Source organism: Octopus sinensis, linkage group LG9 (genome assembly GCF_006345805.1).
Source record: "Octopus sinensis linkage group LG9, ASM634580v1, whole genome shotgun sequence".
Taxonomy (NCBI): Eukaryota; Metazoa; Mollusca; class Cephalopoda; order Octopoda; family Octopodidae; genus Octopus; species Octopus sinensis.
The window spans coordinates 5,655,153-5,799,331 of NC_043005.1; the positions used below are offsets into that span (position 1 = coordinate 5,655,153).

The following is a 144,179-nucleotide window of genomic DNA, read 5'->3' on the forward strand; positions in this document are numbered from 1 at the left end:
GGAGGAAAGGCATGCATAAGTGGGCTGGACTCACTTGTCCTGCCTGGTCTTTTCACGCACAGCATATTTCCAAAGGTCTCGGTCGCTGGTCATTTCCTCAGTGAGACCTAAAGTTCGAAGGTCGTGCTTCACCACCTCGTTCCAAGTTTTCCTGGGTCTACCTCTTCCACAGGTTCCCTCCACTGCTAGGGATTGGCACTTTTTCACACACCTATCTTCATCCATTCTTACCACATGACCATACCAGCGCAATCGTCTCTCTTGCACACCAATATATGTATATATATTGACTACACTCCACCTGTGTTCACCATTCACTGTATTCACCTCTATCCCCCATTTGTAGCACACCTGTTCCTGCCCTTCTATCTCTACCTCAATAATTAGCAAAAAGCTACCCACCTCACTACTAACCCTCACCATCACCAACTTTGTCAAGGGTATTGATTTGTGAGTCACTTGCTGACCTCCTCACTAGTGTGAGTGCTGCAAAAAAAGCATCCAGTACACTCTGCAAGGCATTAGGAAGAACATCCAGCTGTAGAAACCATGCCAAAGCAGACACTGGAGCACGATGGACTCCTCATTAGATCCTGTTGGACCATCCAACCCATGCCAGCATAGATGACAAACATTAAATGATGATTATAGTGATGAATGATGATGCATATATGTCTAGTGTATGTACATACATGTATATATATGTGTGTGTATACACACACACACACACACACACACACATAAAAATAACTGTTTATCTTTTCTCTGACGTTTATCTTTATTTTCAAAAAAGTAAAAAGCTTATGATGTCAACAACGCAGTTGATAAGCATGGGAAATTACCCATCTGCTTTCTTCAATTACCCACTATATTCATTCTGAAGATATATTTAAAAGGACAGCACTACACATTTTGCTCCTGAATGCTTCACTAAACACAACCAAAATGCTGTTGGTTTATTCTAGTTTGGTGTTTTACGCTGGTTTGTTTCTGGGTGTCGAAGGTCATGGTCGACTGATGGACCCTCCTTCCCGGTCTAGTATGTGGCGTTTGGGGTTCAAGACTCCAGTCAACTATGATGATATTGAGCTATATTGTGGAGGAATGGCGGTATTTATTTTCTATTTGTGTTTATCGTAAATCTTTTCTTTTATCAATAATTAATTAATGTATTCAGGAAAAAGCAAATAAACATTTTTTGTTTATTCCTAAATTTGTCTCATTTTAAATTGGTGTAGACTTTGATTTTGTTTATAATTTATTCTGCCTATTCATATTATTGATAATAATATGCATACATTTGTGTTATAATTGGATTCTGTGTCTAGAATTCTTTTTTTATAATGATAGCCAATATAAATGTTGGTTTGATGCTTGTTTGCTTTCTCCAGTCATGTTTTTATATTATATATAGAGAGAGAAAGCAAGAAAGCAAAAGATAGAGAGTGAGTTAACATAAGTGAAGCAGGATGAGTGTGCATACTAGGCTTGTTAGCAAGCAATGAGTAAAAGAATGCTACAGAGAGAGAGAGAGAGGAGTGAGAGAGAATGGTAGAGAGAGAAGAGAGTGTATGAGTAAATAACACTAGTTATGGGAGATGTTGCACAAATGAGAAATTAATTTTGTTTAATTTTATTTTAAGGTAACAGATATTTTCCCTTTGAAAATTAATATTCATTTCATTATTTTGTACAAACGCAAAGAAATTTGGTAAAAGTTAGATTATAATTACTGTCTGTATGCCATATTACCCACAGCAACAAAAGTTACCCATTACAGCACGTTTTATGATGATTAATGTCATCTTTTTTTTAATCATTTCAACAGCATCAATGGACATTTAATCATGGAAAATGTGGAATATGTGGTGATCCTCATGAAGGCCCACGAGCGAATGAAGCAGGTGGTAAATATGCAACTGGAATCATCAGTCGTTATTATCATAAAGACCAAATCATTACAGTCGATGTTGACTTGACCACCAACCATTTAGGCTGGTTTGAGTTTCGCTTATGTCCAAACAACAATGTAAAGAAACCTGCTACCCATGAATGCCTGAACAAATATCTTCTCCGACTGGCCAATGGCAATGGAACTAGACTTTATATTGGTCAAAAAAAGGGACATATTTTTACGAAACTAAAATTACCAGCTGGTCTTACTTGCTCTCAGTGTGTTTTCCAATGGAAATACCATACAGGTGAGATGCTGTTTGATTAAAAGTTTTGTGTGTCTGACAGTTATTGCATTATTACTTCATTCTTCAATTCTTTAAGTCCCTTAACTCTTGCTCTGTGATGCTCACTATTGCATAATATAAAAATGCTAGTAGCAGTACTTAACCATACCTGGGTACAAAGAAAGTTGCACTGCCCACAACATTCTCTCTGAAAAAGACATGCCTGTCATCATCATTGTTTTAACATCCACTTTTCCATCCTTGCATGGATAAGATGGAATTCATGAAGGCAGATTTTCTATAGCTGGATGCTCTTCTTGTCACTTACCTTTGCCTGTTTCTAAGCAAGATGCTATTTTTCCATGACCAGATATGTTTTCATGGAAAATTAGAAATGAATGACATTGCTTGTATGATGGTGATTGTGACACTTGTTTACAACTCTCATGCAGTATTGAAAAAAAAAAAATAGGGAGTAAACATGCACACACTCACACACATTATATAGCCATAGAAATCTTGCCAAAGCAGACACAGCTCTCAGTGTAGTTGGATCCTGTCTAACCTATGTCACCATGGAACATAGACATTAAATGATGATAATGATAGCCTTCTCTCATCATCATCATCATCATCATCATCATCAGTGTTTAATATAAAAACACGGCTGAAGGTGTGTATGAGGGGGGCATACAACTTGGGACTCAGTACTGGATTGACGTTTCATTTATCTATCTTGTAAAGATGGAAGGTAAAGTTGGCCTCAGTGGATTTGCATTCAAAGTACCAGAATGACTACAGCAAAGCAATTTATTTGTTGCTTTAATAATGCAGCCAGTTTACCAACTTTGTATTTTACACTATTAAACATTTAAAATTTTAAATAATTGATTGTGCTTTTCCTTATACTTTTTTATTAGGGAACACATGGGGTGAAGGTAATAAATGTGTTGGAATGGGATGTTCAGATGCACAAGAAGAATTCTACGGCTGTGCTGATATAGCTATTTTGAACAAAGGTGCACCAATTCCATCAACAATACGACCACGAACTCGCAGACCTCATGTCAGCACTTCAAGATCAGGCCACATGAAACATTCCACAAGCCATCGAAGACCATCAACACAAAGTCCAAGACGTTCTACAAGTGTCCCTCAAAAGTTCAAGAATTGTCACGCTATTGGTGCCTGGGCTGGTATCTATGATAATTGGTGCAAAGACTTCTGCCCAAAAGGAAGCTGCCCCAAAAATATGTGTCGTTGTGCCTGAATTTCATAAATAAAACTTATTTCTATATCCTGTGTTGATGTATAAAGATCATGAGTTATATCCTTGATATTTAAGAACTTGATTATTAACACATTGTTAAACTCAAGTATTTTAGTACAACACAATAAATATTGATGGAATAAACTTTCATGCATATACAGAATCAGCTAAAATGTTAGCTAAGAGTTACATATTTACAATAGCAGAAAAGCATAAATTGTATATATTTAATTTTATTGTATATAAACTGTATATAATTTAATTTTATATTTATCATGATTTAATTTGATTATTATTTTTCTTAGAAGAATACTATCAATATTCTTAAAGTGTCATCAGAATTATTGTTAAATTGATGTCATTTATAACCCAGTGTTGTGTTTTGCACACACATTGTCTATAGGAATTTCTCTCCCAAGACATTTTCTACTGTGAAAGTCTTTCCACATTTGAGTGTACATAAATGTGTTAAATATAATTGTTTACACATATATGTATATTATCAAGTTATGAATAATATGTAAAAGTTAAGCTTTCCTGCTATCTTACTATGTTACTATTGTTATTTTAAGCCATAGTTAGCTCTTATCAAGCAGAACTATTAACAAAAGCATTCCAGCCATGACTAAACCATTTTTAATTCAGTTTGTCTTGGATTATATTACCCAATACCTTCTCTTTTTCTTTTAATGAAAAAAAGACACATTAAGGTATGATTTGGAGGAGATTTAAACTACTATTTCTAGCAAGTCAGGCAACTGCATTAGGCTTTCTTGTTGGTGTTTAGCTGTTTGGATGTGATGGGTGAAATCTTTTGCAATGTTTTCTTCATATTTTGAAATTAATTCCACTATATTATTACCCTGAAAGACATGGTTATAGTTAAAACAAAGCTAGACGGGGAATTAACAGTTATTATGAGGAAAATGCATCATTGGAAGAACAGCCCAATGATAGGAGATTCACCATAAAATAAGCTTTCTCTTTCAAACTGGAAGAGTTAAATATCGAGTCACTTGTTTCATTTGAAGATTCTTGTGAAATTTCATTTTCATCAATACTTGGACTATGTTTTCCATTTTTTAAATGACCTAATAGCAAACCATCTATTGTTACATAACCTTATAAGGATAAATAAAAACTATTTTTAGGTGTCAGTTCCACATAGATTTCAACTTCATCTGCTACATCGTTTATGCATTTTCATGAAGACATCAATGTATGGGTGAAAATAAAGGCAAGCAGTAAAAATGATGCAGATTCAAATTTTCTAAGTCTCTCTAATAACATTTTCAAATTATTCTATTTTCTTTTCCTTCATGTTACATTTTCTTAGATGTTTCAATGTATGTACTAGTTGGAGTGGTGTCTTCATCTTGGTTGTTGCTTTCACCAAAATGAGGATCCCATTCCAACTAATACATAATATGAAATTCTTCATCTCAGAAATACAGAATTGTATGTTTTGATTTCTCCTTGTATGAAAAGGAATTGTCATTGAAAATTTCACAGAATATAAAAGTTACAGTTTTCATAAAACGTTGAAAATTTAGCAAGATATCATAAAAACACTGCTTTTACCACATTTCACCAAACCTGGCAGAGTTGTTACTTTGTCTTTCTACTGCACATTGAAACATTTCTTACTTTTCACATTCTGAGTTCAAATCTTATCAAGGTTAACTTTACCTTTCATTTTTCAGGGTCAATAAAATAAAGTACCAGTTAAGAAGTACTGAGTCAATATAATTGACTTGCCTCTCTGCCTCAAAATTTCTGACCTTATTTCAAAATTAGAAAGAATTATTATCAGGAGTATTGATATTGAATAGCCAGTGATGTATTGAATGTAGTGAACTTGACTTAGAATATGTTCTGTTTGAATTCAGTTCCATTTCACCTATGCCAGTAATGTCTTTCAGAAAAAGGCTTTGGTGAAGGTGACAATGCCTCCATTGGATATAGTATGTCTTTTGCATATAGAGAAGAAAACAATTTATTTCTTTGTGTTAACGGAACAAGAGGTTGATACCAGTAAACCAATTTTGCATCAGGAACTCAATATTTTGATGAAGTCTCTTTGCTTCATTTATATTTCCATTTCTTTTGAGGTAAAATGTAAATCTCATTTCAATATCATTGCTCTCACAAAAAACTTTCTGATTTTGGACCTCAAAAAGAAATCATTAGGTCAAAAGTTTTTTATACACTAATGAATAACAAGCATAAGTATAAAATCAAAGACTTCATGGTGGATGAGGCGGATATTGTCAAATATATCAATATCAATATTTAACTGGTACCTTATTTTTTTGATCTCAGAAAGATGAAAGGCAAAATCAATTTCAATAGAACTTAAACCCAGAATGTAAAGATGCTTAATAGACATTTAGTCTGGCGATCTACCATCTAATACTCTGCTAATAATACTTGTTTCTGACTTAGTCATAAAGCCATAAATTGGGAGATATCACATCCAAAAAGATAAAAGACAAAGTTGACTTCAGTGGGATTAGAACTCAGAACATAAGGAGCTGGAAGAAATAATACAAGGCCTTTTTTACCTAGCCCTTTAACAATCCTACTAATAATGATAATAATTGTTTCTATCATAGGCTCAAGGTCTGAAAATTGGGAAAAGTATTCAGTCAATACCATAAACCCCAGTACTTGGCTTGACAACAACAACAACCTTTTCTAGTATAGGCACAAGGACTGAAGTTGTGGTGGAAGGGGATAGTCGATTACATCGACCCCAGTACTCAACAGATACTTAGTTTATTGATCTTGAAAGGATGAAAGGCAAAGTCGACCTCAGAACATAGCGACAGGCAAAATACCACTATGCATTTTGCCCAGTGTACTGATTCTGCCAGCTTGCTGACTTATCAACAACAACAAGAACAGTAATAATAATAAAGAGCAAAAGGGTCGTTAACAGATATGGAATTAGAAGAGATAAAAAGGAAAGTAGAAGATAGAAATAATACTTCACCAACAGTCAATGTTCCCAGTGAGAACAGAAAAACAGAAGGCTGCACTGAAGACGTAGAACAAAGTGTAAGTGTAAATGTATTCTCAGCAAATGATGCAAAAGTAATAGGAAGAGTTATATCACAAGAATACGTTGATGACCAACAAGACATAGTGAGGACCCTGAGCTGATATATTAGAGAAGACCAGGATCAAGTACCCTCCAACCTAAGATACATTGATCAATGCAAGCTCAAAGTTGAAACTGAAAAGATAATTCGATCCTTGGAGTATTCCAGATGAGAAATATAACTGAAACTAAGAAGATTATTTGGGCAGCAGCTATGATTGCTGCAGATAGAGATGAATACAAAAGAATAGAACAAGCAGAGCATAAAGAACCATACTGGCATAGGCAAATTTGTGAGAAACAAAGTTAAAAAGACATTTAGGATTGAGAAGAGGGGAATTGCAGAAGGAAAGCATATGAATAATGTTAGAAAGAGCATATAGAATAAGCGATGACTGTTATGATGTGATATTGGAAGAATTGAAACAAAGAGTAGTAGCAATCAAAGTAAAACTGGAAAAAAGACAGTTCAGGTAAAACAGATCACTTGAAACAAATCAGAAGAAAGTGTTACAGGAACTAGATGGGCAAGTACACGTCACAATGGTACCAGATGCAGAGGAAAGCACTGCATTTTGGAAAGGGATCTGGGGCCAACCTGTAGAGCATAATGATAAAGCAGAGTGGCTGCATGAAATACACGATAGGTTAAGAAATATAGAAGTCCAAGAAAACATAAAGACATAAAGTAAGGAAATCTTGCTTGTGACAGTTAGGAATGAGGGAGTATTTAAAGCAAAGAAAAAAGGGAAAACAAAGGAAGAAGTACAAAAAGGACATGAAGAAGAATTATGCAAGAAGAGACTACACAATCAATTCCATGTAGCCACAACAGAAGTTGCTGGAAAAAATAGGTGGGATTGGCTGATGAAAGGAACCCTAAAGAAAGAGACTGAGAGCACTATACTGGCAGTGCAAAACCAAGATTTGGCCACAAACTGGAGGGTCAACCTTAGAAATGAGCAAGTGTCTCTGCTGTGCCATCTGCAATAGAGTGGATGAAACCATTGCCCATATCATGAATGAATGTCCTAGACTTGCCCAAAACCACTACAAGGTATGATGACACGACCAGGTAGTGAAAGTGCTCCATTGGAAACTGCGAAAAGTGGGGGCTTGAGAGAGGCAAGATGTGGTATGAACACAGAGAGTGGTAGAGTCAGAGACTAGCAAAATCTTCTAGGATTTCCCATTTGAAATAGAGCAGGTGTTAAAGCATAACAGACTGGACTCGGTTGTGGTGGACAAAGTGCACAGTATATGCTATATAGTTGATGTTGCATGTCCCTTTGACCCATGAATAGTCAAGAAGGAAGAAAAGATAGATAGATACAACCCACTTACGTATGAAATAGCCTGGCTATGGAAAATGAAGGTGTAGATAGTGGCAATTATTGTTGGGTCCTTAGTAACGGTATCAGGAGGCATCAAGAGGAATATAAAGGGAATTGGAATAGAGTGCCCAGTAGAACTGTTACAAAAGGTTTGCCTCCTTGGCACGGCCAGAATAAACAGGAAAGTATTAGATAGCTGAAAAGAACAAATAGCATGGTACTGTAGGCTGCAGGTATTAAGTCCACTATGCACGCAAGACTCCAGGAGTTCCAACAAAACCTGTGATAAAGAGAAAATAATAACAATGCTTTCTACTAAAGGCACAAGGCCTGAAATTTGAGGGGAAGGGACTAGTTGATTACATCGACCCCAGTATATCACTGGTATTTAATTTATTGACCTCCAAAAGGATGAAAGGAAAAAATTGATCTCAGTGGAATTTGAACTCAGAATGTGAAGATTGATGAAATGCTGTTAAGCATTTTGCCCAGCAGGCTAACAATTTTACCAGCTCACCATCTTAATAATAATAATCCTTTCTACTATAGGCACAAGGCCTGAAATTTAGTGGGAGGGGACTAGTCAATTACATTGACCCCATTGTATCACTGGTTCTTAATTTATTAACCCCTAAAGGATGAAAGGCAAAGTTAGTGTAAAGATGGATGAAATACTGCCAAGCATTGTGTCTAGCATGCTAACGATTCTGCCAGCTTGCCACCTTAATAATAATAATAATAATAAGAAGAAGAAGAAGAAGAAGAAGAAGAAGAAGAATATTGCTTTGTTTATTAACTACAAGGGTTGCCAAAAAGATCAAGGATGACAAAATGCAGTGTGAGTTACATAAAAAAAGACAGAAATAACAAAACAAAAGTAAAACAAAAATAAATTTGAACAAAGAAATTATTCCTCAAAAGAGAATGACCTCCAAAGGCTATTCATGTAAGCCTCACAAAACTATGTTTATTCTGACCACTAAGGCAAGCAACTTCTTCCAATTATCTTTCTTGAAGAAGTTAATGAGGGTCTAACTAAAGAGGAAGGTATCTGTTTTCAACCCTTCAACCTCATCCACCTTTTTGCTAAGGGCAGATGACAGATGAAATCTGCTTGCCCTTCTTGGCCAAAGAAAGCAATAGGGCAATCTTCACAATGCACTCAGCTGCTAGCTGAAACTGTCTACATGTGATAGCAGCCGTTTGATATAACTCCACAAGTCAGCAATGTTTGGACGTTATATGAATACAAGCAGAATGGTTTCTGTGCACATCTCAAACGGGCCTGGTTGATGGCACTGTCTCTCAATGATTTTATCTTGAACTAAAAATGCCCCAAGTAGTACTGCCAGGTTAGGGACTTTTGGCAATTATCCATGGGTCCCTGTCTGAAAATCCTCTAGAACAGACTAGCCACAATTTTCACAAAGATCCCGATTCCCTGAGAATGTGTTACTTTTTCATGCCAGCACTATTTGAACATCTTTCCAAAGGGTTGAGTTGAGGTGTGTGTGTGTGAGAGAGAGAGAGAGAGAGAGAGAGAGTAAGTTGTTTGAGAAACATGTAGGTAAGATGATGGCAGCATATAAATACCTAAAAGTCTCTATTAAATATGGTGATAAGATTTATCTGTTGAATTTGATAGGTAAGAAATTTATGCCTTTGTTAGAGAAGCAAAGAAATTATGAGTAAGATGAGGGATCGTTGTGAAAGAAAATGACTCACAATCTAAGAGTACCCAAGATGACTTTTGTGAAAAACAAAATTCAAGGTTTTTAAAGCCACACAAAGAACTTTAAGATTCTCTCAGGATTTTGGTGCTAGAATTAAGAAAGTTCATTTGATTTGTGCTGATATCACTCATATCCATCAACAAATGAAATTTTCTGGAATATAAGTCAGTAGACATGGTATCAGTTGCATGGGTTCACTAGCTGTGCCAAAGATTACCAAATATGGTAATATTTATGAAATGTAGATTTTATCAGAACCAGGAATGCAATGAGATCAAATCCAAGCTGTACCTTGAAATCAAGAGGACAGATCCTGTTGTCTACAGCTCTTTCCTGCAATCAGACCTGGACACAATGCAGCAATGGATCACAGACTGGCAACTGAAACTGGCTGTGGACAAGTGTACCACCATGCATTTTGGGAGAAAAAACCCTGCGTCCACATACTCCCTCCACAACACTGATATCAAGAAATCCTTTTGCGAGCGTGACCTAGGCATCACTGTCAGCAGTGATTTGCGTTGGACAAAGCATATCTCTAAAATTGTCAAGAAGGCCAAGGGTGTCTTGGCATCACTCAGCAAGACTTTTGTTAGCCGCTCTCCAGCCATCTATTTAAAACTGTATACAGCTATGGTACGACCACACTTGGAATTCGCATCATCAGTTTGGAACCCCTATCTTGCTCAGAACATTGACCTCCTGGAATCTGTTCAGAGACGTGCAACCAAACGCATACCCTCCATCAGACACCTACCATATACTGAGCGCCTTGTTTCCCTGGGCATGGATTCACTGAAGCTCCGGCGTCTTGCGACGGACTTGGTAAGCGCCCACAAAGTTGTCAACCACCTCACCAATAACAACACTGAACACCTTTTTGATCTCCATGTGTCTAACACACGTGGACATGCCTACAAAATCAGAAAACAACACAGCTCCCATGACTTTCGGAAACATTTCTTCACGCTCAGAGTTGCTGAAGCATGGAATAAACTGCCTGCGTCAGTTGTTGACTGCCATGACACTGCATCCTTTAAGGCCCTCATGCTTTCCGAAATCCGTCGAAACTACACCTGATTATATATGCACTTTAGATGAATTGTAGTGCACCTGAGCACTGTACACAATGTTTATTATTATTATTATTAAAATGTGATCTGTTACAGATATCATTATCAAGCGTATTACAAGTTAATCCTTAGACTCAGTTTTTAACAGCATAACAGTGCTAATAAGAATGATTATAACAATTAGTGAGCCACATAAAACTTACACATTTTAATCATCATTTTTAATCTGTTTTGATGCAAAATTTTACAAATTATTATAACATTGGTTCATTATGCTACAAATTTCAAATATGTCTGCATTGTCATTCCATAGTTAAGGATGTCTAAAGTGTAACATTTGAACTTGTTTTATGTTAAAGATTTTGATTATGCTTTTTATTTCATTCCATGATTTAAGGTTGTGAAAGATGTTTCACTTGACCACACAAACGCTGTGAAAAGCAGAATTATAGTTTCTGATTTAGGCACAAGGCCAGCAGTTTTGAGAGGAGAGCTTTAGTCAATACCATGAGTCCCAATACTAGTTTGGTACTTTATTTTATCGACCCCAAAAGAATGAATGGCAAATTTGATCTTGGCAGGATTTGAACTTGGAATGTAAAGTGCCAGAACAAATACCATAAATGATTTTTTTTCTGATGTTCTAACATGAGAAGCAAAATAATATATAGGTTAACAGTACCCATCAAGATTCAAGGTCCATTTTGTGCTACGATGTTAGTCATAAACACCCCATTCACTAATAATATCTAGTCATTTCCTTTATGATTCTTTGATTAATTTCCAGGAAATCTTACCTGTTCTCTTCAGTCATGTTCTCACCTGTTTTCCCCTTCAGGCTTGCACGAAATATTCTTACCTGTCATCATTGTTTCATCCTTGTTCATATTTTGCCTTTCTTGATTAACAATTCACATTTTCTCTACTATTAGTTTCAACTCTATTGGTCATTGTACACATACTTACTCATACACATTTGAATGCTAATGGAATGCACACATATGCACATAGCACACACAACTCTCTTCCTCTCTCCCTCTCTCACACACATACACACACCTAAGTGTCATGTGTGTGTGTAGGTGCATGTGCACCAATAGCATTCATATATGTGTGAAAGTACATACGTGTGTATGTGCCAGTAGCCATCATTTGAATTACTCTTTGTTTCTATTTCACACACATTTTCACCATCTCCTTTCCACAATGTGACATGTATTTTTCTTATACCACAGGAATTTACCTTTAAAATAAGAGATACTATATCTGATTCAGCTGCAGGATCCTTATCTTTTTATTTGGGGACAGAATCTAAACTCTTTGATTGGGGTATGGACAAACTTAGATTTTGAAGTAAAATAGTTGGTGAAGTATTTTCTTTCATTCCTCTATATTCACAATTCAAATCCCATCAAGAAATGAAACATTCAATTTTGCCATTTTATCTCTCTTGAGATGATAGAATATTTATCAGCTTTAATGGAGGGTATGATTTGAGGGAGATTTGGTTCCTGTTTCTAACAGATATAAATGGCAGTCAAACACTAGTGTCAGTCCAATGGGCTGTAACCTCTCTCACAACCCTCCGAGAGAACGCAGTGTGTCCATATTTAGATATTAATAATACAAGATATGCTAAGGCAGCAAAATGACAGAATCTTTAGCACACCAGACAAAATGCTTGGCAGCATTTCATCCATCTTTATATTCTGGGTTCAAATTCTGCCACGGTCAGCATTGCCTTTCATCCTTTTAAGATCAATAAAATAAGTTTCAGTTGAGTACTGTGCTCAATGTTAATTGACTTAATCTCATCTCCCAAAATTGCTGGGCCTGTGCCAAAATTTGAAGCCATTATTACAAGATATGCTAAAACTGGTTAATATGCAGTTGATAAAAATTATATATATATATATCCATACATATATATATATATCCATATATATACACACACACACACACATATATATATATATTATATATACAGGAGTTGGACAAAATAATGGAAACTCCTAGCATCATAGCATTATAATTTTGAAATATCTATGAAACCATCAAAAGCTTGTTTGTTTTTATGTTTTTTTATTTATTATTAGTGTTGCTTAATATGTTTTGCTAAAATTGCTGTTTCTTTTCAAATATCATCAGAAAAGGTATTTAAAAATCATTAAAATGACAGATCTATCGGACTTTCAAAGAGGTCAAATTGTTGGTGCTTGTATGACAGGCACTAGTGTAACGAAAACAACCAAGCTGTTTGGTGTATCAAGAAGTACTGTCTCAAAAGTAATGGCAACCTTTGAGAAAGAAGGAAAAACCTCCTCGTCAAAACAAAATTCCGGAAGAAAACCAAAACTTTCAAAACATGAATTGTTAGAAAGGATCACAAAAGTACAGCTCCCAAAATTACTGCTGAGCTTAATGACCACCTCAAGAACCCAGTTTCCACAAAATCTGTTTGCCGGGAGCTGCATGAAGCCAGATTTCACGGGCTGCATTCAGAAAATCATTATTTTCAAAAACAAACATTGCAAAGCATTTAGAGTGGAATAAAAACCGACAGAATTGGTCCCTAGAGCAGTGGAAGAGTGGATAGGGAATGGAGAAACACCAGCAATGAATCAATCAGATTTTTAAAAGAAGAGCTACCCATAGATCGATTTCTGGCTTAGGGAAGCATTTCCCCCTGCTGTCTTCAGTATGGGATACCAAAAGAATATACATGTAGATATTTATACATATCATATGATCAAGTTATATCCACACCAATATGTTCATACATCTACACATATATACTATTTAAATCTAATTTCTTCACCACAAACCATGTGCATTTATGATCAAAATAAATACTGCAGTAAATATAAATTGATCAGGGGTACTTATACATATTTATTTATAATTAATTAATTAATGAAGGATAAAGCCATTTAATGATTCTATCAAGTGGCCAGCATGTTAATTCCATTTAGGTTAATATTTATCCTGATGTATAATTATATAATTATAGCAAACAGGTGTGGATAAGCACACCAACATACTTGAAATAGATGCTAATAGCTCTATAAATCACATATTGTTTTAGCACAGGTTGAAAGCAGGCTAGTGAGTTCCTGTGGATATAACTTATTCATATGGTATGTATAAATCTCTACATGTATATTCTTTTGGCATCCCATACAGAAAACAGCAGGAGCAAATTGCTTCCCTAAGCCAGAAATCAATCTATGGGTAACCCTTCTTTTAAAAATCTGATTGATTCACTGCTGGTGTTTCTTCTTTCCCTATCCACTGTCTTCAGCACTTAACATTTTTATAGAGAACCCATTTCTCATCACCAGTCGCTATTCAGTCCAAAAAAGGTTCATTTGTGAGACGTGACAGCAAAGAAACACACATTCATTCTCTGCACATGATTAGACTTGGAAAATTTGTATGGTTAAATTAAATTAAATTTGCCAGAACAGACGAGAGAGGTGAGAGACTATCCATACAAGGGAAATGCAACATGACTTGCATAGACCTAAAAGAGTTCTACTTTAAATTGAATTTTCTCACCTTTAAATAACTGTTGGTCAAAAAGGTTCTAAAATTTGTTTGGTGGGAAAACTTGCATGCTTTCTATGAAGTTGCGGCCTTTGTCATAAATAAGTCAGCCAGTGCCGATAGTCAGACCATATTTTCTTGGTGCTAATTCTTTTTATGACAACTCTTTTCATTTCATGGAAAATACAGAGGTCTTGATTCTAGACAGGAAAAAACTGAGAACTATGGTTCAAATCTTGGCTTGGTTCCCACTACAAGTCCAGCATGTTTTTGTCATGGAAAAGTTAGCTGCTTCATTGAAGTATAATGCTTCAGAAGCAATTCTTTTACTAAATTTATCACAAATGGAACCAAACCAAAACAATTTTCTTCAATATTTCTCTTGTATTTCTTCATTTTCAGTTGATATCCATCTTTGAAAATCTTAAATGTTTCAATCCATCCATTATCATGTTCTCAATTATTACATTTTGTTTCCCATTTAAAGCCATAAAATAAAACATTTGCTGATCTCTTTTGTAAATGATCAATTAAAATTTGTTCAGCTGTGAAAGAAATCTGTAACTTTCTAACCAAGATTTTAGAAGACATTCTAAATAGAGTTATGTCAGAATGTTTCTTACAGTCTTTGGTGTGTTTCTTGCAGTCTATTCATATCATTACTTTAATTCTTTCCTTTTTTTTTCCTGTCACAGACCATTTATTTACTCATATAAGATCTGCTGTTGTGCTACATTTTGATCTTAGCAAAAAAAGCTGAAGATCTGTATAAAAATATAGGATTGGTAGATAATAAGAAAATATGCAGCCCTATTACCCACTGCATTTCACCACTGCTACATTTTGATTTTTGTATAAACTAAAGTAAGGTTAAGATCTTTTTTATTTTGATCTTAACAAAAAAATAAAGAAAGAAAGAACTGCAGTAAAAATACAGGATTGGTAGACATCAAGAAAACATGCAGTACTATTATCCATTGCATTTCATCAGTCCCTACCAATGTTTCAGGGCTAGGAGATAAACAGCTGAAGGTCATTCATATTTCTCATGACCTGGTATGCATTCACAAGCATTTATAGCCATGTTTACAGCACAAACATTGTGTGACATACATCAATTCATCTTCTTCCACACAATATTAATGCTGGGTCTTTAACCAATATAAGAAACCATTATTATTATTCAGTATTTTCATTTTTATCACATGCTTTCACTGCACCACCAAGTGCAGTTCTGTGTGCCTTAGGTATGTGCTGTGGTTTGTTTTGGTGTTGTTATATTCACTGTATTGAAAGTGCTTTATGTAGATGTGTGCAGTGCCTAGTAGTGATATATATATATATATATATATAAATTCAAGCTATTTTCTGTATGTTATATATATTAATTTATTTTCAAGATGTTATATGTATTCATGAAGGTAGCAAGCTGGTAGAATCATTAGCATGCTGAACAGAAGGCTTACCAGTGTTTCAGCCATCTTCATGTTCTGAGTTCAAATTCTATGGAGGTCAACTTTGTCTTTCATCCTTTTGGGGTCAATAAAATAAATAAGTACTAGCTGAGATTTTTTCTGGGATATGCCTGTCATCTCTTTTCTGTTATCATTCCATAGCATTGGCATAGCTTCCAGCATATATAGGTCTCAACTCTGTTGTGTCTGTGGATATATTCCTTTTTAGCCAGGACTGGGAAAATATGATTTATTGCTTCTTCCCCATCACCACATATTCTGCAGTTACTTGTATTTTCCTTCATAATGTGTTTCGGTGGTTTCTGGTGGGGAGGCTTTGATCTTGTGCTATAATTAAAAATCCTTATCTCTGCTTTGAGTCCTGAGTTTCTCAACCATTGTTGAGATTTCACTTATCTGTTTAACATATCCCATTATTTGCCATCTAAGGGTTTTTCTTGCTATCGTTTTACACGGTATTTTGTTGTTCCAGTTCTAGTTTAGATTTCAGTTGCTTCACAATTTTTGTTATTTCCTTTTTTTCTCCATAGTTGTCAGGTACAATGACTTCTTTCTTGTATTTTTCGGTTTTTTTAAAAACAAAAAACAGTTTCTCATTTTACTCATGTTTTGTGGCTATGTGTACCAGTTTTCCTTGCTTCTGAGTTAGATATTTCTGCAATCCTATGGTGGTTGTTTTATAGTAGTTTTCTCATTGTATAAGGCCTCTACTGCCTTCACCTTGAAAATCATCGCCCTTATTGCGGCCCCTATTTGTTCCATGTACTCCTTATTTCAGTCCCTATTTGTTCCATCATCATTATTATCATTATTTACTTTTAATTTGTATGTTTGTTACAATCACTTGCCGTGACACACCCAGCATCCTAGGGTGGGTGAAGGATAAGAGATGTTACAGTATTACTAAAAGCTTGGGGAGAAGAAGTGGCAGGGGCAGTAGTGAAATATTTTCATGTAATACAACACCGACATTTAAAATGGCTTTTCTAAGGATGTGGGCAGTACTTGTCAGCACAATCTTTTGAACTTCTCTGAGACATGGTTCTCCTGGGTTGTTATCTAGATGTTTCTGACATCTCTTTTTTATCATACCTAGGGCACCTACAATAACAGGAACAGTTCTCGTTTTAAGATGCCACATCTTTTGTATTTCAATTTCCAGGTCCTTATATTTACTCAATTTGTCAAATTCCTTTACAGATATATTTTTATCAGTGGGAACACTTACATCTATTAGTCGACAAGTATTTTCTTCTCTGTCTTGAAAAATTATATCTGGTCGATTAGCCTGGATCCTTCTGTTGGTGTTGACTATAAAAATTCCAGAGGAGAGTGACATTTTTACCTTCAATGACTGGTTCAGGATAATGCTCATACCAGTAAGCAGAAGTGCTAATTTTGTAGTGTTTATATATTTTCCAATGTGAATACTGTCATACTTTATCGTGGCAATTATTATTATTTCAAGATGGTGAGCTTATTTGCATTATTGCAAACTATTAAAACATTTTCTGGTGGTGGAACAGATTAGTTTCAACAAAAGAGGTATGGAGGTATGTCATAAAAGGCAGTGTGTCCTTGCTTGTGGAATTCATCAAGGCAAGGGCAAGGGATGAAGTGATATGCCTTTGTTTTTCAATAAACTGAGGGGATTTACATATGTTTCAAAGGAGTAGTTGAAAGAAATTATGGTGAATGTGTGAAATGATGCAAGCTCCATCAGCCAACAGGGCATATGAAATTGTGTACTTTTTCAAGATTTTGAGAAGACACAGTGTCAGGCAAAGCAGGTGTCCCACATACACGTTGATGTCACAGTATATGGGGAGATGCAACACAATGGATGTGGTCAGAGACATTCCTATGATTGTTGACCCACGAGTAAACTGTGAAAAGATATGGAAGCTTTGACAATCAGTGAAAACCATAAGTTATCTAGGAGCTGTACTCAATTGTGTGAGTAGAAAGGAATGTAATCAAATGGGAAAGAAAGGGCAGAAAGTCCAGTTGCTTCTGGGAGTAAGAGCCACCAGAGGGATTTTTACCCAGAAAAGTAGGAAAAGTAGAAAAGGAAAGAAGTAGCAGCAGCAGTAGCTCTCAGAAATCTCTGCTCCAAGAGTACCACTGATAGCAACTCCAATGTTTGCAGAAGAAATAATTTGATCCTTAGCATCAGGAGCCAAGAACTAGGTTGAGCACTGAGAAGCAGAAGGGTTCTCTCCTCCAGCATAGAGACAACCAGTTGTATCACCATATCACCTTGAAACTTTGGGGATGAACTAGAGGCCTGGTTAAGGATGGAATGGTATCATGCCGAAAAGAAAACCTAGACACAATAAAGATGGACAAATCCATTCCAAAATCAAGTAAAGTATGAGGAACCCACTCCCATCTTTTAGGAGAGTATGAGGTTCACAGTTCTTGAAATCACCAACAAAGGTCATGGTTGACTCACTGATGTACACACATTTACAATTTACATACACACACACATGCATATACACACACACGTGCATATACACACACACATACACAACACACATTGTGTTGATATCCATGCTATAAAAGTATAATCAAAGTCTTCTGTTTGTGACCATCTCACCCATTTCCTATGCACAGGAAACTCAGGTTCATATTATCCACATGTCCATTTCTAAGACAATAGGGTATGATTTGAAGGAAATATGGCTGCATGAAACAGCAGGGATGTTGGACAATATGTGTATTAATTTCTGTCACTTATATTCTGTGTTGTCAAACAGTCAACCAAAATCAAACTTAATAGCTATCTACATTTTAATTACTGTCTGTCTGTCTATCTATCTGTCTGTCTGTCTGTCTGTCTGTCTAGTTGCCTTTTTCTGCCTCTCTCTCTCATTTTCTCTCACAAATTTGGGACATAGAGACATATATAACACTTGTCAGATCTTTAAAAAGCTACAATATTAAGGAACTCATAATCAGGTTGCTTATGACCTTAAAGCTTATGAGGCAGAACAGATCTGTATAGTAATACGATTAACTGATTCTTACAATTAATTCTGAGAGGAATAATCAGTGAGTCATTTTGCAGCATGTTTTTGATACTAGTGGTATCTATCTCTGTTTTTGTTTAGCTATCAAATCAGCTTTGCTCAAACAGACCTATGATCACAAAGCATTCCAGTCATGACACTCTTGTTTTTTCTTGTTTTTTTTTTTTGTAGATATAATGTATCCAACATACCTTTCTTAAGACATTATGGTACAATCTGAGGGAGATATAGTCACTAATTCAAGCAGATCAACTGATTATGTAGAGCTATCTTTGTTGACTCTTTAAGATCACAGGAGAATTTAGTATTGCAAATTAATGAATTTTTCACTACCTTTGTGCTTTAAATTACATTTTCCAGTGGTGCATATTTGTAAATAGGCGAAGTGAATTAGCAAGAGCTTTCTCTCTGGCACAGAAACCATCATTTACATGAATTGTCACAATATAACATGTCTATCTTTTTGTCAGTAGGCCAAAACATCAATCAAATTTGCTTAGCATTCATTATATACTTTAGTGACAAAAATTTCCTTTACAAACAATAATAAATAACAAACATTGCTAAATTTTTGTTGATCTACTAATTTTTCTTTTTATCTACTCAAAAATTATCTATCTATGCTTGCTTCATTTTTAATTAAAAAAAAGCAAAATAAAAGAAAATATGATGTCAACAACGCAGTTGATAAGCATGGGAAATTACCCATCTGCTTTCTTCAATTACCCACTATATTCATTCTGAAGATATATTTAAAAGGACAGCACTACACATTTTGCTCCTGAATGCTTCACTAAACACAACCAAAATGCTGTTGGTTTATTCTAGTTTGGTGTTTTACGCTGGTTTGTTTCTGGGTGTCAAAGGTCATGGTCGACTGATGGACCCTCCTTCCCGGTCTAGTATGTGGCGTTTGGGGTTCAAGACTCCAGTCAACTATGATGATATTGAACTGTATTGTGGTGGAATATCGGTAAATTATTTTCTATTTGTGTTAATCTCAGTCCCAGTTCTTTCCTTTATGCTTAAATTTGTTTGTTTTACTAAATTCTAGACATCACAATATGCAACTGTATGGATGCAATTAACATTGGATAAGATGAGTCTCTGTCATCAGGGTAGAGAAGATCTTACATTTCAGATCTTAATGCAGAGAAGTTCAAGATCCTGGTTCAAGCAAACAATATTAAATGATAGGGAACATAAAGATTTGTTTAAGATAAACAATTATACAACATTAAGATCTGAAATGTTAAGATCTCTTCTAGCCTGATGATGGAGGCTCATCTCGTCCAATGTTCATTGCTTTCATTATGGTTCATTGCTTCCATTACTACATCTACCAACATTATTATGGATTTCCAATCCCCCAGAAACAGCTGTTGGACTTATAACACTTTTCTTCCCTTCCTTTCATTTTCTTTGTCATTTGTACTTTATGTAAGTTGGATCTATTAATATAAATATATTTATACTTAAAAATTCATCATCAGAAAGTCTTCACCTTTTGCTTTCTCTTGTTATGCATGAATACATATATTTGTATTTTGTAGTTCATACCAAACTATTATATTTAATATATCTAATATATGTAATATGTCTAATTTGTTTATCTGTATAATTGCTTCTATACTTGCTCAACTTGATTCTTCTTATAGCCTTTCTTTATCTTAGGGAATCAATCTTCTGCAAACACATTAGAGTCTAAGTTTGAATCTTTTGAGCACTACTAAGTTTCATCTATACAGAGAATCTGTGGATCTCATCTGTGGACAATATATATATATATATATATATATATATATATATATATATATCAACATCCTCATCCTCCTCATCATCATCATTTAACATCTGTTTTCCATGCTGACATGGGTTGGATAATATTTTAATGATGTTCTAGTCCTTCACTAAAGTGAAGGTGCAATAAACATGTAAAATGCTTAAAAGTTCATTGGAGAAAAATGAAATTTTCATGATCTTGAGTATAACATACTATCCTCATTTTTGTCAAAGTCCATTAAAACAAAGAATACAGAAAAGATTCTGAATATTAGATTTACAAAAGATTGAGCAACAGGTATCTTCTGAAGTTGATCTGGTTGACCACACCACTACCTAATCCAGGTATTAGCAAAGTGGTCTATGTTGACCCCTGGGAATCTGTGTGGCAGTCCATGAGTTCATAAACACCTGAAACAATTTTGAACGTTAAGGGTACTGAATCATTATCAATATAATTTGACTGAACTTTTATTGTTCTTTATCAATTTCGCTAAGTATTTTCATTAAATTTCTTTAAATATTTCTTATTAAAAAGCAGTAATGGCACAAAAGAATGAAGGAATTATTGTTTTTAAATCAAGAAATTTTTTATTAATAATATTTGTTAATTTTGTTCTAGAAATTTAAACCATGGGGGTTAATAAGTTATTAATGATTCCATGAAGTGGTCAGTGGCATAAAAAGTTTGCCAACCTTTGGCATAATAAAAATAATTAATTACCTGACTTTTTATATCTTTTTATTATTTATAGCGTCAATGGGAAAAGAATCATGGAAAATGTGGAATATGTGGTGACCCTTATGATGGCCCAAGAGAGAACGAAGCAGGTGGTAAATATGCAACTGGAATCATCAGTCGCTATTATCATAAAGACCAAATAATTACAGTTGATGTTGACCTCAAAAACAACCACCTGGGTTGGTTTGAGTTCCGCTTGTGTCCAAACAACAATGTAAAGAAACCTGCCACACAAGAGTGCTTGGATAAATATCTTCTCCAACGTGCTGATGGTAGTGGTAGTCGTATTAAAATTGGCCGAAAGACTGGCCATATTTACACCAAGTTAAGGTTGCCAGCTGGTCTCACCTGTTCTCAGTGTGTCCTCCAGTGGAAGTATCATACAGGTGAGGTTTTTAACATAACTTTATTTCTCTTTCTCCAAGTCCCAACTAGCCATCAGTACTTAGTAATTGAGCTGGTTGGCAACCAACCAATTTCCTAATATCAATAATCTGTGGCCAGTGTTTACCTCCAGTTTTCATAGCATTGAGCTACAAACGAGATGTTAATCATACCCTGGATTGAACACTGGTCTACAACTAATAGATTTACACACAGAAGGAACTGAACTCAGTATTGCTGCAAGCTAACTACTCGTTTGTATATTACCAGTAATGCTGCTACTTGTTCTTAGTCTACTGTACTCCTATTTACAGCTAGTATGACTGAACCATTTGAAAATTAAGTGTTTTGGTCACAGTTATAATGAAGGGTCTATGATAGGAAATGAAAGGACAACATATCAACTAGTTGTCTGCTGCCCTGTCTTCACAGCCATCTACACTCTCTTAGAATAACTGTCTTATTATTATAACTGTTTCTTAGGCAGTGAGCTGGCTGAAGAGTTAGAACCTTGGAAAAAATGCTTTCCAGTATTTGATCCAGCTCTTTCCATTCTATGTTCAAATACCATCAAAATTAATTTTAACTTTCATCTTTTCAGGGTTGATAAAATAATGTACTAGTCTGTTCTGGGAGCAATGTAATCAACTAAACTCCACTACTTCCATTAAAATTGTTGGCCTTGTGTCTGAATCAGAAACCATTATTAAGGCAGCAATGTGGTAAAATCATTAGCAACATTTCTTTCAGCTCTTTACATTCTGAGTTCAAATTGCACTAAGGTTAACTTTGCCCATCATCCTCTCAGGTTGATAGAATAATGTATCAGTCTAGAAATGGAGTTGGTGTAACTGACTAACCAATGCTCCCCTTAAAATTGATAACTTTCAGAAGGAACTAAAAAGAATTATTGTAATTTTTGTTAAGCAAAATAATTAGTGCATCAGAGAAAATGCCTTGGGGAATTCTTTCCAGCTCCTTCTATTCTGAGTTCAAATCATACTGATGTCAACTTTGACTCTCATCCCTCCAGGGTCAACAGAATAAAATACCGGTCTAGCACTAGGGTCAATGATATCCGTTAACTCCCCTTTCCACAAAACTGCTAACCTTGTGCCTAAATTAGAAACAATTATTATTATTATTGTTTCAACTTTGAAGATGAGAGAGATGTATCTGATTGCATTTAGGATTCAGTGGTTTATATTATATCATCTGTGCTGTGCTTACATTCTGTGTTAAGAGGCAAAATATTTCTATATCCAAAAGAGAGGACAAAGAATTGAGATAAGTGGTGCATTGCTGTACTCAAGAAAACCTGTCCACTACAACAAAACTGATATCCTAAATTCAAGGTGCTGCATAAAAAGCACTGGTGCTGGTACCACATAAAAAGCATTGGTGCTGATGCCACATAAAAAGAACTGGTGATGGTGCCATGTAAAAAACACTGGTGATGGTACCACATAAAAAGCACCTAGTATAGTGTTAAGTGGTTGGCATTAGGAAGGGTACCAAGCAGTAGAAACCAAGCCAAAAACAGACAATGGAACTTGGTGCCGCCCCTGGCCTTGCCAGCTCCTGTAAGCTGTCCAACCCATGCCAGCATGGAAAACAGATGATGGCAATGATGATGATGATGATGATGAGGAGGAGGAGGAGGAGAAGGAGGATGAATAACTGATATAAGTGTTGGTTGGTTGATTTCTCCAGTCAAGCTTCACATCATGTAGAATGAAAGTAAAAGAGGGGTACAAAGAGAGTCAACCTAAGAGATACAAGTAACAAAGGGCCTCTTGCTCAGAGTGAAAGGTAGACTGTATAATGCATGTGTGCAAACAGCCATGCTACATGGCAGTGAAACATAGGCTAGCATGAAAAACATATGTTAAACAATGATGATGATGATGAATATGATAAGCTTGGTGTATGTAAAGGAACACTATACATACACAGTAAGAAAGAAATAAACTTGGGGAGGAGGGGGAGAAGGAGGTGGAGAAGGGGGAAAAGGTGGAGGAGGGGGACTGAATTTTGTGTTTTTCTTACATGCTGTTTAACTAATTATTTAATTGTCAAATTATATCACATGCATGATTAGAAAGTTGAGCCAGTTCAGTTTGGTCATAGTTTCCCCAAATGTAACAGTGAAATTCTATCAAACAGTAGTGAGAACAGAACCTTGTACCTTGGTGTTCATTCCTGCATTGTTGTTCATATAGTGGTTGTTTAGATAATTATTGCTAATTATTTAATTCTGTTTGTAGCATAATCAAGAGGATGATACAGAAATGTGTGCTTTTAAAAGAGGTAGAATGTAGGAAGAAAGAAATAGAATTTTTCTTCCCCCATCAATGTCTTATGGTTGAAGACTGGTTTCTGTCATGCTATAATTGGTTATTAAGATGAGATACATGAGACCTCAACATTGCTTCCTTCAAATAAGAACTTGAGCTTTACACTGCATGTTGACAAAATACTTTCTTAGGTAAACTTACAATATCTTCTGGTACAATTTTACAACCAAATGAACTAGGCTGCTAAGCAAGTATCTTGTTTATGGATACAATATAGTATAGCCTTAATGACAAAATGCAAACAGCTGATGTTTGACATCTCTGATGCTCTGACATCACATTCCATTCAGCAGTCATCTGAAGGTCCTCATTCAATAGAAAGTAACAAACAAAATAGTACTTTACTTTAAAACATTAGTCACTGAAATATAGTTAAATAATACTCAATATTTGATATTAAAGTGTATAAGTGAAATAGAAAAATGTCTACATGTGTAGTAGACTGATGAAACTTGAACTACACTTTTATTACTAGACAAGTGACCATCAATTATACTACAGAGTATCTCTGATACTTGGCAGATGTTTTATTTTATTGAGCTAGGAGAGATGAAAGGCAAAGTTGACTTCAGTGGGATTTAAACTTAGCTGAAATAATGGTTCCTGATTTAGGCACAAAGCCAACAATGTCGAGGGGAGGGTATTAGTCAATACCATCAATTCCAGTACATGACTGGTACTTTATTTTATTGACCTTGAAAGGATAAAAGTAAAGTCAACTTCAGTGAGATTTGAACTTAGAGTGTAAAGAGCTGGAAAAAAACAGCAAAGTATTTTTTCTGATACTCTTACAATGCTGTCAGCTTGATACCTTAACACCAGCTCAGTAATAATAATTCTTACTAATTTTGGCACAAAGCCAGCAATTTTGAGGGAAAAGGGAAGTCAATTCTATCAACCTAAGCAATTGACTGGTACTTTATTTTATCTATCTCAAAATAGATGAAAAGCAAAGTCAGCCTCAACCAAATTTGAACTCAGAATATAATGAGTGGGAAGAAATGCTGCAAAGTATTTTCTTAACACTCTAACAATTCTGTTGGCTTGCCTGATTAATCATTCTTAAATTAGTTATTGTCATTTGTTTCTGCTATTTTAACTGCAATAATTCATCTCCTCAAGATATGTCAGATAGTGCTAGCAAGATAGGTTATTCTTCTAATATGCAATGTAGTGAGTAGTTCCTACTTTGGTTTGATTTTACAAGAAAAATCTCATGAACTGGATAATGAATAATGATTGATAACTGCTTTGAGAACCTGCCAGTGAGCCTGTTTGTCTTTGGTGTTTCCAGTCGGTACTTATTGTAATGTCAGATTAAAATATTAACATACTGACTGAGAAAAACACGTAAAAAATATATAATCTTGTAAATGAATATAAAAATAAATTAAGAAAAACATAAAAATATATTTAAAGAACTGCCTTTTTTTAGGTAACACATGGGGTAAAGGCGATAACTGTGTTGGAATGGGATGTTCTGAAGCACAAGAAGAATTCTATGGTTGTGCAGACATAGGCATCTTGGACAAAGGTGCACCAATTCCGTCAACAATACGTCCACGAACTCGCAGACCTCATATCCGCATCACTACCAGCCATGTACGAAAACCATCACAGCCTACAAGACGCCCTGCAAGCTTCAAGAATTGCCATGCTATTGGTTCCTGGGTTGGTATCTATGATACCTGGTGCAAAGATTTCTGCCCAAAAGGTAGCTGTCCATCAAATATGTGTCGTTGTGACTGAATTCTGGAATAAAATGATTTCTGTATTATTATTATTATTATTATTATTATTATTATTATTGAGTGAGAGAGCAGTGCATGCCATCAAAGTGACACTGGGTAAAATATACGAAGCCTAGTATACCCATCTTGAGTACACGTCTGATAAGGGTACACCAGGCACATGCATCACAACCATGTGTGCGTGACATGGTGATCTCATATCAAGATAAACAGTGCATGACCTTGCAGGTGGGGCCATGTTAGAATTTTCTTCAGGTCAAGTAGTCCATCCTGCTCAAAAGGTCCCTGAATAAGGATTGTTTAAGGATGTTGAACGAACCACCCATGTTTCCAAAGGTGAATTATCCAAACCGCTAAGAATTCCTTTCAACACATGGCTCTGATGCTCCTCCACTACTTCTGCTCGTGGTCAGAGATGCACATATCGTCAGCCAGTAAGGGACATGCTCAACTGGTTATGGTCAAACAACTGACAAGCAAATCTGTGGTATTGAGCAGAATATTTGCTGTAGCCCATCTTTTATACCAAGACAAAACAATTATTATTATTATTACTATTATTATTATTATTATTATTATTATTATTATTATTATTATTATTCTATGTTTGACTTTTGCTTTACATTTGCACAAGCTGGCTCCAAGTCTCACCCAGAGGCCTCAAGAGACGAGTTGGAAGTTCATGTTGGTGTTATGCCTAGGGTGCCCATATATTTGGTTCTGTACTTAGTGTTGTACTAGTGAGTGTCTAAAAAACCATACAAAAATTATGTTTGTTTTAAAACTTGAGATTACATGGAAAGTATTTTGTGTAGGATATGAACAGTTCCCATGAGCACTATCTTATGAATTTCTGCCATTTTGGGGTTTCCTGGTATCTGAGTTAGGTAGTAATCAGCCCCTTTTGCTATCATTCCCAGGGCACCTATGGCAACAGGTATTGTTTTAGTCTTCAGGTTCCACATTTTGCTGATTTCTATTTCCAAATATTTATATTTTCTCAGTTTCTGGTAGGTCTTGACAGATACGTTTATATCGATTGGGACAGTCATATCAATGAGGAGGCATGTTTTTTGTCTGAAGTCTTTTACTATGATGTCTGGCCTATTCGCATCTATCTTTCAGTCAGTTTGAATGGTGAAGTTCCAGAGGAGTGAGGTGTGGTCATTTTCAAGCACTGGAGGTGGTTTGTGTTCCCCCCAGTTTTTATCATGGGGCAAGTCCAGGCTTTTGCAAATTACCCAGGGAATATATTGCGCAGCTCTATCATGCCTGTTGAGATACTCTGTAGGCACAAGAAGACTGCACTTGGAGACAACATGATCAATGGTTTCATTTTGTTGTTGACATACATGACATGTTGGGCTACTGCTGTTCTTTAATATGTTGGCCTGGTAGTTCCTTGCAGGTAGGCATTGATCTTGAGCTGCTATGATAAACCCTTCTGTTTCAGATTTTAAGCCAGAGGTCATTAGCCATTGATGGGTCAGGGCTTTGTCAACATCTGCATTATTCGCTTTCTTTGGGTATTTGCCATTGAGAGGTTTTTCTTGCCATTTATCATTCAGAATATCTAAGGCAGCAGTTTTAGCACGGGTTTTCAGGCACTTAGCTTTTTCTGTGCTTGCTTCTTGTATGTCTAATTCTGATATTTGTTATATTAGTTAGTTAGTTAGTTAAATTTTTGGCTCAAAAAGCAAAAAGCAACGCCATGTAGGGGGACATGGAGTTATGTACGGGGTGGTGTTCATGCAAAGAGTTCAGGCCATTTGTGGTCAAGGGAGACTTTGAACCGAGCGGTCGTCGGCATCTTCACTATCTCATCCGGCAGCTTATTCCACGGATCCGCAACCCGGACGGAGAAAGCCCCTCTCCTTCGATTGAGATGAAATCATCACAGATAGAGCTTTTGGGAGTGACCTCGCAGCCGACGCTCTGGAGCAGGAGTGAAGAACAGCTCTTTCGAGAGGTTACACTTTCCGCTTATGATGTTGTGAGCAAGAATGAGATCACCACAGCGTCGTCGTTTTTCTAAAGAATAAAGGTCGAGCGTCTTCAGCCTTTCTTCATAAGACAAATTATTGAGACCAAGAACCATGTGGCTAGCCAGCTTCTGGACTCTTTCGAGATGCTGTATGTCTTTGAGGAGATAAGTAGAAGAGGCTTGAATCCCATACTCCAATATGGGTCTCACCAGCATGACATAGAACGGTAGGAATATGGCTGCTGTGAGCATTCTGAATGACCGTCGAATCAAAAACAGAACTCTGCGTGCTTTGTTGGCAGCATGGATGCACTGGGCCGAAGGCGAAACAAAGAATCCACTAAGATACCCAGGTCCTTTACCTGGTCAGTTCTCTCCAGCAGCAGACTACCCGGCTCGAAATCAAGTTGAGTTGCAGGAGAAGAGCCAACAAGCAGATGACAGCACTTTGACACGTTCAGACACAGGTTCCATTCATTAGACCATCTCCAAACTTGGTAGAGGCATCGACGAAGATCCTCTATATCACAGCGAGGAGCGACCAGTTTGACATCATCGGCAAATAGAAGGGTGTGTTGCGTGAGGTCGTCGGGCAAGTCATTTATGAAGACTAAGAACAATAAGGGCCCAAGCACTGAACCTTGAGGCTCGCACTGGAGACGTCGGACAGCGAGCCATTAACTTGGACTTGGAAGGAGCGATCTGAGAGGAAGGCACTAACCCATCGTACAATATCCGGATGGAAACTATATGCTTGAAGCTTGACAAGTAATAGGCGGTGGTTTACCGAGTCAAAAGCTTTGGCAAAGTCCAATAAAACGATGTCAACAGCATCACCATCATCGAGGATACGCGTCACCAATTCTTCCATTACCAGTAAGTTGGTCAAGCATGATCTCTTCGGCATGAAGCCGTGTTGGGAATCAGAGATAGAGGCTGTGTTTTGGAGGTGGAGCAACATACTTTTCTTAAGGATGGTTTCAAACATCTTGCTGATTATTGAAGTAAGGGAAACCGGTCAGTAGTTAAGCGGGTCTTCGCGGCTCCCTTTCTTGAAAATTGGGCAGATTATCGCTGTTCTCCAGTCCGCAGGTATAACGCCCGTCGCCAATGACATATTGAATAGAAGATGACCGGAGATGACCGGAGACAATGCTTTGATAACCTGTGGGTGTATGCCGTCAGGGCCGTGACCCTTGTTGACATCAAGGCCTTGAATAACACGTTTGACTTCGTCCCGCGTGATGACCAATCTAAGCATTGTAGGTACCGATCTATCAAATGGAGGGGGTTCACGACCATCATCTTGTTTGAAAATAGTTGAAAAAGCCTCGGCAAATAACTGACTCTGTTGATAAAGGTCCTCAATCGATACACCTGTTGAGTCTACCAACGTTGCAATTTGGTTGTTCAAGCGGGAATTCCGTTGGACATGGGCAAAGAAGGTTTTTGGATTGCAACTGGCATTTGCCGCGATTCTGTATTCATATCTGAAGCGTTCTTCCTTTTCAATTTTCACGGCTCGGTCTCATTGAGTTTTGTACACCTCAAAAGCTGCAGTCGAATCTAGATTTTTGAATTCAGCCCAAGCAATATCTCTGTTCTCGTTTAACCTTCTTCATCACCCAGGGCTTGTGTTTCTTCTTCTTGGGAAGCCCAACGGGAACTGCTTGGTCAGTCAACCAGATTACATATGCTTTGAGGGACAACCATAGTTCGTCAACTGAGGACATCGTTTATTTCAGATATTCTCATTTTAAAAATCATTTCTGGCCAATCTTTGAGAGTATGTTGGTGTTGCCTTAGAGGAGGTTTGCACATTCTGAGTGCTCTTATTATTATTATTATTATTATTATTATTATTATTATTATTATTATTAATACCATTAACACTATTACTAAAGAAATCATTATTTTTACTATTATTTTAACTCAGGTTTTGTTGGAACTCCTGAGATCTTGCATGAGTAGCAGGTTTGCTACCTGCATCCTATGGTACCATGCTATTTGTTCTCTTCAACTATCAAAAACTTTCCTTATTATTATTATTTCTTTTCTGTTTATTGAAACAAAGCTCAGATTTGGTCTTATTCTTGGTAGGAATTATGTGGGTAATGGGTTACTACCTGCAACCTTAGGTATCCACACGTTTTCAGCAGTTTTTCAAGTGCTTAGAACACTCCTGATAATCCTTGTTGTCCCTAACAGGTAAACTTTCTGTAGCAGCTCTACCAGGCATTCTATTTCAATCTCCTTCAGCCATTTATCTATGTTGTGATTTACTGTCCCCAATGCACCAATGAAACAAAGCTCAGATTTGGTCTTATTCCTGGTAGGAATCTTACATTTCTCTGACTTTAGTTTTTTCTTCTTTTTTTTTACTTGATGATTTTACCATGTGTTTCCAGCTTCGAATCATGTGTTTCTGGTACAGTTTCCAGTGTAAAACTCTTATAACCTGGCCATGCCTCCATTTCTTATATTCTTCTCATGCTTACTCAGGGCATTCTTCCACAATTTGTGCCACTGTCTCATTCCAAGTTCCACAAACTCTACATTTTTCTGACACATTCTTTCCATATATATTTTTTCTCAAGCTGTTTTTATCACTTGATCTTGGGCTGCTACTTTTTTTTTAATTGTCCCTTTTTTAACCAACACCAGGATTTTGTTCCACCTACATCTTCAGTGACTCTCCAAAGTTGGCCATGCTGAGGTTTCTCTTCGATCTGTCTGATGTACTCTCTTTGTATTTCATTCTTATCCTTTTCTCCTATTATGCACTTCCTCACCTGTTCTTTCTTAACTGCCTTTAGGAGTTTTTTCTGTGCTGCTCTGCAAATACTCTACTAGACTTTTTCTTTCCATTAGTGGTAAACAGGTTATAGGTCGAAAATTTGATGCCAAATTCCCTTTCAAGGAATCCTTAAGGCATAGCAGCATTCATCCACTTGTCATCCAGGCAGAGATGTGACCTTGCTGCAGGCAGTCAACCAGTTGCACAGCAATCAATTCATGCAACTGTGTGAAGTTCTTCAGCCAATAGCTTTGTACTCCATCTGGGCCTGGTCCTTTCCAATTTGCTATTTTTCTAACTTCTGTCTCACTGCATATAGATTAATTCTAATGTCCTTTTGTGTTGGTACAGTTTCAAGTTGTCTTTCCACTTTTGTTAGCCACTCCGCACTTTCTTTATTCTTGCTGGTCTGTTCCACAGACTTCACCTTAATTCTTTACTTTCTCCTGCATCTGGAGTCAGTTCCTGGTGTTGGCCGCCCTCCATTTCCTCAAATAGACACCTTCTATTTGATTGGAACAGTCTATTATGTTTGAAACCTTTACATCTAGCTTCATATCTTTTTAACATGGCCTTTAATGCTGTCACTTTTTGTATCAATTCCTCATGTACTGTTTGTTTTCCCCTTTCTTCTAAACTGTACTGTCCATTCAATTTTCTGATTACTAACTTATTCTTGAGCTCTCCTCTCATTATCCTATTCAATTGCCCCAGTTCTTTCTGTTTTTTATCTGTCTTTATTTGTATTTTCTTCCTCCAGTTTGGTTCTTTGTTTTCACTTGCTTTTATATCTTCAATTTTTTGCTTGTAGCCTACTATGTTAGCTACGACATTAGCAGCAGCTATGATCAGCTGGTTCATTTCACTGATGTTTTCTGCTTTGATCATGATTAAAATGTCATTTACTTTGCCTGTGGTTTTCCTCATTTGTTTTCTGTCCATATATCTTATATTTGGTGGCATTTCATTGTTCCCATCAGTCATTTTACCTTGCAACATTTCTGAAATCTCCTTCTCTTCATCATTCAAGTCTTGTGCAGTACTTACTGTCACTTGTCCATCTAGATCGTCTTCATTAGTTACTTTACTGGTACTCTGCAGCTTCCATCTGTTTCGTATTCTCCATCTCTTATCCCTTCATTTCCACTTTCTGCTACTGCTGTTTCACTCTTTTTTTATTAAGCTTCTCTGAATTTCTTCACTCTCTACTCCCATAATCCAGTCATTCCTATGGATTGCTTTAGCATGGTCTATTAGTCACTGGGCAGATGCTTCAAAACCTCATTTTTCATCCCATATTCTCTTCATTTGATTCATGAAGCTTCTTTTATTTGGCTCACTTCTCAGCCAGTATTGCATTAGTATTTTGTTTACTTCTTTTTCCCATTTCATTCTTTACCCATTTCTTTTGCATTTTTGACTGTGATTTTGGTCCTGACCAATAGCTTGATGACGACCTGCTGGAATTGGATCAGATACTCCCTGCCTGCCATGTGCAACACCTTCACTGTTAACAGTTCTGGTCCTGATGGCGCAGTTATGGTTATTATTTAATTTTGACATCACTCATTTACAGGTAGCATTTGTAAGGTTGTGCAATCACCAGTATTTTTATTGTGACACCATCACAAGGTGGATTGCTAGCTAAGGCTCTGAGAGTCCACACCTACCCTCCTGTACACTATTTATAATGCCAGTCTTGTTCAATCCATTGTTTTATATCTTTGTATTTGACATTTTTACTCCTGAGAATTTTGGTATTTAGTGGCAAACCCATTAGTGTTTTTATTAAGTCACCTCTGCCCCCTTTTCCCATGAGACAGGCTTAACCCCACCAGATGCCAACATGGTATTTCTAGATCTAAGGCGGCGAGCTGGCAGAAACGTTAGCATGCCGGCGAAATGCTTAGCGGTATTTCGTCTGCGTTACGTTGTGAGTTCGAATTCCGCCGAGGTCGACTTTGCCTTTCATCCTTTCGGGGTCGATAAATTAAGTACCAGTTACGCACTGGGATCGATTTAATCGACTTAATACCTATGTCTGTCCTTGTTTGTCCCCTCTGTGTTTAGCCCCTTGTGGGTAATAAAGAAATAGGTATTTCTAGATCTCAGAGAGGGCTTACAGGTACTATACTTTGTCCAACGGTGACCTTATTATTATTATTATTACTTTTCTTCTTCTTTCAATTTTGTTCCCATTTCTTGCTGAGTGTTTTCATAACACCTAGGGCAAAGAAACTCGCTTATACATTGGTAGGCCATTAAAATAAACACACCAGATTGTTCATTTACAAAGTCAAGATATGTGATAGAAAAATGGGAAAAAAAAGAAAGAAAAAAAGGAAAAAGGTAAACAAAAAATAAAAATAGAAAAATAAAAGAAGAAAACAAAGAAAAAAGTGGAAAAAAGGGAAAGAAAATTTGCAGTGACAATGCTCTTCTCAGTACATGTGACATACCAGCTAAAACAATCTTTTGACTTCATGCATAGATGGTAAGCCAGGGATCATTCTCAAATAATTTTTGAGTTCCTCTTTTTCGATCATTCCAAGTGTTCCTACAATCATTGTTATTGTAACTGTCTTGAGATGCCACATTCTTTTTTTATTTCAATCAGCAAATCTTTATATTTTCTGAGTTTGTCAAATTCTTTTGCCAAGATACCATGACCATGTCAATCAATAAAGAGACTTTATTGTTTTGTTCTTTCACAACAATATCTGGTTTATTAGCTTTCATGTCTGTCTGTATGTACTGGAAAGTCCCAAAGAATTGTTACATTTTCTCCCTTAGTTACAACTTCACAGTGGTGCTTATACCATTTATCAGCAGGTCTGATTTTATATACTAACCAGTGTAGATGTTGGCTAACACTGTCATGTCTTGATTTATACTCTACAGGTGCTAAAACTTTGCATCCAGAGGTTAGGTGGTTCATTGCTTCAATCTCATCATTGCAGTATCAGCACTTTGGGTCTACTCCATCTTTCATCACATTGGCTTGGAAGTTCCAGGTCAACAAGCTCTGATCTTGAGAAGCTAAGATGAAGCCTTTGCTCTCTGCCTTTAGCCCTGAGCTCTCCTTAGGGGTGTGTTTCTGGTTTACATCAGCTTGTTTGCTACAGGCCACATATTTGCCATGTAGAAGGTTTTGTTCCCACCTATCAGCCAATTATTCATACACTTTTTACTTTGCCATTAATTTCAACTTTTTGCTGCACTTCCATCATTCTGTTCAATCTGCATATCATGCATGACCTCACCAGCACATCTTTTGCTCTCCTTTGTGAGAGAATGAAGCTTCTTATACCTCTTGAGATTTTCAATGAGTTTTAGCATCCAATCATTAGATGTTTCAAGATATTTGGCCAGTCCAATTGTGGTGGTTTAGTAAAAGATTTCAAATTGGATCAGGCCACAACCTTTTGTGTCTGCCTTATTGCAAGTCAGCAGCTTATGAATCTTCCTGTCAATTCTCTTTATTTTTGCTGATATTCCATTTCAACACACTGAAGCTATAAATAAAAACTGAAACTGCTAAGGAATTTATGGCTAACATCTTATGTGCATTTAGCTCAAATTTCAGGACTGCTTGAACTCTCCTGTAATACCCCTTCCTGATCTTCTCTTTCATGCTTGCATGCTGAATACCAGAGCCTTTATTTATTCTGAGGTATTTGTAAGTTTGTTCCCATTCAAGTTCTTTTATAACTGTGTCAATATCTAGCATGACTGAACTTAAGGTCTTCAATTTCCTTTTCTGAAAAGTTGCCTTGGCACATTTATCAAGACCAAATTCCATCCCAATGTCATCACTGAATGCTTTCACAGTACATAATAGGCTTTCAGGCTCATTATTGTCTTTGCTATAGAGTTTTAAGTCATCCATATAAAATAGATGGCTTATTTTCTTATTGTCAATTTTATACCCATACACTGTTCTGTTAAGGAGTGGCTATGCAATATTATCTTATAATAATTCTGCTTGTCATTGAGTTACTTAGCCCATCAGTAATGCTTTCACGTGATTAGAGAAAAAGAGGGAGAAAGAAAAGAGGAAGAGAGAAAAAGAAGGGGGACGGAAAAGAAGGAGGGACAAAAAGTGGAAGAGAGAAGCATCCATGTTGTGAGGTAGAGGGAATGTAATTGTATCACTTTCATGTGATTAGTTGAAGGGAAAGGGAGGAGAAAGAAAAAGAAGAGCAAAAAGAGGATAAGGCAAAGAGTGAGACAGAAAGTGGGAGATTGAAAGAGAGAGAGAGAGAGAAAAAGAGGGAGAGAGAAGTGTCCATGATGTGAGGTAGGAGGAATGTAATAATTTTAGCAGAAGGGTGATGTTATGATGGTGAGGTTAAAGTAAGGCAGAGAAAAAGAGGGGAGAGAGAGAGGAGGGAGAGGGAGAGAGAGAGAGAGAGATGATGATGGTGATGAAGGTCGTGGTAGTGATGATTGGATAGTGAAAAGTATTTTTTTAATACTTGAACTAAGTTTTTTATATCACCTATAGCTTATCACATGTGCATTAGTGCAATTCCGTGAAATATTCATGTTTATTTATGCATCGGATATATGCAATTTAAATAAAGGTTGTATCAAAGTTTTCAGAAAAAACCCAATAGATTTACATCATAGAGAGAGCAGGGTATAAAGAGAAAAAGAGAGATAGAAAGAGAGTTAATAAATAAAAGGCACAGGAAGAGTCCACATACTAGGGCCAGTAGCATAAAATGAGTAAAGGAATGCTAGATACATGTGCACACAATCTCACAGTGAGAAAGAAAGGATCAAAGACGGAGGAGGAAGAGGATGAGGAAGAAGAGAAGGAAGAAGTGGAGGAAATGACAGAATAGTTATGGAAGGAGTTATACAAATGAGTAATTTGTTTTATGTAATTTTATTTTAAGGTAATAAATATTTTTCTTTAGAAAATTAGCATTCATTTCATAATTTTATATAAATACAAATAAATATGATAAAAGCTACATTATAATTATTGAATTTAAGCCACATTTCCTGATATTGCCTATAGTGTCAAAAGTATACTTTGAAAGTTACCCATCATATGAGAGGTAACACTCTAATCTGGTAATATTAGTGGTCAAAATGTTTTGTCATTACATTGCCTTATGTGTAAAACGCCCTTTGATGATGATCAACTTGGCAGCATTTTTTTTTTTTTGTAGTGTATTTAATTTTGTTGAATTATAGTAAGGGAATATTGAGATAGTTTTAATAAAAGGAAGAGAACCATAGTTAAAAGCATTTGAGAAGATCTGTAATACTCTGTCTCACTTGGTACAGAAGTTCCATTGTAGATCTCACCAAAATGTACCATCTTCACCATCACTAACAGCAAACTCCATAACAACTATGGAATTTACACCTGCAATGCTGCGACGTCACCTTCAAAATAAGCGCAACTATGCCTCCCCTGGTCTCGATGGAGTTACATACCTGCTTCTCAAACGTGGCAGGCACTTCCTTTTACACCAGCTTTCTATTTTCTTCCAGTACTGTCTCAACAATGGTGCTACTCCGGAGCAGTGGAAAACTGCCAGTGTCATTCCTCTGTTCAAAGAGGGTGACCGCACATCACCTGTCAACTATCGCCCAGTCAGTCTCACTAGCTGTATTGCAAAACTGATGGAATCGTGTGTCAGAGAAACACTCTGGAACTTCTGGAGCTCTCACAGTCTCATCTGACCCTCACAATATGGATTTGTCCCTAACTCCAGCTGCAGTGACCAGCTTGTCGAGTTCCTTGAGGACATTACTCAGATCACTGACAGTGGCTCATGGGTGGATGTTGTCTACCTTGACTTTGCTAAGGCTTTCAACTCTGTGCCACACAAAAGGCTTATGGTGAAACTCTCTGCAATGGGTGTGGGGGATGACCTTTTTAACTGGTTGAAATCCTTCATCCTCAGCCGAAAGGAGGTAGTCACAGTTCTAGGACAGCACTCTATACCATATGAGATGTCATCGGGTGTACCACAGGGATCTGTCCTTGGTCCCCTCCTGTTTGTGGCATACATTAATGACATAGATGCCAATTTAAAGAATGCCACAGTATTGAAATATGCAGACGACATCAAGCTGTACCTTGAAATCAAGAGGACTGATCCTGATGTCTACAACTCTTTCCTGCAATCAGACCTAGACACAATGCAGCAATGGATCACAGACTGGCAACTGAAACTGGCTGTGGACAAGTGTACCACCATGCATTTTGGGAGAAAAAACCCTGCGTCCACATACTCCCTCCACAACACTGATATCAAGAAATCCTCTTGCGAGCGTGACCTAGGCATCACTGTCAGCAGTGATTTGCGTTGGACAAAGCATATCTCTAAAATTGTCAAGAAGGCCGAGGGTGTCTTGGCATCACTCAGCAAGACTTTTGTTAGCCGCTCTCCAGCCATCTATTTAAAACTGTATACAGCTATGGTACGACCGCACTTGGAATTCGCATCATCAGTTTGGAATCCCTATCTTGCTCAGAACATTGACCCCTGGAATCTGTCCAGAGACGTGCAACCAAACGCATACCCTCCATCAGATACCTACCATATTCTGAGCGCCTTGTTTCCCTGGGCATGGATTCACTGAAGCTCCGGCGTCTGGCGACGGACTTGGTAAACACCCACAAGGTTATCAACCACCTCACCAACAACAACACTGAACACCTTTTTGATCTCCATGTGTCTAACACACGTGGACATGCCTACAAAGTCAGAAAACAGCACAGCTCCCATGACTTTCGGAAACATTTTTTCACGCTCAGGGTTGCTGAAGCGTGGAATAAACTGCCTGCATCAGTTGTTGACTGCCATGACACTGCATCCTTTAAGGCCCTCATGCTTCCCGAAATCCCTCGAAACTACACCTGATTATATATACACTTTATCTAAAGTGTAGTGCACCTGAGCACTGTACACAATTATTATTATTATTATTATTATTATTAAAAGATAATGAATTTGCAGCATTGTTAGAGCTTTGGAAAAAAACTGCATTGCAGTATTTGTTCCAGCTCTTTCAATTCTGAGTCCAAATCCTACCCAAGTCAACTTTGTATTTCATCCTTTCAGAATTGATAAAATAAAATACTAGTCAAGTACTTAGGGCAACTAATCAATTACCCACAAAATTGTTTGACTTGCGCTTTAATCAGAAATAATTTGTGGGTTGCACTTGAGGTTTGTTAACAGACAGCAGTTGTTTGTTTCTGAGGTATTATCTGAAAATTTTTCAATATAGCTTTTGCTATGTTATGGATACAAGATCACTAAGAGAGAAAGATCATTAATGATTGTGAAGCCTAGCACTTGAAATTACTTTGAGGTATTTCATTAATGACTCGAGACAATGAGATGAAAGATTGTCTTCATTCACATGTGTATTAACTGACTCTTTTATTGCTGTTGAATATGATAATGTAATCATGCGGTGGAATTGCAGTAATTTAGGGCATTTTTCAGGAAAGTTACATCATCTTATGTTATTTTTTCACTTAAACTAGCAGTCAACACATCTTTTCATATCTCCATGACTATGTTGTTAGATATATCCTTTCTCCTTTAAGTGGAAGAGTGCAATTTGAGGAGATGTAGCTGCAATTTCTAACAGGTTATGATGTCATAGGCACTGCCTCATTGGCCTTATAGTTCTAGTAGGTTGTTGGGATGGGTATTTAAGATGATTATTTGTATTTCTTTAGGAATACCCACCACCAATAAATTACCTACTTCCAAATGATTGACAAACTCAGATTAAACAACTTCACTATGCTACAGTGAACCAGATTAAACTACACCAAAAAGGTTTTATTGAATTTAGTGTGAACAATGGATTAACAACTCATTACATTCATTAATTATTCCAAACTTACAGCCTAAGACTTCGGGTGTTTCCCTGCAGCATAAATTACAACTGCCTCCACCCCTTTATATGGAAATGCTGTCCATATAATTGACTACAAAATCTGACACTGTAGTACAGAAATAGCAGTATTCTTTATTGGGTGTTTGGTATTGGTAACTCAAAAGGTAATTACACATACTTGGTTCATTGGGTAATGAAGAATTATTGGTTATATTGTTACTAAAGCTATTAGTAGGAAGAGGCACAGAATCAATTGTAATATTCATGTTAGATCAAGATGTATTATAAAAGATGAGTAAGAAATGGACAAGATATTAGATAATCAGAATCCTGCATGTAATTTCTAATGTTGTTTAATAATTAGTTAATTATTAATAGTAGCTATATCATCCGCTACATTAGGAATGATAGGGTACTCATGAAGATAAAAATACACTTCCTTAGTTACCCATCATCAGACCGAGGATGCCTGATAAGTTGGAACTTCAAAGTCATTGTCACCCTTTTTCCCTCGAAAATTAATAATTATGTACCCTATTAAAAAGTATTGAGTAATCCTTACGATTAATGTTAAATTGTTTATATATATAACCTGATATAAAAACCAACATTAATGTGTGTGTGTCTGTGTGTATGTGTGTGTGTGTAAACGGAGATGCTTCACTGTCTGGGACGTGTATTAAAAAGATATGGTCACCATAGAAAATGAAGATGGTGCAAAAGAGAGAAAGATAATAATACATGAAGAAATCGAAAATAGTCATGATATAGAGGTGCGTGAAGGAGAAAAAGTCAATGAAAAAGATAGACTGTATGAAGATGGGGTGGAGCTGATAGTATTGGCAGTGGGAAGGATAAACAAGATAGAACCAAAAAAAAAAGGCAAGAAAAAATGAAACATGAATGAATCTGTGAGGATAAAGAAGAAAGTTTGAGGAGAAAGGTGACGAGAGGGAAAAAGTAGGAGAAGCAAGATAGTATTAAGAAAGTTATAAAAATATACATGAAGAAGAAAATAAGATTATAGAAGAGTTAGGGAGCGGAGAGAAAGAAGAGAGATGGAGTTTGAGGAGACAGGTGAGAAAAAGGAGAACTAATGGAGAGTGGGAGACAGAATGAGTGAAGAGAGACAGAAGAGAATAGAATTAACAGAGAACTGGAAGAATAGGAGGAAAGAAAGAGTAAGTGATACTGAGAAGGATGTAGAGGAGAGGAAGGAGAGGTGGAAGAGGAAGGAGTGGTGGAAGAGGAAGGAGAGGTGGAAGAGGGAGCGAGAAAGACGGAGAAAACAGGATTCGTTCAGAAATGGGAGAATATGAGAAAATGAAAGAGAGAAGAGGAAGAAAAGGAGGAGTGAGAAAGATGGAAAAGAAAAGAAAGGAAAGAAACGAACGAGTAGAGAAAAGCTAGAAGAGAATATTAAGGAAGACGGACAGCGAAGATAGAAAGAGAGAAAGAAGTAGGCAACAGATTGAGACATGAAGAGTTGCTGTTTTGCTCCAAGTCGACCCAAACAGAGAAGACCTATAGTTAAAAGGGTATCAGCTGTAATCGTATCTTCCTTTATTTTTCTTCTTCTTCAATATGTTCTGTTTTTAAAACAGTAGAATTTCATTTGAGAGGGATTTGGCTATTACCTTTAGGAAATCGATCGACCATGTTGCGATTCCACTCCTTTGTCTCAGAGGAAGTTAAAAGTTTGTTGCTGTTTGTTTACTCTCCAAGTCGACCCTCATCGAAGATTCACTGGGCGTGCCTTCCTCGTCTTGGATTCCATATCATTCTTCCTTTACTCAAACAATAATGTGGTTCGAAGGAGATTTGGTTGTTATTTCTAGCAGGTGTCATCGACCGTATAGAAACCTACTTGTTGGCATATGTGCCAACAAGTAGGTTTCTATAAAGGGTAAATTTTTTGAGTAACACCTGCATGATTTTCACTAAGGAAAAAAAAACAAAACAACTCGGACTTTTTGCGTGGAATCAAGTACCCTGACCTCTTAATATGCTGTAAATCCCTTATTTTGGTTCGGAAAAGGGGGGGACATCCGAGTTTTTTTTTGGGGGGGGGGGTGAAAATCGTGCGGGTATTATTCAAAAAATTTACCGAAATAAGCATTCAGTTGTTGCTTTAATTGTTTTTGTTTAGTACTGGGTCAACTCTAATCAATTCAAAGCTGTGACCATCCTCCCACGTTTTTTTTTGTTTTTAGGGAATTTAGGGATACATTATTTAATATAACCCTTTTGAAGACGGTTGTGCTTTGAGGAAGATTGTGACTGCTATTTCCAAACCAATAGAACGGCCTCGGTGGTTCCTACGTGCACAAGATGCAGGGAAATGAATTAGGTGAGGGCGGGAGACGATGAAATATAAAAGAAACGACTGCAGGAACAGTGCGAGAAAGCAAGTTGACATGTAAGAGGTATATTTATGAGCAGAAAAGCGAACGAAGAAACAATAAAACAGCAGCAGAAACGCTGTATGTGTGTCAGTATATCATGTCGAACAGCAGTTCTTGTTGAAGTTAGGAATTTAAAACAGCAACTTACTTAAATTGCACACGTGGGTTTATAATATATGTACGAGTATCAATTATATACGATTTATATACGCACTGGGAGAAAAGATAGGCCTGGATATGAAATAGTTCGTTAAAAAAATTCCGATTTAAACAAATAATGGTTAAAAATAATTCATCGGAAATAGTAAACATTTCTTCATTGTTTAAACTTCATTAACCAGGGAACAAACTCGGTACCTGGCAATATTCTAAAATCGCTTTATTTAAAAACACAGCTGGTTCTTGTGAAATAGTTTGCAATAATAATAGAGAAAAAGAAAAATACATATTTCGTTTAATAATGATTACGAAATTAATTTATCGGAAATATTAAAACATTCTGTTTAATCATTTATAATTTGCACTTAATTACAAACTGGTTGTGTAAAACAAAAAAAAAAAAAAACTTGTGTCATCGACTTAAACTGGGAACGAACTCGGCACCTAGCAGCTAACTAAATTCGCTTCATTACAACATATGGCTGGTTATCTTTAACGCTTTCATTTATCTGATTTTTGAACTGTGAGTATTTTTTTTATTTATATTATTTTAAAATTGTTTTCGATGGTTGCTGCTGCTTGTGTTTGATACTGAAGTCGTAGTGGTCGGTCACGTTTATTTGACAATGAGCTTTAAGAATAGGAAAGAAAGAAAAAGCTACTTGAAGTAGAGAGAAAAACAATTGGGTCCGAGTAAAATGTGTTTGTGATTATAAACTTAACTATACATTTTCTCTAACATATTTTTTCTACCATATTGCGAACTTATACAATACGGATTAAACATTTCTCAGTGAAGGTATGGAATTTATTTAAATATATCTTCGTGTATTTATTTATCAAGAGATATTTGTTGGAGTTAGATGTTTACATTTAACGATTGATGGATTTTAAAACTGGTTGGGAGTACTGGAGGAGAAAGAGTTCACACATAATTGGACATTCTCAGTGGCAAGTACTTGTTACGTTTATCGTTTGCTCTTTCGTTCCCATCAAACTACTTTTCTCTTTCGTTTCTTGTATATGAAATCTCCCATTTAGATCCGCTTCAATTTCTTCGCAGCATTTTTTTTATCAACACATACAAATAAACAAACAGTTAATAAGTAGGAAGTGGTTATTTTGTGTTCGTTATAAAATGCTAGAAACACACCCACGAATAGAATGTGTGTGTGTATGTATGTACATGTTTTCACACACACACACTGGCACACGCATACTCCCGCTCAATTATACTGTGTACTGAAGCACTATATATATATATATATGTGTGTGAGCTTTTTTTTTATCTAGCAACTACAAAGTTATTTTAAAAGCAAAACACGCAGTATTAACCAGCCATTCTTTTGTAACAACTTTTCGTTTGTCTATCTCGTAAACATCTAGTGTGTTACTAAGTTGAGAACACAGATTTAGTGGTATGACGGTTTGACGTCTATTTTTAGCATACAAGGGATCCATATAGTGATCTTTCATACGTTGTATCATATGGATATTGTGATATGTGTGTGTTAAGGAATTAGTGACTCGGGGATCTAGAGTTTCGCGCCAAGATACCAAAGTCTTCAGAATTTAAAAAAAACTTTTCCTCGTTTGTAAAATCGAACTTGTGTATAATTTTACACTCAAATACACATAAATACGTGTACGTGCTCACACAATCGCACACATGCATACACGCGTACAAATACACACACACATATACGTACACACATGCACACAAATGCTCTCTTATACCTCTACATATACATAACTTCAACAGTCAGCTGTGGGACAACTTTCGATACTGCACATCAAAGTGGGGAAGGGCAATCCTTCGGTATTGGTGGACACCTTTCACCCACACGACCTTTCTTCGTGACATAAAAAGACTCGGTGAGCCAATTGGTAACGGCATACGATTTTCTTTTAGGGGATGGGGTACTTACTCGGTGCCGCCCAAAAGCATGGGCACACTGAGTAGTTACTAGGGAGGAAGGGGAACGGGTCACAGAATCTTGTGCTAGTCTATGTTGTAATTTACTGCCAGTAAGTAAATACTATAGGCTACCTGCGCATTGCTTTGTCCGTTCGGTTACATTACAGTAGAAACGGTCCTGGGGTTGCTCACCAACTTCTTACAGACTCATACCATTCCACAGATCTCACTTTAAAGGTGAAATCCATGGTTTTCGTGAGGGTTTTTGATGTGTTTTTGAACAAATCTGATAATCAAAACCGTCAGAAATCTCTCGTTCTTTAAAAATTTACACATACGTCTACTAATTTGCTGTGTGTGTGTTGAGGGGTGGGGGAGGAAATAACAATAACAACTAAGGTTAATAATAGCAGTATCCCATCGTTCAGTCTAAATATCGATTAGTTTAATTAATTATTCCCAAATTGAATGTAGCTAATTTAGTTTGAATTTAAATGAGCAGATGTCTTTTATTGAATTTCATTTTACTGTATCACTTTATGAACTTAGGAATTAGTTAATTGTGTCAGGAATTGAACATAATGTATTTGCCGGCGTTTAAGAGGCACCCCTATTTTATATGTTTATGTTATTGAAAAAACAAACTTAGTATGTGTCATCATAGACTCACTATACCAAGTTGAATCAAAAGTTTTTTCGTATTTCAAGCTGTAATTAATAGTTCAGACAAATTTCATACGAACAGCGTTTATTCATCAGAATATATCCCATCATATTCTTTTCTACTCTAGGCATAAGGCCCGAAATTTTTAGGGAGGGGGCAGTCGATTAGATCGACTCCACTACGTAACTGGTACTTAATTCATCGACCTCGAAAGGATGAAAGGCAAAGTCGACATCGACGGAATTTGAACTCAGAACATAAAGACAGACGAAATACTGCTAAGCCTTTCGCCCGGCATTCTAACGTTTTTGCCAGCTCGCCGCCTTTATATCCCATCTTATTCTATTGTTTATTGCCATCGTTGTGTCCGAACAGAAACTCAATTCCAGGTTTAGAACCATTTTCTGGTTTAATGGCAAAAAACTCCCTACATCAATTTTGACCTCACCCACATTGTTGAACCTCTGTCCGGAGCCATGGCTCGGGAAAGATTGCAATCTGATGGTGTAAGCAGGGCGAGGCAGCACTTTCCAAGTGCTGCCTCAAGTTTGCGCTTGGTCTCATTTGTAGTGTGTGCTGAGGCACCTAACACCCAACATGACCTTCTGTTCAAACCGCCCTTGTTTGACAACAGGTTCTAAAGCCCGACCGAAACGAAGTCACTGATTTCTCTTATTAGGATTACGAAAATATTCATTTTCATCCCCAGTTACAATGTGACGTCCAAAAACGGGCGTCTCGTGAATTTGTCAGCACTTGCTAGCAAATGTTCACACGTTGTTGAACATGTCATTGGTCAGTTCATGAGGAGTCTCGACAGCGTGTGTTTACCAGGCTAAGCTTATGGAGGTGTCGATTGATTGTGCTTTGTGAAGGACCAAGCTCTTTACGAGTGTTTGTGCTTGGCTGTTCAACTATTTCAACAAGACCTCGTCTTCCATAACACTATTCTCTGGCCTTGGTTTGGTTTCGAGGCTGGTGTCATACGTTTGCTGATAGTACTTGGGCCTTCCATATTAATTTCTTTTGCCACTACCCTTGCATTCAGTCCTTTTTTCCCTCAATTACAGCGTAAAATGGTTCTAATTGCAATTTCTTCACCACTCATTATCAAAGCTGCAAAATAAATAATGCTTATGTTTATATGAAAATAAAGAATAAACAATTCTGCATCAATTGGATAAGTTATATCAAATTAATGAGATAACATGGAGATACAAGTTGCTAAAAATCATCAGTGAAAATTCGAAAAAAACTTTTGACTCAACCTGGTGAGATAATTTGAAGTGGATTTTCTTAGTGGGAATGCATGATCCTGTACATATAAATACACAGATTATTGTGATGGTATACTGGAATGATACCATAAATTTATAATAAACTAGCAGTATCACCCGGCGTTGCTCGGGTTTGTAAGGGAAATAACTATATAAGCATTTTTGGAGAGTTACTTCCCTTATATAACCCGAGCAAAAATCATTAAAAATGCGGAAAAATGATGGTAATTTTTTTTTTTAATCGTAGACTCATCGTAGACGCGCGCTAATACTCAGAAGGGCTCGATATGAATGACGACTATAAGATACCCGCTTTTGGTTAAACTGCACCGCAAAATGTGGGAGTAGTTAGGAATCTAAATCGGAGGAGACGGAGTCTCACACACACAACTTCAATTTTATATATAAAGATAAACTGCGTTACGGAAGTACCATATATTATTTCAGATGGAGTGTATAGTTCATATTTTGGTCAAGAGGATTGCTATCCTGTTAATCTAAGGCTGTGATCTGGGTAACTGCGGTAGGCTGAGTGGCGTATCTCCGCACTTTTGCTGAAAATTTAACATGCCTTTGATCCTTCTAGAAGAATTGATTTAAATAATTAAAAAAAAAATGTTTCTTAAAGATAACATAAGACATTTTAGTTGTGAATTATGTATGCTGAGGAGGGAGGTATAATTGAGATGATGACCCCCACCACCACTGTCACTGCCAACACACCGTTAGCAATTTTTCACAAGTTTGTGCAATCAGACTACGATAATTTGGTCTGTTTTCAATATTCTATTATTTGTAGGGTGGCGAGCTGGCAGAAACGTTAGCATGCTGGGCGAAATGCGTAGCCGTATTTCGTCTGCCGCTACGTTCTGAGTTCAAATTCTGCCGAGGTCAACTTTGCCTTTCATCCTTTCGGGGTCGATAAATTAAGTACTAGTTACGCACTCGGATCGATGGAATCAACTTAATCCTTTTGTCCCCTCTGTGTTTAGCCTCTTGTGGGTAGTAAAGAAATAGGTATTTCGTCTGCTGCTACGTTCAGAGTTCAAATTCTGCCGAGGTCGACTTTGCCTTTCATCCTTTTGGGGTTGATTAAATAAGTACCAGTTACGCACTGGGGTCAATATAATCGACTTAATCCCTTTGTCCTTGTTTGTCTCCTTTATATTTAGCCCCCTGTGGGCAATAAAGAAATGTTTTATTATTAGTAAGGTGGTGTGCTGGCAGTATCGTTAACGCGTTGGATAAAATGCTTAGCTGCATTTCTTCCAATTTTACGTTCTGAGTTGAAATGCTGCCGGAGTCGACTTTGCCTCCCGTAATTTTGGGGTCCATAAAATAAGTGCCAGTTGAGCACTGGGATCGATGTAATCAACTTGCCCCCCACTCTATCCTACGTCACTTGGTTTCCTGTCCACGACACAGGGCAGTTTTTGTACCCATATACAAATGTACCAATTGAAAAATAAATCATAAAGCGCCTTATATGCCGGGAAATGTAGCAGGCCAAAACTGAAAGTAGTTGTTTAACCCCATTAATACATTGATACAACTTTTCATGTAAAACATTGCAATGGGGGTGGGGAGAGCTAAACTACAATACCTTATAAAAGGAGACACCCTATTGATCTCACGACTCTAGAGGTATGAAATAAAAAGAACCTGACATGATTTGAATTCAAAATTAATAAAGCAGCTACTATATGTGCCAGTTTTACTTTAGCCCTTTGGAATAAATTACAGTTTTTGCTTTTTATTTATTTTTTTTTAAGAGATCGGGGCTTTTCTTTTTCTTTTGCAGGAAATGACTAAAATAATTTGAAACAACCTAAATCTTAGATATATTTCAACCAAAATTGGCCCATGCTATGTCTTAGTCACACCACCTGACAGTCATTTTTAAGCTAAGTTTTGTTGTAGCATAGTCCATCCAAGTAGGGATGTATCTAGATATAGGTGATTTGGTTGATATCCCTTAAAGAAATTTAGCTAGTCATTGTTTACAATGAGGGCATGACTTTTGAGTTTTCACTGATGCATCTTGTGTTGAAAAGTTTCCCAGATGTATGAAACCGGATCCATATTCCATATGGACACTCACTAAAAGCCACTTATGCATGCGATTACTTTCATGCAGTTTACCTTGACCAAATCCCTTAACATGTCATTGGTTGGTTTGATTTTATTAATAGAGAATGTACCTAAAGTATTGTGCAGCAGGACTGACACTAAAATCACGTGGCAAAGTAAACTTAATCCCATGGCCACACCTGCATCAGTATGTATGTATGTATGTATGTGTATACATTTGATTTTTTAATGTCTCTACCCCCATACTTCCTTGAGTTGAATTGAGCAAACACTATATGAGAGAGGTTTTCTTTAAGTGTTAGAAATAGTTTTATAAAAAGTTTTTTTTAGCTGCTATTTCTAACGAGTTCAGTATGCGGCAAAGTAATTTATTTTACTAAGCCCTTTTATATAATGTAATAATTTGAATTCGCCTTAAATGGTCCCTTTGCATACTGAATACTTGGTGAAATTGATTAATTAATTAATTAATTTTACCCTCAATTGTTGAAATTATATATATATATATATATATATATATATATATTTGTAAAAAATGAAGTTCGAAAATGCTACTGTATTATACAATTTTTAATTTTTATATATACATTATAACATGTTTCAGTTCCTGAAATGAACTTTATCAAAAAAAGTTATATATAAAAAAAGACAGCTCATGCCGTCAAACACAAGAAATTCATTTATAATACACAACGGAGTCAGACATCTTAGAGTTCATGTATAGTTGATATATAGTTCATGTATAGTTGATATATAGTTTGAAGTATATGTTCAAAGTGTTCAATGCAGTGGCCCACGGTGGCGATACGTATTCAATACAAAAAACAGATCAAAGTGGTGGAAAGCGGTCAATACAGAAGATTGATGTTTCCGAAAGAGCGAGGAATTCATTTTTACCTTAAGCAAATGTGATGACCCATGGTGGATGTTCGCTGGGTGGTTCTAATGAGTTTTTGTGAAGTGCTCGGTTTTATAATGCTTGTTAGGTGGTCAATCCAGCGTAGCGTGACGTCATCAACGTTTTGACCAATCGTTTCGTTAGGTGGCTTTAGTCAAGTAGAACGGGACGTCATCATTATTTTGACCAATCGCTGCATTATAACTGCCTCTTGTTTGTTTCCTGTTTTGACCAGTCGCTTCGTTAGTCAAGTAGAACGGGACGTCATCATTATTTTGACCAATCGCTGCATTATAACTGCCTCTTGTTTGTTTCCTGTTTTGACCAGTCGCTTCGTTAGTCAAGCAGAACGGGACGTCATGCAGATTCTGCCCAATCACGACTTATAGCTACATTAGATCTGCCCCCTGTCTGTACTTGTTAGGTGACTATTCAAGCAGAAAAGGACGTCATCAATATTCTGACTAATGACTGTCCCCTGTTTGTATCCTGTCCATTCTAGCTGAGCTAGACGTCATCAACTTGTTGACCAATCAGAATCGGGTCTGAACCTTAGCTGTATCGTATGTATCAGGGTCAGATTTGCACGAAAGAATTTTTTTCCTTTTTTACTTAGGCATATTTCCGTCAGAGTGAGTGTCTGTTTGAAGTAGCGGCCGTGGTGGAATTTTGCTTCTCCTTTTCGGAGGACTTATCTTTTGTTTTAGTATTCCTGGCCCAGGGTGTTTAAACTTGGTCTAAATTTTTTTATGAAATATAGTTCTTTATTTTGGCGTTGTATGAAGGTTGCGTTGTCACTGAATTTATAGAGCGGGTTAGTTGTAAATTTCGGATTTACATTTCCAGCACATCTATCTATGTGTCCGCTGACCGGTATTTTGCGGTAATCAGGGTTTCTAATTTGTGATTTATGCACCGCCATCCTGTTACGTAAGCTATTTTTTGTATGGCCTATATACTGCCTATTGCAGCCTGCGCATGTTATGACATAAATTAAGTTTTCTGATGCGCAGGTGAAGTTTGTTCTAATGGTGAACTGGTGGCCTTGTTCCAGTATAAATTCTGATCCTTCTTTCAAGATGACACAGATTCCGCAGTTGGGCCTTCCACATTTTCTAACTGCTGGTTTTGTGGTTGATGTTGAGTGCAGTGTAGCTTGGGTTAAAATCCTTTTCAAGGATTTTGGATATATATATATCCACTCACATACATGCATGTGCACGTGCACATACACCTCTCTCTCTCTCTCTTTCAAATATATATCATCTGTGGCTCATATATCCAAAAAAGAAGCCAGAGTTCTATATAAATGGGAGCAGACAATGCAAGCTTTTTATAGCAGAGCGAGCAAGGATCCTTAAAAATTCATGGGACCTGGAATCTCTCTTGAACACAAGACATGAGATCTATAGTTCCTGCCCCCATTTCAAACTCTACCTGCTGCAGGCTTGGGAGTCCCTGTTTGTCGATTAGAGCTGAAAAAAGTCCTTGCAGACCAGAAACGAGTGGTGATTCACTGTTAATCCTTTGGGTCCATACGATTTGTCATCCGGACTGGTCTAAGGGAGATAACTCAATCTGTTTAAAGCTCCATCAGTGTATATTATTCTTGGTTTATAAATTAACTGACTGCAACGGTTTTCTACTTTCAGTTAGAAGAGAGATTATATGCCCTCTGTCATTAGAGTCTCACGAGTTGTCTATAAATCTAAGCGCTTTATAGATGCAAAATCATTGGTCACTCTATGATCAGACATATGTTTAACTGCATGTGTGTGTATATATATATATATATATAGTTTCTGTACATGTGGTTGCTCAAAAGACTTTGAACAGAATAAACCTAACCACACATGCCCACCCTCTCACTCACTCGAATAAATGTTAACAAAGCAATTTTGTATGTATATTTCAATTTGCCCTATCTTAGTGGGTTTACAGCCAGCTTTGCACACATATCGTTCAACTTCCTTCCATACATGTGTATCCAGGGGAAAAAAATAATAATTTTCATGTTTTGGGTCCGGTAATAAGTACAAACAAAAATAAATATTAATCCAAAATATGAACATATGATTTTAATCGTCAGAAGTTACAAAAGTAATTCAAGCACCAAGAGTTTCGTGCATGGCACTTATCAAACTTTAAGAAGTGCCCGTGTACGATACTCTCAATCCTTAAGTCACTTTGTAACTTCTGCCAATTTAAAATTTTGTTAAATGTTTGTAATATATATATATATATTATCCAAAGTGTACAGTATTATATATCCATCATGGATATGTACATTTCAAATAATATAGCCACTCTATCGACAGATATATCAGTGCATCTTTTTCCTGATTTATGGACATGTAGATGACTTACCTGTGTATGTGTGTGTAATGAATATGCATTTTACCAACAAATGTATAAAACCATTTCATATGCTAAATAATAAAAAAATACCTATAGTTTTTGTTTTATTAGCTAACCATGTGTGTTACAATGATCATAAATCTATAGGCAACCTTCTTATTGCACATTATCTCACACACAAGCAATGTGTTTCACATGTTGCTCATGCTGGTAGATGGAAACTAAAACAATAAATGGAGTGAGTGAGATGGTGAATTGCAGTGACAGGTTTTGCTCTGAACTCGCTGGTATTCAAAATGGACTATCTTTCGGAGATGGTACATGATACCATTCATCCACATGTAGCAAGAATATTCAGTAATCACAGATGTCGTGATTCTCTGGAATGTTGCCCACATGATCAATGAATATGACCAATTGCAACTTCACCAGGAAAGAATATTACCCACATAATCAACAATATCCAGCCAATCATGAGTTCACATGGAATAGGCTCCAGTGACCCATATCAATTTCTGGTGCGCGCCTTTTGGAGTCTCTCAATTGGTATAAAATGAAATACACATGCGACACCACCCAGAAAGTTTTGGAATGTAGCAGAAAGAGCATGAGACAAGGTACGTGGATGGTGAACAGAGACGGCAGAACTGAATCAAGTTGATATCATCATAAGGAAGAATCGGCCAGTGACATAACAACTAGCAGTAAACTTTTCAAATACTATTACAATAACATCCACACTCTCTTAAGAGATATAAAGTTCTTTCATGAAAACCTTAACAGATTTCATTTTTTTTTTCTATGTACAACTGACCTCCAATGCTAGAAATAAAAGCCAGCATCCCATAGCCAACAATCAGCTCCTAGTGTTTAGCCAATCAGCTCAAGCACAAGTGATATTCTTTTATACCAGCCATATACATAATCTTCTCTCATATACAAAGAGTTTAGGCTGAAAAAGAGGATGAATGACATCTTCTCATACTGACACTCTGAAGGCCATATCGATGGATCGCATTCAAAATGAAAGTGCAAATTTTTATTGTTAATTATCTCTCTCTCTCTTTCACACATGCACAAACACACATACATATTCCTTTTTTCTCATTCATTTGTTTTTGCCACTCTTGGCAGAAACACTTATTACAAGTAAAGTTTTTGACTAACTACAGCTGCATGAGCAATGTTTCCAAGTCTGTCTTTGAAATGGGAAATAGTTGACAAAACTGATTACAGTGATCTTTCTAAGAAATGTAAATAAACGTGTGTGCACACATTCACACACATGCTTAGACGTATGTATAAATATATGTGTGTATGTATGCATATATGAATGTGTGCATATATGTCTATATAATGTGTGCACGTATATGTATATATGTGTGTGTGTGTGAATTTATATATATATATATATATGGATCGAAACAATTTGATTGAAATTCATTGGTACTCTTGAGTTTCAAGTGTGATGCTAGTCTTCAGCTGTTTTGAATTTGAATGACAGAAGTTGATTATTATTATTGTAAGGTGGGCTGCGATTGGTCAAGGAAGGTCACGAGGTGTCGTGGTTTGCTGTGGTATATTAGTAACAGTTAGTTGGAAAATACCATGTGATGGATAGGTTGTTGGATGGGATGTAGGAAGGGGCAGTATGTACAAGTATATAACTGTATATGTGAGTGTGTAGACATGCTCATATGGTTTTGCATGCATATCTGTATTGATGCAAACATACATATGAATGATCATGTGCACACATACATGCACATACACACACAGGCATACACATGTACTCACACACACATGCATACACATGTATATAGTCATGCATGCATTCGCATAACAAGCATTGGGGATTGGTAATTGGTGGTCCTGCTCATGGGGTTGGTTGGTGAGGGTGACCTTGGTGCAGGTGATGTGGAGTTGAAGCTGGTACTAAGGTGGTACATCTGGGCTGTCGGCAATCAGAAGTCTGAAATTTGCCAGAAGGGCATACCTCTGGTGACAGCAATAAGATAAATCATATTTCTTGTTGGGTTGTTGGAGGATATGCAGTTTTTCACGGAGGCAGAGCTGGCAGTTGGGGGCGCCTGGTGAATATGGCAGCACTCAGTGCTTTTTACTAGCACAGGCAAGATTATTTTTGGGACGATTTTTACAGCTGGATGCATTTCCAATTACCAACAACATTACAGTGTGGGCTGGATGTTTCTATCGTGGAACCAGCACTGGTAGGGTAACATGAGAGGGAAGAGAGAGAGAGTTGGGAGTTACCATTGGTTTCGTATCTATTATGCTCTCAACAATATAGGCGGCTTATCAGACCTACTGGCTGGAGGCACATAAACTCTCTCCTACTGGAGATAGGAATACAGTCTTGTCAGTCAGCATTGTGAAAAAAGAACCCCAAAATGAAGTTCTGTTAAGCGATATCCCTTTTGGGCAAGATGAAGTTATCTCCCTTTGACTGACTCCAGTTTTCCAGTTGCATCCCCCAAAAAAAAAGTATCAGCATATGCACGATTCCTGTTTTCTAGTCAGTAAACAGGGAATTCCATATCTCTAACATGAATATAGACATTGTGTGTGTGTCTAAGGTACATATTTAATGCCTTTTCAACTCTATTCATTATTTCTTGTAGTCCGGCTTCAGTCTTGGCAAGTAGAACCGTATCATCTGTGTACTTTAGATTAGAAATATGCAAGTCATTTATTTTGATGCCATCTTCTTGTATTACTTCTCACATTATCCTCTCAGTGTAGATGTTGAACAAGCCTGGGGAAAGAATACAACTCTGACAAACTCCTTTCCCATTTTTGAACTTTTCTGTATTCTCATTATTTACTTGGATGCAGGACTCTTATTGAATGTTTAAGCTGCTTGATGAGTCCAATGAGTTGTTTCAGAATGCTGAAATTAGACATGATGCACAGTCATAGGCCTTTCTGCAGTAGATTTTGTAAAGGAAAGTTGCATGGTTGGTTCTAAAATTGTGTGGAGATTGTGCAGATGACCTGTCTGCTTTTAAAGCCAGCCTGTAATTTAGTTATTTCTTGTTAAAGGAAGGAATGGTTTCAAATATTCTAGGACAGTACTTGTATGTGGTATCAGAGTGATTGTTTGATAATTCTCATGCATAAGTAGGTTTCCCACTTTGTGTATGGGCACATATTCTGCAGTGCACCAATCTGACAGCATCTCTTCCTCTCTCTAGATCTTACAGCAGATGTAATGGAGTTTTGGTATTACACTCTCTCCTCCACCCTGTTCAACTGGCATTGTATTAAGACCTGTTGCTTTCTGATTCTTTTATCTTTTTGAACTCTTTCTACCTAAGTTCTTAGTAGTTCAAGTTCTTTCTTATACTCCAAATTAGTGTCAATCATGGTGACCATTGGATCACTTTCATACAATTTCTTGGTGTACTCTAACCATCTTTGCACTACTTGTTGTGCTGCTGTTAAAATTCTTCCTTCTTGTGAATTGATACTGACCATCTTTGCAGAGTATTCCTCTTTGAGTTCCTTCACCTATTGGAAAAGACCTTTTGAGCTATGGTCTCTTTTTGTTCCTGATTTTCATACAAATTGCTTATCTAGTTGTTTTTATCTTTCTGACATTGTTTGTTACTATTCTGATTGTCAAAACTGAAGCAACACTACAAGAAATGGTAAATAGTTGAGAAAGCATCAAATAAGCATGGTTTTTATCTTAACCATAAGAAAACAAATGTCATGGTATTAGGAAAAGAGGAAGTAAATGCTAACATCTATCTGGGCAGTGAGATGTTCAAACAGGTTGAATTGTCCAAGTATCTTGGAGCACAAATCATTGATGAAGCCACATGTAAGAAAAAAAATTGAGACACAGCTAGCCATGGCAAGAATGTTCATGGAAAAACTTAACATCTGGAGCAGTGAAAGTGTCCCAACTAAGTTAAAAAGAAAGCTGTTGCGAGAATTCCTTTGGCTAATAGGTATGTAGGGTTGCAAAGCATGGACTATGAACTAATTTGAAGAGTGAGTGTATAGGAAAATATTATGAATCTCTTACAAGAACCATTGCCAAATGAATGAGTGTTACAAGTAGGTGAAAGATGACAATCCTGAACAATGTAAAAAAAGCAAAAGTTCAATTGTCATGGCCATATTTGAAGAAGCAGAGGTATGGAAAACATGATTATGAAAAGAAAAAGTAGAGGGTGGAAGATCATGAGGCAGGTAAAGAACACAATACATGGTTGGACAAAAGTGACAAGACAGCTGGAGAACTCTGGCTTAATCAGGAAGATTTAACTTGATTGATACATGAGTTCATCAACTCAGAGGGATGAAAGGCAAAGTTGACCCTAGTGGAATTTGAATTCAGAAATTGATGAATCAGAAGAAACACCACTAGGCATTTATATTATTATTTTCTATTTCAGAATTATTTTATCTGTTCAGTCTGAACAGTTACCATATTCCAAACACCAAACAGAATAACAGGGATGGAGTGCCACTAGCCTTATTGTTTGTTTCTTCAGCTTTACAATGCCTTTTTCAAATTTTAACTTCAAATACTCAAAATGGCGTGGAATTTCCGTTATTTTAGGCGGCATAATTGTACATTTGGCTCTGGGAAGCAGCTATATTATCGGTAAGTGTTACATTGTTTTTCCTTAGGTTTGTTCTGTTCCAGTTGACCTATGATCAAAAAGGTCTTCTGAACAGGTTTTTTTCTACCATTCCATGTTATTTTCAGACATAGTATATCCAGGACTATATTAATGGAGCATTTCTTTAAGATGGTTGGATATAATTTAATAGATTTAGCTTTCATTTATGGCTGATCAAGTAACCATGTAGAAGCTTCCTCATTGGTTCAAAACAATATTGATTTTGCAGTCTTGTGTCAGCTCTTTTTGTGCAGAATGCTGTTGTTGTTATTTCTCTTTTGCAGTGTAGGCATAGCCAAATAGTTAACAAGCTTTGTACATATGAAGTCTTGAACTCTGTCTCACTATATAATGCTTTGGAGAAATGTTTTCTGTCACAGTCTCAATTTGGCCTTGGCCCTTATGATGGAAATCATAAGCCGCTCTCCAGCCATCTATTTAAAACTGTATACAGCTATGGTACGACCACACTTGGAATTCGCATCATCAGTTTGGAACCCCTATCTTGCTCAGAACATTGACCTCCTGGAATCTGTCCAGAGACGTGCAACCAAACGCATACCCTCCATCAGACACCTACCATATTCTGAGCGCCTTGTTTCCCTGGGCATGGATTCACTGAAGCTCCAGCGTCTGGCGACAGACTTGGTAAACACCCACAAAGTTATCAACCACCTCACCAACAACAACACTGAACACCTTTTTGATCTCCATGTGTCTAGCACACGTGGACATGCCTACAAAGTCAGAAAACAACACAGCTCCCATGACTTTCGGAAACATTTTTTCACGCTCAGAGTTGCTGAAGCATGGAATAAACTGCCTGCGTCAGTTGTTGACTGCCATGACACTGCATCCTTTAAGGCCCTCATGCTTTCCGAAATCCGCCGAAACTACACCTGATTATATATACACTTTAGATGAGTTGTAGTGCACCTGAGCACTGTACACAATTATTATTATTATTATTATTATTATTATTATAAATTGTGAGACAGTCTGTATGAAACTTAGTCAGATGGACTGTTCTTGTAATTCAAAATTGTTCTTTCTTGGACACTAATTTCAAAATTAATAATATAGAGTAATGCCTCACTTTACGAGGACCCACTTTACTAGGCACTGGGTTTGTGAGTTTAGTTTTATAATAAATATTAAAAAATCAAATAGTCATTTTGTGGAGTAAAGCACCAGCATAAAATTTCTGTGTCTTAGTTTGCATGTGTGCTTTGTTGAAAGAAATTATTATAAGCTAATTCTTTGTGCCACATATTTTATATTGTATGGTTGAAGGGTAATTGACTGGAAGGGAGAAAGAGAGATGTTGCAAGAGGATCGGTGAGTGACACTTTTTTACAGTGTCTGTAGAAGAGGCAAGTCATGTTGCTATCAGTAATGTGAAGTGATTCAAGCTGGCAAGAGAATTTTAAACCTGCCCAATATGTCTAAACAAAAGTTTATAACAGACACTGATGGAAACAAAAAGCCATCACTTTGGAAACAATGTATAGAATTGTAAAAATGCATGATGGTGGTACAATTGTGAAAAACATTTGCGACAAATTTTCACTTAATTCATCAACTGTCTGCACAGTTCTCAAAGAAAAACAAAGATATTTATCTCAAGTGAGAAATGCACAGCCTTTGCAATCAACCTGGGCTTGTAACAAAAAGATGCTGGAAGCATTATTTCGAAAATGGAAAAACTTTGAAATGAAATATCAAAACACAATGTATGCATATGAATGTTAATCAAGCATCAATTTGTAGCAAAGCATTGTCTCTTTTCAGTATGCTTAACCCCTTAATGGATCAATTATTTTGACATGGCATTTCATTTCAGAGCATATTTTTTTTTCCTTTTTTTAATTATATACACTGTGTTAATTACAAAAAAAATGTTTTTTATCTTCTTTCCATTATTTTTTATTATAGAAATTAAAATGTACTTTTACTCATTTGGATTTAAACGAGTTAACTCGGACATTGGAAAAATACATATAACTTAATTATCTTCAATTTTTTATAAGATGTATTGCTTTTAAATCAATGAAAATTTTTTTTTAAATGAAATAGATAGTTTATTTAGAATGATAATTTTTAAAACAAGGAGTTACACACAAAGTTATCTTGCAGACATCACACATGTATCTGCTTTCTCTTCGAATCAGACAAGCAATTGATTTCATGCTATGCATGTGCATCTATCTGATTATCTTCTTTGTTGTCTTCTGAAAAATTGTCAGAGTCTGAACTAGACATGTCTAATTCATTCCCAGAGCTTTCCAGATCGTGAAATGAAAAATCGCTTCCGTGATCGCTGAATATATCTAAATCTTCATCCATTTTGAGAAAAAAATGCGTAAATAATTCTCTTATTTGTATAAATAATAGGGAATCAAAAAGAAACAGTTCTAAAATGACATCAACCTCCTCCTGAATCTGAGTATGCACTAAAGTAAAAGTTCAAAACTCAGAAGCATAAATTCTTTGAAATGGCGCCAGAATATGTGCTGCCAGGTGTACGTCAACGCGAGTAAATTCATGATTGCTCAAAAATGAAACGACATAAAACAAATAAACTCGTTTGAGTGCTAAAATTAAAAGTTAATTTTGACCAAGTATACTTGTCTGATTCTAAAAAGATACATTTGTGAAGCACAAGTGAACTTGGGATAATCCATTAAGGGGTTAAAGAAATGAAAGGTGACACAAACAAAACTTTTGTTGCAAGCAGAGGATGGTTTGGTTGATTTAAAAATCAACATGGGTGGTATTTTGTCAAAGTGCAAGAAGTGTCAAGCACTGATGTTGATGCAGCAGAAAAATTTCCAGAAACATTGGCAGAAATAATTGAAGTGGGCTTACATGCCACAACTGATTTTTAATGTCGATGAAACAGGTGTTTTCTGGAAACATATGTCATCCAGAGGTTACGTTGATAAGAATCTGTGTTACCTGGTTTTAATGTTGCAAAAGATCAACTGACATTATTATTTGGAAGAAATGCATCTGGGGATTTAAAATTAAAAGCAATGCTAGTTTATTGAGTGGAAAATCCTAGGGCACTTAAAGATGTCTTAAATAATACCCTTCCAGTCATATGGAAATCTAATAAAGAAACTTGGGTTACGGCAACATTATTTGGAAAATTGTTTTCATATCACTTTGTGCTGGAAGTTAAGAAATATTGTGATAAGAACGAACTTCCATTTCATGAAATGTTGCTTATTGAAATGCACCTAGCTACCCTCCAATTCTGCAACGTCTCCATTCTAATGTCAAAGTTATTTTTTTGCAACCAATGGACCAGAGTGTTATTGCAACTTTTAAAGCTTATTATTTACACTACACATCTGCAGTACTGAATGAAGAAACGAAGAAGAAGGAAAATCACATTTATACCACAGTAAAAGTTATAGGAAAAGTGTGAGATGATACCACTCAAAACAATATGAAGGGTATCTGGAAAAAAACTTTGCCCCAATTTCTTAATGATTTTGAGGGTTTTGAATCACTATGAGAGAATGTACAAAAAGAAACAGAAAAAATTGTAAACCTGGCAAATGAATTGAATCTCAACATGTTAGCAAGTGATATAGATGTGCAATGAAGAATTTATTGCAATGCTGAAGCAGGCAACAATAGAAGAGGAAAAGGACAGTTGAAGAAATGCCAGTTAATGCATTCATATTGAAAAGACTCATGGAAGAATCTCAACATTCGGATAAGGTCTTGGAAATTTTTCAAGCTCATTATCCAAATTTTGAATAAAGTGCAAAAGTTTCTACTACCATAACAAATGCTTCTGCATGTTTCCAAAAAATAGAGAGAGAGCAAAAAAAAAGCTTCTAAGCAAACAACTCTAGAGTTGTTTTTTAAAAAAGAAATCTACAAGTGATTGTGAATCAGTGACTGTGTCTACAAGTGATAGTGTGCATGAGTCTAGTATGAGTGTGTGTGATTGATTCCAGAGTGAAATATTGATTCCAGTGACATCTGGTCTGCTTAGGGATTATGGTAAGGATACATGTGGAATACAGTGCCAGATGAAAGGCCTTTGGCTGTTCCACTTGTGAGGTCCCTCACAGTTCCCCATAAACCTTGGCCAGAGCCCCTTAGATTTTGAGGCCTTGGTCTTCAATAAGTAAGAGCAGTCCAGTTGATCATATAATAGAAATGCATGTTGTTGAAACTGACACTAACTTGAGATATACTTTAATTTTGTTTTCTTTCTTGTTTGCCTAGTGAGAAAAATGAAGTGAGAGTGAGGGTAAAGGTCTTCCTTACATTTATTATTGTCCTAAGAGGCAAGATCATAATGATTTACTATTGCCATCACCACAATATGACCAACTGAGGCATTACAGGGTGGTGATATTTATTATAGGCAGTATAACAGTAGTATACTTGGCTCTGAAGAAACAGTTATATGATTGATGAGTTTATAAATGATTTCAAACTTTGGTACCAGCAAGTTTGAGAGAAGAGTGTTAGTCAAAGCCATTAGCACCAATAATTTTTTTTATCAACCCTGAAAGGATAAAAGGTAAATTTGACCTTGGTGGGAATTGGAATCAAAATGTAAAGAACCAGAGGAAAAGCACTTACTCTGCTGGGCTAATAATTCTGCTAATCTATCACCTTAAATGTTGTTATTGTTTAACTACTGGTCAACCATGAACATGTAGACCTGTTATTAATGGAATTCCAGCTATGACCATCTTGTCTCTTTCCAGGTAGTATGTAACTTTAGATTACATTATCTAATAATTTCATTTTTTCTTTGTTTTAGTTAGTGATGATGAGGGGGTAATTTAAGAAAGATTTGGTTCTTATTTCTAGAAGTTCAAACCACCATGTTGGGGCTCTCTTATTGGCCTTTATTATAAACATTACTGTTTGGATTGCAGGAAAAAGTAAGCTAAGTACCTCACTGTATTTTATTGGCCATTTATGTTGTCCAATTCCCACCTTTCATCGTTTTGGGAATCGATAAACACTTGTTTCTTTCTCAAAAAATTTCTTAACTTCTTTCTATGTGAGAAATCAAATTTTACTGCTTTGTGGGAAGAATGATTAGGAGTATCAATGTCTTCCCATCACCAATTTTTTAGACAGTGGGATAGGGAAAATATTTTTTTCTTTCTTTTGTTTCTTACTCCAGTCAGTATTTTTGAGGGAAGGATTAGTCAATACCATTGACCTCAGTGCTTAAGTGATGCTTTATGTTATTCTGAAAGGAGAGAGGCAAAGTTGACCTCAGAACAACATAAAATGCTAGAAGAAATATTGCTAAGTATTATTTCTGGTGGTCTTATGATTTTTACCAATCCACTGCCCTTAATGGTTTCAGATTTAATTTCAAGACCAGCAGTTTTGAAAGGAGAGTTTAGTTAATCCTATTGTCCACAGTATAAGAGTGCTACCTTATTCTATTGACCCCAAAAGGGAGAAAGATAAAGTTGACCTTTGTGGGATAAGAGTTCAGGCTGTAAAAAAACAGAAGAAATACTACAAAGTATTTCTTCCAATGCTCTATTGATTTTGGTATAAGGCCATCAATTTTCAGAAGAGGTAGTTGATGCCATTGACTTCAATACTTGACTAGTATTTTATTTTATTGGCCCCAGAAGGGTAAAATGCAATGTTGACCGTATTGGAATTTGAATTCAGAATGTAGAAGTTTTCTTTTTCTTTTTAACAATAACAACAATATTATTATTGATGAGCATGGTGTCTACTAAAGTCTCTTTTCTGCAATTTCAGGAAATTTTTCCACCTATTTCATTTCATATATGCGTATGCGTAATGTTTCCCCGGACATTCAGTATACTGATACCATCTGGATTGTGTCAGTTGGCACTATTACTACGGGGTTCACAATGTTTTTGTCAGGGATCTTGGAGAAGCGACTTGGTTCCAGAATCACCATACTATTAGCAGGTTGGCTCATGAGGTAATATCTTAATTTACATTACTTGTTTTTTCATCTTTTTTTCTTTGAAATAATGAGAGTGATTTTCAGAAGAAATTACCAACAAAAACCATGATTAAAAGAAATAAGGGCATCTGCCTCAACATACTCTCATCTGACCCACAAAAGTATAAAAATTTGCTTTATGAAAGTTTAGTTTGGAGAGATTATGGATGCTTCGTATAGGCTGTGCATCTGCAGGGGCTTTTGGTCCATACATAGACAGCTCTATTATGTTGTGATCCAAGACCAACATCGGTATCACTTTAACATTATGGATAATGTCCATATTGTTTGGGAAGCAGAGATCCAGTATATTATTTGCCCTGGTTAGTTGCAGCACAATTTGCTCCATGAAAGAGGCATTTGTGAGGTGGAGCAGGGACTCTGCCTGTGCTTGCTGATGGTGTGTCATCCCTGAGAGCATCTGTCCCCCCAGGTCATTCCACATTGGGGAAGTTAAAGTCGCCCATGAAGAATACACTGTTGTGTTGTTCCAGTTTGGTGAGAACTTCTATTTTTGTTAGGCAGTCTTCAAACATGCCTGTGTGATTTGGAGCATCCAGTTGGCGATATGTAGTACATATGACGATATTCAGTTGTCTTATATGTACAATTTGAGTGTCACACACTGAGTTTGAATATGACAACAGGACCTGGGGCGTGAGGTCATCTCGGATGTACACTGCAACTCCACCATGACTCTTCACTTTTCTATCTGAGTGTATGACAACATATTGCGGTATGTTTATTTCTGCATCCCCTATATCAGGTCCAAGATGCATTTCTATGAGTGCCATGCATATAGCTTGATTGCGTGCCACAAGGTCTCTCAGGAATGAGATTTTCCTTTTACAGTTGCCGCGCAGCAGCCCTCCTACGTTCAGTAGAAATATTTTTGTGGTGTGTGTGTTGGTGTCTGTGGTGGCCATCCTGCATCTGTTGGTGGTGGTCTTGTATGGTGGTAGGTATAGTTCCAACTTTGTGTTTGTAGTTAGGTCAGCTGCTGGACAATTTTTTGTGCCATGCACAAAAAAGATTGCTGTTCAGCTGCTGCCCTTCTCACATCTGGGTAAAGCTGGCCATTTGTTGGGCCATGCAGTATCCTTTTTAGACTGCACACTACATCCGCATATCGTCTTTCGGGAGTAGACAGCACGCCATTTTTCCTTCATTGGTATCTTAATTTTTCTTTTTGTCCTCCTCTTGGGAGGGATTGTTGTCTTGGGCCCATGCGGTTTTGACAGGGCTTCTCATGTGCAAAACGATAGTTTGCACCATCATCACCATGCCAGCAGTTTCCTTACAGGTAAAATTTGCAGATGCTGCTGATTTTGCCCTTGAAACTTCTGTGGCTCTTGCTAGGGCTCTTCTGTTTTGTCTGAACAGTTTTTGTTGTGTTCTTTTTATTTATTTATATATGTATATATATATATATATATATACATCATCATCATCGTTTAACGTCTGCTTTTCATGCTAGCATGGGTTGGACGATTTGACTGAGGGCTGGCAAACCAGATGGCTGCACCAGGCTCCAATCTTGATCTGGCAGAGTTTCTACAGCTGGATGCCCTTCCTAACGCCAACCACTCTGAGAGTGTGGTGGGTGCTTTTATGTGCCACCGGTATGGGGGCCAGTCAGGTGGTACTGGCAACAACCTTGCTCAAATGTTTTTACACGTGCCAGTAAGGCAACGCTGGTAATGATCACGTTCGAATGCTGTCTTTTACGTGCCACCGGCATGGAAGCCAGTTTGCCACTCTGGCAATGATCACGCTCGGATGGTGCTCTTAGCACCCTACTAGCATGTGGCATAAGTGCCAGTAAGGCGACGCTGGTAACAATCACACTCGAATGGTGCCCTTTTATGTGTCACTGGCACAGAAGCCGGTTAGCCGCTCTGTCAAATGATCACACTCATATGGTGCTCTTTGCACCCCGCTAGCATGGACGCCAGTCATCGAATTTGATTTTGATTTCACTTGCCTCAACAGGTCTTCACCAGCAGAGTTTAGTGTCCAAAGAAGGAAAAGGTACGCATAAGTGGGCTGGTTACACCTCTGGAATAGGCCACGAGGTTATGGTCTCATTTGGCTTGCTGGGTCTTCTCAAACACAGCATATTTCCAAAAGTCTTGGTCACTAGTCATTTCCTTGGTGAGGGGCCTAAAGTTCGAAGGTTGTGCTTCACCACTTCATCCTAGGTCTTTCCGGGTCTACCTCTTCCACAGGTTCCCTCAACCGCTAGGGTGTGGCACTTTTTCACACAGCTATCCTCATCCATTCTCGCCACATGACCATACCAGCACAATCATCTCTCTTGCACACCACATCTGATGCTTCTTAGGTCCAACTTTTCTCTCAAGGTACTTACGCTCTGTCGAGTATGCACACTGACATTACACATCCATCGGAGCATACTGGCTTCATTCCTTGCGAGTTTACGCATGTTCTCAGCAGTCACAGCCCATGTTTCACTGCCATGTAGCATGGCTGTTCGTACATATGCGTCATACAGTCTACCTTTTACTCTGAGAGAGAGGCACTTTGTCACCAGCAGAGGTAAGAGCTCTCTGAACTTTGCCCAGGTTATTCTTATTCTAGTAGCTACACTTTCAGCGCACCCTCCCCAGCAACTGACTAGGTCACCTAGGTAATAGAAGCTATCGACTACTTCTTGTTTTTCTCCCTGGAATGTGGCAGAAGTTGTTCTCTGCATATTTTCAGTATTATTTATAGCTCCCGAGCATCTGTCACATACAAAAACTATCTTCCCAGTTAGCCTTCCTTTGATATTACTGCACCGCTTATGTGTCCATAGCTTACACTGGGCACATCTTATAGAGTTTCTACCTCCACCTCTACTACAGATCGAGCCGAGCCATCTACCTGAAAGGATTTGTGGTTTGCTTGCCTTCCTACTTATTAGGACTTTGGATTTAGCTAGGTTGACTCTAAGGCCCTTCGATTCTGATCCTTGTTTCCACACTTGAAACTTCTCTTCTAGTTCTGATAGTGACTCAGCAATTAGAGCATGGTCATCAGCATAGAGGAGCTCCCAGGGGCATCCTGTCTTGAATTCCTCCGTTATTGCCTGGAGGACTATGATAAATAGGAGGAGGCTGAGGACTGAACCTTGGTGGGCCCTACATCTACCCTGAATTCTTCAGTGTACTCGTTGCTAACCCTCACCTTACTGACAGTGTCCCTGTACATGGCTTGCACGGCTCTCACTAACCATTCATCTATCCCTAGTTTCCTCATTGACCACCAGATAAGGGATCGGGGGACCTTGTGAAAGGCTTTCTCCATATCAACGAAAGCTAGGTACGGGGGCTTATCTTTGGCTAGGTATTTCTCCTGCAGCTGTCTTATCAGAAATATAGCATTAGTGGTGCTTTTCCCTGGCACGAAACTAAACTGCATCTCATCCAAACTGACTCTCTCCCTAATTAGTTGGGCTATGACCCTCTCCGTGACCTTCATAACCTGATCCAACAGCTTGATATCTCTGTAATTATTTGTATCTAAAGCGTCACCTTTACCTTTGTAGCAGTTGACTATTATGCTGCTACACCAGTCATTGGGTATGACTCCTTCGTGTACCACCTGGTTAACTATACGGGTGACTAGACTATAACTGACACTGCCAGATATTTTGAGCATCTCTGCAGTAATTCCTGATGGGCCAGGGGCTTTCCCTGTCTTCATACTTTTAATTGCTTTATCTACCAAGGTACTGTCAACTCGGATAGCTGGTCCTCCTGTTGGGTCGACATTCGGCAGACTCTCTTTCTCCCATTCATTTTCCTTATTCAGCAACCTTTCATAGTGGCATTTTCAAACCTCTCTCTTTGCATCCTCATTTAGCGCAAGTGAACCATCATCCATGCGAACACATTTCTCTGCTACAACATCATGATTCTCTCTCACACACTGTCTTGCAACATGAAATACCTCAAGTCTTTGGTCCTCATGGCACAGAACATTGGCAAATTTTTTCTTATCTGCTTCCCCTCTGGCTAAATAAACCTGCCTCTTAGCTTCCCTTCTGGCAGTCTGATAGAATTCCCTGCTACCACCGTTCTTCCAGTCCTTCCAAGCCTGTTTCTTTTCTCTAATAGACCTGTCAACAACATTGTTCCACCACCATGTTATTTTAGATCGAGAGGGGACTTAGTACCATCCACAGATCTGGTCAGTGGCCCTTAGCTGATTGTCCTGTAGAAACCTCCAGTTGTCTTCTATATTGTGTGAAGCTATATCCCCTTCTATTTTGTCAAAGGCTTCAAGTAATATGTCTCTAAATCTCTGTCCATTTCAGGATCTTTAAGTCTCCAGACCCTTCTTCTCCATGCTGGTCGTCTTCTGGGCATCCATTTAGCCCTGATCCTAAAGTCACTAACTACCATTCTATGTTGTGGGGTACATTCTTCGCCTGAGAAGGTTTTAGCATTTATAAGCAGCCATCTTTCCCTTTTTCTCGTGAGGATGTAGTCAATTTGACTAGTGTGTCAGCCAGAGCGGTAGGTGACTGACAGGTTTTCTGAAGTTAGTATTGCAAACCATAAGATCATTTGCATCACAGAACTCCAACAGCCTGGTTCCCTCCTCATTGCGAGAGCCAAAACCGTAGCCTCCATGTACACCATGGAAGCCCCCAGCATGTTGTCCAACATGTCCATTGAAGTCACCAGCCACTAAGAGAAGGTCCCTGTCATTCGTCAATGCGGTAGTCTGCAAGAGGGTATCATAGAATCGGTCTTTCTGTCCATCAGGTAGCCCTGGCTGAGGGGCATAGACCGAGATAATGGTTGCTAACCCATGATGGAGCTCTAATCTAATCTTAAGTATTCTGTTGCATACTCTGACTACCTCAGTTACCTTATCTACCCATTTCTCCGCAAGAAGTATACCCACACCCCCGACCCCATCAGTGTTCCCTGCCCAGAAAATCTTGTACCTGTGTTCTTTGCCTATGAAGAACCTAGCAGAACCTACTCTCCACCTTACTTCTTGGATGCAGCATATATCGACATGTACATATATATACATATGTATATATATATATGTATATATATATATATATATATATATATATATATAAACAAATCAAATTGCGATAAAATAAAAATAATTATAATCGCTGGTATTACTAACACAAGCCATATATTTTTCATATATCAGTACATTACTAACACACACATATATATATATATATATATATATATATATATATACATATATATATATATACATATATATGTAAAACTGAGAACGTGTGTGTGTCTGTCTGTCTGTCTGTGTGTTTCCCTAAAACTTGAGAACTACACAACCAATTTCATTCAAATTTTATACATGCCTTACTTAAGGTCCGGGGAGTGTCATCGGCAAAATAAATTTTAACTTTTTCCCTAGGGCAACCCCACAGCAATATCATATCTTCTCCATTTCAGTATTGCATGTTAAAAGTGAAACAAAAACATCTCTTTATTGTAATGCAGACACTTTCACTTTAATACTGAAACTATTAAAGTGAAAGTATTATATAACAGGGATGAACCATTAACAGAGGTCATCCATTTTGCTAGAAGAAGATCCACTATGGTCTTATATGCTACACCACTGGTTTTCAATTCATATTAATCAAATTAATATTCAATTTTTCACCCTTATTATGTGTGTGTGTGTGTATTAGCAATTCATATAAAATTGCATCAATGACTTGAACTTGAATAAGTGGTTTCACATAAATGGGGATACATTAAGAAGGTTTGTTGTTATTATTATTACTGTTTCACTATTGTAATCACGTTTGTTGGTTCCTCGTCAGGGAAACGTTGTTGTGTTGCATTTGTTAAATAAATGTAAACCGTAACCCTCCCCCTTTCGGAGAAGGGGCTTTGGCTATTGTTTAAAAATTGAATTGTGTCCCTGTTTAGGGAAATTGACAATATTTTCACCATCTTTACGGAAGCATTTTTGTTAAAATGCCTTCGATAGAAGAAAGTCTAAAAATGAATTTCGCTGCAGCCGTACACTTCTATACAAGAGGGAGGACAAGATCCAATTGATCGAAATTGCAAGAGACGGGCCTACAATTCCAGTCTGTTATATATTTTGTGTATTGTTATCACTAGCGATATCAAGATATAACTTTGTATTTTGTATTTTATGTGTAGATGTATATATATAGATGTACATGTAATATGTACACATATATATACACATATATACATGCATAATATATCTACTCATACACACATACGCACACACACACATACATAGGGGCAGGTGTGGCTGTGTGGTAACAAACTACATTCCAAACACATGGTCCTGGGTTCAGTCCCACTGTGTGGTGACTTGGCATGTGTCTTCTGCTGTAGTCTCAGACCAACAAAAGCCTTCTCAGTGGATTTTGTACATATATACAGGCATACATACATATATATACATGCATACGTACATATTCGGCATAAACACTCTACCACTACAACTAATAACTGTTGGGAAGACTTTCAAACCTGCCTTACATTTGAACCGGAATCTCAAAAACATTGTCCCCTTACATCTCATTCTCATTTCATTCCCAACACAGGGAAATAAAACTTACTTCTCACTAGGGACAATGGATGATGGTAACAGATATTTACCACATGCTACCTTATCAAGTGAAGTATATTGTCAGCTGCAGGCCTACAGAACTATTCTTAACAGTGTACGCCAACGCGAGGGACGAATCTTCTTCCTCGATGCTCATGGAGGGACAGGAAAAACATTTATTACAAAGCTTCTCCTTGCAGAAGTTAGGCAGCATCAGGACATTGCAGTAGTTGTAGCCTCCTCTGGCATTGCGGCTACTTTCTTACCCGGTGGCAGGACAGCACACTCAACTTTTAAACTCCCTCTCAATTTAGCAGCATCCGAAATGCCTTCATGCAACATCAACAAAAGCTCAGATCAGGGACAAGTACTTAAAATGTGTCATCTAATTGTCTGGAATGAGTGCACTATGGCTCACAAGGAAGCTTTGGAAGCATTAGATAGAGCCCTGAAAGATATCCGAGACTGTCAGGCTCCAATGGGCGGTGTAACGCTTCTGTTGTCAGATGATTTCGGGCAAACTCTTCCTGTCATTCCCAAAGGCACTAGAGCAGATGAAGTCCAAGCATGCCTAAAGTCCTCTACCCTGTGGCATCATGTTACAATCCTCAGTCTCACCACTAACATGAGAGCTCAGCTACATGGCGACAAAATGTCCACAAAGTTTGCACAGGACATTTTGACACTTGGTGAAGGCAAGATGCCTCTCAATGCTGCAGAAAAAATGGAAGTGTGGTCATTTTCCTCTGTTGTTAATTCTGTAGATGACCTCAAAAACAAAGTCTTTCCCAACTTCACACAAAACTACCAAAATCACAATTGGCTGTGTGAAAGAGCAATATTAGCTCCAAAAAACGTTGCTGTTAACAAAATTAATCAACAGCTAATGCATTCTCTTCCTGGCACTATACACACTTACAAGTCTGTTGATACAATTCCAGATATAAATGAAGTTGTGAACTATCCTCCTGAATTTCTCAATTCACTGGAGCCCTCCTCGACTACCTCCACACATATTGGAACTCCTGTAATGCTACTCCGCAATCTGAAACCACCAAGACTTTGCAATGGAACACGACTGGTGATAAAGAAAATAATGTCACACGTTATCGAGGCGATCATTCTCTCTGGATGTGGAAAAGGTGATGACGTCTTTATTCCAAGAATTCCTCTTACTCTATCAGGAGCAGAAATTCCATTTACATTCAGAAGACTGCAATTCCCCCTTCGTGTCAGCTTTGCCATGTCCATTAACAAATCTCAGGGTCAAACCCTCTCTGTAGCTGGTCTTCTCTTGGAAGAGCCCTGCTTCTCGCATGGGCAACTGTATGTTGGCTGCTCAAGAGTAGGAACCAAAAGAAACCTTTTTGTATATGCTCCACAAGGAAAAACAAGGAACATTGTTTACAACGAGGTGTTATAATCTCAGCAGCCAGGAGGTATATACATGATCCCCTTTTTTTTTTAACAAACTTCATGTACTTTCGTGTATTTATATTACTATACATATATGTGTGTGTATCCATATATATATATAACAGAAAAGTCTAATTCTTCAATTGAATGTAACCGGGCAACGCCGGGTATTTCTGCTAGTATATATAGACATATATATATATACGTATATATATACATATATATATATATATACGTGTGTATATATATATATATACATGTGTGTATATATCATCATCATCATCATCATCATTTAGCGTCCGTTTTCCATGCTAGCATGGGTTGGACGGTTCAACTGGGGTTTGGGGAGCCCGAAGGCTGCACCAGGCCAGTCAGATCTGGCAGTGTTTCTACAGCTGGATGCCCTTCCTAACGCCAACCACTCCGAGAGTGTAGTGGGTGATTTTATGTGCCACCGACACAGGTGCCAGACGAGGCTGGCGAACGGCCACGCTCGGATGGTGTTTTTATGTGCCACCGACACAGGTGCCAGACGAGGCTGGCAGACGGCCACGCTCGGATGGTGTTTTTATGTGCCACCGACACAGGTGCCAGATGAGGCTGGCGGACGGCCACGATCGGATGGTGTTTGTTACGTCCCCAAAGCACGGAGGCCAGTCTATGCGGTACTGGCTACGGCCACGTTCGGATGATTTTCTTGTGTGCCACCGGCACTGGTACCACAAAGATACAAATTCCATTGATGTTCATCTATTTTGATTTGATTTGATTTTCACTTGCCTCAACAGGTCTTCACAAGTGTCACAAGGAAGGTATGCACAGGTGGACTGACTACGTCCCAGGTAGGGCCCACGGGTTATGGCCTGACTAGTCTTGCCGGGTCTTCGGATGGTGTTTTTATGTGCCACCGACTCAGGTGCCAGATGAGGCTGGCGAACGGCCACGATCGGATGGTGTTTGTTGCGTGCCCACAGCACGGAGGCCAGTCGATGCGGTACTGGCTACGGCCACGTTCGGATGGTTTTCTTGTGTGCCACCGGCACTGGTACCACAAAGATACAAATTCCATTGATGTTCATCTATTTTGATTTGATTTGATTTGATTTTCACTTGCCTCAACATGTCTTCACAGGTCTTCACAAGTGTCACAAGAAGGAAGGAAGGTATGCACAGGTGGACTGACTACGTCCCAAGTAGGGGCCACGGGTTATGGCCTGACTAGTCTTACCGGGTCTTCGGTTGGTGTTTTTATGTGCCACCGACACAGGTGCCAGATGAGGCTGGCGGACGGCCACGATCGGATGGTGTTTGTTATGTTCCCACATCACAGAGGCCAGTCGATGCGGTACTGGCTACGGCCACGTTCGGATGGTTTTCTTGTGTGCCACCGGTACTGGTACCACAAAGATACAAATTCCATTGATGTTCATCTATTTTGATTTGGTTTGATTTGATTTTGATTTTGATTTGATTTGATTTTCACTTGCCTCAACAGGTCTACACAAGTGTCACACACTTGCCTCAACAGGTCTTCACAAGTGTCATAAGTAGGAAGGTATGCACAGGTGGACTGACTACGTCGCCGGGTCTTCGGATGGTGTTTTTATGTGCCACCGACACAGGTGCCAGATGTGGCTGGCGAACGGCCACAATCGGATGGTGTTTGTTGTGCCCACAGCACGGAGGCCAGTCGATGCGGTACTGGCTACGGCCATGTTTGGGTGGTTTTCTTGTGTGCCACCGGCACTGGTACCACAAAGAATACAATTCCACTGATGTTCATCTATTTTGATTTGTTTTGATTTGATTTTCACTTGCCTCAACAGGTCTTCATAAGTGTCACAAGAAGGAAGGTATGCACAGGAGGACTGACTACGTCCCAGGTAGGGGCCACGGGTTATGGCCTGACTAGTCTTGCCGGGTCTTCTCACGCACAGCATGCTTCCATAGGTCTCGGTCTCTAGACATTTCCTTAGTGAGACCTAAAGTTCGAAGGTCGTGCTTCACCACCTCGTCCCAGGTTTTCCTGGGTCTACCTCTTCCACAGGTTCCCTCAACTGCTAGGGTGTAGCACTTTTGCACACAACTATCTTCAGCCTTTCTCGTCACATGACCATACCAGCGCAGCCGTCTCTCTTGCACGCCACAACTGACGCTTCTTAGGTTCAACTTTTCTCTCAAGGAACTTACACTCTGACGATTATGAACACTGACATTACACATCCATCGGAGCATACTGGCTTCATTTCTTGCGAGCTTACGCATATCCTCAGCAGTCACGGCCCATGTTTCACTACCATGTAGCATGGCTGTACGTACATATATATATATATATATACATGCTGATGACCTTGCCATGCTGATGACCTTGCTAATGCTGATGACCTTGCTCTAATTGCTGAGTCACTATCAGAACTGGAGGAGAAGTTTCAGGTGTGGAAGCAAGGTTTAGAATCGAAGGGCCTTAGAGTCAATCTAGCTAAAACCAAAGTCGTAATAAGTAGGAAGGCAGACAAATCACAAACGCCTTCAGGTAGATGGCCCTGCTCGATCTGTAGAAAAGGTGTAGGTAGAAACTCTATAAGATGCACCAAGTGTAAGCTATGGACACATAAGAGGTGCAGCAATGTCAAAGGAAGGCTAACTAGGAAGATGGTTTTTGTATGTGGCAGATGCTCGGGAGCATTAACCTCTGAAAATCTGCAGAAAGCAACTTTCGTCACTTTCCAGGGAGAAAAACAAGAAGTAGTCGATAGCTTCTATTACCTAGGTGACCTAGTCAGTAGTGGGGGTGAGTGTGCTGAAAGTGTTGAGGCAAGCGAAGTCGATATCGAACCTCATCCAACGACAGGACCTGTTGGGGCAAGTGAGATCGGAATTGAAATTGAACCAATCCTATGACTGGCACCCGGCAGATGCCAGGACCCCTGGACTGGAGATACGTAAAAAGCACTATCCGAATCGTGACCGATGCCAGAGCCGCCTCGACTGGCTTCCGTGTCGGTGGCACGTAAAAAGCACCATCTGAATCGTGGCCAAAGCCAATGCCGCCTTGGCTGGCTTCCATGCAGGTGGCACGTAAAATGCACCAATCCGACCGTGGCCGATGCCAGCCTCGCCTGGCACCAGTGCAGGTGGCACGTAAAAAGCACCCACTACACTCACGGAGTGGTTGGTGTTAGGAAGGGCATCCAGCTGTAGAAACATTGCCAGATAAGACCGGAGCCTGGTGCAGCCTTCTGGCTTCCCAGATCCCCGGTCGAACCGTCCAACCCATGCTAGCATGGAGAACGGACGTTAAACGATGATGATGTGTATCTTGTGTGTATATATATATGTATATATATAATGTATATATATGTATATATATAATATATATATATATATATATATATATATTATATATATATATATATATATATATACACATGTGTGTGTGTGTATATATATATATATATATATATATATATATATATATATATATACACATGTGTATATATATATATATATAACTTAGAAAGGTTTTGGCCAGTTTTGGCCCAGGCCATGTCTAACTTAATGGCACCACCTGGCGAAGTCTTTCAGTTCAGGATTTGGGCACCAAGGCCCATTCGAGCAGAAAGTTATTGTTTGCGGAGACATATCCGGGTGTGGGTGGTTTGTCCGGTACTGTTTGAAGGAATTTGTCCAAAGACTTCTTGAATTTTGTGTGGTCAGTTTCTTTTTTGACGTGTCCTGGTGTAATGTTGAAGAGAGCTGGTCCAATTGAGGTGAAATAGTTGTGCCGTATTGTTGTTATGTGATGCGATTTAGATTTTTGTTGTGGACGGATGGCACGTGGTCCAAGCCTTGGATGTATTTTGAAGGTGATGCCAACATCATTCGAACAGTGCTGATGGAATATTTTCCACATCATACAGATAATGTAGCGTTCACGGCGTTGTTGGAGTGAATACAATTTCAGCTTCTCTAGTCTACCCCAGTAGTCAAGGTCTGACATGCCATCTATCCTTTTTGTGATTGACCTTTGGGGAGCTTCAATTCTCATAATATTTTGTTTTGTGTAGGGAGACCACAGTGGACAGCAGTATTCAAGGTGGGGTCGGGCAAAAGTGGAGAAGAGAAGAATAATAGCGTGGGAATCTCTCGACTGGAAGGTTCTGAGAATCCAGGAACACATTCTGCGGGCCATGTCAACTTTGCTGCTTATATGTGTAGCCCAGCTTATGTTGTTGTCCACTGTTACTCCCAAGTCTCTGATGTTGTTGGATGCCATGAGAATTTCTCCAGAAGGAAGAGAGTATGGGAGTTTCAGAGCGTCCTCCCTTCCAAAGTGGATCAGTTCGAATTTGTCTTCATTTAGCAACATGTTATTCTTTTCCGCCCATTGGACAACAGCCAGTAGGTCTGACTGAAGGTTTATTCGGTCATCCACGCCATTGATGAACTTCTGGAGCTTGGAATCATCAGCGAAGGTTCTGATGTTACTGTGTTTGATGGTGTCAGTAATATCATTTATGTAGATGATGAAGAGAAGTGGGCCCAACACAGTGCCTTGTGGGACACCACTGCTGACTTCGACTGGGCTGGATTTGACTCCTTTGACTACAACATGTTGGGTTCTGTTAGACAGGAAGCACTTAATCCACTGCAGCAGCTTTCGTGTATATATATATATATATATATATACACGAATATATGGGGCTTAGGAAAATTGTGGTGAGGCATGGGAAAATTGTGGTTGGGTGTGCTGCTGTAGGTGCCAGGTACAAAGTTCTCATAAAAGTGATTCACTTTTTTTGTACTCAGCACTCAATAAGAGTTGCCAGTAGGTTCTTATGTATTAAATAATTATCTTTTACTTGTTTCTGTCATTGGACTGGCCATGCTGGGGCACCATCTTGAATTTCTAGTTGAACGAATTGACCTTTTTTAAAGCCTAGTACTTATTCTACCAGATCCATTTGCAAGGCTTTGGCCAGCCCAATGCTATAGCAGAAGACACCCAAGATGCTGCACAATGGGAGTGAACTTAGAACCATGTAGTTAAGAAGCAAGCTTCTTACCACTAAAAGTAAAATTGTTTTTTGTTCCAATCACCGGTGGGGTATACATCATTCTGGAAAGTTATTGTAGGGCCTTGGGAAAAATAGGCCAGGAAACTCTGGGCTAGCCCCTTTCAATTGATGGTACATTGTGTTTGGCAGACTTATATACAATTTTTGTGTACCGAATTTTACTCACAAGATTGACCTATGAGGTGGTATCAAAAAGTTTCCAGACATCACTGTGTTTACTTTGAAAGTTATGAAATTTGTGTTTTTGTGATCACATGTATGCTGCAATCTGTAATTTTGTTATGAACAGGAAGTCAAAACAAAGAGCCAACATGAAATTTTGTGTTAAACTTGGGAAGTCTGCTATAGAGACTTTGAATGTGCTTTGACAAGATTACAGTGATGAGGGCACAGGTGCTTCAAAAGTGGAAGAACATCCCTGGAAGACCAGCCACAAGTGTCACCCTCAGAAATGTAGAGAAAATTCATCAGCTTCTGCTTGAGGATCATCAGAGGACAATCAACAACATTACTGATGTTGTTAGCCTATCCTATGGGTCCATGTAGCCTGACATATGAATTGAACATGTAGTATATTTCTGCCAGGTTTGTCCCCCACCTGCTGACCAATGAGCAGAAAGAATACTGCATCAAAGTCTGTCAAGATCTCCGTCAGCATGCTGTTGATGACCCATCTTTCATGTTGAGGATCATCACCAGTGATGAGAGTTGGGTCTACGGGTGCAATTCTGACATGAAGCAGTAGTCATCACAATAGAAGAGGCCTTCATCTCCACAAGAGAAGAGGCACCAGAAAGCTGCAGCTCAATCAAGAGCATGCTCGTTTTTTTCAACATCTGCAGTATTGTTCATCGAGAATTCATTCCCCCAGGGCCAAACTGTCAATCAAGAGTTCTACTATGATATTTTGAAGCATTTGAGGAAGGACATTAGGTAAAAGTAACTGGATCTGTGACGTGAAAAATTGGATTCTTCATGACAACAATCCACCCAGTCAGTGAGCTCTCCTCATTTCTGAATTTCTTGCCAAAGCAACTTGGTATCACTTCTGCACCCACCCTATTTGCCAGATTTAGCACCTGCAGGCTTCCATCGCTTCCCCTAGATGAAAAGTCAGCTCAAAGATTGTTGTTTTAATACCATTGTTGATACCCAGAAAATGACTTCCAGGCTGGATTCCAAAAGTGACAGGAATGCTGGTACTGGTGTATTGTTGCGCAAGGTGACTATTTTGAAGGCGGTGATATTAAAACTTAGGTAAATAAGTTTTATTTTTTAATAAACATAACTTGTCTGGTTACTTTTTGATACCATCTTGTAGTACTAGCTCAAACCCAGGACAGCATGACTTTTGTAGACACTTGACCCATACCTCCTTCCTAGCTGTTTGCAGCACTCTGGTCATTCCACTTGTGTATCAATAGGATATCTTGGATTTGATTTTAAGTGGAATTTGTTTTCAAATCTGATCAACAGGAAGGTCAGATGGAAGGCCACTCTTGTGCTTCAAAGACAAACTAAAAGACAATCTGAAGTGATGCAACATTCCCTTTTCTTTTTGGGAAAACAAACTATCAAAACACAGGACCTGCACCAGTCCAGCTTCTCCTCATTTCAAAGATTTGTGCAAAATTGACTCCAACACTGGGACAAACTTTGTGCAAGCATGAAGGCATGTTGGCAAAACACTGCTCCTCTAAATGTGGCACAAAGCAAAGCAGGCCTAGCTGTCCACTCAAAAAAATACAAACTGAGTCTTCAACTTGCTCCATTTGCCAAAAGGTTTACAAGGCACCAGCAGGCCTCGAGAGACACATTCATGTCCATAGAGCATGATTAGCACTTTATTTTACTGAACCCTCATTTGTCATTCACGACAAGAGAATCCATTTTATATATATATATATATATATATATATATATATGTGTGTGTGTTTTAGAGATAGAAGTCCTCATGCAATTCATCAAATCCTAATATACATCACACCATATCTATTTTAATACTTACTATTTCAGTTCCAAATTTCTTTTCTACATGTGTTTCATGAGGTGCGTTTAACGTTCCCGAGACCCTCAGTCTTTCTCAGAGGCATGTCTTAACTGCAACCCCAATCATCAGGACTATTCATAACTTTTTAATAATTCAATAACTATTTCTATATGTTAATGTTTTAATAATTCAATAACTATTTATAGAAATAGTTATAGAAATAGAAATAGTTAAAATAAATCATTATTTTAGCATGCATTGATCTATGTTTGCATGGGTCAGGTAAAACTCATGGAAGTAGATTTTCTATAGATGTCCTCACTTCTTACCAATTAGGTAATACTTCCCCTACTCCTTCAAACAATATTTTCTGGAACATTGTAAACAAATGACACTGAACATATGACAGTGACATACATTTACAACAAGCATTCAATATCAAGAGAAGGAGACATGAACACACACAAACAACAACTGACTTCTTTCAGTGTCTATCTACCAAATCTACTAACAAGGCTTTGGTTGGCTAAAAGTTATAGTAGAATATACTGATCAAAGACACCATGTAGTAGAACCCAAAACCATGTGGTTAAGTAGTGAACCTCTTCATCACACAGCCATGCCTACTTTATTTCTTTAATTTTTACAATTACTTTTCATTGATTTTTTTTGCCAATCCCTAGCAGTTGAGGGAACCCGTGGGAGAGGTAGACCCAGGAAAACCTGGGACGAGGTGGTGAAGCACGACCTTCGAACTTTAGGCCTCACTGAGGAAATGACCAGAGACCGAGACCTTTGGAAATATTCTGTACGTGAGAAGACCAGGCAGGACAAGTGAGCCCAGCCCACTTATGAATGCCTTCCCTCCCTTGGACACAAAGACCGGCTGAGGCAAGCGAAGTCGATATAGAACCTCATCCGACGACAGACACCCATGCCAACCCCCCATGCTTGCGAAGACATGTTGGGGCAAGCGAAATCGAAATCGAAACCGAATTGAACCAGCCAGGATCCCTGGCCTGGTGGTACGTAAAAAGCACTATCCGACTCATGGCCGTGGCACGTAAAATACTCCAATGCGACCGTACGACAGGCACCCATGCCAACCTCCTTTGCTTGTGAAGACATGTTGGGGCAAGCGAAATCGAAATCGAATTGAACCAGCCAGGATCCCTGGTCTGGTGGTACGTAAAAAGCACTATCCGACTCGTGGCCGTGGCACGTAAAATACTCCAATGCGACCGTATGACAGGCACCCTTGCCAACCCCCTTTGCTTGTGAAGACATGTTGGGGCAAGCGAAATCGAAATCGAATTGAACCAGCCAGGATCCCTGGTCTGGTGGTACGTAAAAAGCACTATCCAACTCGTGGCCGATGCCAGCACCGCCCGTCTGGCTTCCGTGCCGGTGGCACATAAAATACACCAATCTGACCGTGGCCGTTGCCAGCCCCGCCTGGCACCTGTGCAGGTGGCACGTAAAAAGCACCCACTACACTCATGGAGTGGTTGGCGTTAGGAAGGGCATCCAGCTGTAGAAACATTGCCAAATTAGACTGGAGCCTGGTGCAGCCTTCTGGCTTCCCAGAACCCCGGTCGAACCGTCCAACCCATGCTAGCATGGAGAACGGACGTTAAACGACGATGATGATGATGATGATTCACTTTCTTTTCTGTTCTCTATCATTACCTTTTTATTTTTATTTTTGTTCTTTGTGTTTTCTTTTTTCTCCTCTTCCTTCTTTACCTCCCTGTTCATGCCCTCCTCATCTGTCTCTCCCACTTTCTACTCCTCGGCTGCCTCTCTCTTCTCTCCCTTATATTACAGTGCTATTGTAACAAAGTTATCATATATGCCATTCTATTTCAGTGGTGGCTTGGCTCTGACATATTTCAGCATCAAGAAGTCCTTCCTGATGCTGCTATTTTCTTATGGATTTCTCTATGGAATCGGTAATTCTATAGCTTATCCTGTCAGCATCAACTGTGTCATGAAGGTAAGGCATCTATTTGTGGAAAATTTTTCATTTCCTCAAGTTTTACTTCAATTAATTTTCTTTTTCTATAGTTTACATTCATAAAATCTTTTGTCTTTTTTGATCATGACATACTGTTTCATCATAACTTCCTTCTAGGAAGAAGTAAAATGCTGCTGGGTAAATACAATATTGGGCTACTAGGTACATGAGTATGTGGGTAAGCATAGTATTGGACTGCTGGGTGTATTGGTATATATACTATTGTCTATTGATTGTGTGGGTAAATATAGTATTGGGTTACTGGATATGTGGATAAGCATAGTATTAGGCTATTGGTTATATGAGTTGATTGGTATTGAGCTATTGTGTGAGAGGGTAAATATAGCATTGGGCTGCTGGGTATGTGGGTAAATTCAGTCTTCTCTAGCTTTTCTTTTCTTTCTCTCTCCCTCCCCCACTTCTCTCTACTTTTCTCTCTCTTCCTCATTCTCTCCCTTTTTTGCTCTTCCATCTCTGGGCCCTATCTGTCTCTTCTCCCTCTTTCTATCCCCTATCTGCCCCATTTCTCCCAACAAATAAATATAAGTAATTTTAATTCTTTTTTTTCTCTTTCCCTTCATTCTCTCTTCTCACTCTCTCTCTTCTGCCCTGTCTCTCCTTTCCACTCCCCATCTCTCCCTTCTGCCCCCTATCTCTCTTCTTTCTGAACCCATCTTTCATCCTTCTACCCCCATCTCACTCTCTTCCACCTCTCTTTCTCTCTCTCCATCCATCTCACTCTTTTCTACTCTTATCTTGCTTTATTGCCCCATCCTACCATCTTGCTCTCATACCCCCTATCACTCTCTACAGGTGTATAATAAGTAATTTTTCAATTCTTTTCTCTCTCTCTCTATCTGTCTCTCTGTCTCTCCCATTACCTATTTCTTCAAATACATTGTAAATAATATTAATTCCTGTACCTTTCTCTCATTATTCTAGTGGTTCCCCAAAAAAGAGGGCACTGTTGCTGGAATCGTACTGACAGGTTATGGAGTAGCTTCATTTATCTGGAATCCTTTTATTACCCTTTACATCAATCCTGAAAACGAAATCCCTGACTTCCATATTAATGGAGAAGAGTAAATATATTTATACTATGTATCTAATATATAAATCATAAGTTATCAATAATATTAATACGCTTAGTTTTTTTTGTTTGTTTTTGTACATACCTGTGGTGTGTGTCACACTTCAAAGGATGAGGTAAAAAGGTTGAAGGGAGAAGTACAAAGAAAAAAAGAAATAAAAGGTGTTAAGCAGAGGAGGTATACTTGGAGTGGCAAAGTGGGAGAGAGGGGAAGGACAGAAGCTGAGGAGGTACAGTTGAAGTGAGAGGCAAAGTGGCAAAGATGAAGTAAGAGTGAGTGAGCGAGATAGGGGAGACTGATAGTGCTGAGAGGTGAGAGAAATATAACACATTAAACGCAGGAGGACAGTTAGAGGCAAGGCGACATAGAGGAGGGGAGGCGGGGGAAAAGAGAGAGAGATTGACTGAAGGAAGGAAGGGAGTAGATAGAGAAGAATAGTAAAAGAGAATGGAACCATTCTCATACAGAAAACACCAGAAAACTTTTCATTTTCAATTTTATATGATAAAGCTATTAAAAATATGGAAATTGCAAAAAGAAATGTTGCCTATCTATCTATCTGTCTGCCTTTCTCTCTAACACAATCTCTCTCTCAGCAAATAGCTTTATCTTTATCTAGTTTCAGCTTACGAGCTGTGGCCATGCTGGGGCACCGCCATTTGGTGTTGCTACATGATTTTACTTCACGAATGCTTTTTAGCAAGTGCCATTTGGTGCATGAGAGAGTTCGATGCAGCTGCCCTCATCTGCACCTCCTGCCGTGAAGTTGGTTCATCTGGGACACCTGACAAGAAGAGATCCAGTTTTATTTTAAAGACATCTGCATCCACCCCATGCAGGTCTCTCAGATTCTTCGGGAGGATATTGAAGAGCTGTGGGCCTCGGAAGCCCAGGCTATCACAGTATCTCGTCCTACATCTTGATGGCAAATTTGGAGTCCTTGGCACTATGCAGTGGCGCCCAGTTCTGGCATTTGTGTAACTCTCGATGCCAAAATTTGGGACAAGTCCTTCTAGGATCTTCCAGATGTATATTATGGCATATCTTTCTCGCCTACACTCTAAGGAATAGAGTCTCAATCTCTTGAGTCTTTCCCAATAGCTTATATGCTGCACAGAGGCTATCTTCTTCGTGTAGCCTCATTGGATCGCCTCAAGTTCTGTGATTAACTTGACACTGGATGGTGACCATAGCTGAGAGCAATAGTCAAAGTGGCTTAGGACAAGTGTCCTCCAGAGGACCATCATGGTTTCCTGGTCTCTTGTTCTAAAGGTTCTAAGAATCCATCCGGTCAGCCGCCTACATTTCATTACCAATTTAGCAACATGCACATGAAAGGTTGCATCATCACTCATGTAAATACCCAGGTCTCATACTGATTGTGCCCCTGGGATTGCAATCCCTCCAGGTCCAGTGTATTTATTAGGTATTGCATTTAGTTTTGCATGCTGATAGCATAAAGCTTGAAACTTTTCAGCATTGAACTGCATGCTATTCTTTTCAGCCCACTTGTATATTTTGTCCAGCTCACATTGCAGGTGCTTAGTGTCTTCAGGGTTTTGTATTGTCTGTGAAACTTTTGTATCATCTGCATAACTTGTGATCGTGGCTCTCTGCGTGGCTGAGGGCCATTATGAACAGTAGTGGTCCCAAAACAGTGCCTTGCGGAACACCGCTCACTATTTGCGTGTTAATGGAAGTGGCCCCATTGGCTACTACCACCTGACTTCTATCCTTCAGAAAGTCATGAAGCCATTCTCCCAATTTTCCAACTATGCCAAGATCACTCAGTTTGTGACATATCATTCCATGATCGACTTTATCAAAGGCTTTTGCAAAGTCGAGATATATGACTTCCACATTTGAGTGGTTGAGCAGTCGTTTCAGCACCCAGTCATAGTGTTGTAGGAGCTGAGTTAAGCAGCTTCTTCCTGATCGGAAACCATGTTGGGTGTCAAGCAGCAAGTCATTTTCTTCAAGGAAGGTGATTAGTTTCCTTCTGACTATTCGTTCCATGACCTTGCTGATGCGTGAGGTCAGAGAGATAGGTCTGTAGTTCTTGGCCTCCGCTCTGCTACCTCCTTTATGAATAGGGCAAATTTTACCTTCTTGGAAGTTTGCCAGTTGCAAGGAAGCTCTGAAAGAGGAACTGCAGTGGTCTTGCTAGGACTCTCTTACATACTTTTAGAAGGATTGCTGGGAATCCATCAGGGCCTGTAGCTGAGTTTGTTTTCATTTCATCTATAGCCTTTATTACATCGTCTTCCTTTATATTGATGTAATCAATCATCGCTGCCTCTGATTTTATATCTGCAGTGGATGTTACTGTTATTTTTCTACAGTTGAAGGGAGAGGTAAAATGTTTATCAGTATTTTCAGAGTAGACTGATGCATACATAGACAGAAAAGTAGATACATACATACATTGTTAAATTAAAAGCAGGAGAGAGGAGGTACACAGAGGAAGAGAGAGAGACAGTAGATACATAGACACAAATACATTGATGCATAGGTACATAGACAATCAAAGACAAATAACTACAGCAAATATTGGATGTTACTTTCATTTTTCATTACCACACAAGGATAAATTTAACTCACAAGTGGGTGAGTACTCTACAGATATGCATACCATTAACGTAGTTCTCAGGGAGATTCAATCTCAGAATATGACAAGGCTAGCCCCTTTCAATTACAGCTACAACTTATTTTGGCCAGCTGAGTGGACTGGAGCAAGATAGACCTTCAAGTAGTTGGAAGAAAATGAAAAAAGATCCTATATAGGGGCAGGAAAATCTTTTTAGCCATTAGGGTCACTATGGGTGTTAATCCAGTCCTAACAGTGGTATTTGTGAGTCTCACAGATCTGGAGGTCAAGCGCAGGCTGTAGTTATGAAACTGAGCAAGAGTCCAGGGCAAAGTCACTACATGATATAGAACAGCAATTATTTCGTCTTTTGCCTTGCAATATGAAACATTTCCTTTTCTTTCACTCTTTTTAAAAAACGGCACTCCATCACTTACAACAATGAGGTTCCTGTTTACCTGATCAACAGAACAGTCTGCTCATAAAATTTGCGCACAAGTGGCTGAGTATCCCACCACAGACATGCATACCATAACGTAGTTCTCAAGGAGATTCAGCTTCACACAGAATGTGACAAGGCTGGCCCCTTTCAATTACAGCTACAACTCATTTTTGTCAGCTGAGTGGACTGCAGCAAGGTGAAGTACAGTACCTTGTTCGAGAATACAGCATGCTGCCAGGTATCGTACTCATAGCTTTATGATCACGGCTCAGAATACCACTGAGCCACACACCTTCACTCTCTTAATCATTGAGAAAAGAAGCGGAGCGATAGAGACAGAGAAAAGAAAGCCTCAGTCATTTAAAATGACAATTAGACTGAAATATGATCGGTCTTTTCTAGCTTCTTTACTTTTAACAATGAAGAAGAAGGAAAGACATTTAGTAATGAATAGAGGGAAAGTCTTTCAGGTATTTGCGTTCTCATTCTGGGAGTTCTAGAAGGATTGACTTTTAGTTCTCTTTTATTTCCCCCACCCCCATGATTTATTTGCCTTCTTTCATAGTTCTTCATGTCTTTTAGTTGGCGGGAAAGAACATGTTTTCTTTTTTTCAGGCATATTTAACATTTCCTCTACTAACTACAAACACGCCCCCGCTCCCTTCTTTTTTTTTTCATACAAAAACTAATGCAAATTTCAAATGGGGTATAACTGAAAAGAGTCCAGAAAAATGAGTAACACCCGCTACAAAATGGGAGGGGGAGAAAGTTGCCAACAAATGGCTACACAAAATTCAACTCTATACTTTGAAGAGTGTCTTCTACTATAGCCTCGGGCTGACTAAAGCCTCATGAGTGAACTTGGTAGACAGAAACTGAAAGAAGCCCATCATATATATATGTGTGTGTTTTTGTCCCCACGCCACCATCGCTTAACAACCGATGTTGGTTGTATTTATTTATATATATATCGCCCCGACTGGCTTCTGTGCCGGTGGCACATAAAAAGCACCATCCGAACGTGGCCAATGCCAGCACCGCCCCGACTGGCTCCTGTGCCGGTGGCACATAAAAAGACCATCCGAACGTTGCCAGCGCCGCCTTGGCTGGCTTCCGTGCTGCTGGCACGTTAAAAGCTCCAACCGATCATGACCGATGCCGGACCCCCCTGGCACCTGTGCAGGTGGCACGTAAAAAGCACCCACTACACTCGCGGAGTGGTTGGCGTTAGGAAGGGCATCCAACCGTAGAAACTCTGCCAGATCAGACTGGAGCCTGGAGCAGGCCCTGGCTTCCTAGACCCCGGTCGAACCGTCCAACCCGTGCTAGCGCGGAAAACGGACGTTAAACGATGATGATGATGATGATGACATCATCATCATTGTTTAACGTCCGCTTTCTATGCTAGCTTGGGCTGGACGATTTTGATCGAGGGCTGGCAAACCAGAGGGCTGCACCAGGCTCCAATCTTGATCTGGCAGAGTTTCTACAGCTGGATGCCCTTCCTAACGCCAACCACTCCGAGAGTGTAGTGGGTGCTTTTTACGTGCCACAGCATGGGGGCCAATCAAGCGGTACTGGTAATGGCCTCGCTCGAATCTTTTTACACATGCCATTGGCACAAGTGCCAGTAAGGCGACGTTTGTATGATCACGTTCAAACGGTACCCGTTTATGTGCCACCAGCTTGGAAGCCATTTGGCTGATCTGGCAACGATCATGCTCAGATGGTGCTCTCAGTACCCTACTAGCACAGGCACAAGTACCAGTAAGGCGACGCTGGTAACAGTCACACTCGAATGGTGCCCTTTTATGTGCCACTGGCACGGAAGCCGGTTAGCCACTCTGTCAAATGATCACACTCATATGGTGCTTTCCACCCTGCTAGCACGGATACCAGTCATTGAATTTGATTTTGATTTCACTTGCCTCAACAGGTCTTCACAAGCAGAGTTTAGTGTCCAAAGAAAGAAAAGGTACGCATAAGTGGGCTGGTTACGCTCCTGGCATAGGCCACAGGTTATGGTCTCATTTGGCTTGCCAGGTCTTCTCAAGCACAGCATATTTCCAAAGGTCTCGGTCACTAGTCATTTCCTTGGTGAGGCCTAATGTTTGAAGGTCGTGCTTCACCACTTCATCCCAGGTCCTCCTGTGTCTACCTCTTCCACAGGTTCCCTCAACCACTAGGGTGTGGCACTTGTTCACACAGCTATCCTCATCCATTCTCGCCACATGACCATACCAGTGCAGTCGTCTCTCTTGCACACCACATCTAATGCTTCTTAGGTGCAACTTTTCTCTCAAGGTACTTACGCTCTGTCGAGTATGCACACTGACATTACACATCCATTGGAGCATACTGCCTTCATTCCTTGCGAGCTTACGCATGTCCTCAGCAGTCACAGCCCATGTTTCACTGCCATGTAGCATGGCTGTTCATACACAAGCGTCATATGGTCTACCTTTTACTCTGAGCAAGTAAAAGGTTGAGTAAAATGTGAACACATTTCTCTCCTACATCACGATTCTCTCTCATAAACCATCTTGCAACATGAAATACCTCAAGTCTTTGGTCTTCACGGTGCAGAACATTGGCAATTTTTTTCGTATCTGCTTCCCAGCTCAAAGCTGTGGCTATGCCGTTTTGCTACTCTGTTATCATTGAGAGCCTTCTCTAATATGTGGCATTTGGTGAATAAGGGAGTTTGATGTTGCTACCCTCATTTGCACCTCTTGCCGTGAGGTAGGTTCATCTGGGACTCTCAACAGGAAGAAGTCCAGTTTTGATTTGAAAACACCTACATCCATTTTGTGTAGGTCTCTCAGGCTCTTTGGGAGAATATTAAAAAGCTGTGGGCCCCTGAAACCCAGACTGTTGCAGTGACTGGTCCTGAAGCACAATGGCACTGTACAGTGTTGACTCATTCTGGCATTTTTGTAGCTTCCAATGCCAAAATTTGGCACAATTCCTTCCAGATGTATATTACTGCATACCTCTCCTACCTTCGCTCCAGGAGTAGAGTCTTAGCTGTTTCAGTCTTTCCCAGTAGCTGAACTGTTGCAATGAGACAATCTTCTTCATGAAGCTTTGCTGGATTCCTTCAAGTTCCACTGTTAATTTTACACTGTTGGGTGACTATAGCTGGGAAGGATAACCCAGGTAGCTGAGGATGAATGTCCTCCAGAGGACCATCCTGGTCTCCTTCTCTCTGGTTCTGAACATTCTCAGGATCCATCCAGCAAGTCGTCTACACTTTGTTGCCATCCTGGTAATGCGCACTTGGAAAGATGTATCATCACTCATGTTGATACCCAAGTCCCTCACTGATTTAGGCTTTGGGATTGTGATCCTCTATGGACCAGTGTATCCTGTAAGTTTTATATTCAGTTTTGGATGCTGGCAGCACAGGGCTTGGAATTTTTGAGCAATAAACTGCATATTATTATCCTCAGCCCATCTGCAAATTGAGTCCAACTCCTGCTGCAGGTGTGCAACATCACTGGGGTTCTGTACTTTCTGCAAGTCTTTAATATCATCTGCCTAGCTAGCAAGGGTGGCTATCTGGGCAGCTGAGTGCATAGCTGAGAGGACCACTATGGAAAACAGTGGTCCCAAGACAGTGCCCTGTGGAACACTGCTCACTATTTGTGTTTTCATTGAGGTGGCTCCATTGGCCACTACTGCCTGACTTCTATCTTCCAGAAAGTCATGTAACTACTCTCCAAGTTTTCCAGCTATGTCAAGATCACACAGTTTGTGGCATATCATACCATGATCCACTTTATTAAAAGCTTTTGCAAAGTCCCGGTTTATTACGTCCACATTTGAGATGTTAAGTAACTGCCTCAACATCCTGTCATTGGGTTGTTAGACCTGGTCGAAAGCCATGTTGGGTATCATTCAGCAAATTCTTTTCTTTAAGGAATGTGATTAGCTTCCCTCTGACAATCCGTTCCATGACTTTGCTGATATGTGAAGTCAGTGAGATAGGCCTATAGTTTTTGGCATCTGCTCTGCTTCCTCTTTATGGATTGAGCATATTATTCCCTCCTTCAGCTTGCTTGGCAGCCTGCCATTTGCAAAAAGCTCTGGAAGAGAATCTGTAGTAGTTTCACTAGGGCACACTTACATGGTTTGAGGAGGATTGCTGGGAAACCATCAGGACCAGCAGTTGAGTTTGCGTCCACCTCATCTGTGGCTAGTAATATATCTTCTTCACTAATGTCAACATATTCCATCGTAACTGCCTCGCTGTTTATATGTGAGGCGGCAAAGAAATCCACTGGTTTGTTCATTTGTCTGTGTTCCAACAGGGTGGTAAAGACACTTTTGAACTGGTCATTCAGTACCCCACTGATCCTAGTTGGACTATCTGTGAGGGAGCCAGCCTTCTCGAAGAGGGGTCCTATTTTGTAGTATACTGAGGCTGTTTCTTTGGCATTATGAAAGAAGGCTTTTGGGTTGACTTAATGTTTTTTTATAACCCAGGCTTCTTTGTCTGCTCTCTCCCTCACATAGGATTGTTGCAAGATTTTTTCAATCTCTGTCAGCATTGTTTTTAGGCGGGACCTTTCACTACTTTTGGAGTGCTGGTTGAAGCGATTTGCAACCTTTGTCTGTCGTCTCATGAGGATCTTCCTCACCCTTGGAATCTTGTTCCTTTTTGTGATGGCCTTGTGCTCTGGGACATAACAGTCTGTTAAGTCCTCCTTCCAGGTTAGGAAAATCCCTTCCTAGGATGAATTGAATATAAATTCCAACCAAATCCATAACGAGAGTAGAATCAGCTGATCCCATTGCTATATGAAATCCTTCTATACTATTAATCTTGTCCAATACTTATTTTCAAACTCGATTATTGTTCTTTTAACAGCTAAAATTTCCTTTATTTCATCCATATTAATATTATATTTTTTTTCATAAATATGAGGGTTTTATTTAAGAGAATTAGGTTAATTGAAGAGTAATAGCTATCAATATCTATTTGCATGAACTTATTCTTGCTATTAAATTTAATTCTATTAAACCAATCAATTACCTCATAGGACCAGAATTGCAATCATATTTTTTCTTTAAGAACATGAATACACTTATCTAAAATTGCTTTACTAAGTTTACCCAAATCAGATTTGCCTAGGCAAATCAGTCTAACTTTTATGTATCATATTGGCACATATAAGGATGTATAGAATGCGTTAGTTTTTGTATATACAATGACAGTTTCTATGGAATGCTTGCATTAAGAATAAACAAACACTTCTGAGTTTGTTGTAGGTTAGCCTATACGTTAAATTTCCTTTAGAAATCCTTCCTGGGGATATATACAATTCACTGGTATCATACATGGAATTTTATTTCTGAAATTAAAGAATTGTGTAGGAAAACAGCTATATGTAGGATTTTCTATGTATAATTTGAATCATCATCATCATCATCATCATCGTTTAATGTCCGCTTTCCATGCTGGCATGGGTTGGATGGCTTGACTGAGGCCTGGCGAGCCAAAAGGCTGCACTAGGCTTCAATCCGATCTAGCAATGTTTCTACAACTGGGGGTCCTTCCTAATGCCAACCACTCCAAGAGTGTAGTGGGTGCTTTTTACATGCCACTGGCACAAGGGCCAGCCAAGCAGTACTGGCACTGGCCACACTCGAATGGTGCTTTTTACATGTTACCGGTATGGTAGCCATTCAGGCAGTACTGGCAATGACCATGCTCAAATGATGCTTTTTACATACTACTGGCATGGGTGCCAATCAGGTGGTACTGTCATCGGCCACAACAACAACTTGCTTCAACAGGTCTTTGCAAGCACAGTTTATTGCCCAATGATTGAAGGGTGCTCTTAAATGGGCTGGTTATGCTGCACTGGCATAGGCCACGGTTACGGTCTCATTTGGCTTGCCGGGTCTTCTCAAGTACAGCATATCTCCAAAGGTCTCAATCACTTGTCATCGCTTCGGTGAGGCCCAACGTTTGAAGGTCGTGCTTCACCACCTCATCCCAGGTCTTTTTGGGCCTACCTCTTCCACAGGTTCCCTCTGCTGCTAGGATGTGACACTTTTTCATCCAGCTGTCCTCATCCATATGCATCACATGACTATGCCAGCGCAGTCATCTCTCTTGCACACCACATCTGATGCTTCTTATGTCCAACTTTTCTCTCAGGGTGCTTACACTCTGTCGTGTATGCACACTGACATTACATATTCAGTGGAGCATACTAGCTTCATTCCTTACAAGTGACTGTGGTGCTGCTACACCAATTATTGGGTATGACTCTTTCACGTATTCGGCACACTCTCTTTCTCCCATTGATTCTCTTCATTTAGCAACCTTTCATAGTGGCATCTCCAAGTCTCTCTCCTTGCTGCCTCATTAAATGCAAATGAGTCATCATCCATGTGGATACTTTTCTCTCCTATGACATCATGATGCTCTGTCTTGCAACATGAAACCTGTCTTTAGATACACATCTGTATGTAAATTTTTTCATTTTCTTATTTTAAAGTGTATATATATATTGTATAGAGGGCATTATTACACATACATGCCTCACGCATTTATATATATATATATGCTTTAAAATAAGAAAATGAAAAAAATTTACATACAGATGTTTTTATCTAAAGACAGGTTTCATGTTGTATATACACTATGAATGACATGCCTTCCTTATTCCATCTTCTCTAAAGCTAAAAATTTAATTTAATGTGATGAAACAGACCCTTATGTCTTGACTATGTCATAATGATGAGATCCAGCCAGATTAAATTAGCAGCTACATATGAATGTTAAGCATTCTTTGATTAAAGGAAAGAAAATTTTATCAAATAAATAAATGCTTAAGATAATATTCTGTATTCCTTTTCATTTCACTAATCAGGGAGGAAATATAAGATTTGGATTCCTGGCAAGATGAGTCTCCCGCTTACCATTAAGATGAACAATCAGTCAATCAAGAGATAACATTTGGATAATATTCATCAATTTTAAGATAGTACAATATAATGGTAATCCTGTTCAGTTGTCTGGGGTAGTCTGCATGGCTGACAGTATTACTTACAGAATGAGTAGACTAGCAAACCTGAAATTCTTGTACTGTGGCCAGCATAGGCCCAAGCTGACCAAAGCCTTGTGAATGGATTTGATAGACAGAAGACTGAAAGAAGCTTGTTGTGTGTGTGAGTGAATGAGACAGAATTTGTATTTCTCATCTGTATGTGTGATCATTCATTGATTGTAAACAATAGCCTAACTACCCTTGTAGTTTATTTGCAGTCCACCATGGAAACATGCTTAAGCTTTGTAACAGGTTTTGACATGTTGTATGATCAATAGTGAAAAAAAAGAGAAAGCTCATTCATAGTGTCGTATTTGTTTCAACATGTCCAGGCTATTTTTTGATAGACTAGGAGGTTATTACTTCCCTTGAAACAAATGAGGTTTGGTGATAGGAAGGGTCTCTGGCCTCAGAAATCTCTGCTTGAACATGCTCTCATTTGACCCATGCAAGCATGAAAAAGTTGACAGTAAAACAATGATAATGTTGATATTTTATGGTAGCATTGAAATTATATGAGAGTGAATAAATATATGTCAACTTGCCTACATGTTCTCAAATTACTGATATTCATGACGAATTCTTACAAAGCAGAAACTAGTGTTTGTAATATAATAGTGCTTTACAAGCTTGTTCTGTTTACACAGCTACAGCTGTATATGTAAATAGACACACACACACACACACACACCTGCAGAAATGTATGCAGGGGCACTCATTCAGATCTCCTTTTGGCTTGTACTCTTCGAAAAATATATAACTATTTCAGTTATTAAAACTTTTATTACTATATTTCTGTTGAAATACACTTTTATTTCAGTTAATTTTTAAAATAATGAATTTGGTAAAATAATTTGATCATTATCAAGCTGATGTTTGGAATATAAATTAAGCTAGAATGAGGGTTATATTTTAGTTCACTTTAAAGCAAGAAGTATGTATCATTGAATCTGGAGCAGTGTGTTGGTATCAAAATGGTTGTTATGTCCTACTGTCATTAGATGATGTAGTCTGTAATTTACAATGATTAAATGAAAAAAATAACTGAATTGTTTTGGCTGAGATGTCTTTGAATACAGGCCTTCTTATCCTTTTGATATTATATATCTGTAGGAGTATTGAATTTAGTTAAATACCTTTGTCATTACTAAGCTGGTGTTTGGAACATAAATTAGGAGGATAGTTTTTAGATTATGTGAACATATAAGTCAAGTAAAGAAAGACAACAATGAAAGCTGAAAGTACATGCATAATACACAGAATTAGAGGCAAAAAGATGAAAAGTGAACAGTGAAAAAGCTATAAAAAGGAAAATACAAAGGTGGTTTTTCTGTGACATTCTTTCAGATGTTTTGTTTGTCTTTATTCCATTTCCCTACCACATGGTTTTAGGTTCAGTCACATTACATGCCACCTTGAGCAAGGCTCTTCTACTATAGTCCTGGGCCAACCAAATCCTTGAGAGTCGATTTGGAAGACAGCAACTGAAGGAAGCCTACCGCGCGTGCGTGTAATCAGATAGCTGTTCATAAATCAGGAAAAAAGTAACCACTCTAAAAGAGAAACAGAGCAGTTATATTTTTAAATTGATGAGCAGGATATGACTGGTTATGGTATATAACTTGTTAGAATTTTACTGACAATTTCACAGAAACTATTGTACTTGGCAATAGTGGCAACTTCTCAGACGTGTCAACTGAAAGTGCAAAGCCTCTTTCATGCTGGAGGTAAATATATAGTCTTGGTTGGCTGTGTTGATAAAAAGAACTGTACTGATAAATTGTGTTTATAGGCAGGAAGGTAAAATTGCCTCCTATGGATCAATGTCAGTCATGGCTGAAGAGTGTCAGCTATATGTGTGTGCATGTCTTGTTCTCCTGTTCAAAAATGATGACCATTTTGCCGAAACAAATTTCCATTCATGAGGGAAGCATTCAAATATATCACTTTTTGAGTTCAGATTGTGTGATTTTTTCTATATTTTTTTTTTAATGATTCTCTTCTCTGTCAAGCAAAATTTGCAATGTCTACTTCCATTCAGAAATAGTCTCAGCCATTCTAGCAGTTTTTTGTTGGTTTTGTATATATAATTGGTTGAGTTGTTAGAGCATAAGATAATAATTGTAGTAATTCTTCCAGCTCTCTGTGCACTGAGTTCAAATACCATCAACTTCATCTTTCTAATTGGGGCTCAGTAAATAAAATACCTGATGTTGTTTTGTCACTTTCTTTCTTTCTATCCTTCTGGAAGAAATCAACAAGGATCTGAAGAGGAACAAGTTCTGCAAGATTTAAAATGTCCCTATGACTCCATCAAAGTGTTAAAAGCCCATGGCATGAAATGGCATACATGAATTTCCAAAAATGGCTTGTGGTGGGGGAGTCAGTTGTCTGTACCAGTATACATTGAGTGCATTTGTAAGTGTGCATTTGTGTGTTTTTATGCATGCATACATACACAGCTGCATCTGTGTAAAGAGAACTGTCCAATTTTATATTAATGCATTTTATAATCTAAATCCCTATATATAAATATAATTGTTCAAACTGACCTCATCTTACTCAGCTCAAGTTACATCAGTTGACTGTTGTGATCATTAATTGTATTTTGTTAAATTGGTGTTAAGTTGATAATGATGATTTTGTGTGAAAAAAATGCAATCTGTATGATAAGAGGTGATAATTATGATAATGATGATGGTTATGACTGATGGTATGTATTGGTTGTGTTAATGGTGAAACTTATGGTGATGATGATAGCGTTGGTTGTTGTGATAATGGTAGTCATGATGGCAATGATGGTTGTTTTAGTGATAAAGATAAAATAATTATGATATATTGATGAGGTTTATGTTAAGAATATCTTTAATTCTGATGGATTGCAATGATGATGGGATGTATCTCCTGTTATATTCTTGCTTCATGATATTTAATCTATGTTTCTTCACTTCCTTTCCAGTTATTTCTCTCAGAAAGAGCTCCTTGATCGGATACCAAGCTGCTTCTTAGTTCTGGGAATTATATTCTCCGTTTTCACCTTTGTTGGTGGCATGTTAAACTGCACACCACCCTCAGAAGAGAAGGTATTTGTCTTATTTTGTTCTTTAACTTTTCATTTTTTAGTTTGACTTAACCATTTTTTCCAGAGGCATGGTTGTGTGATTAAGAAATTCACTACTTTCCAACCATGTGGTTTCAGGTTCAGTCCTACAGTACAGCACCTTGGGCAAGTGTCTTCTACTATTGCTCCAGGCCAACCAAAGCTTTAAGAGTGGATTTGGTTGACAGAAACTGAAAATTTGTTGTGTGTGTAATGCCATCAACATCATTTAGCATCTGTTGTCTATGGGTTGGACAGTTTGACCAGAACTGGCAAGCTGGAAGGCTGCATCAAGCTTCAATCTGATTTGGCATGGTTTCTACAGCTGAGTACCCTTCCTAATGCCAACCACTCCAAGAGTGTAATAGGTGCTTTTACATGCCACTGGCATGGGTGCCATTTGTGTGGCACCAGTATCTGCTATGACTGTGATTTTACTTGGTTTGATGGGTATTCTTCTCAAGCACAGCATAATGCCAAAGGTCTCAGACATTTGTCATTGCCTCCATGAAGCCCAACACTTGAAAAGTGCTTTTCACATACCACTGGCATTGGCCACTTTGCCTCCATGAGGCCCAATGCCCAAAAGGTGTTTTTTACATGCCACCAGCATGGATGCCAGTTATGTGGCACCAGCATCAGCCACAACTACAATTTTACTTGGCTTGATGAAACCACACATTTGTGTTTGTGTATTTATTTAGATTTGTGCTCTACAAAAGTTGCAGGCTACAAGTTGTTATCATCCCTTCTGTCATCAAATTGTTCCCATGCTTCATCATACCTTTGAAGACATGTGAAATAAGAAATGCATTACTTGAAAAACAAGTTAGTGTTAGCAAAGAAATTGGCATTCAGTAGTAAAACAATACTTCAATAATATATCCTTCTAACCATGGAAAAAACAGATGTAAAAAAAACTAATGAAATATTGAGTGAAAATAATTGTGCAGCTACCTAGACTTATTTAATTTTGCTTTGAGAATTCTGTTAATGTATTACTGAGTTTGAAGGATTTCTGGGCTATAAATAAAATGACATGTATTAAGTGGCAGAAAAAATTAATTATAAAACTCAATTTTTGAACAGCTACTTTCACAACAGATTTTGATGACTATTATACCTGCATCTAAAAAGATGTCCTATCTTACTTGGCATAGGCTTAGTCTCTTCTTCAAGGGAACAGGGGTATTTATTTTTCTGCTTAATACCATTATACTAGAACCAACTAGAGGTTATTTCCCATTGATTCTCTTGTTACCAGTTTCGGTTGAAATACGTTGCTTTTGTGTCATTTAATTTTTAGAATAACGAAGAATTTAGTAAAATAATTTTGTCATCATTAAATTGATGTTTGTAACATAAATTAACGTAAAATTCTGATGGAAGAAAAATATTTACTTTAGATTACTTTAAAATCTGAAGTTTGTGTTAAAGAACCAAAAGCAATCTCAGGTGGGTTAGTATCATTATCTAACATCTGTAAAAGGGTTAAATTGTTTGACAACAGTTTGGGATTTACTGTGACTGAATAAAAAAAAAAATGACTGGATAGCTATGGCTGGGATGCTTTTTTAAACCCTTTTCTTACCATGTTTCTGTCAAAATACACTACTTTGCTTCAGTTAATTTTGAAAGTTTACTAAAATAACTTCGTTGTTATTAAGTTTGTGTTTAGAAAATAACATGAAATTTTGACTGAGGGTTTTTTATTTTGATCTTTAATTTTGAACTTTAAAACAAGAAATTTTTATCATAGTTCTAGTCTTAGACCTTTTGGTATTAAAAGTCATTGATATGTCTGTAAAAACAGATATAGTTAACATGAACATATATAGTGTTCGTCTTTATTTTACATTCTCCTGAACATGGGAGACATTCATTGCTCAGAGGAAAATTTCTCAATAGACTTGTCTAAAAGCACACATCAATTCAGGCTCTGAATGATGTCAGCGGACAGCCATTGCTTTAGTCATCATTGGTTGTGTGATTACCATGAATATTTTGCATTACTTCAAATGTTAAGGGGTTAACCCTTTTGTTACCAAATTTGCCTTGGATTCAATTAATTTTGAAAATAATGTGGAATTTAGTAAAATACTTTGTCAGCATTAAGATGATATTTGGAACATAAGTTAACATGAAACTTTGGTAGAAAATTTTAATTTCTGACTGGCTTCTATGCCAGTGGCATGTAAAAAGTACCACTTGAGTATGGTCGATGCCAGTGCCACCTGACAGGCCCCCGTGCTGGTGGCATGTAAAGGGCATCCACTATACTCTCTGAGTGGTTGGCATTAGGAAGGGTATCCTGCTGTAGAATCTTTACCAGATCAGATTAGAGCCTGGTGCAGCCTCCTGGTTTGCCAGTCCTCAGTCAAACTGTCCAACCAATGCCAGCATGGAAAGTAGATGTTAAATGATGATGAAAATCACTTTAAAACAAGGTTTGTATCATAGAATCAAAAGAAGTCTCAAATTGATTGGTATCAAAAGAGTAAAACAGTTGAAAGACATCTTTTGCATTAGGCAGAAATTCTAAATTTAGTGATAGTTGATTGTACTGATAAACTCTACCGGTAATTGAATGATTACGAACAACTTATCAATTTAGTGAGTTAATAGTCTGACTGATATATATATATATATCATCATCATCATCATCATCATCATCATTTAACGTCCGTTTTCCATGCTAGCATGGGTTGGACAGTTCGACCGGGGTCTGGTAAGCCATGGAGGCTGCACCAGGCTCTAGTCTGATTTGGCAGTGTTTCTACAGCTGGATGCCCTTCCTAACGCCAACCACTCAGTGAGTGTAGTGGGGTTTTTTTATGTGCCACCGGCACAGGAGCCACAGCAGGCTGGCAAACAGCCACGATCGGTTGGTGCTTTTACGTGTCACCGACATGGACACCAGTCAGGCGACGCTAGCATCTGCCACGTTCAGACGGTGCTTTTTACATGTCACCGGCATGGGTATCTTAACTACAATTTCCATTTGAATTTTTATTTTGATGTTGACGTTGATGTACTTGACTCAACAGGTCTCCTCAAGAACAGCGGGTCACTCTATGATCCAAGGTCAGCACAGCAGGCCGTCCTGCGAGCATGAACTCACTTCATTTGTCGGGTCTTCAAATCCTCAAGAACAGTGGGTCACTCTACGGTCCAAGGTTAGCACAGCAGGCCGTCCTGCGAGCCATGAACTCACTTCATTTGTCGGGTCTTCGAAGTCACAGCATATCTCCAGAGGTCTCGGTCTTTCGTCATAGCCGCTGAGAGGCTCAAAGTACGAAGGTCATGCTTGACCACCTCGTCCCATGTCTTCCTGGGTCTACCTCTACCTCAGATTCCTTCAACAGTTTGGGAGTGGCACTTTTTCACACATCTCTCCTCATCCATCCGTAGTACATGACCATACCAACGCAATCGTCTCTCCTGCATGCTGCATCCATGCTTCTTATGCCCAACATTTCTCTCAGGACACTTACACTCTGTCGTGCATGGAACTGACAATACACATCCAGCGGATCATGCTAGCTTCATTTCTTTCAAGCCTACGCATGTCCTCCGCAGTCACAGCCCATGTTTCACTGCCATGAAGCATGGCAGTTCGCACACATGCATTGTACAATCTACCTTTCACTCTGAGTGAGAGACCCTTTGTCGCCAGTAGGGGAAGAAGCTTCCTAAATTTTGCCCAAGCTATTCTTATTCTAGTGGTAACGCTCTCTGAGCATCCCCCCCTGCTACTAACTTGGTCACCTAGGTAGCAGAAACTATCAACTACTTTTAGTTTCTCCCCAAGGAGTGTAATGGGATCTGTTTTCTGAGTACCAATGGTGTCTATTGCACCTGTGCATCTGCCGCACATGGAAGCTATCTTCTCGGTTAATTTTCCTTTGGTATTGCTGCACCTGTTATGTGTCCATAGCTTACACTGGGTACATCTTATGGAGTTTCTACCTATACCTTTTCTACATATCAAGCAGGGTCACCTACCTGAAGGGGTAGTGTGGTGAGTTTGCCTTCCTACTTACTAGAACTTTGGTCTTTGCTACATTTACTCTAAGGCCCTTTGATTCTAAACCTAGCTTCCAGACACGAAATTTCTTCTCTAGTTCCGGTAGCGATTCTGCTACGAGGGCTATATCATCAGCATAGAGGAGCTCCCAGGGACAACCCATCTTAAATTCCTCTGTTATTGCCTGGAAAACTATGATGAATAAAAGGGGGCTGAGGGCTGAGCCTTGGTGGACGCCAACTTCTACCCTGAATTCTTCCCTGTACTCATTGCCAATCCTAACCTTACTACTAACCTCTCTGTAGAGGGCTTGTACAGCCCTTATTAACCATTCGTCAATCTCCAGTTTCTGCATCGCCCACCAGATAAGGGATTGGGGACCCTATCAAAGGCTTTCTCCAAGTCCACAAAAGCTAAGTATAGGGGTTTATCTTTGGCTAGGTATTTCTCCTGCAGTTGTCGAACTATGAATATGGCATCAGTGGTGCTTCTGCCAGGCACAAAACCAAACTGCATCTCATCTAGGCTAACTCTCTCCCTAATTAGTTGGGCTGTGACCCTCTCCGTCACCTTCATTACCTGATCCAGCAGTTTGATACCTCTGTAGTTATTTCTGTCTAGAGCATCACCTTTACCCTTGTAGCAGTTGACTATAGTGCTGCTACACCAGTCATTGGGTGTGACTCCATCATGAACTACTTGGTTTACAATGCATGTGACTAGGCCATAGCCCACACCACCAGATGTTTTAAGCATCTCAGCAGTGATTCCTGATGGGCTGGGGGCTTTTCTTGTCTTCATACCCTTAATTGCCTTAACTACTAGGGAGCTATCTATATGGATAGCTGGTCCTTCTACTGGGTCAACATTTGGCAGGCTCTTCTCCTCCCACTCATTCTCCACATTCAGCAGTCTTTCATAGTGGCTTCTCCAAGCCTCTTTCTTTTCAGAATCACAAAAAGCAAGTGCCCCATCATCCATTCGAACACATTTCTCTCCTGTGACATCACAATTTTCTCTCACACTGTCTTGCAATCCGAAATACCTCAGTTCTTTGGTCCTCACGTCGCTGGACATTGGCAAACTTCTTTTCTGCTACATCTTTGGCTATGTATACCTGCCGCCCAGCCTCCCTTCTGGCTACCTGGTACTGTTCCCTGCTACCCCCATCCTTCCAGGCTTTCCAGGCCTGTTTCTTTCCCCTAATGGCCTTGTCTACTCTACTATTCCACCACCACATAACTCTAGGTCTGGAAGGGACGTTGCACCAGCCACAGACTTGGTCTTTGGCGCTCAGTAAGCTGTCCCATAGGAATTTCCAGCTACCTTCTAAGTCCGATGTCTGTAGCTCCTCCTCCCTCTCCTCAAATTTCTTGATGAGGATGTCCCTAAGTCTCTGACCATGTGAAGGGTTCTTTAGCTTCCAAATCCTTCTTTTTTGGATTGGTTTGCTTCTTGGTATCCTTCTGGCCTCGAGGCTAAAGTCACTAATGACTAGCCTATGCTGGGGGGTACATTCTTCACCCGGGAGGGTCTTTGCATTTAACAGCAACCCTATGTTCCGCTGTCTGGTGAGGATGAAATCAATCTGGCTAGCAGAGTCTCCTGATTGATAGGTTATCAGGTGGCTGTCTGGTTTCCTGAAGCTAGTGTTGCAGATTAGAAGGTTACATACATCACAGAATTCCAGTAGCCTAGTTCCCTCATCGTTTCGAGTGCCAATACCATGGCCACCGTGTACCCCAGTGAAGATACCTGCTTCCTGCCCAACATGCCCATTAAAGTCTCCAGCCACAAAGATGAGGTCATTGATACTCGTCTTTGAGGTAGCCTGTAGAAGAGTGTCATAAAAGTGATCCTTCGGCTCATTTCGTAGCCCTGCATGTGGGGCATAGGCAGAGATGATAGTAGCTGTGCTATTCTGCATTAGTAGCCTAAGCTTAACCCTTTCGTTACCAAACCACCCGAAAAAAATTTTGGTTAATGTGACCAAACCGCCCAAAACCACCCGAATTTACCTATTCATATTTAAATGAGAATATCAGAGCAAATCTCTTTAGTACATTCGTGAAAATACGTATTATACTTCGTAAAGAGTTCAACTACAGTTTTGTACAAAAATCGAAGTGTAATTTTAATTCTGTGAATTTTGGGAGATTTTTTTCCGAAATTTGTTCCTATTGTGTTTTCAAAATTTGTAATTCTGACAAAAAATGGATACGAATTTCATTATATCAAGCAGCGAGTCAGAATTCGAAGGATTTTCTACTGAAGACCTTCATAAATCTAACTCTATGACTGAAAAAAAAAGCATGTGGTATTTGATAATGAATCTGATGTTTCATTTTCCGAAAGTGAAAACAGTGAATCCGAGAGCTCCGACAGCGATAAGGAAAATGAATTGGCACCTGAATGGAGTGAAAATTTAAAAACTGTTTCTTTCGGTGATTTTTCTGAAGAAACTGGACCAAGCCACAGACTTTCCCAGAAGAGTAAAGCCTTAGACTATTTCTTTTTACTTTTTCGAATGAGCCTATTACGGCAGAAACGAACCGTTACGCTAAATGTAAACAAAACGAAAGAAAGGATAGTTTGTGGTTTCCCACAACCTTAAATGAAATTAAGACTATTTTGCCATAAATATTATTATGGGTATCAGAAAGTTACCCAGAATAACAAATTCTATCGTAAAATTTTGTTGTATACCCAACTGAATATTAGCTAATAACCCATTTTCTATAGCGATGTTTGAAAAAAATTATAATAATTTTATATTTTGTTGAATTTACCTGTATCTACCTGCAATTAGAGTCACTTTGTGACAAAAATTATAGTATAGAATTGGTTGAGAACATTTCATTAAATTATCTTCCAAAATTCACGTTAATATATTGATAAATAAAAAAGTTATAGTTGTTTAATGAAACCAGACTAAATTTATGATTATGTTAGAAATTAATTGAAACACATAAGGGGTGTATTTTGGTCAGAAATATAGTAACGAAAGGGTTAAGTACTCTATCGCATACCCTAACAACCTCTATAACCTTATCCACCCATTTCTCTGAGAGGAGAATGCCTACACCCCCTATACCATCCATGTTACCTTACCAGAAGAATTTGTACCTATGTGCCTTGCTTGTGAGGACCCTAGCTGAAGCTTCTCTCCATCTTACCTCTTGTACGCAGCATACATCAACCCATCTCCTTTCAAGCATTTCCACAATCTCACTAGACCTACCGTTCATTGTGCCAACTCTGAAAACTGGGAAGGGAATGTAGGGTGAGGTTTGGAGTGGAGGGATGCTATTCAGCGTCTGAAAAGAAGAGGGTTGTTGTGGTGATGTTCGTTTGTTTGGCATGCTTCATCCTTTCTCTTTTCTACCTCTCTCCCAACCTGACAACATTCAAGCATGTTAATGATGTTGCCCCTACCGGTGGTAGGAACTGGTGTTAGTAGCATTGTAAGCATAAGCATTATGGTCATGAGCGATGCAGATACATGCAGGGTAGCAAATTGGCAAATATGGATACTCCAATGTTAGGTTACGAGGGTGTCGGCAGAAATGGTTGCATTGCCTGAGTAGAGGGGGATTGCAGGGATAAAGGAGGGTACCACCAGCGAGGAGAGTTCAGACGGAGGAAACAGACTCATTCCTATATATACACAAGCACACCCACATTCAGAAATAGGTACATATGGGCAGCCTAATAGCTTTCTGCTTCACTTCACTTCATAAGGCCAGGGGAGGGAGATAAAGAGAGGGAAGAGATAAAGAAAGGGAGAGGGATAGAGAGAGAATAAGAGAGAGTACAGGAATATAGGGAGCAGCACCAGTGAAGGAGGAGGAATTAGGAAAAGAGATAACTTAGTGGGTGGTAACAAATTTCTGGACAGAAGAGAACATAAGAGAACCCATGAAGCATGTGTGAATACAAAATCGTGGCAAACGCCAGTAGCAATCCAAAAACCTTCTTTGCCCATGTCCAACGGAATTCCCGCTTGTACAACCAAATTGCAACGTTGGTAGACACAACAGGCATATCGATTGAGGACCCTTATCAACAGAGTCAATTATTTGCCAAGGCTTTTTCAACTATTTTCAAACAAGATGATGGTGAACCCCCTCCATTTGATAGATCGGTACCTCCAATGCTTCGATTGGTCATCACGCGGGACGAAGTCAAACGTGTTATTCAAGGCCTCGATGTCAACAAGGGTCACGGCCCTGACGGCATACACCCACGGGTTATCAAAGCGTTGGCTCCAGTCATCAGCGAGCCCTTAACACGTCTATTCAATATGTCATTGGCGACGGGTGTTATACCTGCGGACTGGAGAACAGCGATAATCTGCCCAATTTTCAAGAAAGGGAGCCGCGAAGACCCGCTTAACTACCGACCGGTTTCCCTTACATCAATAATCAGCAAGATGTTCGAAACCATCCTTAAGAAAAGTATGATGCTCCACCTCCAAAACACAGCCTATATCTCTGATTCCGAACACGGCTTCATGCCGAAGAGATCATGCTTGACCAACTTACTGGTAATGGAAGAATTGGTGATGCGCATCCTCGATGATAGTGATGCTGTTGACATCGTTTTATTGGACTTTGCCAAAGCTTTTGACTCGGTAAACCACCGCCTATTACTTGTCAAGCTTCAAGCATATAGTTTCCGTCCGGATATTGTACGATGGGTTGGTGCCTTCCTCTCAGATCGCTCCTTCCAAGTCCAAGTTAATGGTTCGCGGTCCGACGTCTCCAGTGCGAGCAGTGGCGTGCCTCAAGGTTCAGTGCTTGGGCCCTTATTGTTCTTAGTTTTCATAAATGACTTGCCCGACGACCTCATGCAACACACCCTTCTATTTGCCGATGATGTCAAACTGGTCGCTCCTCGCGGTGATATAGAGGATCTTCGTCGATGCCTCCACCAAATTTGGAGGTGGTCTAACGAATGGGACCTGTGTCTGAACGTGTCAAAGTGCTGTCATCTGCCTGTTGGCTCTCCTCCTGCAACTCAACTTGATTTTGAGCCGGGTTGTCTGCTGCTGGAGAGGACCGATCAGGTAAAGGACCTGGGTATCTTGGTGGATTCCTCCTTTTCGCCTTCGGCCCAGTGCGTCCATGCTGCCAACAAAGCATGCGGAATTCTGTTCTTGATTCGACGGTCATTCGGAATGCTCACAGCAGCCATATTCCTACCACTCTATGTCACGCTGGTGAGACCCATATTGAGTATGGGATTCAAGCCTCTTCTCCTTATCTCCTCAAAGACATACAGCATCTTGAAAGAGTCCAGAAGCTGGCTACCCGCATGGTTCATGGTCTCAAAAATTTGTCTTATGAAGAAAGGCTGAGGACGCTCAACCTTTATTCTCTAGAAAAACGCCGCCGCTGTGGTGATCTCATTCTAGCTCACAACATCATAAGCGGAAAGTGTAACCTCTCGAAAGAGCTGTTCTTCACTCCTGCTCCAGAGCGTCGGCTGTGGGGTCATTCCGAAAAGCTCTACCTGCGACGATTTCATCTCAATCGAAGGAGAGGAGCTTTCTCCGTCCGGGTTGCGGATCCGTGGAACAAGCTGCCAGACGAGATGGTGAAGATGCCGATGACCGCTTTGTTCAAAGTCTCCCTTGACCTCAAGTGGCCTGAACTCTTTACATGAACACCACCCTGTACTTAACTCCATGTCCCCCTACATGGCCTTGCTATTTGCTTTTGAGCCAAAAATTAACTAACTAACTAACATGTGTGAGAATAGACAACTGTTATAGTGGTGGGAGAAGGGATATCTGGTGGAGATGGTGGGACAAACACAATAGAGATAGCCAGTACTGGTGGTGGGGGTGGGCAAGGGCGGGCAAGTAAGTTGCTTGGGGATGATATTGTAATAGAAATGGAATTAAGCAGTGGGAGAATGAGTAATTTACTTAAAGAAATTCTAAGAGATGGAATTAAAATTGAGGGGTCATTGCCAATGCTTAGCTCATGGAAGAAAACAACAAGCTGATTAGTAAATAAACATTTAATGTATTAATGGTGAAATGAAACCAGGAATGGGAAAATGAGGTAGAAAGAAAGAAATAAGATCTTAGCTCAGTATCTCAGACATCATTTGCCAAATGCAAGCTTTCTTTCCAGGTACATGACACTGCTGTCCCTCATCCCAGGGTCACACAGGCCCACCTTGAAAGGTAGGTCTGGTGAGATTGTTGAGATACTTGAACGGAGATGTGTAGATTTGTGCTGCATCCAAGAAGTAAGGTGGAGAGGAGGTTCCGCTAGGTTCCTCACAGACAAAGAACACAGGTACAAGATTTTCTGGGCAGGGAACCCTGACAGGGTCGGGGGCGTGGGTATACTTCTTGCGGAGAAATGGGTTGATAAGGTAATCGAGGTAGTCAGAGTATGTGACAGAGTACTTAAGATTAGATTAGTGCTTCACCATAGGTCAGCTACCATTATCTCGGCCTATGCTCCTCAACCGGGGCTATCGGAAGGGCAGAGAGACAGATTCTATGATACCCTATTGCAGACTACCTCATTGACAAATGACAGGGACCTTCTCTTTGTGGCTGGTGACTTCAATGGACATGTTGGTCGGCATGTCGGGGGCTTCCATGGCATACATGGAGGCTACGGTTTTGGTTCTCGCAATGAGTAGGGAACCAGGCTGCTGGAGTTCTGCAAATGATCTTATGGTCTGCAATACCAACTTCAGGAAACCCACCTCTCACCTAGTTACCTACCGTTCTGGCAGACACACTAGCCAAATTGACTACATCCTCGCCAGAAAAAGGGAAAGAGGGCTGCTTATAAATGCCAAAACCTTCCCAGGTGAAGAATGTACCCCACAACATAGACTGGTAGTTGGTTACTTTAGGATCAGGACTAAGAGGACGACCAACATGGAGAAGAAGGGTCTGGAAGCTTAAAGATCCTGCAAATGGACAGAGATTTAGGGACATATTACTTGAAGCCTTTGATGAAGTAGAAGGGGATATAGCTTCACATGGGGTAGAAGACAACTGGAGGTTTCTAAGGGACAACCTGCTGAGAGCCACTGACCAGATCTGTGGATAGTGCAAAGTCCCATCTCGACCCAAGGTAACGTGGTGGTGGAACAATGTGGTTGACAGGGCTATTAGACAAAAGAAACAGGCTTGGAGGGACTGGAAGAATGGAGGTAGCAGGGATAGACTGCCAGAAGGGAAGCTAGGAGACAGGTTTATTTAGCCAGAGGGGAAGCAGATAAGAAATAATTTGCCAATGTTCTACGCCGTGAGGACCAAAGACTTGAAGTATTTCGTGTTGCAAGACAGTAAGTGAGAGAGAATCGTGAAGTGGTAGGAGAGAAATGTGTCCGTATGGATGATGGTTCACTTACACTAAACGAGGCTGCAAAAGGAGAGGTTTGGAGACGCCACTATGAAAGGTTGCTGAATAAAAAGAATGAATGGGAGAAATAGTTTGCCGAATGTCGATCCTACAGAGAGACCAGCTATCCGAATATGACAGTACCTTGGTAGTTAAAGCAATCAAGAGTATGAAGGCAGGGAAAGCCTCCGGCCCATCAGGAATCACTGCAGAGATGCTCAAAATATCTTGCAGTGTCGGCTATAGCATAGTCACCCGTATAGTTAACCAGGTGATACACGAAAGAGTCATACCCAATGACTGGTGAGACAGCACCATAGTCAACTGCTACAAAGATAAAGGTGACGCCTTAGATACAAATAATTACAGAGGTATCAAGTTGCTGGATCAAATAATGAAGATCACGGAGAGGGTCATAGCCCAACTAATTAGAGAAAGAGTTAGTTTAGAAGAGATGCAGTTTGGGTTCGTGCCAGGGAAAAGCACCACTGATGCTATATTTTTGGTAAGGCAGCTGCAAGAGAAATGCATAGCCAACGATAAAATTTTTCGAAAATGTTCACAGGAAAATTTTACCCAAAAATTTTTCAAAAATTTTCACCAAAAATTTTTCGAAAATTTTCACTGAAAATTTTACCCAAAAATTTTTCGAAAATTTCCACCGAAAATTTTACAGGAAAATTTTACCCAATCTAGACTTTGGGTGACGCGGTGGTGGAACAATGTTGCTGACAGGGCTATCAGAGCAAAGAATCAGGCCTGGAAGAGTTGGTGGGGATAGCAGAGAACTGTATGAAATAACCAGAAGCTAGGAGACAGGTATATCTTGCCAGAAGAGAAGCAGAGAAGAAGTTTGCCTATGTTTAGCGACATGAGGATTAAAGACTTGAGATGTTTCGGATTGCAAGACAGTGTGTAAGAGAAAATTGTGGATGTCATAGGAGAGCAATGTGTTTGCATGGATGATGCTTCACTTGCATTTAGTGATTGTGCAAAGGAAAAAGGCTTGAAAATGCCATTATGGAAGACTGCTGATGTGGAGAATGAATGGGAAGAGGAAAGTCTACCAAATGTTGACCCAACTGAGGGATCAGCAATCCGAATCGACAGTACCTTGGTAGATAAAGCAATTAAGCATATGAAGACAGGGAAAGCCATCAGGAATCGACGCTGAGAGGCTTAAAATATCTGGCAGTGTGGGTTATGATTTAGTCACCCAAATTGAAAATGCGGTGATTCACAAAGGAGTCATACCAGAACAATGAATTGGAGGAAATAGTTCTAGACATTTTGTTTAATGCCTTAACAATTCTACCAGCGCATCACCTTAAAATTGTTCTTAAAATAGGCACAAAGCCTGGATCTTGGGGAGAAAGGGTTAATAGGTACCATCATTCACAGAGGGATGAAGGGCTTTTTGTATAAAGTACTCTGATACACTATAACATGGAGAGGGATGGAGTTCACTGGCTTGGTTTATCTCAGATGCATAACACAGCTATTAAGTCTTTGGTAGTGGTCCCACAAACCAATAATTTAAGGGCTTACAAAATGCAATGAAGATATATATTTTTTTCAATTTAGATCCCTGATACCATCTTGCTACCATTAACCAAAAATGCTGATCATGATGAAAATGGAGAGGAAGAAGATGAGGATGAAGAGCATATAGAATATGACCGGCAGTTAATTCACAAGCCTGAAACTAAAAAGTAAGTAATGAAGATATATTTTTTATTTATATTTTCTATGTGGTTGAGTATGTTTCTAGAAATACCTTGCACTACTATATATTTTATATATTTCCAATGAGGAATGGTATGCCTTCAGAAACACACTACACTATCATTATCATCTTCATTAATTAATGCTGGCATGGGTTGGGGACTACACCAGGCTCTATTTTCTGTTTTGACATGGTTTCTATAGCTGGATGCCCTTCATAAGACCAACCACTTTACAGAGTGTACTGAGTGTTTTTTTTATGTGGCAATTAATTTCTCAAGAACCCTCTCTTTGCTCTCCATCTCTAAAACCTTTATCTGCAGAATTTCAGATTGGAAAATCTGATACATTAAGTATGGCAACTTGATTATGCTAACCTAATCCACCCAGTTTAGGTAGAACTAATGTCTGTGATCATCGTTATTCTTCCACTGACTAAATGATAAAGAAAGAAAAAACACTTTGCTTCTTCATTGTTGTTGTCGTCAGCATTATGATTAAATACATTCCAACCATGGCAATATCCTAGGGCTACATTGTTGAAGGTGTCCTTATTTTTTAAAGTGGTAACATGATTTGTGGGAGATTTGGAGGCCACATAGAGCCCGTTGTTAGCTTGTTAACTGTTGAACCCATTAGTAATCATTACAACCACCACAACCACCATACTATTATCACTACTTCTAGGACTACTTTTACAACAACTATTACTATATTGCCCATTACCACCATCACCATCATTACTATTACAACTATAATCATAGTACTGACACTACCCTGGCAATCACCACTGCTGTACTATTGCTACCACCACAATCATCACCTCTACTATACCATTTCCATTTTGATACAATAGCCACAAACACCACCACCATTGATGCTGCTGCTGTTACTACTACTACTACTACTACTATCATTACTATTACTTCTTTCTCCAGGGAATCACTAGAGAGAGAAATAACACCAAAAATGGCATTAAAGACACGGCAGTTCTACCTCCTCTGGTTGATATTGCTCTTCTTAAACCAAAGCACAGATTTCTTCTCATCATTATACAAGGTAACATGATAAGGCTTTCACATATTTTGTATTCTCATGATGCTCTGATTCCTAGAAATATCCTCATCTATAAATTGTTGTTTAGTTCTAAGATGCTCTGATTGAAGAGATCCATGATTAAAAGCATTTCATTTATGAGCATCTCCACTGCTTCTTTTTATCATAGTATCTCCAGAGGTGTAGGGATGTAATGGCTGAATGGTTAAGAAGTTTGCTGGTCTTGTTTAGCTTCGTAGCTGTCAAATCCTATTTGAGTATGACTTGAAGATTTGACTGTTATTTTTAGCAGCCAAATGAACAGATAAACTCTCGTTTTTGAAGTTTTTATTTTTATTTGTTACATGCAGTTAGGCTTTATGATGTAAACTGAGGTGAGAACAATGTTCTTTTAACAGAAATAAGACATGACTAGTGGGAGGTGGATGTCATCTCAACCAACCACATATGTGTGTATGCATACTAACAGACACAGGCAAGGCTGTAATTAAAAGATTTGCTTCCCAACCACACTGTTTCAATTTCAGACCCACAGTTCAGCACATTAGGCAAGTAGGCCCAAGCACCTAAAACCTTACAAGTGAGTTTGGTAAATGGAGACAAAGAAGTCCATCATATATTTTATAAATGTGTATGTAAACAATTGTGCTGTATGACAGATGCAAGCTGCAAGCAGTGTTATAATTATTGTCATTTCTCCTGTCAACAACACATTCACTTGCTTTGCACCTTCAAAAGCACATGGAATAAGAGATTCTTTACTTGAAACGCAGGTAATATTTAAGAACCAGAAGATCATTGATCCAGCTGTAAGACCTAACTCTGCTAGAGTATGGAAAAACAGACATAAAACAAATAAGCACATTCACTCATTATGCATGATTTGACAAATTAAACAAAAGCAATAAAGGACTTTCTACTCAATATTTCCTTAACCAATATCTGTTTTAATTTTCAGGCCTATGGTCAGACATTTATTCACAATGATTATTTTCTCGCTATGATCGGTGCTCTGGGAAGCGTTGGTAATGCTATCTCCAGACTAATGTGGGGATTTATTGGTGATAAAATATCTTTCAAGGTAATTACTTTCATTAACAATGATAAAATCTGTCTCCTCTTTGTTTTTTTGTGCTCTTTTTTTTTATCTCTGTTGCTATTTCTCCAGTCTCAACTACTACTTCCAGGATCTCAAGTTTCATCAAAGTGGCAGATCTTATTAAGAACTGCATATTGTCAGCCTTTCCAGTCCTTTGTCATTTCCTCCATGATGTTCAATGTCTCGAGATCAGCCTTCATCACTTCATCCCATGTTTTCCTGAGTCTCCCTTTTCTGCAAGCTCCATCCACATTAAGTGGACAACACTTTAAACAGTTCTCCTCATCCATGTGCATCACATGTCCATACCAATTGTAAGAGGTTTTCAAAGCAGTGTTTTGTTCACTGATAGCATGATGGCTAGTTATGCAGTTGTATGCACACACACCCCACACATTTTATGAATAGCATACAAAGGTAAAACTGTGTGCAACACAAAGTTTGCAAGACAAAATTGTTTGTTTTGTTTTTTCATTTTAATTGAAGACAGTTATTTGCATGGATGTGCTCATACTTCAAAGAAAGGACAAAATTTTCATACACCTATTAGAAAAAAATTAGAAGAAATAATGATGGCAATGTATTAAGGTGATATGTATTCCAAATTATGAGCAGTGCCATCTACATAGGAAACTTGGTAGTGAATTGATTCATGAATAAAGATAAGAGAAAGATAACCAAGATTCACAAAACACCTGCATTGATAAAGATGAAGTGAGAAAGAGCTTTGTGTAAACACTGTGGATATGATAGAATGACCTGTTAGCAAGGATCTGATTTTAGGCAATGACTGAGTGTTAAAAAGCTTGTTAGATCTTCAGCACATATGGTCTAACGCAGGGCTGGCCAACTTGAGGCCCACAGGCTGCATGCAGCCCACTTGATACTTTCTTGAAATGGGTTTATTTAAGCAAACATTTTAAAACTTTTATCAAAAATTAAAGATTGTAATGAAAAGTAAAAAACAAAGATACTACTGTTTTTGCAATGATAATATTTCATGTTGAATCAATGATCATTCATTCATTATTGTAATAATAGCATGAGAAAGCAAAATGCTTTCAATATTAAACATACGAAAAGTATGATAAACTCTAGATTCTGTAATTTGATTATTTGACTATTAGCACATAAAGTATACAAGCAGCCCTCAAAAAGCTTTGTGATTAAAGTAACTTGCAATGTAATTCGAGTTGGCCAGGCCTGGTCTAAAGCTTTATTGATAACATGGGCAACTGCATTGCTTTTACCAGTGTTCTCAAGAACTAGAGCATTGATGTGTGACATAGGATAAGATCTTCACTGGAACTGGCTCTACAGATATTCTACCAAAAGGCTGTCGGAGAGATAAAAATCCAGTGATAATAACAATAGTTAACAACTGATTCCATATTAGACATGGTGAAAGAAAGAACTACAGACCAATCATTCAGAAGACCAGAGAGCTTTTCTTTCTTTTGTATGGAACCTGATGTTGTGTACTTCCATAGCACAAGGTATAAGCATGTAGAGAGAGAGAAAGGTTATTAAACCATTTGTTACCATATTTATGTTGAAATACACTGGTTTTGTTTCAATTAATTTTGAAAATAATGAAAAATTTAATGAAATAACTTTAAGCTGGTATTTGAAACGAATTAAGATGAAATTTTGATGGAAGGTTTTAATTTAGATAACTTTGAATTAGGAAGTTTATGTTAACTCTATTTCTTTTAGTATCTCTCCCTTATTCTGTACCATGTAAAGCTTGACTGGAGAAACCAATCAACTAACATTTATATTGGCTATTAAATAGATTGTGTGTGTGTGTGTGTGTGTAGACAATATAGATTAAATTGGAAAAGAAAAGGCAATCAGTTTGGCAAGACTTGACAAGGACATTTAATTTAGCTATGTAATAAAAGGTTAGGTTAAGTCTCTGACAGTTGTTTCTCAAATATCCCAGCTATTGTAACATTGTGTTGAGTGAGGATTTTATAGGTTGACTATTGCTGTCTACGTTAAAGATATGTAACAGTGGAAGAAAAGAAAATTCCTCATTAATGATCCTTGTTGTGGTTCATTATGTCTAGAAAGGGAGGAGACATCCAATTATATTCAATTAAAATGGGTATTCATTGAATAAATCCATGAATAGAGAGGATAATTTGATAGTAGTTTATAGCAATAGCAGTTCCAAAGTTGAACAAATACACACACATCGACCATATAAATATTGCAAATATTCACTCTAAAGATAAGGCTGATAGTTGTAAAAATTACAATGTTAATAACTTATAAGTTACTATTGATTATATAAAGATTGCATGTGTATATGTGTAGACAGGTGTATATATTAATTGTGTATAAACTCTTTTATTTCAGTGGTCCATGCTGATCTTGTCAATTATTCTTGCAGTTTTGCTGTGTAGTTTAAGCCTGACTGAATTGGGAGGCCAGTATATGTACGGTCTATGGGTCGTTCTTTTATACCTCACATTTCCTGGTACCTTTGCTCTATTACCAGCAGCAACACATCGCTATTTTGGAAAGAGATATTATTTAATCATTTATGGAATGCTGTTCTCTACACACGTAAGTAATTCTTTCATTTCTTTGATGTAGTTCATGTTTACAAAGTTTCTGTCATTTCACCTTGTGGCTTGTAGTTTAATTTACATGCTGTCTTCCTGGAAATGAACATTGCTTGAATATGGTGACAAGTTTACAACTATCCCATGATGTCAAGACAAGGATACATACAAACATATATTCATGCATATGCATATATATACAACAGGCTTCTTTCAACTTTTATTTGCCAAATCCCCCTCACAAGACTTTGGTCGGCCAGGGACTAGAGTAGCAGACACATGTCCAAAGTGTCATGCAAATAGTTGAGGAGCAAGAATTTCAAACAAACAGCCATGCCTGCACCCTAGCATAGGACAAAGTGCCTTATGATATTTATTCCAAACAACATGGCTTGAGAGAGTTCTTTAGTCTTGCTGACACCCAAACAACATCTGTAGTGCAATGAAAAATATACCCAGTACACTTTGCAAGTGGTTGGTGTTAGGAAATGCATCCAATTGTAGAAACCATACCAAAACTGAGATATTGGAGCAAGACATGGTTCTCTGGCCTGTTGGATTCTATCAAATCACCCAGCTTATACCAGCATAGAAAAATAGATGTAAAAATGATGGCGATTGTACACAGGTGTGTGTGTGTGTGCTTCCTTGCTTAAAACATTTTCTTCTTAGTCGTGTCATCTCAAATTGATGCAAATCTTGTAAGCAGAACTGGATAGAATTGAAACTGTGGTGCTGTGATGAATGCTTTCTACATGGTCTTGAGTATTAGCCTTAAACCTTTGTTTTATTTAATACTACCGCCTGGCCCTTGATACTTTTCACATGATCATGTGACCAACCAGACTATTACATGTTGCTACACATTGCTGGTCAAAATGCACTTTGCATCATTTGAAAGATACCACCCCACTGGCTAGGCATGCAGGCCAACATTCACCACTAATTGAAAGGGGAACTGGAGCAATATGAAATGAGGTGTTTTGCTCAAGAACATAATGTGCTGCCTGATTTTGGCAGTATGTTGGGAATTGAACCTACAATCTAGCAATCATGACTACAACACCTTAACCACTAGGCCATGTACCTTTGCTGATGCTTTTAGTGAAGTCAAATCACACACACACACACACACACACACCTACTGCAGTATCACTTGGTTCTTTTTCTTTGTCTTGTAAGTTACTCAGCAACCATGAGTGCTGGTGACATGAGAAAAGTACCCAGTACACACTGTAAAGCATTAGGAAAGCCACCCAGCCATAGAAACCATGCCTAGGTAGATACAGGAGCTCAATGTAATTTCACTGGTTTGGATTTTGTTAAACCATCTAATCCATACCAGTATGGAAGATGGATGTTACATGATGTTGATGAAGAACTCCATTATAAGTATCCTAACAGGTTTCTTGTCTGAAGATAACCTATAACTTTACTTTTTTCTTTTCTCCCCCAACCTCCTAGTCTTGGAGGACTCTGCAAAATTTTAATATATCCTTTTTAACTTCTATGCCATTAAAATGTATAAAATAATTAAAAATGAATAATAATCTGGATGAGGTTTATGATGATTCTCTTGCTTCTTTCTACAGGTAGTTAGTGGTTCGGTTGGATGTTTACTTGCAATCAAACTGAAACCAATTCTTGAATGGCATGGAATGTTCCTTCTCTCTGGTGGTATGGCAGCTGTTTGTAAGTTTATCTATTCTCTATTGATTCTTTTAAACCTTACACACAAAGAAAGCTTTACAATCATTGCCATTTTAATTTCTTTTTCCCATGCCATCATGAAATTGAATGAGTCCACTGATTGAAATGTCACCATATGATATTGTATCATCTCATCTGTGAACACCTATCTTTGAAACCCAGTCTTTGGATATGAACAATGCACATATCCTTATAACACTGATTTTTGTTTTCTTCATCTTGGCATGTATGGATTGTTTCTATACACAACACTTTTCTATGTGTCTCAATATTTTATATAATCTCATTCAAAGATGTGCAAATCATATCATTATGAAAAAATACATACACATTATCATTATTGTGTTAATGTCCACTTTTCCATGCTTGTATGAGTCAAATGATGTTTATTGAGTTAACCCTCACATTTTCTATGAGAGATAACAATTCCCCATGGCCAGACATGTTTACACAGATATTAGAAATGAATGACAGGGATACTCATTTACAACAATTGTGTAGCATCAAGAGAAGTAAACTCACACACATTCTCATAAATGATTAGCTTTTTCAGTTTCTGTTTATGAAATGCACTCAAAATGCTTTGGTCAAGCTGGGACTATAGTAGATGACACTTGCCTAAGGTGCTGTGCAGTGAGACTGAACCCCAAACCATGTGGTTGGGAAGCAAACTTCTTAGCCATTGTATTTTTTCTCTTTACTTGGTTCAGTCTGTTCAGCTGACGTCAGTTTCACTCTAATATCATGTTGACAATTTGGAGAGATCCTATCGGTTTCCTCCAAATGAAGATTCCAAATGTCCAATGGAACTATGCTCCATATGTTATAGTGTAAAGTGGCTGAGTATTCCACAGACACTTGTAAACTTATTGCAGTCTTTCAGTGTACTCACTGCAAAGAGAGAGGATGGAACACTTTAGTAGTGTAACATAGGTTTTGACTGCTCTATGTGGTTTTTACACCCTATGCTATGCCACTCCAATAGTCCAGTCGTATAGCATGGGTTTTGTCTATTCTGTGCAGGAACCAACTTAACACCTACTTGCTTAAATGTAACATATTGTTGATCACAGCAAACATAAACTGGCTGTGCTGTGTGGTTCACATGCCACAAGCTATGCCAGTGGAATTCATTTTAAATTTAATGATGAATATATAACTTGTCTGGTAAATAGGATTGCCTACTGGATTATAGTGTGAGTGGTTGAGTATTCCACAGACATACAAGACTGGGTCCTTTCAATTACACCTTCTCTCCCAATTTCAAAGGTTTATGGTGACCTGTGTCTACTAGTAAAAATACACTTGCTGAAGGTGGCGCAATGGGAATTTTCTTTTTATACCTTTTAATCAAGAGAAAAGGTTGTATTCATGACTCTTCAAAGGCTAATGGAAGGGAGGGAAGAAGGAAGATATGAGTATGGAAATTTAGCCCAAATACTTACAACTCTGCTTAATGTGCCATGTGTTAAACTGGGTGAAGGATTACATATACCACCTAAGGGTTAAGTCTGATACCTTAGTTAAGCTTACCACTAAGAATGTGGAAATTTATGATTAAAAAGTTAACTTCTTAACCTCTTTGCCATACACCCACATAATAGCAGAAAGAAATCTTGCAGTAAAAATGGCTTCCCCAGTTGCATGCAGATAATCAAATCTGTAATAACCAGGTTACACTAAAGAACTAACCATTGCCCATGAATGAGATTGGCTTGGTAACATGTACATTGTTTTTGCTGGAAGAAGAGAGGTTCTCAAACTAGAAACCTGACCTGAAAGCTTGCAATAGAGTGGATTCTGCTAAAAGTACCGAAGTTGCCAGATGTTAGCAGAAGTTAAATCTATCAATCCTCATTATTGTTTTAACATCCACTTTTCCATGTTTGCATATGTTACACAGAATTCATTGAGCCAGATTTACTGCAGCAAGATATCCTTCCTGATACTAGCCCTCACTTTTCTGAGCAAGGAAATATTTCCCCATGACATATAAGAGGTGCAGCAATATCAAAGAAAGGTTAACAGGGAAGATAGATTTTATGTGTGGAAGTTGCACTGGTATAATAAATACGAAAAACGTACAGAAAATACATTCCATTACATACCAGAGGAGAAAACTAGAAGTAGTTGATAGCTTCAGTTACCTAGGTGACCAAGTCAATAGCACGGGTGGATGCTCTGAGAGCATAGCTGCTAGAATAAGTTCAAAGAGCTCCTTTCTCTGTTGGTAACAAAGGGCTCTTGCTGAATAAAAAGCAGACTGTATGATGCCTGTGTGCAAACAGCCATGCTACATGGCAGTGAAACATGAGCTATGACTGCTGAGGACATGTGTAGGCTTGTAAGAAATGAAGCTAGTATGCTCCGCTGGATGAGTAATGTCAGTGTTCATGCATGACAGAGTATAAGTGCCCTGAGAGAAAAGTTGGATATAAGAAGCATCAGATGTATCAATCTAATGCATTTCAATCTGTTTTAGGGTTGGGGGGGGGGTATCTTTTTTTTTTTCGCAAATGTAAATAAACCCAATCTGTTTCTTAAAGGAGGGACATATTCATACAGCATGGAATGTTGTTTACCTAAATGGACGTATTTGATTGGTTAAAATTGCCGAAATGCTCGATTTTAAAGTGGAAATATCTTACAAACTATAGAATTTACTCAATAAAGCCAAGAAAAAAATGATGTTTTATAAACACATTCTACTAGTATACGAAGTTTAAAAGTGTTTAGTTAACTAGAAATTGTGTTGAAAACTGCCGTTCAAAAGGAAAAGATCCTAATTAAAATCTAAAAAAATATAAACATCTATTGGCCACAGAAACTCATGATATACTGAGGAGTCTGTGATATAAATTTACTTATATTAGCCAGAAAAATCCGAGTGTGTGAAAGGTGAACCGCGATATGGCAAGGGATTACTGTGTATATATAATCATGCAGTGGGACTGAATTTGAAACCACGTGGTTGAGAAACAAGATTCTTAATCACAGAGCTACGAAACACACATAACTCCATTGTGTATCTATTCATGATAGGGCACATATTTAATTGAAGTATGAGATAAAATGGTTGAAAAACACTTGTTTAAATCTATTGGAAGAGTAAGATGAAGGGATAGTGTATATGTTCCTTATCATAACATTCCTTTTACGATAGTAGCATGAGTTAGATAAATCTGTAGTATGGCATTTCATCATTAGTCTCCACACTTTATCGCTTCTATTATCAACGTTCATGCTATTTACATTCAACATGCATTATCCTTTTGCACCCTTGCAGTTGTCTCCCTTGCATATGCAAGCTGCTGTCTTTAGCTCAATTAAATCCCTTGATACTTTACATCTTGTGTATTCTACTCACGTTATTTCTTTTCCGCCTTTATGATTTTTTTCCTAGGCTAATATCTGGGTGTCACTACCATGCAGCATTTTACCATCTTTCTTACACGTTTTTGTCTCACAGTTTGCTTGTACAATATGCCTACAACTATCCATATATTATACTACCTAAATCTGCAAAGGCTTATTTCAAAAGGTGTCATCTGTTAACCATGATCCAAATTTTCTTGTGCCTGTCCTTACACTGAATAATTCTTTAAATTAATTCAGTGATATTCTGAAGTGTATTTATCTAAGTGTTACTACATATGTATTTTTTCTATTTGTTTAGGTATGGTGTTCACTCTAATGTACAATGAGAAATGCAAAGAGAAGTAAAATTATCAGAAAATTCTCTCCTCATTCCAATCATTCTCTAATATCTGCCAGTATGTTAAAATCTGGTATGCTCTATGTAACCTAATAATGGATTCCTCGTTAGGGTGATGTAATCATGTATTTTGAGATTATTTAAAAACTGGACAAAAAATACCCTACCTAAGCAAAGGAAGAGAAAAATGGTGAAAATTAAAATTGTGACAATCTCCCATGATATTCATGAGATTATTAAAACATAAACAATTGAGAATGAAACTAGACGGTGCACAGAACAGGGATTAGTTAACACATAAGAGGCTGAGACGAATATAATGAAAAAATAAAATATCATGACTAATTTAATCTTAAAGAAGTTTTAATTTTGTGGGGCTGTGATCAGATAACCAAAATTACAACTACAATTCAATATTGACTGATAAATCTAATTCCTGTGTTGGTTTCATCTTAGTTTATGAATTGTATGTAAAATAAACTTCATTAAATTTATTTTTTGAGTTTCTCCAAAGTGTTTGTGGTTTATGGTGGTTTTGTTATTTATATTATTACAAATATTGATGACAGCATGATTATCTTCATTGGTAATCTTATACTGGGATAATACTTATTTAAAGGTTTCTAGTTCTGGGAGGCAGGTAAGAGACTTGCATGAGGTATCACATAGTGGGACTGAACCTGAAACCATGTGGTTGGGAAGCAAACCTTTTAACTCAAAAAGCTGTGCCTATGTGTATGACAATAAAGACAATTACTTACCAAAAAAACCTAAGCAATAGTCTTACATATTTTTTTATAAATTTGTAGCTTTAAAATGGTTCTTTTAAATTTCCATATAAGTGCTCAAGTAAATTTTCCTTTTTATTTGTGTTTATAATTGAGAACTACTGATCTATCTTTTTCATTGTATAATTGCATTGCTAATCAAAATACAAATGTGAAAACTCAGTGAATAATAATAATAATAATAATAATAATAATAATTGTGTACAGTGCTCAGGTGCACTACAACTCATCTAAAGTGTATATATAATCAGGTGTAGTTTCGGCGGATTTCGGAAAGCATGAGGGCCTTAAAGGTTGCAGTGTCATGGCAGTCAACAACTGACGCAGGCAGTTTATTCCATGCTTCAGCAACTCTGAGCGTGAAAAAATGTTTCCGAAAGTCATGGGAGCTGTGTTGTTTTCTGACTTTGTAGGCATGTCCACGTGTGTTAGACACATGGAGATCAAAAAGGTGTTCAGTGTTGTTGTTGGTGAGGTGGTTGATTCAAATTCAATTCATTTTGATATCTCAATCAATGTGTGTGGATGTGTTTGTGAGTAGGAGCAACTGAGAGGAAGATTTGTGTGTGTGTGTAAGCTAAAAACAGTGTGAAGCACATTGTAACCACCAATGTATAACATCCCATAGTCTGACTGATACTGTGACATATATACATATGTCTATAGGTACGGATTTGTCTGACAGAAAATGAAGGAGCAAGTCATCTGCTTTTCCATACTTTTGTGGGTATGACAGACTTCTTTCAGACAAATTTTCTGCAACCCAGATGCTGTTTCTATCAACAACCCTAACTTGTTTCGAAGTAAAGTAATATTTCCTCATGTAGGACATATTTTCATGAGAGACTGGAAACAAAGAACTCTGATTGTATGACTACAACACTTGTTTTTAGCTATCCTGTGACGTCAAGATATGGAAGCCCAAACACACATGCATTATGTATATATAGGCAATAGACTTCTTTCAGTTTCTGCTTACAAAATGCACTTACAAGGTTCTTGCCCAAAGTGCTACACAGTGACTAAGTTCCAAACCATATGGTTGGGAAGGAAACTTAACTGCACAATGATACCTGCACCTAGTGTGTGTGTATATATATATATATATATATATATATATATACATGCTTTAGGTAGAAATAACTACAGGGGTATCAAACTACTGGATCAGGTGATGAAGGTCACAGAGAGGGTCATAGCCCAACTAATTAGGGAGAGAGTCTGCTTAGATGCAGTTCAGTTCTGTGCGAGGTAGAAGCACCACTGATGCTATATTGCTGGTATGGCAACTGCAGGAGAAATACCTAGCCAAAGATAAACCCCTATACTTGGCTTTTGTTGACTTGGAGAAAGCCTTTGACAGGGTTTCCCAATCCCTTATCTGGTGGGTGATGCAGAAACTGGGGATTGACGAGTGGTTAATAAGAGCTGTACAGGGATGCTGTTAGTAAGGTAAGGTTTGGTAATGTGTCCGGGTAGAAGTAGGGGTCGACCAAGGATCCGGAATCACTACCAGAATTAGAGAAGAAATTTCAGGTATGGAAGCAAAGTTTAGAATCAAAGGGACTTAGAGTCAATGCTGCAAAAACCAAAGTCCTCGTAAGTAGGAAGGCGTACACATCACAAACCCTTTCATGTAGATGGCCCTGCTCGATCTGTAGAAAAGGTGTAGGTAGAAACTTCATAAGATGTATCCAATGTAAACTATGGACACATAAGAGGTGCAGCAATATCAAAGGAAGGTTAACCGGGAAGATAGCTTTTGTGTGTGGCAGATGCACAGGGGCAATAAACACCGCAGATGCTCAGAAAACAGATTCCATCACATGCCAGGAGGAGAAATTAGAAGTAGTTGATAGCTTATGCTACCTAGATGACCAAGTCTGTAGTTGGGGTGGACTCAGAGAGCATTGCCACTAGAATAAGAATAGCCTGGGCTGGTGTGAGAGTGATAGTAGGCATAGAGACAGTGAGGATGGTGGCAGAGAGAGAGGGAGAGAAAGATATTTAAGGAAAGTTGATGATGTGTTATTAAAAGTAGTAGTGCAATGGGAGTAATAAAAGAGAGATAGAGAGTGGGTATGTGAGAGAAAGAGGGAGATGTACAACTTTCCTGGATAAATTCCTGTGGCCAGCATACTGTACCAACTACTGAACGCTATCATTTTTGTTTTTTTTGCTTTCTTTAATAAATACATATATATGTGTGTGTGTACACATATACATACACACACACAGATATATATAAAATACACTTCAAATGAAATACAGTTTTCCCCAAAATTAAACATGTCTCATATAATAAATGTGAATGTCAGTGTGTCACACTTTTCTTTATTCCTAAAGGCCGTAGCCCAACATAGACCAGTTTGAAATCAGGCTGACTCTGGGAGTAAATTAAAAACATTCTGGACTGAATCCGGACCAGCAATCCTGAAAATTTGGTTTCCTATGTTTTCATTAATGCGATTTTTTTTTTTCACATGATTTTTAGCAACGAATACAATCATCATTGGGATATGACTCTGGAGGAATCAATTGCAACAAATTCTCCAAAACAAGCCAGAGGTTTGTTTGCAGATCTTTCCAATTGGGGTTAGTTGCTTAAAAGCTACATACTAGCTTAAAAGCCACCCTATCAAGTGGCTTTTAAGCTAGTCCACACCAAAAATATGAGTAAGAGAAGCAGCAAAGTACAGAGAAAAGAGAGTTGGGGCAAGGATGTCACCCTGCTTGACACCATTCTCTACAGGAATGGGTCCTGCCATGCCACCACCAACTTTGACCCAAACCTCCATCCCATCATGAAACACATTCAATAATTTAGTGCGAGTAAATGAGGCATTAAATTTAATTCAACAACAGAAAAAAAAAGAAAGAAAGAATAACATATAATGGCGGTGCCCCAGCATGGCCACAGCTCAAGAGCTGAAACTGGAAAACATAACATATATTCTAAATGGGTTTTATAACCTAAAAATCAGAAATATTCAAATTCCTAAATATTTTCTTTTTATATTGTCGTAGGTTAAACAGAAATTATAAAGAATATTTTATCCTGTCTTCCAAATTCATGTTGGCAATGCAATAATATTAATTAGGACGAAATTATATACTTTTCTGTGTCGTTCAAAGGGTATAAAATATAATCACCATATACACCTTCAAAAAGTTTCTTAAGCAAAATTTCATTTAAAAATACGAATTATTAAGGAAATTATCAAGAAATGAAATTGAGAGAATGGGTGCCCCAAACTGTAGTTACGCTTTTAATTATAAGACAAAGTATCAAACACTAAACTAAAACCTTCCCAGCTCGGTTAAACCAAATAATACCAGTTACTGGTTTACGTAGTTAATATTGGAGTATTGAACTCAAAGATCGTCTTCGAAAATTGGCCGATTCATTTAGATTTTTTCCGGAACTAAATAACTATGACATAACACATTGGACATTAATTACAATGGGCGGACAGGTGTCCTCACCTGTCCGTCCATTGTAATTAATGTACATAATTCCTTATATAAAAAATATAGAATAGTATAACACATCGGGTATCAATCTTTTTTAGCTTTATAGAGGAACACTAGAACATAAAAAAGAAAACATCATCCATCCACTTAAATGGTTTTACGGTTAAAAAATATCGAATACTATTGCTTACCTTGTATTATTGTCATATATTTGCTTGTATATGCCAAAATAATGATGAAATAATTCAGTGTTGGTGACACTCAGACATCAAATATAGATTTTTTTTCCTAAAGTTTTAAATAATTTTTCAATTCCGCGCTTCACCATTTCAAAAGGTCGGAGTCGATCACGTGATGTGTCGTCTGCTCTTTCCAGTTTGTTCAGAACCACGTGACAGTGTTGGACGCTCAGTCGGTCCCCCCTCTCTCTCTACTTCTCTTTCCATCCTCTCTCTCTCTCTCTCTCTCCCAGCGGAGTTAACCCTTCCTAACAATTTGCACAGCTGTAGTGTGTGCCGCCCCCGGAACCCCACGAAAAGCACATATTTCTGTATTACCCACAAGGGGCTAAACATAGAGGGGACAAACAAGGACAGACATAGGTATTAAGTCGATTACATCAACCCCAGTCCGTAACTGGTACTTAATTTATCGACCCCGAAAGGATGAAAGGCAAAGTCGACCTCGGCGGAATTTGAACTCAGAACGCAACGGCAGACGAAATACCGCAAAGCATTTCGCCCGGCGTGCTAACGTTTCTGCCAACTTACCGTCCCCACCCCCAATCAACTCCGCTAGACTGGTCACCCGACCTGCTAGAGATAATAACCAAATATCTCCCAAATCACTCCCTTAACCGTCTTAAAAACTCCAAGTGGTACATTGGATGACATAGTCTTAGATGCTCTGCCTGAAATAAAGACATGATGGTTATGGGGGATTGCGCTTTATTGTTCGTCTGTTAGTTCAAAGATCTCGCCATACTAATAACCTGTATGAGAGAAGACATTGTCCCCCCGTCTGCGTGACTACACGATACCCTGGAGACCAATTCCAACATTGCTGGCACATCGCTTGCCAAAACATTACACACTTTATTTTAAAAGTAAATAAGAGCATAAATAAAGTATTGAATTTAATTTCATAATAGAAAAAAAAAAAGATGTGGCTGTGTGGTAAGTAGCTTGCTTACCAAACATATGGCTCCGGGTTCAGTCCCACTGCGTGGCATCTTGGGCAAGTGTCTTCTGCTATAGCCCCGGGCCGACCAAAGCCTTGTGAGTGGATTTGGTAGACGGAAACTGAAAGAAGCCTGTCGTATATATTTATATATATGTATGTGTCTGTGTTTGTCCCCCTAGCATTGCTTGACAACCAATGCTGGTGTGTTTACGTCCCCGTCACTTAGCGGTTCGGCAAAAGAGACCGATAGAATAAGTACTGGGCTTACAAAAGAATAAGTCCCGGGGTCGAGTTGCTCGATTAATGGCGGTGCTCCAGCATGGCCGCAGTCAAATGACTGAAACGAGTAAAAGAGTAAAAAGTAAGAGCATAAATAAAGTATTGAATTTAATTTCATAATAGAAAAAAAAAAGATGGAAGAATAACAACATTTTAACTTATTATAACCTACAAATTGAAGATATTTAAAGTTTTAAATACTTGTGATTTACGTTGTCGGAAGTTAAACGGAAAAGAAAATATTTTATCGTGTCCTCCAATTTCAGATTGATAATGAAATGATATCAATCAGGACAATGCCATGGACATTTCTGTGTTGTTCGATGATTATTATCAAGTTATTAAAACAGCCAAAATAGTATTGTCTTTTTTTTCTTTCTGAGGAAAACAAAAAATCGATCAGAAATCGCATAATTGTCGTGTTACACCGTCGAAATGTTTCCTCAGAAAAATTTTATTTCAAGATGCGATTTATTGAGGAAATTATCTGGAAACAAAGTGGAGAGAATTGGTGCCCCAGACATGGCCAAGTGGTTAGAACAGCGCGGTCGAGAGATGGCGGGTTCGAATCTCAGACTGGGCGATGTGTGTGTGTGTTTTATGAGCGAAATACCTAAGACCCACGCGGCTCCGGCAGAAGGTAATGGCGAACTTATGAAACCCGTCCTTATGCGCCAGGCATGGCTCGAGAAGGAACAGAAGAAAAAAAACAGACTGTAATTATGTTTTTAATTACAAGACAAAATATCAAACAATTAAAACCTTCCCTGAAAGGTTAAATCTAATAACACCAGTTACTTATAAACGTAGTTAATTGGAGTATTAAATTCAAAGACCGTCTTTGACAATTGGTCTCTTCATTTAGATTTCTCCCGGAACTGAATAACTACGACATAACACACCGGTCGTCAATCATTTTAGCTTTATGAAGAAACAGAAAAGAAAACATCATCCATCCACTTGACGCGGAGAAGTTTATTATATTTAAATGGTTTTACGGTTAAAAAATATCGAATACTATTGCTTACCTTGTATTATTGTCATATATTTGCTTGTATATGCCAAAATAATGATGAAATAATTCAGTGTTGGTGACACTCAGACATCAAATATAGATTTTTTTTCCTAAAGTTTTAAATAATTTTTCAATTCCGCGCTTCACCATTTCAAAAGGTCGGAGTCGATCACGTGATGTGTCGTCTGCTCTTTCCAGTTTGTTCAGAACCACGTGACAGTGTTGGACGCTCAGTCGCTTCCCTCTTCCCCTTCCTCCCCTCTCTCTCTATCTATCTCCCTCTCTCTCTCTCTCTCCGCCACCACTTCCACCATATTAGTCTAGATTGAGCGGAGTCGACTCTTTCTAGCAATCTGAAACCACAAGACGAAACTAGGAAGCTTTTATTTTATTGCTCGATCTGCTGTAAATGGCAGGATATTTCTCTCAAATTTCTTCGTATCTCTCTCTCTCATATATATATATATAATCACCGTGATCACCGTGACCGATCAGGCAATCAGATGTTGCTACACACCGCTGGTCACAATGCGCTTCGCATTGTTTTAGCCTTCAAATGACGCCACCCCGCTGACTAAGCGAGCAGACCAACAGAAGAAAGAATGAGAGGAAGTTGTGGAGAAAGAGTACAGCAGGGATCCTCCCCCCTGCCGGAGCCTCGTGGAGCTTTAGGTGGTTTCGCTCAATAAACACTCACAACGCCCGATCCTACGAACGCGAGTCCGCTGCCCTAACCACTGGGCCATTGCGCCTCCACACACACACATATATATATATATAAGGGGTACATTTGATAAGATAGTATGAGATGCACTGCCTGAAATAAAAACGAGATGGTCATAGTGGAACGTCTTCTGTCATTGGTTTGTCATTCAGAGCTCTACCGTTACTAAACATGTACGGTATAGCACACTGGTTTTGAATTCGTGGCACTGGCGGTTAATTACATTGTGTGTAGATTGCACGTGGGAAAACTGTTTTATAAGTAGTATTTGTGTATATCGTGAATAATAAGTTTTTCAAGACATACAATCTCTCAAGTTTTAAATCTCTTTCAAAAATATACGGGGCACCATTTGTGAACCACCAAAATATATAGTAATATTAGATCTCGGAGTACACACATGATGTTATAAATTATAACAAGTAAATATTGAGTTGAAAACCCATTTGGATTGAAAAAGTCGAAGGCTGCCCATAATACTCGAACACGACATATATATCTCTTGAAAAGCAGTTTTAATTAAAACACTACTGCAACTTTTTATTCACTTCTGACTTGCTTACACTCTATTTTGAAGTAATCCACGGCCCAGATTTTTGATAGTTTGAGAAACCCTGTTCTAAAGCCTTAATCCATTTCATTCTGATCTGCAGGAAACTAGTCTTATGATAAAAATTTTGTTTTAACGTGATCTGAGGCAAAATCTTCCATCAAAATTTCGTGTTTATTGTAATAGCTTAATTATTACAATCTCCATGGCGTATAAGTAACCAAGATCACTTTCTTCCTGGTCTGGACGCAGCTCCGTTACAGGGTTCTAGGCGAGTCATTTTGGATATGCAAGGGAACAAGTCAATCGCATCGACCCTAGCACTTGACTTGTACTTTATTTTATTGACCCTAAAGTGAGGAGAAGCAAAGCTGATCTCGGCGGGATTTGAACTCAAAGCATAAACAGCATTAGTGCTACTTAGAATTTTGTCCGACGTGCTAACCATTCTGCAATTTCGCGGCCTTAAGATGATTGGATCTTCCAGAGGTGGATGACGTTTTGTAAAAACACGTTCCATTCATTTTAGGCCAGAAATATTAAAGGTACATAACTGAGGCTTGTCTATGTTAAGCAACTGGCATTACTAAATAATTCTCTCCCTTGAGCGACAGTTAACAGCATTTAATGTCGTAACAAACGCATTGTCTTGAAGAAAATTGTTGTGAGCAATATGGAGTAATGGCATAAAAGTGAAACATTCGTGCCTTGGGGTAAGAAATGCCTTAACCTTTAGAAAACAGTTGCTGTTGTGAGCAATAACATGGCAGGTTTAATGTGAAAGCACAGCAATGATATATGGACAAAGATTTTAAAAAGTTACTAAGGAAGAACATTAAGTTTGACTGAATGGATAAATTCAACTTAATAGGCAATGTTTTTCTGACTAGAATCTTAGCACCAGCCCCCACTCCGAAATTTCGTCTTTTTTTTTCCTACGTATTTACAGCTAGATGCCCATCCTGTCACCAACACACCCTTTTGGGGGGTTTTAAGGAATCTTTCATGATTTTGAAAGCACATAATAAGTGCACCATTTTCTTTTTATATAAGTGAAGCCACTTGTTTGTATGTTTTTTAAAAATACCAACGTAAAGACAAACATGCACCTTTGTAAAAATATATACAAGACTCCTTTCAGTTGCCATCGACCAAATTCACTCATAAGGCATTGGTCAACCTGGGCTTCTGCTAGAAGACACTTGTTAAGCATATCATACAATAGGACTGTAACCTAAACCAGATGCTTGGGATGCAAACTTTAACCACACAGCCATACTTAACACCTAAGATTTAGGGAAATGCCTGAGAATCCCTTTTTGTGTGTACATGTGTGTATATGCTATTTCCACCATGACTGCCCTTCTTAGACATGCATACTGCCAACATTATTTGATTGCCCCCAGCACATAATTCAGTTACAATCTTTGTTAAATGAAACTGACTTAAACCCTTAATTTACCTCATGGAATTTACACTTAAGCAACACGAACTTCCATAGATTTTATCCAACCAAATTTCACCCTAAAAAGCAATAGTCAAAAAGTGATGTGCATTGGAATCCAAGAGCCCGGGAACAGGGGGTGCACCTGCACCCCTTGGAATTTTCAGGTGGTGCAAGATCAAAATTTGCACCCCCTACATAATTTTACCAGTTTCAGAAAATAGTGTCCAAAAAATTATCTGTATAAGATGCTTGAAGCTAGATTTCGTTTCAAAGCAAAAACAAAGAACAAAAATAAATAAATAAAAGTGATGAAGCTGGGCTTAAAATTCCCAAGGGAATTTATGACTAAGCAACTTCTGAAGCAAAGAAGCATCAAATAAAAAGTATGTGACAACAACAACAATAGCAGCAAACGACAACATAGCCAGCATCTACGGCTACTCTTCAATACATAGCATTACTTGGATTCTTGAAGACAGCCCTATTCTGACAAAAATAGCTCCAAAATCTTGCAATGCTGAAAATGTGTGAAGGTTCTTGTCCTCTCTCAAGTTCTTTGAAGTTGATGTTGATAAAGACTGACAACATGGTTGAATGGATTCGTCTGTTTGAACTCAGCCTAAAAATAAAAGTCCTTTAAAAATTCTTTCAGTCATATCAGTTTTCTCATTTGGGTTGTTAGGTCCAAAGTTTGACAAGGGAACAAAATGATTTATTTTTGTCTTTGATATTTAATGCTCATTGTTAAATGCTTTGATACTTATTGCTCATTCGAAATACTAGTCCAGTTTAATAAAAAAAAAAAGATTTTGAAAGGAAACACTTAACTATAAATGATTGCAGACCAACCCTGAAATTACCTAATTTGCAAAGAAATGTATTCAACAATATCAGATCCGCAGACGAGACTTCATGGAAAATTCGAAGGACTTCCTGGAAAATTCCAAGGGTGACACTTCCTGGAAAATTCCGAGTATTTTCTGGTAAGTTCCAATGTTAAGATACTTCTTGGAAATTTCCGAGGATGTGACTTCCACGAAAATTCCGAGCATTTCATGGAAATTTCCGAGGATGAGAGACTTCCTGGAAAATCCCGAAGGTGGGACTTCCTGTGAAATTCCGAGGGTGAGATTTTCTGGAAAATTCCGAGGACTTGCTGGAAAGTGAAATCAAAATCAAAATTGCTGACGTGGCCGATGACAGTACCGCCTGATTGGCACTCATTCCAATGGAATATTAACAGCACATCTGAATGTGGGGTGTAACCGGCCCACTTATGGGTATCCCTCATTCATTAGACAATGAATTTTGCTTGCGAAGACCTATTGAGGCAATTGTAAACAAATCAAAATCGCTGATGTGGCCGATGACAGCAATTCCTGATCGGCACTCATGCCAGTGGAACATTAAAAGCACATCCAAGCGTGATCATTGCCAGAGCCACGGATTTGCTCCCATGCTGGGTGACACATGAAAAGTACCATTCGAGCATGATCATTGCCAGCATCGCTTTACTGGCACATGTTCTAGTGGCACGTAATAACACCTTTTGAGTGTGGTCATTGCCAGAACCACCTGACTGGTTCTCGTACCGGTGGCAGGTAAAAGCACCCACTACACTCTCAGAGTGGTTGCATTAGGAAGAGCATCCAGCTGTAGAAACTTTGCCAGATCAGATTGAACCTGGTGCAGCCTCTGGTTCACCAGTCCTCAGGCAAACAGTCCAACCCATGGAAAGCAGACATAAAACGATGATGATGGTTATATATATACATGATAGGCTTCTTTCAGTTTCTTATTTCTTTACTGTCCACAAGGGCCCACACTCAGAGTGGACAAACAAGGACAGACAAATGGATTAAGTCAATTATATCGACCCCAGTGCATAACTGGTACTTATTTAATTGACCCCAAAAGAATGAAAGGCAAAGTCGACCTCGGTGAAATTTGAACTCAGAATGTAATGGCAGAAGAAATACTGCTAAGCATTTCACCCGGCATGCTAATGATTCTGCCAGCTCACCTGCTTCTTTCAGTCTCTGTTTATCAAATTCATCCACAAGGCTTTAGTCAGCCTGAGGCTATAGTAAAAGACACTTGCCCAAGGTGTCATGCAGTGGGACTGAACCAGGAATCATGCGGTTGAGAAGGTAGCCACGTTTGTGCCTATTCTTACTGCCCAGCTGGTGTTAGAGCACCTACAATGCTAGATGTTCTATATATAACAGCCACGTATATTTTCATTACTGGTGACTTCAACTACCCTGAAATTGAATGGGAAACTTTCCGTTGGTAATAACACTTTACCACCACTCCTAGAACTGTTATCAGTGTTGTGACAAAGGAACCTCTAAGTGACTCAATCATGCTATGATCATTGCCAATCTGTTTCTTGTAGGCAGAAACAAGAAGCATCACAACCTTCAAACCACTCACTTTGACTGGAACTGTTACCGTAAGGGTTTACGACACCTAAACTGGTTTGAATTTTACAATCCAGGGGATATCAATACTGTTTTTCAAAATATCTGCAGTGCAATCTGGACTACATGTGAAGCACCACTACTGTACAAACGCTCTAGAAATAAAAACAATGTAATTTGGGAGACTGCAGCAGTTCGATTTGCCAGGAAAGATCCTTGTGATGCTGAACAGAAATAGACAGCATAGAACAGATGAGAGCAGAAGAAGATGCAACAGATCATCTAACTGACCCAAGCAAGCAACGAAAAAGGCAGTGCTTGAGTTTGAATGATGTATAGCAACTAGCCCTGACAGCAAAGTGTTCTGAAAATATGTGTGTGCAAAACAGAGTTCTCACTCCTAACTGGCCCTCTTCACGATCCCCACACAGGTCAGATGACTGATGACGCCAAGGAATGCACTGAGCTTATTGCTGAATGCTATGCTGGCATTTTTACTGCTGATAACCCCAACGTATCTTCTTCCCCAACTCTGACATCAAATTCCATAACATCTGTGAAATCCACATCCACAATGCTGTGACACCACCTCAAGAATAAGTGCAACTATGCCTCTCCTGGTCTTGATGGTGTAACTTATTTTCTTATCAAATGTGGTGGGTTCTTTCTATTGCACCAGCTTTCTTCTTTTTGTCAATTCTGCCTTAACTGTGTCATTTCAGAGCACTGGAAAATTGCCAGTGTTATTCCCCTGTTCAAAACAGGTGATTGCAGTTTTCCTACAGCTGGATGCCCTTCCTAATGCCAACCACTCTGAGAGCGTAGTGGGTGCTGTTTTTTTTTGTGCCACTGGCCAATTTCCTGCCTAGTACTCATTTCAGATCCCCAATTTATCTTTTCACTCCTAACTTCCTTCCCTCTATCCTTCTCATTGTACCTTTGGAACACAAGCACCACTATTTTCTTTTTTTTTTGTTAGTTTTTGTTATGTAGTGTCCCACAGTTTGAAATACTTGCAATTTGTATTTTTACTGCTTATTTTAGCTTTGCTTGATACATTTCCAAAATTAAACATTTTAATATGCAAAATATACTTCACATTATTATATATACTATGCATTAATGCAAAAAAATATTGTGTTTATTGGCTATCTTCAAAATGATCACACCATCAATGGAAAATTTCAATACCAACTTCCTAAGGCAGTTATGAAAGGCTATCAAGACCAAACACCCAGAAAAACTGATGAATGGGGGTCTCGTTTCATTAGGACAATGCTTCAGCACACAAGTCCTTGGTTTCAATGGCTGCTGTGTGTGACTGGCTTTGAACTGGTTGATCACCCTCCCTATGTTAGTGATTTGGTTCCTGCTGGTTATCATCTGTTTCCCAACATAGAAAAACACTCAGCTGAGCACCAGTATCACTATGAGGAGAACATCTTATCTGTTGTTGATGACCATTTTGATCAACAGAAAAGCTTCTTCGCCAGTGTGACCCAAGCACTGCAACTACTTATGGAAGTGTGAGGACAGTAAGAGGAACTATGTTAGAAAATGAACTTCATTTGGTCACATTCCATTGAAAGTGTCTAGCTCAGATTATGAACATTTCAGCCAAGCCTCATAATAATAAAAATTATTATTATTATACCTGCATTTGTTTTAATGTTAACATTGAAAAAAATCCACATTTGTCATGAAAAAATTAGGACCTGGGCTTGCACCCCCTTAGCAAATTTTGTTGCTGGGCCACAGTTGGAATCACACCTAGAACCATGTGGTCCCAGGTTTTACCCACGTCATCAAATAGTAAAATAGTGTTTCAAGCAAAGAGTTGGCTTTCAACTTGCAAAACATTTCTAATAATACAACAGAAAAATAAGAACAACAAAATTGTCTTTGAGAAAGTCTGACAACTTTCTCAGCTATTTATTTGTAAATTTACATATATTACATCCTTTTGTTTTAAATTAAAAAAAATATATATAATAAAAAACAAAAAAGAAAAACAAAGTGACAACAGGACAAAAAACAACAAACAGACCATGTCAGTTCATGTCATGCTTGTAAAAACGAAGTACATTTCAAACACAGGCGGTTTTGATGTGCACATGAAAATGTAATTGACAAGATTTTTCAATAGCTTTGAAGACATTTTAGGTTCCAATCCTGTTGCCATTCTTCCAACAGACCATTGCTGCTGCTGATGCTGCTGCAGGGGAACCCAACATCCTGCTTAACATCAATATTTTCTCAAACAGATATTTTAACTGTGAGCCACAACTGATGTAGTTTCGGTCATCTTCAAATTAAAAGAGAGTCTTGTCACATGAATGATGAATTGACCCATCCCAGCCCATAGAGTCAGCCCAAACCCTCCCCCTCCCAAAGAAACAAGAAAGTTACTGGTTATGTAACTCAAGAAGCAGCTTTACAATTCTCCACCGTGGGAATCCTGAAACAAAAAGAAAAACAGTTAAGTTTTGTTGAAGCATTTTCTTGACAAATAATTACTTAATTATCTCCCCTGAAGTTAGTTTTTGTTTTTTTAAGTTTAACATATTGCATTCGATTGCAGCCATACAGAAGCACTTCCTACCAAAAGCTATGTTGGCAGGAGCTTTTGATAGACCCACCCAGGTTGGACAGATCAACTATTAAAGGCCAAACACAAAGCAATCTACTGATCCTGTAAGTTGAGACCGCGAGCACAATGATACAGCCCAGTGCCATAAAAACTAGTTTTTAAGTGGAAATAGCAAAAAGCTATTTGATACAACTGCTAAGCTATCAAGCTCACCAAAATCTGGCCCCTAACCCAGGACTGATGAAGCAGGAGTAAGTGACTAAATCTACCCCAGTACAACACAAAGAGATTCCACAGATTCATCTCCCAACCCATCGATCAATATGTACAATATCTTGTACTGTTTTGTTTCCAGCTCTGGTCCTATTCCTGGATATATAGATGACCCCAGGTCAGAATTCAAACCAGGAACTTAAATTTCTGAACTCAAGTGATATCACTTTTGTAGGAAACTACTAAGCACAGGTTTTTACCTCTGGATACCAAAGGCTTGGTGAATAAGGAAATCATCCATTTAGGAATAAAAGTTTCTACTTCAAACCTAGTCTAGGACAACCAGACATCACATACTGGACAATGGAACTGACCAAAAGAACACACACACACACACAGGACAGGATACGCAAAACTGTCTTAAAATCCTTCTCACAACTGTAGTTGATAAAATTCATTATCATTAAACTTTTGGAAATCAGTGAAATTGCTCCTGAACCTGAATTATTTTAGATTATATTTAATAATCTTTCTTTATCACAATCTCGCAAACAAGGATACTAACATGCACAGATCGCAAGAAAATGAATTTAATTCTAAAACTGGATTAACATGTGCAAACATAGTAAGTCATAAGTTTCAGTAGAATACAATCAGGACAAAATGTTTGAAATGCACATAACTTGGAAAACTTCACTTAGGCTCAATGCGTGTGTCTCTTTTCTGTGATTATACCTATTTCTGATGCTTTGTACATCATATAGTCACCATATATTCACCAAATTCACAAAAGTAAAAAAATATATATATATATACCTTTTTGGGTTCTTCTTCCTCTTCTTCATCCTCATCTTCATCTTCGTCTTCCTCCTCATCATCTTTTTTCTTGTCAGCTTCTTCAAAATTAAAGATTAAAAAACAAAAATAAGACATTAACTGAAGATAAAATTGGAAGAAAACTTCAATGACTCCAGCTGTAAAAAGTGCCCAACCATATTCATTCCTTCAGAAGTCATGTCTACAGCTGTCACAGAATTAACCCACATGAAACCACAGTTCAATTGTTCAGAGAACAAAAACAAGAGCTAAGACTTCTGTTTGAGAAAGAATGATTAGCTTCATTTTAAGAACTTCTTGTTTGTACCAGGGGTTTATTAAGTGAATTTCTCTGGATTCATTTCTTCTTTCAATTTATGAGCTTGATGGTGGTTGGTGAGTTGGAATTCAGTGACAACGATTTATACACTGGATGCCCTTTCAAATGCCAACTACTTTATGGAATGTACTGCGTGCTTTTCATGGTACCAGCACTTATGAGGTACCCAAGTAAATTGCAAGTCAAAAGGAAAAAAAAAAAGAAGCTCCTGCAACTGAGTGGGAATGTATTTTGCAATGGGTAGGGACAAGTCTTTATGGTTCAAATTCCTGCAGTACTTAGGACTAAGAGAGCAACTGAATCACCGAACAGTTTGGCCAAATGAATGCAGCACGGTTCTTAGATGTTACACTCTTTTTGGGTGCAACTCTTCTTGCTGCCATCATCATTACTGTTGAGGTGAAAATTAAATAGGTTTCAGATCTGCATCTACCTCACTGAAACATTTGCTACAGGAAAGAGAAATTTAAAATTGAAAAATAGAAACCAACCTTCATCTTTCATTTTCTTTTCTTCTTCTTCTCGGACTTTTCGTTCTTCCTCTTCCTGTTGGTCTTTCATTTTCTTTTCAGGATCCTAAAGTAAAAAAAGAATAAAAAATTAGGAAATCTATCTACCTAACTCATAGCTACGGGTTTGAACAACTGTCACCACGGCAGTCTTACCGGTCAGTACCAACAGTCTCAAGTCAATGACATCATTTAACATACACATTTCATTTCTTAAACAAGTTACTATCAAAACCCGTTTACAACAGTCAGATTTCACACCTAAGATGGGGAGTCACAAAAACATTGTAAGCTTCTTGTGATATTCATGTTATATAAATAATTTTTGGCAACTGTCGCCAAATAAACATCACCTATCAACACTACCAAATATCAGTAAATAACTTTGGTAAAAAGAAATCAACATTACCTTAGTTTTTGCCCATGTCTCTTTGGCATGTTCATCTGCATCTGCAACACTGTTACCAACAAATATGTTATCAAAGATGGTTCCAGATTTCACCTAATGAAATAAAAAGTTTTTTTAAAATCAAAATGCCAGAATATGTGCCCAATAAAATATTTCAACCATTCATATATAGCCTTGGAAGTGACCAATACCTTATAGGTATAAAAACTTTACAGAAGCCAGCTGTGTGGGGGGGGGGGTGAAAGAGAGAGAGAGAGAGAGAAGTTATGAGTGTATTAAGCAAAGAAATGTCGTCTGCAGGTCTTCAATAACACTAGAATGGTCCAGTGAAAAAAAAAAAAAAAAAAAACCCAACTTATTTGAAAAACAAGGCAAGAGGTTTGGCAACCGAAAGAGAATCAGCAAGCCTCAGCCACCCTACGCCAGCATGGAAATCAACACTAATTTCATGTGTTTGATTTAAATCAAACATACCTACATAGTATTCCCATAGTGTATGTGCACACACACAGTTATATGTAAATACATCTATGAAGACACTTGCCCAAGATGTCACTCAGTGGGACTGTACTATGTGGTAATGAATGCATCTATTGATGTGATTAACAATTATATGGGTAAACCTGAACACCAAGAGTAATAAAGCAAGAACCTCAGTCCTATCAACATGGTTCACAAACCAGCAAATGAACACATGTAGATATGAGAAATACAAACTCAAACATCCATACACACACACTCATTATATGACAACCTTTTTTCAGTTCCCGTCTACCTAAATACATACCAGGCACAAACACAAAAACTGCTGTTGAAATTTAGAAAGACTGATAAACCAGTCAATCGATACTAAAAAAAAAGTGAACTACATTCCTAAAATCCAACATTGTCCAATTCTCTGACCATGATTTGTACAGGTCATTACAATCAGAGTCAATTCTTAGAATCATAGCTCTCCAAGACAGGTTGGCAGATACATCTCATTTGGCATGATTTCTTCAGCTTCGACCTGACAACCAGTCCCCCCCCTCTGCCATAAAAAATAGGTTTTACATCAGAGAATAGTGCATCCTTTTTGTAACTGATGGATGAAACCAGCAATCAGTTCTCTTACCCAAACGTGTCTCACTTTATATTTTAATAGCAAAATATTACCAATAATTCATAAACATACCATGCAAGTAACTTGGTGGAAACCATGTGCCCACAGTTGTGTATAATTAACACATATACTTTTAACATAAAAACAACAACAGGTCTTTACATTTTTACAAGTCCAATGATATCTATAAGAACTATACTATCCTTAAATATGTTTTAGCCTGAAGGCCGCGGCCATGCTGGGGCACCACCGCTGGCAATGGTTTTTCTTTTTTTATACATGGAATTATGATTCCAGCACAATTGTCACATTGGAACTGCTAGTCCCATTAAGATTTGCTTGTTTACCATTGTTATAAGGCCCAGTCTGATCTGACAGTGTTTCTACAGCTGGATGCCTTCCTAACACCAATCACTCCGTGAGTGTAGTGTGGGTGTTTTTTACGTGCCAGGAGAGGCTGTCAACGGCCACGATCAGTTGGTGCTTTTTATGTGCTTTTATGTTTAGAAAACCAGGATCACATTCAGTTTAACCAACCATCATCTAATTGACTAGGATTTGGGAAAGACTTGCTTTCTATTCATGTAACCACATACAAGCACCCTCCTTGACTCATATATATATATATATATATATATATATATATATATATACACACACATATATACATACACACATACATCTGCACACATTACATATATATAGGTACAGATGTGGCTGTGTAGTAAGAAGCTTGCTTCCCAACCACATGGTTCAAGTTCAGTCCCACTGCATGGCACCCTGGGCAAGTATCTTCTTCTATAACTTCAGGCTAGCCAAAGTTGTGAGTGGATTTGGTAGACGGAAACTGAAAGATTTGTCCCCCCACCATTGCTTGGTAACTAATGTTAGTGTGTTTATGTCCCCAAAACTTAGTTCAGCAAAAGAGACCGATAGAACAAGTGCTAGGCTTACAAAGAATTAAGTCCTGGGGTCGATTTGTTCAACTAAAGCAGTGCCTCTAGTATTGCCGCAGTCAAAATGACTTGAAACAAGTAAAAGAATACACTGTTTTGCATACATTTTCCCACATACACCAGCTTGTAAAGATGTGCCAAGTGCAAACATTTCTGTACCGAATATTCTTATAGTAAACCACTTGCCTAGTATCTAGGACTTATCAGTCTTGGTTACGACCCTTTGATCACTAGACATACATTTATATGGAAGGTCTGAATGTACAGCTGCGAGACTGCTCAGTGCAGATATTGTGCCTCACTGTTATCAATTTGTTGTTGACCATAAGTGCTAAAAGATATTTACCTGCCATAAGTCAAAGCCCACAGCACCAATGCTAGTGTATTTGTAGAGATTTGTGTCAGGAGAATAGTCTGGGTTATCAATTTCTGGGTGGATCCATTCGCCCTTGTAGCTGGGGTTATCAATCTGCTTGGGTTTCCATTCACCCTGTAAAGAACAATATCAGTCACCATGTCAATAACTGAAAGGTTACCAGGCAGAAAGATTGAAATCTACATTTACAAAATCTGAACTCTGAATTACAACTTACTTTGTAGGCTGGGTTATCAATCATTGGGGGTTCCCATTCTCCATCCATATCATCATCCCAATCATCAGGTTTCTTGGCATCAGGGTCAGGAATGTGTTCGGGTTGATCCCAATCTTCAGGTTTTTTGTCATCAGGGTCATCCATTTTCTCACGATCATCCCAATCTTCTGGTTTCTTTGCACTAGGATCCTAAGTGGAAAAATAAATAAATACCCTGATCAGTCAGAGACGCAGCTCGTATTGATATACAAAGTAACAGTGGAAACAGAAGTAGGATTTATATTTTAAAGGTTGTCACCAATGGTGTAAAATTACAGATTCAAGAAAGGTATTTTAGTCCTAAACATTTCAACATGCTGTCAATCCAGTATTTCAACATCAAGAGGGAACCAGTAGAGAAAATTGATAACATTTCCCAAGTCAACATAGCAAAAACATCTTAAAGTACCTTTCGAGAGAAATTGAAAGCCTTGTTATATTGTATTGTGTAACATTTGATTAACAAGTTACAAACATTCATCTAACATTCAGCAGAAGCACTGAGCAGTCTTTTTAACTGAATCATCCAGGTGTATCGAAACAAATGGATGAAATAACAGTCAAAATACTTAAGTAGTGTGATCCAACTTCTGGTTGTAGCTATGCACTAAAGCACTTACTCAAAATCTGTACAAAGTCAAACAATCAGAAGGAGCCATAAGGAATTTCTACACAATGCTCTAAAACTGATAAACATCTCTTTTCACTAAATCTGGCTGGCTGGGTTTACACATAACATATATAAATAATGGGCAGCAAGCTAGCAGAATTATTGACACAGTGGACAATATGCTTAGCAGCATTTCGTCCATCTTTATACTCAGAGTTTACCTTTCGCCCATTTGGAATTGATAAAACAAGCACCAGTTGAGCACCAAGGTTGATGTAATCGACTTAACCATTCCCCCATAATTGCTGGCCTTCTCAAAAATTTGAAACAGAGATGATGCCCTGGCCATCTCTAAAAGAGCCAACAGGCACACATTTGACAGGCTTAGAAAGGACCCGATTAGTGCCCTAGGCTCCCTGTGAGTCAACTATTGAGATCAACCTCACCAGCATGGACTTCCTAGATGTCACTCTAGACTTGGGGCTCCAGTACACACAGTCCCTACTGCACACCAAACGAAAGGCTGTCCTACATCCACACAGCCTCCTGCCAACCCCACCCCCTATCATATTCAAGAACTTAGTGAAGGGTGTCAGCAAGAGGATCTCGAACTTATCCTCAAGCCAAGAAATGTCTGACACCACAGCCACCTATTACGAGGCACTCTGGAACATTGTTTGGTTTACCCCACATTTCTCACTCAATGTAAAGACTCATGTGGGAAGAATATTCCCCAGGATAGTAGACAAACACTCCAGACACACAGGAAAGGACCTTTTATTGCACACCCACCATGGAAAGTATATTAGCGAACATCCATAAAACGTGGGAGGGAGTACAACGACTGACCAGTGGGGGACCAATGCAAGGCTGAGGAGTAATAGCAGCAATGGCTCATCCAACAACACTGACAGCAATGGCAGATACGCCAACGATCCCCAATGCCTGCAGCCCCAGCAAAGCTAGCAGTTCCACACCTAGTGTTACCAATGACGGCAACCACATGACCATCATTGACAATGGCACAACAAGCTAGAAGCAACCTAATGGCAGAATTGCACATTCACCATTTTAGCCCATATGGACTGCTAAGTGAACTAGTCTAAGGTAGATAGTCATCACCAACCCAAATTGTTTATTAACTCACTGACTGTAACAATTCTACCTCCACAGTTTGAAAAGCTATATGGCCTTTGCTATTAGAGTCTGACGAGTCGTCCATAATGCGTATGCAAAACCACTGGGCCTTCTATGATTGGACATACACTCAACTGCATATATATATATATATATATATCATCATCATCATCATCGTCGTTTAACGTCCGTTCTCCATGCTAGCATGGGTTGGACGGTTCGACCGGGGTTCTGGGAAGCCAGAAGGCTGCACCAGGCTCCAGTCTAATTTGGCAATGTTTCTACAGCTGGATGCCCTTCCTAACGCCAACCACTCCGTGAGTGTAGTGGGTGCTTTTTACGTGCCACCTGCACAGGTGCCAGGCGGGGCTGGCAACGGTCACGGTCAGATTGGTGTATTTTATGTGCCACCGGCACGGAAGCCAGTCGAGGCGGTGCTGGCATCGGCCACGAGTCGGATAGTGCTTTTTACGTACCACCAGACCAGGGATCCTGGCTGGTTCAATTCGATTTCGCTTGCCCCAACATGTCTTCACAAGCAAAGGGGGTTGGCAAGGGTGCCTGTCGTACGGTCGCATTGGAGTATTTTACGTGCCACGGCCACGAGTCGGATAGTGCTTTTTACGTACCACCAGACCAGGGATCCTGGCTGGTTCAATTCGATTTCGATTTCGATTTCGCTTGCCCCAACATGTCTTCACAAGCAAAGGGGGTTGGCATGGGTGCCTGTCGTACGGTCGCATTGGAGTATTTTACGTGCCACGGCCCCGAGTCGGATAGTGCTTTTTACGTACCACCAGGCCAGGGATCCTGGCTGGTTCAATTCGGTTTCGATTTCGATTTCGCTTGCCCCAACATGTCTTCGCAAGCATGGGGGGTTGGGATGGGTGTCTGTCGTCGGATGAGGTTCTATATCGACTTCGCTTGCCTCAACCGGTCTTTGTGTCCAAGGGAATATATCACCATGACCGACCAGGCAATCAGATGTAGCTACACACCGCTGGTCATAATGTGCTTCGCATTGTTTTAGCCTTCAAATGACACTACCCTGCTGGCTAAGCGAGCAGGCCAACAGAAGAAATAATGAAAGTCATGGCGAAAGAGTACAGCAAAGATTCCCCCCACCCCTGCTGGAGCCTCGTGGAGCTTTAAGTGTTTTTGCTCAATAAACACTCACAACGCCCGGTCTGGAAATCGAAACCACAATTCTACGACCGCGAGTCCACTGCCCTAACCATATATATATATATTTATTGTTGCAGTAACTACAAGTGTTTGTGGTATTGCTATTGAAGAATTCTAAAACAGAATAACTGTGAAACATGCAACAGATCAACAAGAAGAATAAGTTACCTTGATTTTCTTGGGTGGCAAGAAGTCCCAGTCAGATTCCAAATCGCCACTTTCAACTTTCTCGTTATCAATTTTCACTTCATAAGTGTTGTCTGGTTTTACTATCAAGGTGTACAAGTGGGTGTAAACATCATCCTGTAATAATTTCAAATGAATTTGATCAGCAATTTCCACAAATGCCAAATAATCAAAATAAAAATCATTTTCTTGACAAATATAAAAATTTTTAAGCTTTGCACCCTCACCTTGCATCGGATATCTTTTTTAGTCAACAAGTTCTTTCCTTTGTAGTTGAAGATGACATGTACTTTCTTCGTGCCAGGACCACAGATATCAGGACCTGGAGATATACAATACATTCGTACAAATTTCTGTCACTAGACCAAGGCAAAGTTGAAGCACCACTATTGATGAATTTCAACAATAATATTAACCCTAGTAATTAGTAATGTGCTCATGTTTATCTTGTTATATTTTTGTTGAAATATGTATTTTTTCAACAAATTTTGAAAATAAGAGTCTATTCAAATTATTCGATGTTTGAAACAGAAATTAACATGAAATTTTGATGGAAGGTTTAAATATCGTAATTTTTTTATACAATTCCTAATAACATTTAGTTATAAAAATAAGTTGGTTTAAAAAAAAAAAACAGTGAATGAGTATGAGGGTTCCATAGAGCAAAATAGGCACCAATGGCAAAATCCTTTGAGAAACACTGCTGTAACTAAACAGAAGCTCGATTTATGACCAACATGGACATTTAGGATTTCAAGTTGCAAACTCATCTATGATACAACAATTAATTTTCTTCCGTGATCATTCCTCTGAACACTTGTAAGAAAGCCTTCACTCTTCAGTTGCTTAGAATACTATATTACACTTTCACTATAGTGAAGCAAGTTACTGAGAGTCAAATGTCTTAGACATAGATGCTATACTGTACAAGTAACAGAAAGAAACCACTCTACTATTCTTCGCCATCCCCCACCCTCAAATACAACTGAATTTATTATTTCTATAATAAATGCTTTTTTCAATGTCTTCAGTTAAGTGAAGCATGATAATGCTTACGAGATACAAGTACCAAAACTAAAAAGAATTTTTTTAATTTACTATTCTGTGATACAAACATCAATTTGAACTTGGAGAGTTGGTGAAACTAGAACTTTAACGGCTATAGTTATCCATGAAGTTCAGAGAATGTGTTAATAAACTATGAAAGCTACTTAAATTTACCATCAGTATAAATTACTTCCAGGTCTTGGCACTAAAATGCATAGCTAGTTAGCTGCTGTGTACAATGCTTATGAAGGTCATAAATTTTACCTTTCAGCATTCAGGTCTAAAGGTGAGCCAGAACTTGTTTATAATTCATAGACATGAAAACAGCATAAATGTGGTCAGTTCGCATGGTTGCTGAAGGCTTTCCATTACTGCAGAGAGATCTTTGCAGGACTAACCATCAGTTTATTAGATCAGAGATTACTGATTCTTTCACTAATTTTAGTAATTAGACTAGTCATGCTGGGGCACTACTTGAGTTTTTGTCAAACAAATCAACACCCCTTGTACTTTTTTTTTTCTTTATTAAAGCCCAGCACTTCTTGTATCAGTCTCTAAGTGACAGGGACTGGTTGTCAAGCACTGGCGTGAGACAGACACAGACAACTTTTCTTTCAGTTTGCATCAACCAAATCCACTCACAAAGGGTTTGTTCAGTCAAGCATTAGATATTAGCTTTTAGTGGGACTGAACTCAGAACCATGTGGTTGGGAAATAAACTTCTTACCACACAGCCAGGCCTGCACCTGTTTATAGTTTTAACTACCATTAGTATAAATAACCACATCACCTTAACAGGCCAGTTCGAATCATTTGTAACACACACACACACGTTGTAGAATAAATAGAATTTGTATTCACCGAACATAATGAGGTATGGAGAATCGCCATGGAGATTTTTCTGATCAATATCATCACTGTACAATTTGATGTAGCCACCACCACAGTCAATATTCTGTTCATGTTTCACTGTAAACTGGAGAACAAGTGGTTCATTTTCATTGCTGAATTTATCAAAATTAGCTGAAATTCCATAGAATTTAGCATCTTGTGATGTTTTCAAGCCTGTAAAGAGAGGATTTAGAAAAACAAAGTACTATGACAGCATGGGCGAAATATGGATATACTGTGTATGGAGTCAGGAATTTCTTATTGAGCAGCATACCTTTGTCTTTGACAGCATCACCATAAAATTTTCCTGCTGATATTTCAAACTTTCCTTGATCACTGCCTTTGTATATTGAGTCGACCCATTTTGATCGCCAAGAATCATCTGAAATAGAAAAGTAAGTGTTATTGTAACTTTTAAATAAATCCTTTTCCAGAAAAAAAAAAAGGGAGGGGCTGTCTTCAAGTTTACCATAAGAAATGAAAACGAAATAGCGCCACTAGTACAATCTAGAACCTTTAAAACAAGCTTTCTAGAATTGTCGTTAGGAACTAATAGCTATCACTTTTGATTCATCAATTAATTTGTCGAATTAATTATTTTGAAACCCCTTCCACCAAATAAAGCCCAAAATTTAGAAAAAGCAAAAGAAAAAAAGTACAAAACTTTAGAAGCAGTGTTACAAGTTAACCAGGTAAATTGAATTGACATTTTCACGTGACCTTAAAAAGAAACTATTTTGCCCACGCCCCCTACTATATATGTCAGTGACTACAAGCTTAAAATTAAGCATGCAACAATATCAATAATTATGTTACAGGGGGAAATACCCCAAGAGACCACTCTGTACACTAAACACAAGCCCGGCAGAGTCTCAGATGTAATAAGAGGAGTTGAAAAACTTCGAGTAAACAACCATGCAATAAAAATTGAAGTTTTTCAACTCCTTATCTTACATATGCGCAACCCAACCCGTATTTGTATGGGAAAATATGCAAGCTATGGATTTCTATTGGTAAGTAATCCGATATAGCGATAACAGTTTAAAAACTGTAAGTAGCTATATTTGCTTTGTTAAAGCCAATTTTTCTTGAGAAAATATTTATTACCATTAAAATGTGAATAATTTCCATTCAAGTGTAGTGTGTAGGTTAACGCATTACCGAAATAACATTTAAATACTGTGCGAGATAAATATTTCATCTGCTGACAAGGATTAACTGATATGCCATAAAGCTAAGCCTTATTTCTCACATTGTTAACCCTCATTTTTTATTTAAAATGCAAAATTTTAAAGCGGTGTTATCGAGTACCGGTCAGGATTTTTAAATAATTTTAAAATTCCGGGCTACAAATTAGTATAAAATTTTGTAAGGGAATCAACAACTAAAGTCCCCAACATTGCATGAATTCTTCACTGGTCTTGGCAGCGATCAAATAAAGGCACAAACTAGCAACCACCGAAACAAACTGCAATGCAGCTGGCTGCACCAAGGGAGGTCTGCTGGGGGAGAAGACTGTGGCAGACGCATTCACTCTTACACACGTGGATATTAATTCAAGAATAAAAGCAGGGTTGGCATGGAATCAAATTATAGCAAGAGTTTCGGAAACAAAAAACAAATGTGAATACAGATATGTTCACATGTATCAGATAAAATACAGAAAGAAAGAAAAAAATCAAGTAAAAACAGATAAGACAGACCACATGCTGCTTCAGATTATATCCGCATTTTGTTCCAAACGTAAATGCTACGGAGATCAGCCACCAGAACTGGTGGCCCAGAGTGATTGAGAGAGTTCAGAGGAAAGATGGACGGCAACACATACCCGTAAAGCCGACCTCTATTCGGCAAAAACTTGTTACAGACAGAAGGAACAAAATCAGACAACTATAACCCACTTATATCTAATCAGTAATGATAGAGAGCATTTACAAGAATAACCTCCGTCGAGGAAACTATTATGGCACCACCGAGACCTACACAACCCGGCCATAAGTGTTTTTAATGTTTTAATCTAATCAGGACAAATTCGACAGAAAAAGCCCAAAATATAATGCATGATCTGTATTCCCCACTTCTTTTCCCAGATGGTTTAACCGTACTGGGAAAAAGTTCCTATTATACCAGCATCAGCGCAATACCTTCAGAATTATTTCTAATTCTTCTACCTTTCTATTTCCAGTGATTCGCAGAAATTAATTATTAAAGAATATGACAATTGCGCCGAACATCAATAAGCTCTTGGATAGAGAGAGAATAATTTCCAAGAGTGGAGGAAGTGATACGGTGGTTGAATGAAATAAGCTAGCAGCATATTTCTGACACATCAGCAATGATTATGTCTAACATAAAATACAGGGACAGAAATTTTGCCGGCGGGGGATGCTATTATATGACTAGTTTAAATCGACTCCTTAATATTCAACACATTTTATCGAACCCGGCGCGATTTTAACTCCAGAAAAGAATCTTAACCAAATAACGCTCCATCGATACAAGAATAATTCCTAACCCTGACAGAATAACCATAAATATTCCAAGTGTTGCTATTTGATCAGTTCCAATTTTTGGAACATCCACAGAAAATAGAGTACATTTAATTTTATGGAGTGGAGGAACCATCGCTTTCACAGTCTTCATTAATTTTTTTCTTAATATGAGCCTAATGCATGTGTATATATTTTTGTATTTATATATGCAGATTTCGATGTTGGTCGATTCCTTGGGAGCTGGAGTTTCACTGTGAGGAGAGAGCATTAGTATTTCTTTACTTTGGAATTTTAGCTTCGTTAATTGATTCTTTTAAAGACGAACAAACCCAAAGCCAAGATAAAATTCTAACTGAACACAACATACTTAGATTACCAATTTGAATTTGGGACCGCAAGGGCGAGAATATAGAATACATACCATTCAGGATATTTTGAATAGATGTCTGTTTTTCTGCATCACCGAAGATGCACAGAATCAACAGCAATTGGTGGGAGTCAAAGAGAAAATACCGAAACACACACACATGGCTTTCGAGTTTTCTGGCAGTTTCTCCAACCTATCTCTGAATTACATATGCAGACTAATATTAATATTATTTACTGCCGCTGTTTAACTGAACCTACGTTGAAAGGCGTTCCAGCCATGGCCACTCTTTTATTATATATATTAAGGGCTAGTGTTCAATGTGTTCTGTTTTTTTTCAAAGATAGTGATTCAAAGATGTTTGCTATTCCTAGAAGGTGGAGTAATAGCTATTAGCATCATTAGGCTCGTCCCTTGTGGGTTGTCCTCAATATTTTTTGGGCCCTTGTGGCCAATAAAAGAAATTGGTATTAGGACAGTGGATTGACAGAGTCATTAGAGCCTTGAACAAAACTCCTAGGGGCATTTCTTTCAGCTTTTTTGTTCAGGGTTCAAATCCCGCTCAGGCAATCTGTACCTTTTAGTCCTATGTTGTAAATAAAATAAAGTACCAATCAAGTACTGGGATCGATATAATCGATATGACTTATGCTTAGGATAAAAACATTATTATTAATACTAGGCCCAAGTTAGAAATCATCGTAGATTTATATTTAATGAGCGTTAAAAGGAAGGCGTTTATGGACATTTTCAAATTATATTTGATGAAACAATGCAAACAACTTTTAGCTTATTTCATTTTTAAAAACAAATTAATCAAAGTGTCAATAAAACTGCTAATCCGTGGAACCGAATCCTGCTACAGACTGCAAAGAGGTTTCGATTCCAGGTCAAAGCCATTTTGCTACAGACTAAATAAAATCTCCAATAAAAAGAACTGGATTGAGCACATTTTTTTTTCACATTCTAAGCTCCTCTCAATACAACTGAGGGTGTAATTAATGAAAACAAAATCAACGTATGGATTTTTTATTTAAAATATTTTCTGTGTGTTTTTCATTTCCGTTTTTTTCTTCTCAACAAGAAAAGCAATATCTGTTTCCAAAATCACCAGCTTCTAATTGAGATTTTTAATTTAAATTGTTTTATTCTCATTCAACGAAGTCGGATATCTGAAACTGCAGTAAAAATAAGGGAACAATATTGACACAGGCAATATTGTCCGTCGTCCCCAATTAATTAAAAATAATGTGATGATGGTAACAACGATGCCAAGTTGTTGATGATGAAGAGGGATTTAAAAAA

General features: G+C 38.4%; 4 protein-coding genes across 8 annotated transcripts in view; 3 read left to right on the forward strand and 1 right to left on the reverse strand.

Annotated features, from left to right (window-relative positions):
- Positions 1 to 864: 864 nt before the first annotated feature.
- LOC115215838 lies at positions 865 to 3,498 on the forward strand. Its single transcript, XM_029785168.2, has 3 exons — positions 865 to 1,110; positions 1,829 to 2,201; positions 3,101 to 3,498. Exons 1-3 carry the CDS (start codon positions 946 to 948, stop codon positions 3,448 to 3,450), a joined length of 888 nt encoding a protein of 295 aa, XP_029641028.1. The 5' UTR covers positions 865 to 945; the 3' UTR covers positions 3,451 to 3,498.
- Positions 3,499 to 19,466: 15,968 nt separating this feature from the next.
- Positions 19,467 to 25,794, forward strand: LOC115215892. The gene is made up of 3 exons (XM_029785243.2): positions 19,467 to 19,722; positions 21,287 to 21,659; positions 25,450 to 25,794. The coding sequence occupies exons 1-3, from the start codon at positions 19,558 to 19,560 to the stop codon at positions 25,761 to 25,763; spliced, it is 852 nt and encodes a 283-aa protein (XP_029641103.1). The 5' UTR covers positions 19,467 to 19,557; the 3' UTR covers positions 25,764 to 25,794.
- Positions 25,795 to 39,808: 14,014 nt separating this feature from the next.
- Positions 39,809 to 116,021, forward strand: LOC115215625 (monocarboxylate transporter 12). Of its 5 annotated transcripts, none has more exons than XM_029784862.2 (12): positions 39,809 to 39,968; positions 54,628 to 54,839; positions 60,628 to 60,817; positions 77,795 to 77,921; positions 78,885 to 79,024; positions 92,086 to 92,209; positions 105,217 to 105,344; positions 106,296 to 106,416; positions 107,372 to 107,494; positions 109,877 to 110,086; positions 111,678 to 111,777; positions 115,472 to 116,021. In XM_029784862.2, the coding sequence occupies exons 2-12, from the start codon at positions 54,734 to 54,736 to the stop codon at positions 115,516 to 115,518; spliced, it is 1,416 nt and encodes a 471-aa protein (XP_029640722.1). In that variant the 5' UTR covers positions 39,809 to 39,968; positions 54,628 to 54,733; the 3' UTR covers positions 115,519 to 116,021. The 5 variants fall into 5 exon arrangements, with proteins under 5 accessions (XP_029640722.1, XP_029640721.1, XP_029640720.1 ...); XM_029784861.2 differs by lacking the exon at positions 39,809 to 39,968 and adding an exon at positions 40,528 to 41,517; XM_029784860.2 differs by lacking the exon at positions 39,809 to 39,968 and adding an exon at positions 41,557 to 41,793.
- Positions 116,022 to 129,451: 13,430 nt separating this feature from the next.
- Positions 129,452 to 144,179, reverse strand: part of LOC115215618 (calreticulin) — a 14,961-nt gene continuing 233 nt past the window's right edge. The window contains exons 2-11 of the mRNA XM_036505737.1: positions 140,290 to 140,397; positions 139,986 to 140,189; positions 138,305 to 138,399; positions 138,060 to 138,194; positions 134,921 to 135,109; positions 134,674 to 134,817; positions 132,270 to 132,362; positions 131,843 to 131,927; positions 131,012 to 131,091; positions 129,452 to 129,850 (exon numbers count right to left, since the gene is read on the reverse strand). Of these exons, the coding sequence (XP_036361630.1) occupies positions 129,827 to 129,850; positions 131,012 to 131,091; positions 131,843 to 131,927; positions 132,270 to 132,362; positions 134,674 to 134,817; positions 134,921 to 135,109; positions 138,060 to 138,194; positions 138,305 to 138,399; positions 139,986 to 140,189; positions 140,290 to 140,397 (1,157 nt within the window). The 3' untranslated portion in view covers positions 129,452 to 129,826. The remainder of the gene's footprint in view (positions 129,851 to 131,011; positions 131,092 to 131,842; positions 131,928 to 132,269; positions 132,363 to 134,673; positions 134,818 to 134,920; positions 135,110 to 138,059; positions 138,195 to 138,304; positions 138,400 to 139,985; positions 140,190 to 140,289; positions 140,398 to 144,179) is intronic.

What these genes read in the sequence shown, in the direction of transcription:
- LOC115215838 (XM_029785168.2), top strand. Translation starts at nt 946, where the DNA reads ATGCTGTTGGTTTATTCTAGTTTGGTGTTTTACGCTGGTTTGTTTCTG. An exon ending in TATATTGTGGAGGAATGGCG is followed by an intron (nt 1,111 to 1,828) that starts GTATTTATTTTC and finishes TCATTTCAACAG; the next exon opens with CATCAATGGACATTTAATCA. An exon ending in CCAATGGAAATACCATACAG is followed by an intron (nt 2,202 to 3,100) that starts GTGAGATGCTGT and finishes CTTTTTTATTAG; the next exon opens with GGAACACATGGGGTGAAGGT.
- LOC115215892 (XM_029785243.2), top strand. Translation starts at nt 19,558, where the DNA reads ATGCTGTTGGTTTATTCTAGTTTGGTGTTTTACGCTGGTTTGTTTCTG. An exon ending in TGTATTGTGGTGGAATATCG is followed by an intron (nt 19,723 to 21,286) that starts GTAAATTATTTT and finishes TATTATTTATAG; the next exon opens with CGTCAATGGGAAAAGAATCA. An exon ending in CCAGTGGAAGTATCATACAG is followed by an intron (nt 21,660 to 25,449) that starts GTGAGGTTTTTA and finishes GCCTTTTTTTAG; the next exon opens with GTAACACATGGGGTAAAGGC.
- LOC115215625 (XM_029784862.2), top strand. Translation starts at nt 54,734, where the DNA reads ATGCCTTTTTCAAATTTTAACTTCAAATACTCAAAATGGCGTGGAATT. An exon ending in GGGAAGCAGCTATATTATCG is followed by an intron (nt 54,840 to 60,627) that starts GTAAGTGTTACA and finishes CTGCAATTTCAG; the next exon opens with GAAATTTTTCCACCTATTTC. An exon ending in TTAGCAGGTTGGCTCATGAG is followed by an intron (nt 60,818 to 77,794) that starts GTAATATCTTAA and finishes ATTCTATTTCAG; the next exon opens with TGGTGGCTTGGCTCTGACAT.